This window comes from Vigna radiata, chromosome 2, assembly GCF_000741045.1.
Source record: "Vigna radiata var. radiata cultivar VC1973A chromosome 2, Vradiata_ver6, whole genome shotgun sequence".
In the NCBI taxonomy this organism is placed as follows: domain Eukaryota; kingdom Viridiplantae; phylum Streptophyta; class Magnoliopsida; order Fabales; family Fabaceae; genus Vigna; species Vigna radiata.
In genome coordinates this window covers 7,983,237-8,106,717 of record NC_028352.1, presented here as the reverse complement: position 1 = coordinate 8,106,717, position 123,481 = coordinate 7,983,237, and the positions used below count along the sequence as shown (strand labels likewise).

Genomic DNA, 123,481 nt, shown 5'->3' with positions numbered 1-123,481 from the left:
ACAACAATAAAAACTCTGGAGCTCAAAATCTCACACAAATGCTTTCTCACACAAAATTCATTCATACACCATGCTTAGTATCATAACCACAATCATAATTCATCACACATCTATTTCACTGGATATTAACATGCAGCACAATCTAATTATCATCCACATCCAATACTTATCAAATAGCTCCATCATGCACATCAGTCAGTCAAACATTTTCAGAAAAAAGTATTCAAGCCAAGAGTACACACTTAAATTAAAATTCAACCTATTCTAGGAATTTAAAATGAAAAAGGGTAAGAAGAAATCTAGGTTGCCTCCTAGTAGCGCCTGTTTAACGTAACGAGCCTGACACAAACCTCATGGATCCACCAACATCATGACTGAGGCAAATTGCTCCACATCTCCTCCCACATAGTGTTTGAGCCTTTGGCCATTCACGATCCAGCTCCGTTGTTGATTATCCTTAGTCGAGGATTCTAATTCCACTGCTTTTCCATTGACTAATTGGAAAGGCCATAACCCCATAGAAGTTTTCATGGAAGTTCTATATGCCCAGAGAGCATCGTCCAACTTCTGTGACCAATCTTTTCTTGAAAAAGTGACAGTCTTTTCTAAAATTCTTTTGATTTCCCGGTTAGACACTTCAGCTTGGCCATTTGTTTGCTGATGATAAGGCGCAGCTACCTTATGTTTCACCGCATAATGCTTAAGTACCTTAGTTAGATGAGCATTGCAAAAGTGAGATCCCCCATCACTGATGAGGATCCTGGGAGTTCCAAACCGCGAAAAGATTTGTCTTTTTAAGAATTTGATCACGGTGCTAGAATCATTCTTAGGACATGCTACAGCTTCAACCCACTTACTCACATAATCAACAGCTACCAAAATATATTCATTATTGAATGACGGAGGAAATGGTCCCACAAAGTCAATACCCCAGCAATCAAAAACTTCGACTTCCAAAATGCCCTGTAGGGGCATCTCATGCCTCCTTGAGATGGTTCCTGACCTCTGACATTTGTCGCAGCTTCGAGCATGATTATGAGCATCTTTAAACAAAGTCGGCCAATAAAATCCTGTTTGTAAAATTTTTGCAGCAGTGCGTTCTCCATTATAATGACCTGCAAAAGGAGAATTGTGACAATGCCACAAAATGTCTTCTGCTTCTGCTTCAGTGACACATCTTCTCAACAAATTATCTGCTCCTATCTTAAACAAATATGGATCATCCCAAATAAATTCTTTGGCATCATGTAAGAACTTCTTTTTCTATTGCCAATTGAATCCTTCCGGAATAACACCTGCAGCTTTGAAGGTGGCTAAATCAGCAAACCAAGGTCTTTGCTGAATATACAAAAGAGCTTCATCTGAAAATGATTGCCATATTTCTTTCTCCTTACTTGTCACTTCCTCATTGACTAACCGAGATAAATGATCAGCAATAACATTTTCACTCCCCTTTTTCTCATGAATTTCTAAGTCAAATTCTTGTAGCAAAACTACCCATCTAATCAATCTTGGCTTCGAATCAGGTTTCGTCAATAGATACTTTATAGTTGCATGATCTGTATAAATAATCACCTTAGATCCAACGAGATATGATCTGAATTTCTCCAATGAGTACACTATGGCCAAAAATTCCTTTTCTGTGGTGGCATAATTTGATTGAGCCTCATTCAGTACTTTGCTAGCATAATAAGTAGCATGAAAAACCTTTCCTCTTCTCTGTCCCAGCACAACACCTATAACATAGTCGCTAGCATCGCACATCAGTTCAAACTCTTTATCACAATCAGGCGCCACAATCACAGGAGCAGAAATCAATCTCTGCTTCAGACTGTCAAAAGCTTGCAAACATTCGGGACTCATCATAAATGGCGTCTCTTTAGCAAGCAGATTACTTAAAGGCTTTGCAACCTTTGAAAAATCCTTAATAAAACGTCGATAGAATCCTGCATGACCCAGAAAACTTCGGACTCCCTTAACATTTGTCGGCGGTGGAAGTTTTTCAATCACCTCAACCTCTGCTCTATCAACTTCAATCCCCTTGGCAGAAATTTTGTGACCCAGCACAATACCTTCTGTAACCATGAAATGACATTTTTCCCAGTTCAAGACAAGATTTGTTTGAACACATCGTTTGAGAACTACATCCAGATTAGACAAGCATTTTTGAAAAGCATCTCCAAAAACTGAAAAATCATCCATAAAGACTTCAATGCTTTTTTCCATAAAATCAGCAAAGATTGCTTGCATACACCTCCGAAAAGTCGCGGGAGCGTTACATAATCCAAAAGGCATTTTTCTGTAGGCAAATATACCAAAGGGACAGGTAAATGTTGTTTTCTCTTGGTCTTCAGGATCCACCACTATTTGGTTATATCCAGAATATCCATCCANATATATATATATATATATATATATATATATATATATATATAATGTGTATTTTTAATTTTTTATAATTAAATTTTACAATTTTATTATAAATATTTTTTTAGATGATTTCTTATTCTAATTTTTAAAAATGTTAAACAAAACAATTAAATTTAAAAGAGAAAGTCATTTGAAAGATAAAACTAGTAAAATTAATTTAAAAATAAAACGCTGGTAAAAGGGTAAAAGATGAAACAAAACGTCAAAGAGAGAATCTTTATATAATAATATAGAAGTATAGATATAAATATCGATGATATATTGTGCTTTTATACGTAACAAGCTTCTAAATATCTAAAATATATTTATTACTAGATTTCATTTATTTAAACTACAGAATTGATACAGAAAAAATGAATAGGATTAAAAATTAAAAATAAACGAAATATTGGGGGCTGAAACGAAAAACACTTTAAAATGTACAAAATTCATATAAATCACATTTTAAACAAATTATTATATATATATATATATATAATATCATATTGGTTGTGTCATTATATATATATTTTCCAAATATAAAATTGTAGCATATATATTTAAAGAGATAAAATGTTTGTATGAACATCTTTCTCAAGAGTAGACTGAAAAGCGTATTTAGAAAATGATTTTATTTGTTGGATAGAGAAAATTTAACATGATCCTCACAAATTACTGAACTACACAGTACTAATCTTAAATTAAGTTTCTCGTTCATAGATCCATATTCATTTTTTGGTTTGGTTAGTTTTGTTTTGATCTTACAATTAATACTCGTCTCTGTTCACAACTTGTGTGTCATGTGTCTGAATAATGTAAGCATTTGACTCTGCATCTGGCTTCTGCTTCTTCACCACCTGCATCTATGGCTGAAAAGCACCACCTCATTCTCCTTCTTCTCTGCGCCACTCTTCAATTCTCTTCATCTTCACCCTCCGATCACTTTTACAATGTTGGAGAACTTGTCCCATTTTTTATCAACAAAGTGGGACCCTTCAACAACCCCAGGTTTCATTCTTTCCCTCATTACTTTTTTTTTTTTTTTGTGTTAACTGAATTTCTGTTTACACGATTCTTCTGTGGCAGTGAGACCTATGAATACTATTGGCATTATAGCTTATAACTACTATTGGCATCTTTGTTGCAAATCTCATCAACTACATTGCTGCGAAGAAGGAGAATGGAGAAGGGTGGCGTTATAGCTTATATTTTGAAATTTTCCCTCTTGCTATTTATATTTTAGGTATAATTTATCTTCCAGAATCACCAAATTCTTTGATTGAACGTGGTCTTCATGAGAAGGCTAAGAGGGAATTTATTGAGATTCGAAACACTACAGATGTTGAGGAGGAGTTTAACGATCTTGTGATAGCAAATGAATGCTCCAGAGCAATGAAAGACTATAGCAATTCAAACCCACAAGAAGATTACAATAATACCATCAAGCCCAACGAGCAATCTAACTCAAATATATCAACAAGAACATGTTTGAGAGAGGGAATATTTTGTGAGCTGTCAGTTTGTTAGTGGATCTGTTGAGAGTTTGTTATTTTCATATCTCTTTTATATATATATATGCTTGAGTAATGAAATTGAAGGGAGAAGAGTTTTCCCCTTTTCTATATTTCCTCTCTCTATTTTGATACAGGAGGCTCCTTGACCTCGAACCAAGGCATTTTCATATATCAATTTGGTGCTTTCGTTGAGAGACGCGAACATGACAGACCATAATACCCGTTCCAAATCTATCACCAATTTGGAAGAAGTCATCCTAAAACTCACCGTCAACCAAAACGAAATCACCAACCGTTTGGATGCCATTGCATCCCAACTTACCTTACGTGACCCGCCCTCTCCAAAACCCGAAGATCGTCGTTTACCCTTTCTGAAATTAGACGTTCCCCGGTTTCATGGAACGGATCCCATGGGCTGGATCTTTAAGATCTCCCAGTTCTTCGAGTATCATCAGACACAAGAGGCTGACCGACTTCAAATAGCTTCTTTCTACATGGATGGACCAGCCCTTAGCTGGTTTCAGTGGTTGCATCGGAATAACATGCTTCCTTCCTGGCATGAGTTTCTACAAGCGTTGGAGGTTCATTTCGCACCTTCGTATTATGACGACCCACGCAGATCTCTCTTCAAATTAACGCAAAAAGGTACGGTTCAAGACTACCTGAATGAATTTGAACGACTTGCTAATCGTATTGTTGGTCTCCCTGCCACTTTTCTACTGAGCAATTTTATTTTTGGGTTAAACTCGGATATACGCCGCGAGGTTCAAGCGTTGCAACCGCAATCGTTGACACAGGCGGCAGCTTTGGCCAAATTACAGGAGGATAAGCTTAACGACCAACGCCGACATTTGCATCAACGGTCCCCTATTATGCCTTCTCTCAGTCCTCCATTGCTACCTACCCCACCGTCAAGATCGTCGGCAACACTACCCAACCCGCCTAAAACACATTATAAGAAATTGAGTCATGAGGAGATGTTGGATCGTCGTGAGAAAGGACTGTGCTACAATTGTGATGAAAAATTTAGCCCCGGGCACAAGTGCAAGGGTCGTTTCTTTTTATTGGTTGCCATAGATGAGGATGACGACATAAAGGGGAGTCATCGGCCCTTAGGGTGGACCCTAATTCCCTTCTTTCAGAAGAAAGAAGTCTGACCCACAATGAAGCCCAAATCAGCTTTAATGCTCTAGCTGGTTTACCTGCCCCAGAAGCACTAAGAATGGTGGGCCACATTGAAAAACAGCCCATCACTATTTTAATTGATGGGGGGAAGTACCCATAACTTTATTCAGGAAAGAGTTGTGAAATTTTTGAATTTGGCAACCCAACCCACCAACATATTGAGGGTCATGGTCGGCAATGGAAGTGAACTGGAATGCCATAGTATTTGTCCAAAAGTCAAGCTAATGATCCAGAACCATATGTTTGCAGTGGACCTTCACGTTCTTCCTATTAGTGGTGCGGATGTTGTTCTCGGTATCCAATGGCTAAAGGAATTAGGCCCAATCTGCACTGATTATTCTCAACTCACTATGAAATTTGTAAAAGATGGGAAATTGGTTGAATTCACCGCCAATGCCCCCCACAAGCCAAGTGACATTTTAGCCCACCAAGTCAAACGCATACTACAAACACATGGCGCAACAGGTTTCTTCCACATCAGAATACTTCCTAGTACCTTCACAATCTCAACCAAATATCCTCACTCATCCCATTACTGACATCTTTGCCCTCTTACACAAATACCATAAGCTTTTTCAAAAACCTCCCTCACTTCCACCGTCACGCCATAATGATCACAAAATCCACCTCCTCACCAATTCTGCCCCAGTCTCTGTGCGACCCTACAGATACCCTCATTTTCAGAAGGCTGAAATAGAGAAACAGGTAGTGGAAATGTTAACCAATGGTATGATTCAGCCAAGCCATAACCCTTTTTCTTCTCCGGTACTGCTTGTGAAAAAGAAAGATGGTAGTTGGCGGTTCTGCGTTGATTTTCGTGCTCTTAATGCTATTACCATTAAGGATAAATTTCCGATTCCAACTATTGATGAGCTGTTAGATGAGTTGGGTGGAGCTTCTTGGTTTTCAAAATTGGATTTACGCCAAGGCTATCATCAGATCTGAATGAATACTGCAGACATTCAAAAGACCGCATTTCGAACTCATCATGGACACTATGAGTACACAGTCATGCCATTTGGGCTTTGCAATGCTCCTTCTACCTTTCAAGCCGTAATGAACGAATTGTTAAAACCGTTTATGCGAAAATTTGTGATCGTTTTTTTTTACGATATCTTGGTTTATAGTCGTTCATTGGAAGACCACCTTCACCACTTAGAACAAACAGTCCTACTATTGTTACAAGGGGAGTTTTTTCTAAGGGGCTCTAAATGCTTGTTTGCCCAAACACAGTTAGAGTATCTAGGGCATGTAGTTTCTTCTACGGGAGTTGCACCTGAACATTCAAAAATCCAAGCAATGGTAGATTGGCCAACACCAACCACTACTAAAGCTCTTCGTGGTTTCTTGGGTTTAACAGGATTTTATAGGCGATTCATAAAGGGATATGCTGCTATCGCCTCACCCCTTACGGCTCTCCTCAAGAAAGACGCATTTAGGTGGTCCATAGAAGCTCAAACTGCCTTTGATACTTTGAAGAAGGCCATGACAGAGGCACCGATTTTAGTCCTCCCAAATTTTGACTTGCCCTTTGTTTTGGAGACGGATGCATCAGGTGTGGCCATGGGTGCAGTTCTTATGCAGGAAGGACATCCTATAGCATTTCATAGTAAACCATTTTGCCCCAAACTCATGCGGTTTTCGACATATGTGCGTGAACTTCACGCAATCACTTCTGCTGTCAAGAAGTGGCGACAATATCTTCTTGGACACTCTTTCACAATCCTCACAGATCAACGCAGCCTCAAAGAGTTAATGTCACAAATTATTCAAACTCCTGAGCGACAAGTTTACTTGTCAAAGTTGCTAGGATTTGATTATTCCATTCAGTATAAAGCAGGAAAAACAAACGTCGTAGTTGATGCCCTCTCACGACCCCAAGACCTGGGTAACAGCCAGTTTTTAATTCTATCCATGCCTCGTTTTGTGTTTCTAGAGGAGCTTCGCAAAGCTCTACACACGAGTTCAGAATTTGCTCAATTATTCAAGGCAGTACAAATGGATCCTGAGGGTCATGAGAACTATAGTATCCACCAAGAATTGTTGATGTATAAAGGAAAGATTTGGATTAATCGTGAAAATCCTTTCATTCCACTGTTGCTGGAAGAATTTCACACGACACCATTAAGTGGTCACACAGGCATTGCAAAGACTTTATCTCGACTCCAACAAAATTTTTATTGGTAAGGCATGCGTGACGATGTCCAGAAGTTTGTGGCTCAATGTGCAACCTGTCTGCAGACCAAATATGAAACCAAGAGCCCGCTGGCCTACTTCAGCCATTATCTATTCCCTTGGAGTCGTGGGTTGATTTGTCACTAGACTTCATTACAGGTTTACCGCTCTTTCAAGGAAATACAGTCATTTTAGTGGTGGTTGATCGTTTCTCCAAAGGTGCTCATTTTGGCATATTACCCACTTAGTTCACTTCATTCAAGGTTGCTCAACTCTTCTTGGACATGGTTTGTAAGCATCACGGGTTTCCCCGTAGTCTAGTTTCTTATCGGGATCCCGTTTTCATTAGTAAATTCTGGCGAGAATAATTCAGGTTGTGTGGCACCAAACTTCGGATGAGTACATCCTTCCATCCAGAAACTGACGGACAAACAGAAGTTCTCAACAGAATCCTTGAGCAATATCTCTGTTCCATGGTGCACAACAAACCCACAGAATGGGGAAAATACTCAGGGGTTGCTGAATGGTGTTACAACACTACTATTCATTCTGCTACCGGGATGTCTCCTTTTCAGGTCACATACGGGAAGGAACCTCCCTCCATTCCGCACTACTTAGCTGGCACTTCTTCTGTTGAAGCAGTGGATTCTTTATTATCAAGTCGCCAAGACATGATAGATGCTCTTCGAAGGAAGCTTCAAAAGGTGCAAGATCAAATGAAGATAATTGTTGATAACAAGAGACGTTTGGTTGAATATTAGGTGGATGATTGGGTGTATGTTCGCCTTCGACCATACCGACAAAATTCTGTAAGGGGAACCGCTTATCAAAAGCTGGGTAAGCGCTTCTATGGCCCATTTCGCATATTGGAGCGGATAGGTCCTGTTGCATACCAACTAGAGCTGTCTTCAACTTCCAAAGTCCATCCAGTTTTTCATTGCTCTGTGCTCAAGGCTCATCATGGCCCCCTTCCTCTTCAACAAGCTGATCTACCGATTGCCACACATGGAAATAGTCCATTGATCAGTCCTATGGCTATACTGGACTCCAAATGGGACAACTCTACATCACCCCCAACAGAATTGGTTTTGGTACAATGGATGGGATTATCTCCAGAGGATACCACTTGGGAAATTTGGAATGAGTTACGTGAGACATATCACCTTGAGGACAAGGTGATTCTCCCAAGGGGTAGTAATGATAGCAATTCAAGCCCACAAGAAGATTACAATAATACCATCAAAGCCCAACGAGCAATTTAACTCAAATATATCAGTAAGAACCCGTAGAATACCTAAATATTTAGTTGATTATAAATTGTGAATAGTGGGGCTGTTTGAGAGAGGGAATATTTTGTATGAGCTGTCAGTTTGTTAGTGGGTCTGTTGAGAGTTTGTTATTTTCATATCTCTTTTATATATATATATATATATATATATATATATATATATATATATATATATATATATATATATATATATATATGCTTGAGTAATGAAATTGAAGGGAGAAGAGTTTTCCCCTTTTCTATATTTCCTCTCTCTATTCTGATACAGGAGGCTCCTTGACCTTGGATCTCTTTACAGTACAGACCCCAACTTATTAAAGAGACCGTACATACCCCAACTTAAATTTGCCATAGTCATTCCCTTGTTTCAACAACTTACATATGTTATATCTACCATGACTATGCAATGTGCATGACCCACTCTATCAATCATAAAGGGAGATTCACATTGTACAAATTTATAATACTTCACGAATTTAAACTAACCTTAATCGCAATTCGGATCTCACGCTCCAAACCACTCACCTCAAACCCTGCGACCACGAACACATTCCTATCATGATCAACGTCGACGACGCCAAAGACAAGCCAATAATCATTGGTGTGCGTTTAAAACTAAAAATGAAGAAATGCTTTTAAATGACATAAACCCTAAAAAAATCTCATTCGGAGTCTGTAGAAAATTTATGAATATTTGAAGTTTTGACTAAAATACAATGGAAAGAAAGAACATTATGGGCACACAAGTTATACAATAAAAACATCATTGCAAATGGAAAGATAGAAAGCTGGAGTCCAAAGAAGTACCAAGTTACTTGTTACTTTTTTGAGGAGACCATCATTGGAGTCTCTGAGTGAGCAAAGTTATATGATTTTTTTAGGATTTATAGTTTATTTGGCAACTAAGAAATTAAGAGTGGTTTTTATTTTTGTGTATATTTTGATGTGTGTGCAATTTAGTAATATAAATAAGTTAGTGTAATATTTGGATTCAATAAATATTTTTATATACGTATTAAATATTGATTGGCCCTATTAATATAAAAAATAATCAGACATATTTTAATTTGCTATTTAATCTTCGGGCCAATGAATATTAAAATGAAAAGTAACTTTTTGTTGTGAAGTAATCAATATAAATTGAACTTTTGAAGTTTCAAAAATAATTCTATCACTTTCACATTTTTTTTTTATTTGTGTAAAATCTTTATCCGAATTCATAAACAAGTTTTTCAACCTCTTTCACACTCTTATGAATGTAAAATCTATCAAATAAGCATTTATTAAATTAAAACGTGTCATGTTAAGAAAGAAATACATCACTTTAATATTTTAAAATTCAAGATCTTGTTATAAAAAAAAAATCTATTATTTGCAAGTTTACATCTAACATATCGGTCTACGTGTTTTGCATCATACACCTACACTTATAACAATAATAATAATAAATAATGTGTCTTCTCTTGCTTTCTATTTACTTTTGAAAATAAAATAATAATAGATGAAGTTAATGATATATTTATTTGGTATTTGATTATTTCTTTTTACTAAATTGTAACTATTTAACAAAAAATTATATCTTTCGATTTTGTTAATTATGTTTTAAGTCTCAGTGGATTTTATTAATTTGGTTGGTGCTGATTACGTTCTCCATGTTGTACCTGCTCAATCGTTTTAATTTATTAATTTTTACTTTGTCAATTATTGCGTATTAATATTAAAAAGTAAGTAGGTCTTATTATGATTTAATAAAATAATATCAAATCAGTTTACTAATATAAAAATATTATAAAATATATATCAAATCAATGTTCTAGAATGAAAAATATCATAATATGTATGTCATTCTATAAAATATTATCAGAACTCTTGATGTTGTTGACACTTCTTTACTTATTTCGTCATGTGAAATTAAAAGTATATATTTATAATTAAAAATTATCTATAAATGATGAAAGGTTGAAGAAAAAAATTAATAATAACAATTATAACATCACTATCGGAATATTTTATTTTTTGGATGGTTTATGTGTTATTATATATTGTAATGTCATTCTTTAATTTTAAGTTAGAATTCCTTTTATGACTGCGATAGCATTTTAATTATGTTAATAATAAGAAGTATAAAATTTACTTTAAAAAATATAGAGGCTTGAAGCATGTTATCACACTTATGTTAAAGTGTGTGATAATGATAGATAATTTTTATCTTAATAAACTTTTTTTAATTTTTTTAATTAAATTAGATTTAACTATGTTATAATATTTTTAAAAATGGTTATATTTCTATATTTAGTTAATTTATTTTGTAACGGTTGATTTAATTATGTTATTACATTTTCAGAAACTATTATATATTATATTTGCAGTCCTCTTATTTATTTAGTTTTATTTTATTTTCTTGAGACGCCTTATTGTGAAAGTCTCTAAGCAATTTTTAGATTTTTCGAAAAGCATTATGTTCTCCGCATTTAATAGTCAAAAGAATTGTTACTTGGTAGATAACAAATAAGAAAGTTATGTATTTATATTGAGATTATTAGCTGCAAATTAAATTCTAAAAAGTTTTATTTCACTAATTCAAATATTAAATATGTCTAAAGATAAAAAAAAATATTTATCTCATTACTCATATAACACTCCATGAGAGATTCAGTCTTATATAACTTTTAACATGTGTATTAAGTAATAAATGTAAAATAATGTACTTGTATTAAAACTATTATAAAGATAAACTAGAAAGAAGTACATTTATCCTACTAACTTAAATGTTAATAAATTATTCTTCGTATATGTGCCATAATTCTTAGATAATTTTTAAATTACTAATTTTAATAAAAAAACATTGGTGTAATTTTCCTCAAATGTTTCACTATAAATAGGATTACATGTTTTTTTTTCCAAATATATTCCACAATTGTGTTTTATTTTTAAATTAAGTACACACTTATTTCATTTCTAGTTATGTAAGACGTTTTCGTAATATTATCTATCATAATAATTTTTAAAAACAATTTGAAATATATATATTTTCACAATTTTTCGTATATATATATATATATATATATATATATATTGTCAATTTAACTGTTAAATTAAAATTTTCATATTATCATGAATATTTATGTAAAACTTTATTAAAATTGAACAATATACAATAATTTACATTTTAGCATGATTAAAATATGTCATATAAATTTTATTTTATAAAAATAAAATATTAAATAATTTTCTTTTATATTAATATAAAATTTTGTATATGGTATCAACGATTCGCCCATCCGGCCTCTATCTTTCGGTCATTTGGCCTCAATTGTTCGATCTTCCATGACCTCACAAGTACTTAGCCAAAGTTTGCATCAAAGATTCAGCCATCGGGCTTCTACCTTTCGGTCATTCGGTCTCAACTACTCGGCCTTCCATGTCTTCATAGATACTTAGCCAAATTTGACATCAAAGATTCGACCATCCAACCTCTACCATTTGGCCATTCGACCTCGACTTCTTAGCCTTCCATGGCTTCACAAGTACTTAGCCAAGGCTGGGAATTGGAGTGTGATAAAGAACCCATCACCTTTGGAACGAACAAACGGTGAAGACACACGGCCCAAAGCCAATCACCGTAACCCAAGCCGAACGGGAGTCGCCAAGAGTGTGGGGTCCGTACAGAAGGAGGGTAGTGATAATAATGGGAGAAACACCAGGAATATTCCTTATTTAAAAGCCTTAAAACGGAGAGAGGAGGGAAGGTGTATTAGGTGTGGAGGATCGTTCCGTCCTGGTCACCACTGCCTGGACAAGAGTTTGAGAGTCGTGATATTGGCGGAGGACGAGGAGGAATTTCCACCACCCAAACCTCCACACCTACATTGAAGAAGAGCCATGAGATCAAGCTCTCCGGTTCCAACCTTGAGGACAAGATTGTTCTGTAGTGGGGTGTAATGATAGGATACTGGGTGATAGGATAGAAGGGAGTCGAACGGTAAAAGGCAAGGGGAAGCAAGCCGAACGGTCGAATACTGGGAGAGCTCAAGCCAAACGGTGGAAGGCATGGAAAGGTCAGGCCGAACAGTGGAAGGCGATAAAGAGCTGGAGCCAAACAGTAGGGTGCAGGGGTAGCAAAGCCAAACGAGAGTTGAAGTCGATCGGTTGAAGAGTGACTATCCTAACTGGGACAATAGTTAGGATGGGTGGGATATTTAGAAATAATTATAATAAATAAGAATATATCCTAGGAAAATATTCAGTATAAGATATTTATAGTAAATAAGGATGTATCCTAAGAAAATATTCAATATAACATATTTATAATAAATAAGGATATATCCTAGGGAAATTTCAAAATAAAATATTTACCGTAAATAAGGATATATCTAGGGAAGTATTCAGTATAGGATGAGTATAAAATAATTATTATAAATAGTTAGATTCTATTGTTAGGATATGTTTTTTATTATTGAGTTTATTGACATGTTACAGTAACGGAAAGAAGTTATGTTTCCAATTATAGTTCACTATTGTTTATTCAAAGAGTATTATCACCATCAATAAAAGAAATTCATTGGTTCATTATCATTCGTTCATTGTTCTATTTGCTTGCTTTGAGCATGTGAGAGGTTGTTCATTATCGTTTTCCACCTACTCTGATAGTAATTAGTACGTCTCCTACTCGAATATAGCTTTACTAAAGAAAATTATCAGAAAAAAATTATCAGAAAACAAATGTCCTACAAGTTTAACAATTCCCATTTGTACAATACTATTACAAAATGGAATTTCTTGCATGCCGAAGTGAATAGAGTTCAACATCAATTGGCTTCCAAATAGTTTATTACAGAATATTCTAACAGCAATTTTTTATTGAAAACTCACTAAAATTTTCCTATGTTATTGTGGATTAGCTTTTCTTCTTCTCACAGTCTTCCTCGCAGTTACAGTAACCTTGCTTTCACCCCCATTTTTCTGCACTTGCTCGTTGTCAACAGCAACTTTTGAAGAATTGACCTTGCTTTCACCTTCATTTTTCTGCACTTGCTCATTGTTAACAGCAACTTTTGAAGAATTGTCCTTGCCTTCACTTCCATCTTTCTGGACTTTCTCATTGTTAACAGCAACTTTAGAAGAGCTGATTCGGCTCTTTAAGCGCAATATCTCACCCTTGGCAGAAGCCAAATCCTCCTCCAATTTCTTCCCTTTTCTCTCTAAATTCTCTCTTTCATTGCCGAGTTTCATGATGAGGTTATGAGCATCTTCAATGTTCTCCTTGGCCTCTTTGCTTGCATTTCTTTGGTCTGCTAGGGAATTCATAAGCACCTCTTTCTCTTTTTCAAGGCTAGAAACAAGAGAGTTGGTTCTCTGTAGTTCACTAGAGAGGATCGTTGCATTTCGGTTCATTTCATCAAGTGATTTGACAGCCTCCTTCAAGTTCGTCTCAAGAGACTTTCGGGACTCCTTGTCTTCTGAGATTTGCTTCTCTAAAGCTTGTATATCTCTTTTCAAAGAATCAACTAACTGTTTTTCTTCCTTTAAATTCTCTGCTGTGGTCTCAGCCTTTTTGTATATCTCAATTAATTCTTTTTGTAGGCTATCACACTTTTCAAGAGCAATTGTTAAATCATGGGACTTACCTTGTAGCTCTGCTTCNGTTTTCTTAAAATGTTCCTTTGCAGTTGTAACCTCACTTGCTAGCATCTCTGCCTCATGTTTTGCATTATCAAGACTTCTCTGTAGTGATCCTTTAACTTCAGTGAGCTCGGATGAAAGCTTAGACACCTCAACCTCAAGCTCATTGCGCAGTTTGTTTGATTCACTTAAAAGGTTTTCCAATTCAGCAGACTCTTTTCTTGATTTTTCAAGATTTCCCTGGGTGTCTTGAAGTTCATGCTTCAAATGATTCACTTTACCAGATTGATTCTCAAGAGCCTCCTTCAACAAATCTCTTTCCCGGGATAAATCACCATTGATGACCAGGTTTTTGCTTGATTCACGCAGGGCAAGTTCAAATTGATGCTTTAGCTGAAGAAGCTCCTCTTCTTTTTCACTTAAAACCCTAGAATCCAAAGCAGCCTTTCTTTCAGTAGTGAGCTTTAGGTCATTGTATTCCTTCTCCATGACATCATATTTACTCCTAAAATCATCATTCTCATGAGTTAAGGAACTCAATCTTGAACTTAGTTCCATCACCAAGGAATCTTTAGCTTCTAGTTCCTGTTGGCTTTTAAGTAGTTCATCTTTCAACCCTTGAATCTGCAATTGTACACTGGATAAGTCATCCTTGGTTTTCTCATAGGTGGAATTCAATCTCTTCAATTCCAACTCCTTTATTGCTAGAGATGAATTGAGATTCTTAACAACATCTTCTTTGTCCTTGAGGTTCTCACTGAGAAGATTGATTCTTTCCTGTAAAACTCCAATGAAATCTATCTTTTCTTTCAAATTGATTTCAAGATCTTTCTTATCTGCATCAATCTTTGAAAGCTCAGTCTCAAGTCTGTCAATTTGAAGTTTCAGGTCCTCAACCAAAATTCTCTCATTTTTAAGCTCCTTCCCCAAGTGGTTGATTGTACTGTTCGCAGAATTTAGTTGTTCTGTCAATGCTTGCTTCTCTTCCTTTGCCTTTCCAAGTAGGTTGGCTTGTTCCTCCTGCTTATTCAGTAACTTCAGCTCATAGTCCTTCTTTAAGGAAAGAATCAGTTCTTCATTTTTCTTCAGTTTCCAGCTCATCTGTGCACATTGACCAGTAAAAATACTGCTTAAATTTTAATAATAAATAATAAAAAATGAATTTAAAAAAAAAAAAAAAAAGTGGAATGTTGTTGGAACTAAAAAGAGAACACAAGAGAAGTGGAATGCAGAAAAAAAAAAACTTATTTTCACCTATGCACACTGTTACACATTCATAGCAGTTACAACATTTTAAATAAAATGTAGTTCCTCATTTCCCTTTTTCGCCTTAGGAGTTTTTTTTAGGAAGAGAGACGTCCCTCAAAGGCTAGCACACATCTAAGAAACATAAGAGTGAAAATAAGCTTACTGTTTCTATTGTTGCATCAGCAGCAGCCTTTTCTTTCTGAGAAAGTGCATAGAGAGCACCCAACACACCAGAAGAAAATATTCCAATTCCATTCAGGAGAGACAGAAAGGAATTTGATGGTGTTTCCACTTCAGGTGCTGTCTGTCCATAGAAGCTACAAAGTTAAGATCACTAAACATCCAAAGCACAACCATGATAGCTAAGGATAAATTTACTATTCAACATTGGTATCTGATCTTAAACCACATACAAACCTCAGCTTCCTGATTATCCTCTTGTGTCTTCGCCTCATTTTCTTCATTCTCTTCAGCTGCAAGGAGAATGAATAATTACCCCAAAGTTACTTCAAAAAGAATTAATCCGCATAAAACCCATAGCAGAACAACACTTGAGGTCCTAAAGATACAATTTTCTTTGGAGGGATGGAGGGCAGACCTCATAAAATATCAGTATACAACAAATAGAGTAAGGGTATAGTGTAAGCATAAGGGGGTCCAAAAAGGAGGAAATGGAGACCTTTTTGACATATGTACGAAACTGTAATGGTAATGGTATATTGAAAGAGACATAATGTAAAATAATCAACCTTACTGAAGGAAGTTTCTAAGTATCCATTTCTTTTTATCTTAGAGGAAAAGAATTGAAAAATTAAAATTTTATAATATCCTAAAACCAAAAAGAAAGAACATGCATTTTCACAACTTGAAACTTGAAAACAAATTCTAATTTCTTTTCAGAATATTATGAGGCAGAAAAGGAGAGAACATCCACCACAACACATCCTTCCCATTTCTTTCTCTTCTATCAGTATTCCAATCAATTATATTTCCGGGAGTTAAAAATGATCACCAAAAACAAAGCCTGATTGAACACTCAAAATCCATATTTCTTAAATTTCAATCCTCCAAAATAACTGTTACAAACATTTAGCACTGCGTTGTTTTAAATTCTCTTCTAATAGGATAGATCAGAGGTAAACCCATATCAGCACATATTGGGTCATGCAATAAACCAATCCAAGAACTCATCTTTCGGATACTACATGCTAATTCAGTGACCCATATGCAATTACACTATAATAATTTATAAATGCAAATTGAAGAAACTTACTTGGAGTTGCGGCCGGTGGTTCGAGAGCTGGGGCCCTCTTCAAACGGCGAAATGGAAGAAGGGCTATGCTCGTTAAAAGAATGGTTCTTTTGCTGCAGACTGGGTCTTGCTGGCCCAAGCAGGAGGATGTAGGAGCTCGCAATTTGGTCTTTGGTCTGTATCCAGATGAAGATGAAGATGGGAATTTGCAGAGGGATGAGTGGAGCAAGCAAGAGGTGCTTCCCATCTTGCTGTTGAGAGTTACTTGGTTCGTGGCTTTTCACTAGCAGTGCGCCACATGGAAAAAGAGAAGAATGGTTTTGAACATGCGAATATCATCCCATGGTGATGGCAAGCTTGCAGTTTTGTTGAAGATAATATATGGTTGGGAAAGAATAGCTTAAATAAACTTAAATTTAAAAAGTTAAAAAAATGTAATTTTTGAGTTTGTTACACTAAAATTATACAATTTAAAAACCTTTTTTTTATTAAAAGAATAACTTTCAAATTTTACAATCTTTTTTTTCTTTTTGGTAAAAAATAATATCCAAATTATACAATCCACAAGTTAAAAGAACTTTCATAAGTCAAAGAACTTTGATATTACACAATCTAAAAATTAAGAATTTTCACATTACAAAATTCAAAATTTCTAAATGACTTCCAAATTATACAATTTTAAAAAGAAAGAATACAAAATTTACTTTTAGATTGTATCACATAAAAACTTTTTTTCATGTGAACGTTCTGGATTGTATAATCTAAAAATCAATTATTGATAATAAAGTGAAAATTTTAATTTTAAAGAAGTACTAAAGGAAAATATGAAGAAAAAAAAAATCCAATAGGAAATTTTAGGTGATCTGTGACAATAAAGTTGAACATATTTGTTAGAAATAATAAGGGATTTCTTCTTGCACCCATATTTTTTAAAATTCTAATTATAACTCTATCGAGATTATAGTCTGAGATTGTGTAATCCGTAAATTTTAGATTCTATAATTTGTAATGTAAAACTATATCATTAATTGTACCATAGTAATGTAAATTTGAAAAATAATCTAAAATAATTGTGCCTCCCCCCTTCTCCACGTTTTCAATCATATATATAAATACTCCAAAATCCTCTCATATAAATCCTTTTCTAATTTTGCATCAATTTTCCTTTTTTTTTTTTAAGAAAAGTAGTTACTCCCTCTAAGTAACTTTTCTCGATTTATATTTAATTTTAATCTTTTTAAATCCACCTCATAAAAAAGATTAGTAATTTATATTTAATTTTAATCTCTTTAAATCCACATCATAAAAAAATTAGTAACTATTTTGAAAAATTTCACAGCTCATAGAAAATTTCCAAATCTGCATGTGTTCTTCTCTGTTTTCAATTCTGCAATTCCTGACGTAAATGGTAAAAATCACAACTCACTTGTGAAACTCTCTTATTTGTCTTTTGTTTTCTTGAGCTAAATCCACAGGTTGTGGAAACTTTCATAGTCTATTTGTGGAACTCTCTGTTTTGCGTATGCATTTTGGAGCAAAATCCACAGGTTGTGGACCTGTCCACAGCTAGGTCATGGAACTCTCTGGTTTCATCTCTTCATCTTAGACATCAATTCCTCCCAAATTGTGATTTTGGCACTTAAAATCACCAATCTACAAGAAAAAACACAAAATCTCAATGTATGATCTGAAACAAGGATAATGCATTACTAAATCATTCAATTAATGCAATTATGTATGCAAATGGCCTAAACTAAGATATGAATGCAAATACATTTTATTCACACATCAAAATACCCCAAGCTTAGATGTTTGCTTGTCTTCAAGCAAAGAGGATTTAATATAAACACATAATGAGAATGCACACAGAATGATGAATGAATTTAAACGGAAATATACCCTCTCATCTCAAGTTCAGTTCAAACAATGATATTCCTCAAGCATACTCTTCACAATGTTTTTAGAATGATGACTAACTTATTGGGTCTCTAAGTGCAATTACTTAGTTGAGGTATGACACTAGACAACAAAGTAGATAATCTTTGGCAATTTAGTTTTCTTGAAAAAGATTTTCATTAGGTTCCTCACCTAGAAAAAACTTACCTGCCAACTAAGCATGGATCTTCTACTCATTTTTTTCTTTTACTTGCCACACTCAGTCTCAAAGGAGTGTCTATTCCCCAGTAACATATAGTCTCAAAGGGGTGTCAATTTATTCACTCAATATTTGTTTTTTTTTTCACTTTTCATTCATTTTTTTTGACAGACAATTTTCCAGTAACCAAGTGTAACCATAGAAACCTAACAAAAAATATTTTCTATCTTGTACATCTCAAAAATTATTTTCCTTAAGTATCATAGCGTCAAGTCTCACTGTGTAGCGTGTGAAGTTTCCCAACAAACAATAAAAAATATATAATCATAGTGTGCTTAGAAAATGTCATTGTAAAAACATAGAACTTAGAGTTAAGATGATACATTTCCATTTAAACATGAGATGCAATATGCAAATGTAAAAATGTAAGATGTCATCCACAAGAGACAACCCTAATATTCAATATAAACTTCTCACGAGTTCCACTCAAACAAGTGTGCTTATGCTAAAGCATAGTAAGTCTCCAAGGAAAAAACTCTCAATGTTAAAACAGAGGAAGATGAAGTTCCAGCTTTTGTAGATGATGATGAGGATCTATGTAAATCCTTAGAGAAAGCAAGAAGACTGGCCCTTAAAAATCATGAGGAAGAGGTGTTGTAGCTTTTAAAAACTATGGGGAAGAGGTATTGCTCTGTTTCCTACCTCAAATCATAATAATGAGACTTAGATAATCACGAAAGAACAAATAAGAGTTTATTTTCAATGTATCAATTAAAATTTAGGATAATGAATTTCAAGAAAAATGTAATGCTAAATCCATTAATTGATATCCTAATCAAGGTCACGGATTTGATTATATGTATACAATTGTTTACGAAAAGATGGTTGCGAGTTGTACAATAATACCATAAAATAGGTCAAGTAAATCAAATTACAATCAAATAATGTGATTTCTAATAGAACAATTGTCAAGAGAAAAATTGTTACAAATGACAATTCTTCCGTGAAAGTCAAATAGATGGAGTCACAATCGTAATATTTAGACTATTATACTTTTAAGTAAAAAAAGTTACTTAATATTTTGAAGATATAATCAATTTTATTTAAAAATTATTATTAATTAATTTTAATATGATTACATTTGATATGCTACTTACTATTTTAGTTTTTATCTTTTATTTTCATCCATACATCTTTGAATAAATGTTAAATACTGAAAATAAAAAAGATATAGTTTAAATGAATCCTCTAAAATATAATTAGTTAGTACATATGTATATGAAACAACTGTTGAGATATAAATAGAAAGGGGTTTCTTTTTTGGATTTTGATATAATAATAATTTTTTAACAATTTTTTGATAATAAATTGAATGTCACTGTTTAAAACGGATGAATTACGTAAATGTTGTAGAAAAGTTATTAAAAGAAAGTTGTTTAAAAATTCTTTTTTTTTTTCTCTCTGCTGACATTATGAGAAATCCCCATACAATGAAATTGAAGAAGCATAAGGTCAATTTGAATAATATGCTCAGCTTTTCTTCCATTCCTAACACATCCGAACTTGAAGTCTTCACCACCGCTGCAGCGTAAGCCTGTGAGGAGTGTAAACTCTGTAACTGTAATTGTTGTATTCTGCAATTCAATTAGATTTTTCAGTTTAGGTTTTGTTTATGCCTTTGAGATTCNACCAATTATTCCCTTTCTCATTTTCTGCAGACGCATTATTTTCTATGCTTCTGAAGCGAGCTTAGAATCTATTTTGAAACCAATGATTGTGGAAAGTTACTTATATCAGACATTGTTATCAAGAAATGTGATGCTCAGTTATGATATTACAGCATCCTTATCCTATGTTCATTGGAAATTTTACTGTCTTTAATTTTAATCTACCTTGCTTGCCTAGAAAATAGATTGTTGTTCATCATCTTCTTGTTGGTAAAAGTATAACAGAAAGTATACATCCATATGTTGTGATGATACACTCAATTACTGTAGATAGAGATGCTAACTTTTGTTGGTAGTGTTTATCAATAACAGTAGAGGTTTGTGCTTGCTTATCAATATCAGTAGACGTTTGTTCTTGATGATGACAAGAGAAGCTTGCTCTCGAGGTATGCCCTTGAATTTTACTTTCTTATTCTCATGATCTCATTACAATATGTATATATATAATGAAGTACTTGAAAGTTGAAAGTACTTAATCCATGGGTCATCAAAGCTTTGCTCTGCATTTATTTTATGATCGGATCTGTTCAATGATCTAGGACTGGCTTGTTTTCCCATTTACACACAAAGAAGGGAACTCTAAAATGGCACTCAATGCATATGCCCAACCCCATTTAGGGCCTACATGGACTAGTTTGGTTGGTAAGCTCCTTCTAGGAGAGAAAAAATAAGAGGAACTTGTAAGATAAAATGAACTTGTGCATAAGATAATTTGTAGAGGTTCTTTTATATAACTTTTCTAAATTTCTATTTTTAACTTATGTGTAAATTAATTTATTTTTTTCTTAGTTTTCTCTCTTGCAAACAAGGACTTAACGGAGGAACTCATTTAAAGATACTAATGTTACTTTTGAAGTACAATAAGCTACTATGGATAAACAATCAATAAATTTAACCGGGAGGAAACTTGTAATGGGATATAGAGCACTGTTAGAAAAGCTGGTTGGACCATGTGGTTAGCTGTTAGGAGTTGCCTTTCCAACCACAATCACCTAGTTTCAAAACCTGCAACCAGAGGGAGAACACATAAAAAAGAAAAATTCACTACCTCTTTATTTGGAAATTTCAATTTTGCGTATGGTAATATATTCAGCATAAATTATAAAATCGTAGCATGAAAGGTGTACTGTACATACATTGATATGGNTATACTTGGCTACTCATTAAACAGCCATAAAGAAATACATTCATCAAGTTATTGAGTTAATTAGTCTATTACTGAACCTATGTACAGTCTGATAAAATACTACCATTGTTATGTAACTTGATTACTATTTGCCAGTGCCAGAAAATGGTGCATCATGTGTTGTATGAATCAATGAAATGTAATTCTAGATAAGTTCTCATACGGAGAAAGGAAAAACATGCTTTTTTTTGACAATTGGTGATGGATAAAACGGGAACTCAAACAATGGGTTAATTGGCATAATTATTGCCAGGAAAAAAAATTCCATGTGGATGACTTTCTATCTATGTAAATTGTCTGTCAAAAATTGTCCTCCCTAATATGTGTATGCATTTGTTTGTCTATTAATACATGTTTTGAACTAAATGGTAACTATATACTGAACTTTAGGATCCTCGATCAGAAAGAGAGCAAGATGTAGGCTCATGGGATACCAAAACAAGTGGCTCAATACATGCAGAAACATCAGCTGACAAGGTTTCAACTGATAAGTACCAGATTTATGCTAACAACTACTAGCAACTAACATTTCCGATAAAAAAAAGTACTGGATTTATGCAGTTGTAGCTGCTAGTAACAAATTTGTGGAGCTTTTGGTTGGTACCATAAATGTTTTGCAAACAAAGATTGAACATTTCAGCTCTGCCCAACTGTTCTGGCTTGAGGCTAGTCATCGGAGAACATATGGGAAACAATCCAATCCAATATCCTTTTCTTACCAAGATATTCCCTGATATACTAAGGCTACAACTCTAAGCATACAATTATTTTTCTCTTCTACTTGTTAAACAAAGAAATTAAAAAAATTACTTAATCATCAAATTTGCATGCTCAAGATTTACAAGGTTTTATACAAATGACAAAGTAGAGACATAATAAAACTTGTCAAATTTAGAAGATAAGCAAATTTGCTTGGTTTTAGGAATGTAATAAGCAAATTACTGATTTATTTAACCAGTTTATAAAGTAGCTTGGTTAAAACAAAAAATTATATTATGTTTTTAATTCATAAGCTATGAGATACTTCAGTTACTCTCTAGGTTGTAGTTCTACTTTCTATATTTTAATCTAATAAACTAATTTATTAATTCTATCAAATATTTCTTATTAATAAATTAATATATAAGTTATTTTCAATAACCATGCGAGAGACAGAAGTTTTGTAGGAGATGTTCTCAGACCCCATATTCTAACTTAGGCAGGCATGGTATATTTGATTATAAGCAATTGTATTTCACAGGCTATGGAAACTAATGTACAATATTCGGCTTTGGATGAACTACGCAATACAGTTCACTATTTCTTGCATTTCCATGAAATTAGGGAATCTCGAAGATATAAATGAGTTGATTTTTTTTATTTTTTACATCAAAACGAATTTAATATCGAATTGGATGGTCAGACTGTCCATCAGATTTAAATGATTAAACAATTAAACGGTTGGAGGGTTTGACGGACCAAGTTGTAACAAGTTCGCAGGTACAGAACTCTGTCCCGGTCTAATTTTTTTAACCCGGTTAGCATGCTGACCCGTGTAACTTTTTGTTCGACCAAAACAGTAATATAGTCATATTACAAGCATGTGGATAATATTTTAGTATCTTCATTTACCTCATTTTGAAAGCGTTTTGCAGCCAAATCCATGTTTTCTGCTCGTACGACAAGATATAGCGTTTTAACTTCTGGCTGTGTTCTTAAAATCTTTTTCAAGAAAACTGCGTATAAGATAGACAAATTCAATGGCAGAAGCAAAACTTCGAATTATTTATTATATATATATAGATGCATTGTACATGTAGTAATAGTACCTTTTGCTAGGAAGTCCGTTATTAAAATGGTCTTTCCCTTGAAGAACTGGGGCATTCTTTCCCTTCGACTAGCCAAAGATTTGGAGAAGATGAAATCAGACAGAGAGTTATAGGGTGAAGATGATTATTTAGGAATGTTTTTTTCTTCCGTGTATATATAGAATAAGCCACCAAAACATACACCTACTAGTACCACTCCAATAAATGATGGAGCAATTTTAAAAGTTTATAAATTTAGAGTATATGAATGATTTGAGTTACCATAAAAAAGGTTTTGTACTTATCTTTTTCTCGTTATTATAAACATATTAAATTGTTTTATCTATGCATAATCAGCATAATCAGAATAAGAGTAATCTACTAGTCCAATGGTCTAGTTATATTCCATTCTATTTAAGCAAATTCTTATATTTATTTATTATCGACAAAGGTTAATTATTGATCAAATGATGCTACTTTATATCGATAATGTAATTAAAATAAAAAAAGAGACTTTTAATATGACTGTGAATTTATGTACTCTCTCATCATATCTTTTAAAAGAAAAAAAAAAGAGTTTTTTTTTAAAAAAAATTTCACAAAGGTTTCTTTATTTTTTTTTCAAATTCAAAAAGAATTTTTCAAGTTAAAAGTAAAAAAAAAAAGAGTACATAACACTAGTAAAAAAATGTTTCTTTTAACGCGTTATATACATCTCAGTTTTACGGAAACCGAAGCGTATAAAAGTGCGATGGCATTTTCGTAGTTTAAGGGAAGATATATGCCTCGGTTCTAAAGGAACCAAAGCGCAAGAGTTCTATTGTCTCGGTTAAGCCAGCAACCGAGGCATAAAGTACTGTCAACTCACCCTGCTATTTCTAATACATGCTGACAAACTTTATGAAAATCAAATACTACCTCAGTTACAATCAGAACCGAGGCTTAAACTTTGCCACGTACCCTCTAGTCCTCTGCAAATCAGCTACAATCAGAAACTCCTCTAATTGACAGGGATACTGCCTCGTTATTTGCAGAACCAAGGCAGAAAGAGCGCTGACATTCCAATTGCAGGGCGCTTTGGTGCACACTATTACATCGGTTTGTTGGGAACCGAGTCAGTATGTCTTTATCGCATCGGTTAGGCGTCAACCGAGGCATATAGTTTGAATATATTTTCAAAATTGTCATTATGTTTTTCACATTTAATTATTTTCTGATAGTTTAGGCATCGGTTAAGCTTTATAACTGAGGCAGTATATGTAGTTTTATTCAGTAATAACCCTTCAAAATTGTTCCTCTTCTTCTAACGCAAATCCAACACCCTCGGAACAGGGCCGTCTCCGTCACCACCACTCTGTCGTTCAGTCGCCACCATCCCGCCAGTGTTCTCGAGCAAGAAGAAGCCTCGCAATGCCTCGCGTTGCCTCATCACCGGTCTTCTCACGCAACAACGTCGCTGCCTTACTGTCGAGCTCCCTGCGTACCATCGCCGTCGTGCTGCCTCCACACCATTGCAGCCACGCTCCCTCCCCATTGTCGTCGCGCTCCCTTCTTTAACTGTCTTTAAGCTTGTTTCTTCTCCCATTTTTTCTTAAGCTTCCATTTCTTTGTTAATGGATAATTTGCAAACATATTATCAGTTTGTAAGAAATCAATTTGAACCCGTATATTAATTTGTAAGAAATCAATTTGAACCCGTATATCAGTTTGTAAGAAATCGATTTCAACATGTAGTCGTTCAAGAAGACGGAAGTGAACGTCAACTAATCCATGCAATGTAAGAAAATGAAGAAGAAGGAGCAGATAGTTCAACTCGAGCATTTGAAATACACAATGCAACACCTTCAGCAGGAGAAACCCCCCACGACATTGATGTTCCAACTCCAACCCGACCTTCAGCAGGAGAAACCCCTCACAACATTGATGTTCCTATTACAACCAAACCTTCGCAGGAGAAACCCCAACACAACCTTCTTTTTGCATCACACTACAGTAAGAATTCTGTGAAAACATCATTATAGTATGTCAAGAATTCATGAGAAACTTTGTTTCAGGATATACACTGATACTTTTCAATTTTATGATTGATGTTGAAGTTGCAAGTATGATTAATCCAGTATGGGCTAATACACTTATTGGGACAATACTTGTCCCAATAAATGATTTCATCCTTTATAGGCTTAGATTAGGGAAGAATTGCATTAGCAATCATAATAATCATAACATCAACAGTGGGATACTTCTGTGGCGGTGTGCTGGCTTTTTGGTTTAATTATTTAATGGGAAATCCTATAGTTAGAATCCTAGTAATGGCTGGTAGTAGTGTTCTTATTATGTTACTAGGTGCACACTTTGAAGTTAATTTTCTATATTTAACGGGTTGGTACTATGGTATGATATTTGTGGGATTGTCTTTGTTGTTTGAGGGAGTTGCTTTTTGTATTAATAAATATCTTTTAAAGATACATTAGGTATATTTCAAAGAAGTGTGTTGTTGAAAAATGTTGTAGTGAGAATATTGGTTTTTGTACGAAACTAGGTAAATGTTGTAGTGAGAATATTGGTTTTTGTACGAAACTAGGTNAAATGTTGTAGTGAGAATATTGGTTTTTGTACGAAACTAGGTAAATGTTGTAGTGAGAATATTGGTTTTTGTACGAAACTAGGTCAATTTAGTTGCGCTCCCTCCCCATTGTCGTTGTGCTCCCTTCTTTAACTATTTTTAAGCTTGTTTCTTCTCCTATTTCTTCTTAAGCTTTCATTTCTTTCTTAATGGATAATTTGCAAACATATTATCAGTTTGTAAGAAATCAATTTGAACTCGTATATCAGTTTGTGAGAAATCGATTTCAACCCGTAGCCGTTCAAGAAGACGGAAGTCAACGTCAACTGATCCATGCAGTGCAAGAAAATGAAGAAGAAGAAGGAATAGATAGTTCAACTCGAGCATTTGAAATACACAATGCAACACCTTTAGCAGGAGAAACCCCCCACGACATTGATGTTCCAACACCAACTCGACCTTGAGCACGAGAAACCCCCCTCCGCATTGATGTTCCAACTCCACCTCGACCTTCAGTAGGAGAAACCCCCCACGACATTAATATTCTTGTGACAACCCGACCTTCAGCAGGAGAAACCCAAACACAACCTTCTTTTTGCATCATACTATAGCAAGAATTCTGTGAAAACAACACCATAGTATGTCAAGAATTCATGAGAAACTTTGTTTCAGGATATACAATAATACTTTTCAATTTTATGATTGATGTTGAAGTTGCAAGTCTGATTAATCCAGCTTGGGCTAATATACTTATTGGGCAAATACTCTTCCCAATAAATGAATTCATCCTTTATAGGCTTAGATTGACGAAATTGACGGGAGTGAAAAGAATTGCATTAGCAATCAAAATAATCCTAGCATCAACAGTGTGATACTTCTGCGGTGGTGTAATGGCTTTTGGTTTAATTATGTAATGGGAAATCCTATAGTTAGAATCCTAGTAATCGCTAGTAGTAGTGTTCTTATTTTGTTACTAGGTGCATGCTTTGAAGTTAATTTTCTAGATTTAATGGGTGTGAACTATGGTATGATATTTGTGGGATTGTCTTTGTTGTTTGAGGGAGTTGCTTTTTGTATTAATAAATATCTTTTAAAGATTTATTAGGTATATTTCAAAGAACTGTAATGCTGAAAAATGTTGTAGTGAGAATATTGGTTTTTGTACGAAACTAGGTCCATGTTGTAGTGAGAATATTGGTTTTTTTACGAAACTAGGTCAATTTAGCCGCGCTCCCTCCCCATTGTCGATGCGCTCCCTTCTTTAACTATTTTTAAAAGCCTGTTTCTTCTCTCATTTCTTCTTAAGCTTCCATTTCTTTCTTAATGGATAATTTGCAAACATATTATCAGTTTGTAAGAAATCAATTTGAACTCGTATATCAGTTTGTAAGAAATCAATTTTAACCCGTATATCAGTTTTTAAGAAATCAATTTCAACCTGTATATGAGTTTGTAAGAAATTGATTTCGACCTATACTCGTTCAAGATGACGGAAGTCAATGTCAACTAATCCATGCAGTGCAAGAAAATAAAGAAGAAGAAGGAGCATATAGTTCAACTCGAGCATTTGAAATACACAGTGTAATACCTTCAACAGGAGAGACCCCCCTCCGCATTGATGATCCAATTCCATCCTGACCTTCAGCAGGAGAAACCCCCACGACATTGATGTTCGTGTTACAACCCGACCTTCAGCAGGAAAAACCCCACCACAATCTTCTTTTTGCATAATACTACAGCAAGAATTCTGTGAAAACATCACTATAGTATGTCAAGAATTCATGAGAAACTTTGTTTCAGAATATACACTAATACTTTTCAATTTTATGATTGATGTTGGAGTTACAAGTCTGATTAATCCAAGTTGGGTTAATATACTTATTCGGATAATACTTATCCCAATAAATGAATTCATCCTTTATAGGCTTAGATTGACGAAATTAACAGGAGGGGGAAGAATTGCATTAGCAATCATAATAATCCTAGCTTCAACAGTGTGATACTTCTGCGGTGGTGTAGTGGTTTTTTTGGTTTAATTATGTAATGGGAAATCCTATAGTTAGAATCCTAGTAATGGGTGGTAGTAGTGTTCTTATTATGTTACTAGGTGCACGCTTTGAAGTTAATTTTCTAGATTTAACTGGTTGGTACTATGGTATGATATTTGTGGGATTGTCTTTGTTGTTTGAGAGAGTTGCTTTTTGTATTAATAAATATCTTTTAAAGATACATTACGTATATTTCAAAGAAGTGTAGTGCTGGAAAATGTTGTAATGAGAATATTGGTTTTTGTACGAAACTATGTCAATGTTGTAGTGAGAGTATTAGTTTTTGTACGAAACTGGGTTAATTTAAAGGATAAATTACTGATGTAGATAAAAAAATTCAAATTACGAAAATGGGTAAGTCGTGGAGATCCAAACGACTTCAAATAAAGAAGTCATGTCCCTCGTACACGACTTCACCTTGTAGCATTGATCAGGGGTGAAGTCGTGCACTCAAAAACTATTTTAGGCTTTTTTTTATTATAAATTAAAAAAAAATTGAAGTCGTAGAGGGGGTTAACGACTTGTCTTGAAGTCGTGCACTCCACACATTTTTACTTTTCTTTTTTATTTTCTTTATTAATTAAAATGATTTATAATTTATAAACAATGTTTTTAAATGTATTTAAAATATTTTTAAATGTATTAAATATTTATATTTCATTAAAATTTATTATTTTGAATTTTTATTATTATATTATATCTTTTTACTAATTATAATTAATTATAAACAATTTTTTCATATTAAATTATTTAAAATAATAAAAACATTAAATAAATGAAATTGTTTGGGATTCACGACTTTTTTTTGTTGTTACCCGTCCAGTTATTATATAGAGCATTGGTTTGGATATTTTAAGATAACTATCCTTACTAAACATTGCAATGACAACTTTCAACTCCAAGATTCTTTCACAGGACAAGGAGCATTTTGCAAATTTAGATGTGGATGCTGTAATGAGGCTAAAGGTAAATTTTGCTCTTGCTGTGAATATCAGTTTTCAATTTTAATAGATATAGCACATAGAGCCTTTGCTGTTAGTAAAAAATTTTCCCTTAGACAATTTCTGAACAACAGATGAACTCCAGTCTTGATACACCAGATTCAAACCTAATCAATTTATTTTTCCAGATACTCAACTGAACTGTTAAACAATTTACAGGGAATAAAATATGATACTTTCATTCATTCTTTTTTTCCAAAACGACGTACAATTATATAAACATTGTACGTAAAAATAGGAAACAACTTTAAAAACAGAAAACAACTTTCAACTTAGTCTTAATAATAATTTAAATCTAAATTATAAACTTCTAAATTATATCTTCAACATAAACTTTCTTGAAAGTCTTAGTAGGAAGTTGGATTATATGAATATATGCTGTTTCATAATCATTTCTTACGGTATGAATGTGTCTGTTCAAATGTATTCTAATCCATAAATAACGATATACCGATTTCGTAATAGTGAATTTGGAATACTAGGTAGGAACTCACAAATTATTTGTTTAACTATTTTTTTTACTGGGTTATGACAGCTTTTCATGTCGAGTAATGATTTTTTATTTTTCCTTTTTCTACATGGCCTTAAAATAGGAAGTTTCCTTTAGTTGTTTTGTTAATTTTGTAACATGGGCTATTCAATGGTTTTACTGTGCAAACAAATGTTTATTGTGCTTCAATATTTATTTTATTAGTTTGAGCTATATTTTGATTAAGTATGTCTTTTCATTCTTTCATCTTATCTTCATCCTTTTAATGGTTATTTTCATATACAGGGAAGCACTGATTTAGAATCTATCTCAGTCCTGTACAATAGTTCTGAGAGGTGACAGGTACATTTTATTCTTTTGTTATTACGAAATTTATTTCGAGTGCTCTTTCACATAGGCAATTTAATATTCACAATATGCTACATCAAATTTTGTCAGCTGAAAGTTTTGATATTTTGGAAATAGGGTTTTGTTTGTAATATTCTACATCTATCAACCATGACCAGAATCATTAACTATTTGTAGTGAATTATATAATCTTATGCTGTTTCGGTTATGACTTACTGAAATTTCACACCTTGAATTGTACAACACAGTGATTTAACTACCAAGTGCTGTTATATTAATATGGTTGGGTTGTGTTACTTTTTATTCAATTTTTACGCAATTTTCTAATTAAATCCCATATTTACATATACAACCACCATTTTATTTTTCTTTCTCATTTTTTTTTCACTTTTTTAGCTTTATATTTTCAGCCCTTGTCTTAAAATTTTTATATTATTGTTGCAGTTGGCTCTAGAAAGAAAAAAGAATTGAATAGAGCCTAAATTCTTTGCGTGTTAATTAATTTGAAATAAATAAAATAAATTAATCAAGTACGAAAAAGGATTTTTATACTAGTTCATCCAAAACTCTTTAACTATGTTTAATTCTCTCTCAATCGCTCTATTTAAAATGTTTTACTAATAAATTCAATTAATTACCGTGAGTACAATATTTCCAAACACTACAAGTACTGATCTCTCTAACACAAGTACAATCTTTCCAAAATAAGTTTAATCTTTTTAAAGTATCATTCTTAATCTCTAAATGAAATTAAGACAGAAAGAGAAAACAATTTAAATTCACACAATAAACTTTAGAGTGAAGAATATTATAATAATTACCTTAAAACCCAATTGTATATTGCACATGACTTTTTTTTTTTCCTAAATTTGACTTTATGCACTTAATATTTTCATTTCTAACTTTTGATTGTGCTACTTTAATGCATATATTACAATTATGTTTCTTCTCTTAATCAAATTGTCATCCTTTTTATAGTCTTTGAGATGTAGTCATTGGAGAGTTTGAATTTGATTGATTTTGATCAACATGTAATGATTTTTCTTTATAAGGAACGACTTGATAAATTTTTTTTAATTTAATTATTCAAATCTTCAAAATAATATCGTATGAGTTTTAATCCTTTCCTTCATTTCTTGAATCATACAGCTTAATTTAAAATTCTTTAATTTTGTTTTCTGTTCAATGTTAAGAAATTTTTGCAAAAGGAAGTTGTGGAATATATTTTGTAGTATCATTAGTAGCATAATGAAGTTCAATCAAATTAATTGTCAGTGATATAAAATTTTTCCAATGACTGTTTAACTTTAAATGCATGTTTACTTCATAACATACTTAATTTATAGCAACTTGATTATTCAAGATTTGAGCAATGTGACTTGATAAAAAAATATTTAAATTAGTGAGTATCAATGTTTAAGTCAACCATTTCAAATAATTTGATATTTTTTTTTATAATTAACTTAAATTATTTTAGAAACAATTTAAACATTTAAAACTTGAAAGATGAATAATAATAAAAGAGAAATAACTTATGAATGATTTGATACACATGCTTATCACAACGTTAAGTTTATCTCGACCAAGTTCATAGATCAATTTGTCATACAATTGAAATCAACGTTCCCACATCCATTCATACAAACAGGCTCAATCTTTCAATTAAACACCTGACTCAAAGGTTGCTTCTAACAATTATTGTTTTATTGTTTTAGTACTAATTGTTTTAGATTTTAAAAACAAAATTTTTAAATTTTTTATTTAATAGTAATTGCTTTAATTCTCTGAAAAAAAAAACTTAAATAATTTTTAATATTAATTGTTTTAGGTATTTAAGTAAAAGAAAATCTCAAAATATTAAAAAAAATAAATTTTAAACAAAATTACGAAGCATGTTAACATAATATTAATTGTTTTATTAATAAATAAAAAATTGTTATAAGTTTTCTAAATTCTTACCTCTGTGCATAGATTGATAAATTTATATTTTTTATTATAATTAATTTTAAACCTAAAGTACGTGGAGTTCTAAAATAAATTAAAAATCTTCTTATTTTATTTTAAGTCTCACTATTATTTAGATAAAATTTTAGAAAATTTGGAGGATGACGTCACTAGTATAATTAAGTAGGTATGAAATTAAATGAATAATGTTTAACACAATGCTAAAACTGAAGAAGATTGATGCTGTGAGGGTTTTATAGAATTAGGTAAGATGTTAGGCTCTCAAAAGTGATGGATATCCAATTTTTTTGACTCCACCTTATAATGACATTGAAATAACTCATATCACCTTTTTCACACTTTAAAAATTTGATTTGTGATTTTTATTGTCATATAATTTTTAAATTAATTTTGTTGTAATGATAATAAGTATTTTTTTTTTTAAATTTAGACTTAGTGATAAACTTAAACAGAATATATATAATTCTTATTTTATTTTTAAGCAGCAGTTATTTTAATAAAATTAACATGTAAAATAACTCTTCTAGAATAGAATAAAGATACAAAAATAATAAAAAGACTAAACTAAACTCAAATTTATAAAGAAAAAAACTAAATCTAAAGAAAAAAGCCTAAATCAAATCTATTTCTGAAAAAAATAAGACAGTTAATAAAAGTAAAATGCACCATAAATGCCACATATCAATCCACGAGTACTCTCACTAAAATCTACTCAAGAAAAAACATGCATACCCTAATTTCTGATTTCGTCTTCAAAACATTCAAATAACCCAGTACAACAAAAAATCAAAATTATTGACAAGATAAATCTGTTAATAGTTGCAAAATTTTGTGGATAAAATGATTGACAATTTAAGCATAATTGTTATGACAATTTTATTAAAAGATTAAAAGAAAAAAGAAAAAGAACAAAAGAAAGGAGAGACCATATCAAACTAGATGACAAAAATTAATCCAAAATAACACTAATAGGAAACTAAAATTCAATAATCAAATTTCTTGGCTGTTAAGAGATTTATTATTAATTAACTTACTAAATATCATAAAAGACCTTTAAAATTATCTTTTTTTAGAAATTTTTATTTTAGAAGATTTAGTATTAACATTCTTTGGTAAGTTTCCTTGTAGTTTGAGCTTAGTCACCATCCTCCACAAAATTAGAATATTCTCCCATCAAGCATATTAGTCTTTTTAGAGGCTACCTTTAATTTCTTTGCAAAAACGGACTTCCTTAAATGTCAAAAAATTATGAGCGCTTTCAAAACTATAATAAGGTGAATCTAAATATTATAAAGCCTGGAAAATATCGATAATGGAAGTAATATGTTCCAAAGAAGAAATAAAAACTAAAGAATCATAATCCACTAGCAAACCACCACTAGTAGAGACATTTATATTATTAACAATAAAATATCCATGCACAACACAAACATTATCATGATTTGGTTTGAACTGTGATTGAACAACAAATGATACCACAATATGTTGAACTATAGGCTCCAATATAGGCTTCCTTGCAGGATCCACTACAGGGTCCACCACTGATTCGACAGAACAATTCTAAAGGTAAAGAATTATTGTTAATTTCTTCATATTTGTTCCAAGTTCGAAGTATCATTTGTACAAATAAGAATCCCCTCAGTCACATGATTTCTTCTTAATATAGATAAATATAGGATCTATGGAGCAATTATTTAGAAGTACATTTTGTGAAACAACCCTTTCTATCTAATAAAAAAGGATCCCATGATCTTGAACTCATCTTACCTGAGATCAGAAATCCTAGTTATTTTATGAAGAAAAAAAGTAAATATATTATATTCTATGATGATTTTTTTTTGTATGATACTAATCGATAGGGCTTGATTATTAAATGCTACAAGATCTCATATATTTGAACCCATTGTTGTGTACTCGATCTATTAATATGTGACATTTTTTTTTCAAGTTAAATCCCCTAGTATATGAAAGAGTGCAAAAGTGTTTTCGTTGTTATGGAATAAGAAGCCTTCATAACATGTATTGAATTTATTAGAAGTTATTAGAGCTAAACATACTTTTTGGGGAATGAGTCGAAGCAATAACAAGAATATTTCTAGTGGAACATCTTTCACAATCTTTGGATAGATAGTTCACTAAAAGACTGAGGGATAAGTACTTTGACTCATTCACATCTAGATCATGAATGTTAGGGATCCATGGGAGACATTGGTTTTGCTAACTTAAAGTGAAAGGTGATATAAAATCGGCCTATTTTTAGCATCATATCCATAGTTAACATATCTATCATAGTTGGAAGCTCAAGCTATATATCAAGGCCATGACCGATATCGTCACTATCATCAGTATCGCCACTATCATCAATATCGTCACTATTATCAATACAAAAAGCCTTAAATTTGTTATCTAGGAACTTGTTCAAAAATAGTGTAACAAAAAGAACACAAGGGTTTGTTGCTAAGTATTTGAGCAATAGGATTGTCCAGTTCCTATAGAACCTATCACTAAAATATCCTACTAAGGGGAGATAGGGCTAAGGGGAGTGAAAAGGCTTTTCCATGAGACGGGAAATGAAAACTATTAACCCCCACAAGGTTTATGATAAGTAATTGTTCGATAATAAGCAAGGAATATATATCTTTCTACTAAACATGATATTTTGAATTCATAAATCATCATACACATTTTTGGAATGTCAACTAAGTATTGTAAGTAAATTGCTCCTGATTATTCACTTAATTGATAACAAAGTTATTCTTTGATAAAAGATCACTATGAGTAAGACTCCATAGAATTTAATCAATCATTTTTTCTGTTAAGGTAGAAAACTGAACCAAGAATTGTTTTTCCTTATCATCAATCAAATTAGTATTTAAGACTCAAATTCTATTTGATCATCAATCCAATCACCATTCATGTTTTTTTTTATTTTTCTTATCAAGGAATAAATTTGTTTACTTAGATGTCTCGTATTTAAAAAAAAAAAAAAGCGATTCGATTGATGGTATTTGGTATAATACTTATGAGATCAATGAGATTCCAATATGGATTCTTAGAACATATGAATTTGACCCCAATAAGTGGGACCATCACCCATAACATGTTGCTACCAAAGCAAAACTTTGTATTTTTTTCTAGAAAAGTCCCTTAATTTTTCCAGAGCAAGAAAGATTCTTTAACCAAAAAAATTCAATCCAAATGTAGGATGCCTATCCAAAAGTTTTTGCAACTTAATCATGTATGATAAAATAATCAAAGATTTTACAGTTTTGAACTCTTTCTATAACTCCATATAGACTTGAGAAACAAAGAGAATATATATAAAAAAAGATATCCAACAAGGAGAAAGAAAATGATTAATATAATAACTCTTAAATATTTAGCATCTCAGATGTATTGATATCAATATTAACTTATTATTTCGATGAGTAATTTCTGATTATGAAAACAATGATCCAAAATCTTACTTATCATATATCATTGTGAAAATAGAATCTAACAAATTCGTCATACTATATTTGATCCATATATAATATTATGAAAAATGAATACAAATTTTTGGCTAATACTTAGTATTAAAAATAGGTATGAAAAAATATCTAAAAACATGAAATTTAAATATTTGTACCATCTAAAAAAATCAATAACCCTTATTCAAATTGTTTCATTGCTGATCAACATGCCGCAGCTGTCAACACATTTAGTGCATACTACGTTGATGATCAAGACAAGACTATAATCCATTTCGATGACATTAACCATCCTTTCTATTTTTGTCAATAAGTCGGTCACTTTCTATCAATACAGCTTTCATTTCACACCGATGGATGTTAATGGTTTCATAATATAAAAAAATTCAAGAAAAATATATAAGCAAGCACAATAATATTCATTTATATATGATTTTACTAAAATATCTTCATGTTTCGTTTTGGTATCAATGCATTGCCAGTAACCTGTTCTAGTATTTTCTATAATACCGAATATCATTACAATATTAAAGAAATTAATTAATTTAACTAGTAATCTTAAAATTCTATTTTGTTATAAAAATTATTCCATAAACATTGGTATTTGGAAGATTTTATAAAAGTTGCTACACCGATCGCGACATTTTCAGTTTCTGAAACTTTTTTTTTACAAATAAACAACAATTATAATAATAATAATTTACCCCTTTTAAATCTACATTCACTTGACAATTGGTTTTATAATAAAATATTATATTAACATAATAAAATAAATATAATTATAATGAAATAAATATAAATTGAAAGTTGAGTTTAAGAGAAAAATGTTGAAGTCAAAGTAAGATCACCCTACAACACATTTGTGATGAATAAAAGTGCTAACTAATATTCTCTGACGTCGATTAAATAATTAAAAACAATATTTTTTGGTGAAATCGAAGGACCTTAAACCTTATAAAGAAGTTCACAAATATTTTAGCAGTTTCTGTATACTACTTATTTTTAGACTAGAGAGTGATAAAAAAAGGTATAAAACTAAAAATAATATATATATATATATATAATAAATACTCAATTAATATATATTATTTCTTTTATGTTTTTTTACATTGTAAAATCATTTTTTGATGTGAAAAAAATATAAAAAAAATCAATAGATATTAATTAGATGTTTATTATATATATATATATATATATATATATATATATATATATATATATATATTACGTTATTCTTAAAACATTTCCTATACACGTGGCAATGTCTAGAAAACCCTAACCCAGCACTTTCGCTATTTGTATTCTTTTCTGTCTATATATAGATAGTTATGGCAATTGGCAAAGCCATGACAAAGCTATACAACTCTTCAATGGAGTTTGGAAGTGTTGACAACTTTCTAGAGGGCAAAACCATTTTAGTTACGGGTGCAACGGGATTCCTAGCAAAACGTATTTCTTCTACCAACTTGTAACATACTTCGTACAACAGGATTTATTATTAGTAGAGTATGATTAATCTCTGTTAGTGTTAATGCAGTTTTGGTGGAGAAGATATTAAGGGTTCAGCCAAACATAAAAAAGCTATACCTTCTTCTGAGAGCAGGAAATTCAGAAGAAGCTACACAACGGCTGCACGATGAGGTACTCATTATATATTGACTTAATTTATAATCATAACTTTAACTGAGCACATACGTATCAGGTTCTGTCGAAGGATTTGTTCAGGGTGCTACGAGGAATGTGGGGTGCAGATTTTGTCTCCTTCATATCTGAGAAGGTGTTGGCTGTTGGTTGCGATGTTTCTGTTGAGAACTTGGGAGTCAAAGACACAAAGCTGAGGGAAAAGTTGTTGGAAGAGACAGACATCATAATAAATTCTGCTGCTACTACCAAGTTTTATGAGAGGTTAATTATTATTAATAACATAATTTAAGGAAGGAGTAAAACAAACGAACAATAAACACTAACAGAATTTGATTTTTATAATTTATATGATTATAAAGAAAGAAAATGGTTTTCATTATATGTATATTATTTGATTTTTTGTCCCTACAGATTGGATGTTGCGATTGGTGTTAATACGATGGGTGCTCTTCATGTTCTGAACTTCGCCAAGAACTGCAGTAAATTACAAATGCTTCTTCATGTATCGACTGGTACGTATAATAATAAACTTGGAAAAGCTTTGGTGATATTAAAAAAATATGTTTATTGATGGGTCTATTTTTCGATAGGATATATGTAATTTCAGTCTAATCAAAATAAAAAGTTAAAAAATTATATCACTTTTAATTTAAAATTTAAAATCTTTATATTATTCGTGAACTAAACATTCATTCTTCTTTTCAGCTTACATATGCGGTGAGCGAAAAGGACTTATGGCAGAGGAACCTTTTAATATGGCTGAGACCGTAAATGGGTCTTCAAGATTAGACATAAACTTAGAAAAAGTGTTAACTGAAGAGAAATTGAAGGAACTTGAGGCAGAAAATGCCAGTGATAAAACAATCACATCGGTTATGAAAAACCTTGGAACTGTAAGGTGATGTGTGGAATTCAAAAAGAGAGTTATTTCATTTTTTCTGTATTCTGGAAACCCTAAAATTTGTATGTTAAATGTTTGGTAATGATACATTTGAATTTAGGTCAAACTTACACGGATGGCCAAATGTGTANNCATTTACAAAAGCAATGGGGGAACAGATTTTGATGAACATGAAAGGTGATATACCATTGATCATTGCACGCCCCACCGTAATAATCAGCACTTACTCTGAACCATTTCCCGGTTGGATTGAAGGTGTCAGGTATTTATTTCAAATAATTATGAGAACGTTTTTAAAAACAAAAACATTAAGAAGTAAATTTTAAGTTCATTTCAATTTTATACAATCATCTTATCATATATGATTTGCAATTAAAAATTATATATTATTATCAAACTGTCTTATTTTTATCTTTTAGGGAAAGAAATTCTTACACAATTTAATTACGTGAATGCAGAACTATTGACCCCTTTGTTGTGATGTACGGTAAAGGAAAGTTAAGAAGAAGCCTTGGTCGTCGGAGTACAATTATAGATACGGCAAGTTTTCAGTTTATTCATTTTCTTTTTCTTTTTCTCTCGTAATTTTTTTTTATTTTAAAACTGAAGAATAAATTGAAACGATTATGTATGCAGATACCAGCAGACATGGTGATAAACTCCATGATAGTAGCACTGGAGGCTTGTTCAAAGAGTTCTTCAAAGACATTGATTTATCATATTGGTTCTTCACTGAGAAATCCATTCAGAATTTCTGATCTTGAGGATTTGATCCATCAATACTTTACAAAACATCCTATGACAGACATCTATGGAAAACCAGTGGCTGTTCCCAAGAAAATTAAGTGGATGTCTAGTGTGAGTTCATTTCACAGACACATCAACATTCGATACGTGCTACCTCTAAAGGTTTGCTTTGCTCCTCAATACCTTCATGGAAATCAAAGCACACATATTTTTACCTTATATTCTAGTGTTTTTTTCAGATTGAGTTAAACTGAACAATAAATTACTATGCTATTTTTGCACTTTCTAATTCAATTTTCTGTCTCTTATTTTGAAGGGAGTAAAGGTGATGAACAAAGTGTGCTGCGTCGGTCACGAGGCTTTTTACAATGAAAGTAAACAGAAAGTGGGAAAGATCATGGCAATAACGAGAATTTATAAACCTTATCTCCTCTTTGAGGGAATGTAAGTAGAAAATACTCCCAAATTGATTTTCCAACTTTGGTTTTATGTATATATATGATATTGTTTTTGTGGATCTTGAATGACACAGCTTCGATGACAAGAACGCAGAAAATTTAAGGATGAAGAAAATGAAGGGAAAAGATGACGATGATGTTGGAAGATTTAACTTTGATCCCACAACCATTGATTGGACTCACTATGTGTTAAACGTTCACATTCCTGGACTTCTGAAATATGCTGTCAAGTAATTAGGTTGGATTTGTTCTTCAGTGCATCCTTCGTTTCTGTGATAAGTAATAATTCAATGGAGGAGGAAAGCACTTGCTGCAGACATGTGTAATAATAAATGTACTTGAATCCTCTATCAATCATGTCTTCCTCTTCATTATGTTCTTAATTCTCTTTCCTAATATAATATATGAATAATTTGTCCTCTAATCTTCTTATTTTCGATAAAAATGAGAAAGTTGGACAGTATATAAAGGTATAAGATCTGATAATCCATTGATTTAAAATTTTGAATAAAGAGTAGTGTCAATCTCTTATATAATTGGACTCTGTCATCGATATTTGTATCTCTCGTTAAACTTCATTATCGATAAACTCAACGATAATAATAATCTTGTATAGCTATTGTATAGTTGTTTTAGTCTCTTATTATTTTTAATTTTCTTAGCCTAAATTAAACCAAGTCCAATTTGCTTTTCATAATACCGTTTATAATAATTTATAATTTAATTTGTCATTTTCTAACATCAAATCCACTTTCTTCTCATGTTTGTGAATTATTTGACGTTTGAACCCTAGCATGAATGAAATGTCATCAATTATCATTTATCACAGCAAAAAACCGTATAAATTATGACAAGAACGATTCTTTAAAATTGTCGTTTTTTATATTATAATACGACAGTTATTAAACTGTCATTTTTTCAACATAAAATATTACTGTTTAAACCATATTTCTAAATAATGATAAGCAATAAAAAAACAAATATTAATGACAATCATAATTTATTGAAAACATAATTTATAATTTTTTACTGATATTATGATTTACAGACAAATTATTTGCTTGTCTATATTGAGAGATTTATGAAATATTTCAAGAAATATCGACAACACACGAGATGTCAGTAAATTATTATTATTGACAAATACTTTTATTAGGACGCATTAATTTGTAACATTACAGACAAAAATATTTATTAAGCTAAGCACTTTAACATGCATATTTGAAGATAAAAAAATTAGTTGATAACCGAAAAATATACAATGAATACAGTAGGTTATATTGTCAGCAACTAAATAAATATACCAATATTTATACTCAAACAAAAGACCATCCCAATACAAACCTGTCAATGTTTCTATTTAAATAGAGACATGCAATACTTGTCAATTACCAAACATACATATATTTCACAAATATAAGTAAATAAGGTAAATTATTCATGTTGTAATACATAACATTGTAAGTACACAATTATGAAAAGAATAATCAGATATTATAGAATCAAGCTCTCTAAGTTCAAATTTTTAGAAAACATACCATATGCATCAAAGTATGAGTTTTTTAATCAGCTAAGTATGATTCTATTAAATTTTCAAACTTTGAAAACACCTCACATGCAAACTTAGAAAAGCTAACCAAGAAAGTTTCTTGAACACTTTCAAACCCACTTGTGAAAATCTACTGTAAGTTAAAACACCACAACCCGTCTTAATACTATAAATTTTTTTTAAGTTAAAATAAATTTATAATTAATTTTAGTGAACATATTACAAAATCAGAGTTAAGCGAACACTCACGTTGTAGAATCAAAATATCATCACAATTGGAAAGAAATAAAGTTTGAGCCTAAAACAGTGCCAAAAGAGTAAAATAGATTGAAAAATTTGTTTCTAAAATTGATACCGTGGTACATTTGGTGTAGATTTTACGCAAATGAAAAAAAAATTAAAAGATTAGAATTATTTCTGAAATTTTAAAAGGTAAATTTACGTGGGATTCCTTCAAACAAATGCTTATTTGATAGATTTTACATTTATATACTTTATCTTAACAAATGAAAGAAAAAAATTTCTATTAAACTTGGTCTTTTTCATTTTCCAATTTATTATTTGGAAACACGGACAGATTGATTTATTCACGAGTTTTTTTATAAACTAAGTACGGATCGATAAAGTAATTTATTTTATCTACTAGATTAACCAACTATTAAAATGCAAATTTATAAGTGGAGTTTAATTATATTAGAATGATTTATTTACTTACCTAATGACACGGTGATCTTTTATATTGTACCGTTAGTTAGTGAAAATCTTAAATATTTCATTATTACAAAATATTGACAATTTTACTATATTAGAACAGATAACAAAAATATATTTATATATTTTTATATTTTTATATTTTTATTTTATAAATAAAATTGTTTTAAAGTGAATACAATTTATTTATTTTAACTTATTTTTAAAATATTTATTATTTTGATTGTGACTATACGAAAACTTAAATTAACTTCTCAAAATTAATTTATAAACTAAATTTTACGTTCATTTATATATTATTAAATTCATCTTATATTAATCAAATGTAAAATATTTAATAAATAATTAAAATAATTTTACCAAAATTTAAAATAAATAATGTAGTAATTTTAATTTCAATTAAATAATCTTATTTTATATATTAAAATATTTGTATATGTACTAGAAATAAATTTTCAACTATAGATTTTTAATGCCACATAATTTAATTGAAATATGTTTATAAATTTGATGTTACATTATTTAATTGTCTCTCTTTATTAGTAAAAAGAAAATCCTCAAATAATTTTAATAAAATCTTCAAATAGATAAGTTAAATAAGAATATAATATATTAAAAATAATTAGATAATTGTCTAAAACTATTTTTAGATGTTAATTTTGTAGAAAAAAAAAGAAATAAACTAATACATTTGTAACATTCCATTTTCAATAATTTTAACACTGTTTTCAATAACATAATATAGTTAGTTAAAAAGAGAAACATATAAATCAAGTCATTACACTTATCCAAAATAACCATAACACTAAACTTTATACACATAAGAAGATTTAAGAGTTAAATTAATAAGATATGAGGTATTGCAAAAGAAATCACTAACTATAGTTATCGAACTAAGCATCAGTATCATCTCCACCTATGACCTGCTTCGTAGAAACATCATCATGTGTTTTCACTGTTCAGGTGACTAGTCAAAAAAACAAAAGAAGACACACTACATACAAAAGGGTAAGCTAAAATTCAAAGAATATAATTATCCAAACAACTTTAGCTGATGTGACATTTTTTACCTATTTAGTGCTAAAACGTGAAGGGAGTAGGATATTTTGGCAGCTAAACATGAAAATACTCTCTTGGAGTGCTTAGAGGCTAGCTTGGGTGTGTGGGAGCATTCCTTTCTTCTTCCTTGGGTCTCTACTTTCTTCCATTTGTAAGCTTGAGCTCTCCATGACAATAGAGAGCTAACTTCATTTTTGTTGGGAATAGATGTAGTCACTGAACTCTTTTGTAATATGTGTGTGTATTGTCTCTTTCATTGAATGCTAGTAGTTTTATTCCTTCATTTAATGCTTGTTATGGTTTGGCCACCCAGAACTTAATTTTTGGTTTGTTTGACATTGAAAAATATCTTATGAACCTAGACTTGGAATAAGCTACCTAAAGAAAATTGTATTTGAGAATATAACTTAGACCTTTAGTTGTCTTAAATCATCTCTTAATGCATAGTTACTTATTAGGATTTTCAAGGGATTGAAATCTAATAAGGAAGTTCAGGCTCTTTCTACCAAATTTTATGAACCAAATTAAGTCAATTTCACGTGTGATTCAATTACAAAATGTGAATTGGTTATAAATGTATGATGGAAAATCATTGAATTTTTCTTTCTTCTTCATCCTATATTTTTACATACCACAAACTATCCTTCATCTCCTTTTCTTTTAATTTCTTCCTTATTTTCCATCCTTTTTAGAATATAACTACACCATAGTGAAATTAAGGAACTAAAGAGTGTTTTTTACATATTGATTTTCAAAACAATGTAAGTTTCTATTTACTATTCTCTAGTTTTCATATTGGTTTAGTAATTGGATTGATGAACAATTATGATGTATCATATTGGTCAACTTAGTCCATCTAACATATTTTACACTTTTTATGAACCAAGAAACTGTATGAGTAATTAGATGGACCAAATTAACAGTATGATATGTTTATGGGGTTTTTTATTTTGTTCAGAGTCATTGGACGAGCCAAAACATTGTAGAGTGAGAGTTAAAAATGAAATTCCAAAGAACTCGTTGGGTAAGTTTGATAAAGCAAACTCTCAGGACTTGAGTCATTAAACGAGCGAATAAATGTTGGGCGAGTTAGTTTTAAAATTCCAAAAGCTCAAGTGGTTTGGGATTACAAACGAGGACAAGCTTCACTAGACTAATTTCAATATTTTAGTTTCAGTGGTAGAGTGATAGGGGAAGTTACCTCTTTGTTGTGCAAGTTTACCTACATATGTCTTATTAAACGAAAGAGGAATCAACTAAGCGAATCTCAAATGGTTGAATAAAAGTACAAGGTTTAAATGGTTTTTATGATGTTTATTGAATGAAATATGATTTTAAAAGTTGGAATATAGTAAAATATGAAAGGATGAAAATTCGGGGTAATGGTGAATGTTAAATTGCATAGAGATTGAGAGTTTTATATCACATAACCACCAGGTTAATTGTGTTATTTTATGTGTGGACATCTGATATGGATGAAACGAGAAAAATGTGGTTCCAATATTGATTTACTCATTCTAATTTGAGATTTGTGATTAAAAACTATAATTAATTTGTATATTGTATGAATGTCTCTAAGAAGAATTGTCAATGTTATTCAACATTAAAAATGTATTGAGTAGGAGTTTAAGAGTTGAATGGTGAATAATTGTAACTTAAGTACATAAATTTTATATTATATATATCTCTTTATTTAACAAAACTTTATATATATCAAAATTTTAAAATATAATTCTAATAGGTTATAAATGCAAAATTTATACTTATAAACTTGTTTAATACTTAATTTGTAATATTTTAATTAATAAGATCATCTACTTAGTTTACATATCAATTTTGAATATTAAGACTACAATATAATAACATAAAAATGTAAAGAGAAGAAAAAAGGAATCTGTTTTGTATTTAAAAGATTAATTATAAAGTAAAACTAAAACACTTAAAAATATGAATGCATTATTCAACTTCTTTCGCAATGAGATGTTTAACAAATTGAATGATCTTATTTAAATATTATTTTTAACTTATTTAATCTTGTATATATATTCTAGGGAATTATTATTCACTGCTTTTTTCATATTTATTCTGCATTTCTTAAATTTAAATAGTTTAGAGTTAAAATTCAAAGCACACCTGAGAAAAATAGAAGAGCAAACCAAAATCTTGAGACAAGTGCGGGAACGAGTCTAACTCGGTCTCCACACACTGATCTCAGAACACAACAGAACACAAACAGGGTCGCGGCGAGGAAGAAGGAAGAAACATGGCGGTGCGGGCCACAGTGTCGCGTTTCCCGATGGACACGGACGCGCGCGAGGCCTCCGGCCTCCTCTGGGGAGTCACCGTCACGCCTTTCGCCGCCGCCGACGAGAACAACCGCGCTCCGTCGTACGGTTCCGGAGGAGACATTTTGCCGCGCTGCGAGAATTGCTGGGCCTACTTCAACACCTACTGCGAGCTCGAGCAGTGGGCCTGGTCCTGCTCCCTTTGCGGCAACCTCAACGGCCTCTCGTCCGAGGCCATCGACCGCTACTCTCGTCCTCAGTCCTGCGCCGAGATGATGTCCTCCTTCGTAGATCTTGAATTGCCTACACGTAATTATCGAATTTACCTATCGATTTTGTTTCCTCGCTGTTAAATTGGATTGCTCTTGTGTATTGTTTTCCGATTTGAATGTTTTGAATTGGAACTGTTGCAGAGGAATCGGCAGAGGAAGCGGCAATGCTGGCGTGTCCGGTATATGTTGCTGCTGTTGACTTGTCCTGTAAGGCTTTTCACATCTCATGGCTTATTGATGTGCTAATTGTGATAATTGGAACTTGATTTTGACAATTGGATTGTTCGGTAAGGTAATTGATTAGGAGTTCGTGGTATGCTGCTGATTGATAGTTTTTGCGTTGGGTTCTCTGATTAGGACCTGGTTCCTGCCTAATAATTTTTTGTGCGAGAGCAGTGTGGCATTTTATTTATAATTCTGTGGGCTATGTTGCTTATGGCGATCATAATTTTTATATGTCTAGTTTCCATATGGTTCTAATATCCCTTATTTAAGAGTTGAGACCGTCCGTAAATATATTTTTTCTATATTAATTTTATCTAACAGACTGGGGAATGAGACGCAGATTAGAAAAACGTAGACTTTTTTGTCTGGATATGGGTGAATGATTATTACATTATGTGGCCATATTTTTTCAGTTGTACTGGCCATGATTGCTGCAAGATATACTGATATAGGATTTGGAACTGTTATCGAGGCTGTGTTATCTGGATTAACTTCTGTTTGAGTGAGAAGACTGTGATTGCATAAATGACCTTTGGTTTTGGTATTTTTCTCCTATTAAGTCATTCTACCCATTTCTGCCAATTTCTGGTCTTTTTGAATCTGTATAGAAGGATGCAATGATTAAGGTGAAGATAGATATGCCTGGTTTGCATGTTTGTTATTCTACTCTGTCATTTGTTTCCTTCATTTCTCTTCTTCAAAACGTGATTGATTTCCTAAATATACAGATGTATCTTCCTTATCATTGTCATTTTATGATCGAGAAAAATATTTTTCGTTGTACTGCAGCTTCTGAGGAGTTTCTAGAACTTATCAAAAGTGCACTGCTGGCTGCTCTGGAAGGTATTATATTGACCACACTATGTATTTCCTGCACAAGGGCGATATTTTGAATGTTGCTCTTATTTTTATCTTTTTGAGTTCTATTGCAGCTCTTGCTCCTGGTTCACTTTTTGGGCTTGCTACCTTCAGCCACAAACTAGGATTGTATGATGTTCAAGGTCCAATACCTGTTGTGAAAAATGTTTTCATCCCTCCTGATGCAGATGGAACCTTGCCTATTGAGCTGGAAGATGTCATGCCTTTGTTACAATTTCTGGCTCCTGTATGTTCATCATAAGCAGTGTTTTTAATATTTCAGAAATGTGTTTTCATGTTGAAGAACAGAGATCACATTATATGGAAAAATGTGTTATATCTAAATTTTGTATTTTTAATGGAAGGTGGACACTTGTAAGGACCGCATTGCATCTGCACTTGAAACACTTAGACCAACAACTTCGTGGGAGAGAACCACGGCCGCAGGTCAAGGACTGGATGGAGTTCTGATAGGTGGACGTGGTTTTGGGATGGCAATGGAAGCTCTCTGCAATTACCTTGGATCTGAATATGGGAATACTTTTGCTTTAGGTTTGAATGGACAAATACAAAACTTGCCCTTTATGGCTTTTGTTAATGTGATTCTTTAATGTTCAATCTTCTATATTTAAAAAACTTTAAGAATATATTATTTCTGATGAGAACTGCAGCTAGAGTCTTTGCCTTCTTGTCTGGTCCCCCTGATTATGGAGCTGGACAATTGGACACAAGACGATATGGTGAGCAATATGCAAGCAAAGGAGAGGATGCTGATCGTGCTTTACTCCCAGAGCAGACACCCTTCTATAAAGATCTGGTATTTAACTTATGTTATTGTTACTCCTGTCTCCCATTTTTTAGAAATAGAAGAATTGACATATGTATTACAGGCTGCTGTTGCTGTTCAAGCAGGTGTATGTGTTGACATATTTGCTGTAACAAATGAGTACACTGATTTGGCATCCCTGAAGTTTCTGAGTATTGAAAGTGGGGGTTCCTTATTTTTGTACACAAGTACTGAGGATTCAACATTGCCACAGGACATGTAAGTCTTGTGTGTTTACATAATATGCCGAGACTTGCTTTACCAGTAAATATAGATCAGTAAGAGATAGTTGTTCGGTATTTGCTGATTGGTTGTGTGACTGTGTCTCCAAAATACAATCTCAACTTGAGTTGGTATTGTGTACCAGTTTTCTCCTTAATCTCATCAGATTTAAATTAGCCAAATGTGTTTTATGTTAACCATATCAAAATAATGCTTATTATTTTGTTTAGCTTCTTATTACTTAAACTAATCCCTTGCAATTGAGTTTACCACATATTGTTTTATTAATCACTTAATTTAAGTGATAAGCATGAAACATAATCTGGTAACTGAATCCAAATGTAGTTGAAATCACAAGTGTTAAAAATAGCACCTTACCTATCAATATTTGTGTACACACTTTCAAATATATCAGAATGGGTGACTATGGTAATCTGTCCTTTTTGCAGGTATCGAATGCTGAGTAGACCATATGCTTTTGGTTGTGTCCTGCGACTAAGAACCTCAACTGAATTTAAACCTGGCAATTCTGTATGTGCTGTTTGGAATGGATTTTTAATTCACAATTTTGCTTGTACTTATTATAGTATATAGAATAATTTGTTATTTTATTGCAGTATGGTCACTTCTTTCCAGATCCACAGTATGAAAATGTTCAACACGTCATATGCTGTGATTCTTATGCTACATACGCTTACGACTTTGTATTTGAGAACAACATTGGATTTTCAAGGTATAAACTGCTGCTGTTTACAACCAGGTCTTTCAAGCTTTAATAGTTAACATTTTCTAATTTGTTTATTTAAGTGAAGTGAATTAAGATGTAACTGTCATGTTAAGCTTTATACTTGTATTATATAGATTTGATACTTTTTATCATGACTAATCCCTTCTACTTCATTACTTCATCAATTGCCATGTCTGTCATTTGTCGTCTTGTTTATTGTAAACACGGAAACTCTTCATTCTTTGTGCATAAAGCTTTAACTCCAGTTTTTGTTGTCTTTTTTTGGTGATTGGAGTTCTGGAGAAGTAGTTTATAACATATCAAACACAATCTGATCTAGGCAGTTGAAATCATCTTTATATTAATTCATGCAGCCTTTGCCAGACAATTGTGATTTTCATTCCTTGTGATCTAAATTCCTAGAGTATCTTGTTGGCAAATGCTTAACTAATCGTCTGCTGCTTTAACTCTTCATGTGTTGAAGTGCTGAACTTGAATTACATAGTTCTTACCGGTGGAAAATAAATTGCTCTTGGTACTTTATCAAACAGAAATATTAATAATATCTCTATTAGAATATACAAAAAGTATTCAAAATTATCTAACTTATCTTCTATAATTAGTTTCCTTTTTTAATTACTATATTTCCTTATTTACTTCATTAATTAGTTCCGTTTGCACAGGGAGAAATAAGGATTAGTAGTTCAGGGTTTATGAATATATCAAACATATCAACACAATATAATACATTTAAATTAATATCATTTTATTATTTCATTCTGTTTTATCTCTCTATCTGCCTCTTCTGCTAAATGGTAAAATCCCATAAGTCCACTGTGACACAACTTGCCTTGCCACTACTTCATTGCCAAGCTTCCTAAAATTTGAGCTTGTGCTTTAATTTCCTAATTCACGCTTCAAATTAATCATCTTGTGTTGAGTCAACCTTTTGTCACCTTTTTATGTTTCACCCCTTCTGCTATACGTATGTCTTCTGAAGAATTGGGCCTTCTTCTGGCTGAGGTTCTTTTTTCCAGTCTCCTCTTTCTCCATATTAGCTTTTTGTCATGCAGCTTTTACCGACATGTTCATAACAATTTTTGATTTATAAGGTAAGGTTTGAACTTATATACTATAATTTGATTATATCTATAGTCAATGTGTGATCTTCAAAGCACTCTCTCATGCCGGATTGGACATATCGAGCATGAAACTAGATATTTGTGAGTTGTTTGATAGTGAGTGACATAAGAAGATCAATAAATCATCTAGAATATACTTTGATACCATCTTAGAAATTGGATTTCAGTCTCACTCAACCTTGTAAAAATTGATTTATAATGTGAGATTTGTACTAATATATTAGAATTTAACATTATTTCTAATTGACGTGATAAAACAACAACCTGCGGCTTCCTTGACTCAATTTTGCAATTTGGCTCAAATCACGCAATGCAACATAGTGACTTTAGTTTGACCCAACTTTCCTAAACATGAGCCTCGCCTGTGGCTTTCCCATGGAAATCAATTTGGTCTCTCAGCTTTACTGAAACTGGATTTGGTCTCGTGACTTTGCTAGAGACATCAACCTGCCTTTGCTTTCCATGAGATGCTCTTGGCTGCTTATATCCTAGAGAATCTTTTTAATCCCTTTATTCCACTGACTCAACTCTTAAATTATATGTTTTATTTTTCATGTTACCATAACTTGATTGTCATATAGAATTAATGTCTCTAGTACATTAGGTTTATACGCGTCTATACATTGTAATACATCTCACTTGATACCAGTTCAGCATTTCATTATATTTTATCTTTCTTCCTCTCTCTATACCTATAATCCCATAATTCCAACAATCAGAATGACAAAATTGTTAATAAGGTTATATGATGCACGAATATGGTATGTGTATTGAAGACAATGATATGCTCTTTTTGAAAATAACAGGATACAATTTGTGATTAATGTACATTTAAATTGTATAAAAATTATTAAAACATAATAAATATATAATTGCAATTGTGCGGATTCAAATTAAAATCACATTTGTTAGGCATTGTCAAAATAAAAAATTATAAATTATTGTCATTGTAAAAGTATTAGTGTTTCACAGATTGGATGCTTCATCCTACACATGACACAAATTGAAGTATCAGTGCGTAAAGAGATTTACTTTAGTTTTCTCTTAAACAAGTAAATCCTAGAGTATGATAGGCATGCAAAAGCCAGAAGGAGGAAAAGACTAAACCTCCAGATATTTTGCCTAGGACTACGGTGAATTGCCTCAAAAATATCTAAATAAGCTTTCCTCTACATACAAAACAAATGCTTCATCTTTGATTACGGGGTTTAGTTTAGACAGTATAAATATATATCGTTGTTAGGTTGAGTATGAATGCAAAACACAATTTTTGAAGCTAAGAGTAGCTGAATTAATTTTTATATTAAATAACATAGCTTCTATAACTTGGTATTATTTCTGTCACAAGGTAGCTGTGCCTTTTGTCCGATGCATTTCCTGTTCTGATAATCTGATTAAGGTTTACTGTTGCTTCTTCGTTTTGGCAGAACTAAATCAGATGTTCCTACGATTCAGATTGCATTTCAGTACTCAGTTGTAGTTCCTCCTCAGGAACTTTCTAATTCAGGAGGGGTTTCTACAAATAGGTATGGTAATAAGCAGAACATTAGATTGACTGTACGCTTGTTCTTCTGTTGTTGATGTATGTATGGATGTTTTCAATATTTTCTATGGCAGGTGAAGTCCAATTCATTAATCTGAACAGGTTGATTATTATTTTTATTTAGTTTTACCTATTTTTTATGAATGGGCAGAAAGTATGTCTCTTCCAAATTTGATAGCTTGTTCTTTGACCCTGGCTTTTCTTGTGCCACTGGAGTTTCTGTTTATTCTCTGATTTCAAATTCTAAGACTATATCCATGCTGGTTTCTAAAATATTCCAAGACAATTAGTGCATGGGAGATGTGTCTAGCATCTCCAACAGCCCAACAGAAATTATTGATGGAGTTTTGTACCACTTTTTTCTGTCATCTAGTATAACTGGCATTATCTGTTGGTTTTACGAGTCATGGAACATTGTTCATTATTTCTTGGTTTTATTGAGAATATATCCTCATTTTAGTCTCCAAAATTGTAACTTGTAACTTGTAAGCATCAATTGCTTTGGTAATTATTTTACAAAATTCTCAATTTAGTCACTGATTTTACAAATGATATTCTCTTTGAAGTTTTTGGTGCAAAACTAGTGGAAAAGTATTACAATGAATGATTTTTTGACAAAGCCAGGGACTAAAGTAAATATTTTGTGAAGTTAGGGACTTATTTGATTGATGCTTTCAATGTCAGACTAGGATGGGAGTTTACTTGTTTTGTTTAATATGAACAAAATTACAATTTATCAATAAAAAGGTGAACATGAGCATGTGTATGATGGTTTTCAAATCCGCTTATTCTCTTTGAGCATTTGAAGCTAGTTTGAATCAATATGCCAGCTCATTTCGAACACACATCTTCAATGGAGTGTCCCTGTGTCATACACATATCACACATATTGACACATGTACGACACTTGAATAATATGTATCGTTGCAGTATCTTTAAATGAATATTTCTTACCTTCTACCTGCTACTCTTTGCTTAGGACTCCCTCCATACTGATCTTTATCAATTATGTGATATCTCTAGAGGCTGCATTGGTGCATAAGGAAATTTATAACTGGAGTAAAGAGTATCAGTGTTTCAGTCTTAAAATTACTGTTTTTAATCTGAGAACGATATGTGATCATGAAGTTTACTCCTAATGCTCAATTTTGCAATAGTTACACTTGTTCTGCATTCGAAATTATGGTTTGGGTTTGTTTTGTTCTGTAACAACTGCTTTTTGGAATAGTTTGTATTTCACTGTTGGATTTTTAAATGGATATAATCCTTAGTCCCTTGTTTTTTCGATGATTATACTTAAATTTATTATTTTCTTCTAATATCCAAAAATTACTTAATTATGGAATGAAGGATTTTTGGGCTTAGTTTGTGCTGACTATTGATACAGAACCAAGCATTCCCTTCAGCGTCGGCTAAGGATCCGAACATTGGAATTTGGTGTTGCTCAGAACATTCATGAACTTTATGATAGCTGTGATCCTGAAGTTGTTCTATCTCTGCTGGTTCACAAGGTGAATTATGAAATGAACCTATAACTTTGCTATTTGGATTGATGTTTGTTTTGGATCCCATTCTTCAAACTTAATTCTATATGCGGTATGCTTGCTTCACTTTTTTTTTTTGTTTTAGTTTTCTAAATCTTCCTACTATTGTTACTTATGTAAAGGACCACAATAGTATTAATGTCTTACCTTTAACCCTTTTTTTTTTTAATGTCTGAGTTCTCTGTTGTGTTTCTTCAACCTGTTTTTTATTAGTTTACTCTACTCTGCAGGTTATATTAGCTTCTTTGGAGGAAGGAGTTAGGGAGGGTAGAATTTTGCTTCAAGAATGGCTAGTGATCCTCACAGCTCAGTACAATGATGCATATAAGCTTATTCAGTATAGCAATGGAAGTTCCTTAAGATCTCAGATTGACGTTGCATTGTCTCAATGTCCTCAATTGCAGCCCCTACCACGCTTAATTTTTGCTCTCCTTCGGAATCCTCTTCTCCGCTTCCATGAAGAAGGGGTTCATCCTGACTATCGCATATATCTTCAATGCCTTTTCAGGTAATTACCGCTCTCAGGTTTATTTGTGCTATTTGGAGTTTGCATAACCATCCCATCGGTGTCCAGTCGAAGGAATTAAACAGAATAAAGTAAAGCTTTATGATTTATTTTTGACAGGGTAAAGCTTAATGAACTTGAAGCCAAGATTTTTTCCATAAATAATGGGTAATATATTTTAGAATTGCTAACATTGCCCGCGCCTTAGCATTAAAAGTAATGTAGTAGCATTTAATAAAGAAAAAAATAATATGGCAAATATTTTATTCCGGTTACATTTTGTTACAAGAAAGCACATATGACTTTGAATCATATTTAACATGGATTTTAGAAGCAAGGGAATGTGTATTTGACATAAATAAAAGTTATATCTGGTTGTTTTCCCTGTTCGTAAAGTATCATGCCCAATAAATCAACAGGTAGAATCTATTTCCTAGGTTAAGCTATGAACTTAGGATGGGCGAAATTAGAATACTTTTCACAAAAAACTGACCGTGCAACACTTAGTACCTTCAATGAAGGATAAGGCAATGGGATTTGGGAGGGTAGTTGGGTAAGTGATTAATAAACATGTAAAGCTTCAGCAACATGGTCTGTATTGTATTTCTAGCTTTGAATTTATATTTTCAAGAATTGATTGTGTTCATTTTCATTTGTTTTGCAGCATGTTGGAACCCAGTTCTCTTCATCGTGCTGTGTATCCTGTGTTGACATCATATGCTACTCCAGATAAACAAGCATATCCTCGCCATTCATTGAGTCGCGCCGCACTGATTACCAGCGGCAGTCCGATATTTTTCCTTGATGCATTCACAATTCTTATTGTGTTTTACTCTTCCACTGCAGACCCGACAATTCCTTTTCCTCCACCCCATGATTGTAAGCCTTCTTTTTGTATCTTCTGTCCTCACTGCATTAAATATAACGTTTTTCTGCCTAAATTGTATGCAAAAAATACCCTGTCAGGTTTGTTAAGGACTACAATCAACAAATTGAAGCAAGATAGATGCATCACTCCCAAACTCCTTTTTATTCGAGGAGGGCAGGACGATGCGTCAATTTTTGAGAACTTTCTGATCGAAGAGCAGGATGTTGATGGAAGTGGTCTAACCAGTGTGATGGGTTTTGTTTCTTTCCTAGAAGATGTTACACAAAAAGTTTTGGAGTTCGTGAAATAGGGATCCCTTTGGGGTTCAATGTCTACTTATAGATACAGGAATTATATACATTGTAGGTGCTTCCATTTTGTTAGGACGGGTTCTAGTTCGTTAAGAACTAACCATGGAATCAAGTAGGTGGTTGGTTGTCTTTGTTGTACCTGTTTTATATTATCATTTATACCCTTTTTTGAATTGCTAGTTAATGTACATTATAATACTATATTTTCTTTTGTAACACCCTTTCTTCTGTATGTACGGAGTTAACGCTGATTCAGCAAAAAAATAGAGTTAGCGCTTATGTTAGTCTTTATTGGCACTAACTGATTTTCTGGATTTAAGTAAATAGAGAATTGAATTGATTATTTTTTCGGTAGGGATTTCGAGTGGCCGACCACCAGGCCGAGTGATCGCCCACCAGGCCGACTATTAGGCTAACTACCAACTATTAATTTGCACACTTTAGTGTCACTTTATTAGTAGCTGTTGATATGAATGACTCATTTGTCTGTCTTTATCCTTAGTTTTGATATGGTTTTTGTTTCGGTAGGGATTGGTAGGATCAAGAGACTAACATTTCTGACGTGTCTTTCTTGTCCTTGGCCGCCTGGATCGCTTGAATCACATGCCTTCTTTCAGCCTGGACCACTTACTCTTTTGTGGTCGTTCGGTCTTCTGCATGCGTTGCTCGACTTTCGGTGTGAACCGCTCGATCTCCTTCTTGATAGAGGGGATAACTGCAAAAGGCACTCTAACGCTTAAGTTAGGAGCGGTTTGATGAGTTTATGCGCACAATTGAATATTTAGTGAATTGTTATCACTAGTGAGTATTTGGATCTTGTAGAGCATGAGTAGAATGTGAATGGAACGTGAGTTGATGGACTGAACGGTGTTGAATGTTAACCATTCGGTCTCCACTAGGTACGATACAAACAATTAAAGAGGATAAAAGAAAGAAAGATGTTGATAAAATGTTTTGTAATTAGTTGGGATCCAGAAATGAAATAAGATCATAATATAAAATTGAGTCCAACGGTCATAGGAAACAGTTTTCCACTTACATGTATAAATTTGGATCATATAATCACAAATAAATGAACATTAATGTGCCTTTGTTTGTCACTCTTTATTTAGAAATGTATAGTTGTTCCATTTATTCTGTATATAAACAGAACACTTGTACGCTTTAAAAAATAAGTATCAATTCGTACAGAAAAAACAGTTATTCTTTTCTTTATACTTTTACCCCTGCCATTCGGTGCAACTAGTTCCTCTTTTCTTTAATTGTTCCATCAGGACGGTGCGTGGCAGAACCATCTTGCTCTACGTGGTTGCAAAACGACCATGCGAGTGTGTTTTATCGTCTGGTGGCAAAACCTGGAAATGTTCTTTGTTGCATCTAGGTGGTTGCAAAACATGCAACAGCAACAACACAGTACAATTCTGAGTGACAAAACCTACAACAGCAATGTTCTTTGTCACATTTGTGTGGTTGCAAAACATGCAGTAGCAACAACACGGTACAATTCTGGGTGGCAGAACCTGCAGAGGAACCGCTGTAGGAGAACCTCATCTATCTATTTAAATATATATCACCGCTCGTTGCTTCTCTATTCTCCAATTTCTTCTCTGTCTTTACTTCCATTTGTTTCTTAACTATGGGTAATATTCAAACACTTCATCAGGCTGTAAGTAATATGTGGCACCATCAGAACTGTGCGTTGCAGAACCATCTTGCTCTCGGTGGTTGCAAAACGAGCATGCGAGTGTGCTTTATTTTCTGGTGGCAGAACCTCAAAAATGTTCTTTGATACATCGGGGTGGTTGCAAAACATGCAGCAGCAACAACACGGTATAATTCTTGGTGACAGAACCTGTAGCAGCACCGTATATGTGGAACTACAGCAGGAGAACCTCATTTATCTATTTAAATATATATATATATATATATATATATATATATATATATATATATATATATATATATCACCGCTCGTTGCTTCTCTATTCTCCAATTTCTTCCCTGTCTTTACTTCAATTTGTTTCTTAACTATGTGTAATATTCAAACACTTCATCAGGCTGTAAGTAGTATGTGACACCATCAGAACTGTGCGTTGCAGAACAATCTTGCTCTCGGTGGTTGCAAAACGAGCATGCGAGTGTGCTTTATTTTCTGGTGCCAGAACCTGGAAATGTTCTTTGTTGCATTGGGGTGGTTGCAAAACATGCAGCAGCAAAAGCGCGGTATAATTTTGGGTGGCAGAACCTATAGCAGCAATGTTCTTTGTCACATCTTGGTGGTTGCCAAACATGCAACAAAAACAGCACGAAACAATTCATGGTGGCAGAACCTGTAGCAGCACCGTATATGTGGAACTGCAGCAGGAGAACCTCATCTATCTATTTAAATATATATCATCGCTTGGTGCTTCTCTGTTCCCCAATTTCTTCTCTGTCTTTACTTCAATTTGTTTCTTAACTATGCGTAATATTCAAACACTTCATCAGGCTGTAAGTAGTATGTGGCACCATCAGGATTGTGCGTTGCAGGACCATCTTGCTCTCGGTGGTTGCAAAACGAGCAAGCGAGTGTGCTTTATTTTCTGGTGGCAGAACCTGGAAATGTTCTTTGTTGCATCGGGGTGGTTGCAAAACATGCAGCAGCAAAAGCACGGTAAAATTTTGGGTGGCAGAACTTGAAGAAGCAATGTTCTTTATCACATCTGGTTAACTGCAGAAGCACGGTACAATTCTTGGTGGCAGAACCTCTAGCAGCACCGTATATGTGGAACTGTAGCAGGAGAACCTCATCTATCTATTTAAATATATATCACCGCTCGTTGCTTCTCTGCTCTCCAATTTCTTCTTTGTCTTTACTTCAATTTGTTTCTTAACTATGGGTAATATTCAAACACTTCATCAGGCTGGAAGTAGTATGTGGCACCATCAGGACTGTGCGTTGCAGAACCATCTTGCCCTCGGTGGTTGCAAAACGAACATGCGAGTGTGCTTTATTTTCTGGTGCCAGAACCTGAAAATGTTATTTGTTGCATCGGGGTGGTTGCAAAACATGCAGCAACAAAACCGCGGTACAATTTTGGGTGGCAGAACCTGTAACAGCAATGTTCTTTGTCACATCTAGGTTGTTGCAAAACATGCAATAGCAAGAGGACGATACAATTTTTGGTGGCAGCACCGTATATGTGGAACTGCAGCAAGAGAACCTCATCTATCTATTTAAATATATATCACCGCTCGTTGCTTTTCTGTTCTCTAATTTCTTCTCTGTCTTTACTTCCATTTGTTTCTTAACTATGGGTAATATATAAACACTTCATCAGGCTGTCAGTAATATGTGGCACCATCAGAACTGTGCGTTGCAGGACCATCTTTCTCTCGGTGGTTGCAAAACGAGCATGCGAGTGTGCTTTATTTACTAGTGGCAGAACATGGAAATGTTCTTTGTTGCATCGGGGAGGTTGCAAAACATGGAGCAGCAAAAGTGCGGTACAATTTTGGGTGGCAGAACTTGTAGCAGCAATGTTCTTTGTCACGTCTGGGTAAATGCATGTGGAACTGCAACAACAATAACACAGTACAATTCTTGGTGGCAGAACCTGTAGCAGCACCGTATATGTGAAACTGCAGCAGGAGAACCTCATCTATCTATTTAAATATATATCACCGCTCGTTGCTTCTCTGCTCTCCAATTTCTTCTCTGTCTTTACTTCAATTTGTTTCTTAACTATGGGTAATATTCAAACACTTCATCAGGCTGGAAGTAGTATGTGGTACCATCAGGATTTTGCATTGCAGAACCACCTTGCTCTCGGTGGTTGCAAAATGAGCAAGCGAGTGTGTTTTATTTTCTGGTGGCAGAACCTGGAAATGATCTTTGTTGCATCGGGATGGTTGCAAAACATGTAGCAACAAAAGCACGGTAAAATTTTGGGTGGCAGAACTTGTAGCAGCAATGTTCTTTGTCACATCTGGTTAAATGCAGCAGCACGGTACAATTCTTTGTGTCAGAACCTGTAGCAGAACCGTAAATGTGGAACTGCAGCAGGAGAACCTCATCTATCTATCTAAATATATATCACCGCGCGTGTCTTCTCTGTTCCCGAATTTCTTCTTTGTCTCTACTTCAAATTGTTTCTTAACTATGGGTAATATTGAAACACTTCATCACGCTGGAAGTAGTATGTGGCACCATCAGGACTGTGCGTTGCAAAACCATCTTGCTCTCGGTGGTTGCAAAACGAGCATGCGAGTGTGCTTTATTTTCTGGTGACAGAACCTGAAAATGTTATTTTTTGCATCGGGGTGGTTGCAAAACATGTAGCAACAAAACCGCGGTACAATTTTGGGTGGCAGAACCTGTAACAGCAATGTTCTTTGTCACATTTGGGTTGTTGCAAAACATGCAAAAACAACAGGACGATACAATTCTTGGTGGCAGCACCATATATGTGGAACTGCAGCAGGAGAACCTCATCTATCTATTTAAATATATATCACCGCTCGTTGCTTTTCTGTTCTCCAGATTCTTCTTTGTCTTTACTTCCATTTGTTTCTTAACTATGGGTAAGATATAAACACTTCATCAGGCTGTCAGTAATATGTGGCACCATCAGGACTGTGCGTTGCAGGACCATCTTGCTCTCGGTGGATGCGAAACGAGCATGCAAGTGTGCTTTATTTTCTGGTGACAAAACCTGGAAATGTTCTTTGTTGCATCAGGGTGGTTGCAAAACATACAGCAGCAAAAGTGAGGTACAATTTTGGGTGGTAGAACTTGTAGCAGCAATGTTCTTTGTCACATTTGGGTAAATGCATGTGGAACTGCAGCAATAACAACACGGTACAATTCTTGGTGGCAGAACCTTTAGCAGCACCGTATATGTGGAACTGCAGCAGGAGAACCTCATCTATCTATTTAAATATATATTACTGCTCGTTGCTTCTCTGTTCTCCAATTTCTTCTCTGTCTTTACTTCAATTTGTTTCTTAACTATGGGTAATATTCAAACACTTCATCAGGCTGGAAGTAGTATGTGGCACCATCAGGATTGTGCGTTGCAGAACCACCTTGCTCTCGGTGCTTGCAACACGAGCATGCGAGTGTGCTTTATTTTCTGGTGGCAGAACCTGGAAATGTTCTTTGTTGCATCGGGGTGGTTGCAAAACATGCAACAACAAAACCGCGGTACAATTTTGGGTGGCAGAACCTGTAACAGAAATGTTCTTTGTCACATCTGGGTTGTTGCAAAACCTGCAACAGCAACAGCACGATACAATTCTTGGTGGCGGCACCGTATATGTGGAATTGCAGCAGGAGAACCTCATCTATCTATTTATATATATATCACCGCTCGTTGCTTTTCTGTTCTCCAATTTCTTCTCATTCTTTACTTTAATTTGTTTCTTAACTATGGGTAATATTCAAACACTTCATCAGGCTGTAAGTAATATGTAGCACCATCAAGACTATGCATTGCAGAACCATCTTGCTTTGGGTGGTTGCAAAAGGAGCATGAGAGTGTGCTTTATCATCTCGTGGCAAAACCTGAAAATGTTCTTTGTTGCATCTGGGTGGTTGCAAAAAATGGAGCAGCAACACCACGGTACAATTCTGGTTGTTTAAACGTGCAGCAACAATGTTCTTTGTCACATCTAGGTGGTTGCAAAACATGCAGTAGCATCAGCACGGTACAATTCTTGGTGGCAGAACATGTAGCAGCACCGTATATGTGGAACCACGGTAGGAGAACCTCATCTATCTATTTAAATATATATCACAGCTTGTTGTTTCTTAACTAAGGGTAATATTAAACACTTTATCAGGTTGTAAGTAATATGTGGATCCATCATGACTGTGCGTTGTAGAACCATCTTGGTCTAGGTGGTTGCAAAACGAGAATGCGAGTGTGCTTTACCCTCTTGTGGTAGAACCTGGAAATTTTCTTTGTTGCATTTGGGTGGTTGCAAAAAATGCAGAGGCAACACCACGGTACCATTCTGGATGGCTGAACCTGCAGCAACAATGTTCTTTGTCACATTTGGGTTGTTGCAAAACATGTAGCAGCAACAGCACAGTACAATTCTTGGTGGCAGAACCTGTAGCAGCACCGTATATGTGGAACTGCAGCAAGAGAACCTCATCTCTCTATTTAATTATATATCACCACTCGTTGCTTCTTTGTTCTCCCATTTCTTCTCTGTCTTTACTTGTATTTTTTTCTTAATTATGGGTAATATATTCAAACACTTTATCAGGCTGTAAGTAATATGTGGAACCGTCAGGACTGTGCGTTATAGAACAATCATGCTCTGGGTGGTTGCAAAACGAGCATGCAAATGTGCTTTATCCTCTAGTGGCAGAACCTAAAAATGTTCTTTGTTGCATTTCGGTGGTTGCATAAAATGCAGCAGCAACACAACGGTACAATTCTGGGTGTTTGAACTTGCAGCAACAATGTTTTTTGTCACATCTAGGTGGTTGCAAAACATGCAGCAACAATAGCACGGTACAATTTTGGGTGGCAGAACCTGCAACAGTACCGTATATGTGGAACTGCAACAAGAGAACCTCATCTATCTATTTAAATATATATCACCGTTTGTTGCTTCTATGTTCTCCCATTTCTTCTCTATCTTTACTTCCAGTTGATTTTTAACTATGGGTAATATATTCAAACACTTTATCAGACTGTAAGTAATATGTGGAACCATTAGAACTGTGTGCTACAGAACCAACTTGCTCTGGGTATTTTCAAAACGAGAATGCGAGTGTGCTTTATCCTTTAGTGGGAGAACCTGAAAATGTTCTTTTTTGCATCTGGGTGGTTGCAAAAAATGTCGTAGCAACACGACAGAACAATTCTGGGTGTTTGAACCTGCAGCAACAATGTTCTTTGTCACATTTGGGTGGTTGCAAAACATGCAGCACCAATAACACAGTACAATTTTAGGCGGCAGAACTTGCAACAACATCGTATATGTGGAACCGCAGCAGGAGAACCTCATCTATCTATTTAAATATATATTACCACTTGTTGCTTCTCTGTTCTCTCATTTCTTCTCTGTCTTTACTTCCATTTGTTTGTTAACTATGGGTAATATTCAAAAACTTTATCAGGCTGTAAGTAATATATGGAACCATCAAGACTGTGCGTTGTAGAACCATCTTGCTCTGGGTGGTTGCAAAATGAGCATGCGAGTGTGCTTTATCCGCTTGTGGCAAAACCTGAAAATGTTCTTTGTTGCATCTGGGTGGTTGCAAAAAATGCAGCAGCAACACCACGGTACAATTCTGGGTGTTTGAACCTGCAACAACAACGTTCTTTGTCACATCTGGGTGGTTGCAAAACATGCAGCGGCAACAACACGGTACAATTTTGGGTGGCAGAACCTGCAGCAGGACCGTATATGTGGAACCGCAACAGGAGAACCTCATCTATCTATTTAAATATATATATCACCGCTTGTTCCTTCTCTGTTCTCCCATTTCTTCTCTATCTTAATTCCATTTGTTTCTTAACTATGGGTATTATTCAAACACTTTATCAAGTTGTAAGTAATATGTGGAACCTTTAGGATTGTGCGTTGCCGAACCATTTTTCTCTGGGTGGTTGCAAAACGAGCATGCGAGTGTGCTTTATCCTCTTGTGGCAAAACCAAGAAATTTTCTTTGCTACATCTGGGTGGTTGCAAAAAATGCATCAGCAAAACCACGGTACAATTCTGGGTGGCATAACCTGCAACAACAATGTTCTTTGTCACATCTTGGTGGTTGCAAAACATGCAACAGCAACAGCACGGTACAATTCTTGGTTGCAACACCGTATATGTGGTGGAACTACAGTAGGAGAACCTCATCTATCTATTTAAATATATATCACCGCCCGTTGCTTCTCTGTTCTCCAATTTCTTCTCTGTCTTTACTTCCATTTGTTTCTTAACTATGGGTAATATATAAACACTTTATCAGGTTGTAAGTAATATGTGGAACCATCAGGACTGTGCGTTGCAGAACCATCTTGCTCTAGGTGGTTGCAAAACGAGCATGCAAGTGTGCTTTATCCTCTTGTGGCAGAACCTGGAAATGTTCTTTGTTGCATTTGGGTGGTTGCAAAAAATGCAGCAGCAACACCACAGTACAACTCTGGGTGGCAGAACCTGCAGCAACAATGTTCTTTGTCACATATGGGTGGTTGCAAAACATGCAGTAGCAACATCACGGTACAATTCTTGGTGGCAGAACCTGTATCAGCACCGTATATGTGGAACCGCAGCAGGAGAACCTCATCTATCTATTTAAATATATATCACCACTCATTGCTTCTCTATTCTCCCATTTGTTCTCTGTCTTTACTTCCATTTGTTTCTTAGCTATGGGTAATATTCAAACACTTTATCAAGCTGTAAGTAATATGTGGAACCATCAGGACTGTGCGTTGCATAACCATCTTGCTCTGGGTGGTTGCAAAAAGAGCATGCGAGTATGCTTTATCCTCTGGTGGCAGAACCTGAAAATGTTCTTTTTTGCATGTGGGTGGTTGCATAAAATGCAACAGCAACACCTCGGTACAATTCTGGGTGGGAGAACCTGCATCAACAATTTTCTTTGTCACATTTTGGTGGTTGCAAAACATGCAACAACAACAGCACAATACAATTCTGGGTGGCAAAACCTGCAACAGCACCATATATGTAGAACCGCAAGAGCATACATACATACATATATATATATATATATATATATATATATATATATATATATATATATATATATATATATATATATATATATATCACCACTCGTTGCTTCTCTGTTCTCCCATTTCTTCTCTGTCTTTACTTGCATTTGTTTCTTAACTATGGGTAATATATTCAAACACTTTATCAGGCTATAAGTAATATGTGCAACCATTAGGACTGTGCGTAACAAAACCATCTTGCTCTGGGTGGTTGCAAAACGAGATGCAAGTGCGCTTTATCTTCTGGTGGCAAAACCTGGAAATGTGGACCGCTCGATTTCTAGTGAGAACAGCTCAGTCTTGTTCTTGACAGAGAGAGGAGGTACCTACAAAAGATACTCTGACGCTCAAGTGAGGCATGTGACTGAAGAGCTTTTCCCTTAATTGAATACCCAGTGAATGGTTATCATTGTTTGAGCATTTGAGAGTAGTGGAGTGTGAGTAAAGTGTACCTGACTTTTGGCCCTACCCTCTATTTTTAAGTTATCTCATGTACCTTAAACTAACACAAGCCCAACAAAATATAAACAGACTTACCTAAAAATCTGGTTGATTGCTCATAATCTGTTTATCAATATCAGATATTCAGATATCTTAGATTTGGTTTATCAAATATCTGTAATCAAATATCTTTGATTATTTTATCATCTGTTGGTCCAGTAATAACTTAAGCGTTAGCCCAATTACCATTTGAAGTAACTGACTAACGCTATAGGCCCAATTAGGGCCCAATACCAATAAAAATGATTTGAGCTGGTTGACCATCATTACAATAATTAATAAAACGAACAGTTTTAATCATTGATTGTTCGGTCTTTACATCATAAGATACATTAGTGAATAGATCGAACGATTTTTATCATTGACCTTTCTGTCTCTACATCATAGATACAATTTCTAAATTTAAAAAATAAATAAATATAATCATTTATTAAAAAAATTAAATGATAATATGAAATATTATTGACACATTAAAAATGATTTAATACGATTAAAATAATTATATTTATTTATTTTAAAATTTAATTATCAAATATATCAATGTATTAAACAAAAATAAATTTTAATTTTGTATAAAAATTTAAAAATTAAAAACATAGATATAATTGTAATTGAAAAATATTATTATGGAATGAATTATAATATTAAATAATACAAGTCTTTTATTTTGTTGACCTTTAAAAATCTAAAGGTCCCATTTACCACAATACCCTTAAACAAATGTACTCATACTTGTCCTCCGTTTCCCGAAGCCTTCAGACGGAAAATCGGAAACGGCTTGTAGCATACCGTTATTTCGCAAACAAGAAAAATCCAAAACTCTAATTAACGGCGCCATCACAGTTCCCGTTTTGCAAACTTCAGTGACAAAGCACTCTCTAGGGTTCGTAATTCGTATCTATCCAATTTAAAAGCTCTTCTCCGAAGTTTGCAATAAATTCGTTTTCGCACCCTAAATTTTCGATCCATTTGGACAACGTTGTACTCCAATTTCGGCAACTTACCTTAAGGTACTCTCCTTCCTCTCTCGCTCTGAAACTCTGTGCAGAGGCAAGTTGGACAGAGATTTTGTAAAATATTTGTTATTATATTCGATTAGGGATTTATGTGAAATTTGATGTGTTGTGGTTTAGGTTATATTAGTGATTAGCTGGTAGAACTGTATAATTGAAACCCTATCTTAGTATGTATCTGTAAATTTGTGGCAGGAAGGGGCACAGATTGGTACGTTTTGTTTGGAAACTGCTATTATTTTTCTGAGATTGGACACTTCATAATTCTCCTTTTTGTTCTGTTCTGCCTTCTCGTTCCTTTGATGCCTAATTGTTTGTTCATCACCTTGCATTTGAGTGGAAAATTTTCATATTTACATTTCATGTTGTTCCTGTAAATCTGGATTTTCATTGACCCTCGTTTGGCTTTGTGTAACATAAGAGCTTGTGCTCGCCAACATGCCTATTGTTCTCGTTTCCTTTCTCCGCCTTCGTTAGTCTCTTTTATTGTGATAATTATGTAGTCATTGACCCTTTAATAAAAGTCTATCGCGTTGCGGCCGTATAAGTCTTGTAACTCTTGTCTCATTGCACGGCTTCCACTGAGATTCATTCGCTGCGACCCCTTGTTTGGCCTTTCTTTTTGTTTCCTCCTTTCGATATGTGTATACTTCTTCCCAGGATTTCTTCTGGCCTCTGTGCCTTCTTCACAGTTGCCTCACGAGCTTGTTTCATTAGTTTCATAAGATGCCTCGGGGAAAAGCAAATTCTTCATCAGCTGCTAAGCCATCTGACTCTGAGAAGCCAGTTGAATCTGATGAGAAGGTTGATTTTGAGGAGGAAAATGATCCAGAGGAAACAATGGAAGAAGAAATTGAGTATGAAGAAGTAGAAGAAGAAGTGGAAGTGGAAGAGATAGAAGAGGAGGTAGAAGAAGAGGAGGAGGACCCAGAGGAGGTAGAGGTAGAAGAAGAGGAAGAAGAGGAAGAGGAGGAAGAAGAAGAGGAAGAAGAGATTGAAGAAGTGGATGAAGAGGATGCCATGCAAAACCATAGCAGTGATGAAGCAAAGGTGGAAGATGAGGACGAGAAGAAAAAACATGCCGAACTCCTTGCTCTTCCTCCTCATGGGTCTGAAGTATACATTGGTGGCATTCCTCATGATGTCTCAAATGAGGATTTGAAATCTTTTTGCGAGCGTATTGGGGAAGTTGCAGAGGTAAGTCTGTGCCATTGTTGCTGTATTGTGCTTATGCTTACATATAATGTCATCCCCTAACTTGAATTTTGAGGAAAATAGGTTCGAGTAATGAAGGGAAAGCATTCCAGCGAGAACAAGGGATTCGCTTTTGTGACATTTAGAAGTTTGGAGTTGGCTTCTAAAGCTATTGAAGAGCTGAATAATACTGAATTTAAGGTAATATGTTAATCTCAGTCATTAAGCATTCATAACTGATATTCCTTGTAAGTTTGTTGCTTTGTTATTGCTACACTAGTATTACAAACACTGCAGATGCTTTATGCAGATACTTTGTAGTTCCTAACTGTTTTAATGATTAATTCTTTAAGGGTAAAAAAATAAAATGTTCTACATCTCAAGCCAAACACCGTCTTTTTATTGGCAATGTTCCTAGAAGCTGGGGTATGGAAGATCTGAGAAAGATTGTATCTGAGATTGGACCTGGAGTTACCGGTGTGGAACTAGTCAAGGTATGACTTTTCTGTTGTGCTGTGCTTTCCATTTCCAAATTAAATTAGTGTCTAGGGATTTTTGTTCTAGTCATTCCTAAATCATCATGAAAGTCATGCTTTGCAAGCTTTGTTATACTGCTTTTGCATTATGCCCAGCTACATGTACACAAGAGTTAGCATTGTGTTTTTTTTTTTTTTTTATTTAATTGCTCTTATATTTCAGTTTGTTCAATCCTTTGTTTCAGGATATGAAGAACACCAATAACAATCGTGGCTTTGCTTTTATTGACTATTATAATAATGCTTGTGCTGAGTATTCTAAGCTAAAGATGATGAGCCCAACATTTAAGCTAGGGGAGAATGCTCCAACAGTGAGCTGGGCTGATCCTAAAAATGCTGATTCGTCTGCTGCATCTCAGGTTTATACTCACATGTCTTCCTTCTCTTAAGCTTGGTTGATAATTGATAGTTATGGTTAAAGTCATGAGAAATTTTTTAGCTGACTTATCAGTACATTAGGATAAACCCTTGAAGGATATTTGTTATATTATGAATTTCAGATTTCCATTAGTGAAAACTAGTTTGTATTGCTGGAGAGATGGAAGTTAAGGTTTGCTTATTGGGAAAGAAATGGAGGATAAAATGGTGTTATTAAAGGTGATAGCGATTGAGGACAACAACCACCTTTTAACGGGAACTGATAATAGTATGAGCAGTCATGTACTGACTGTTAGGTGTTAGTGTAATAATATCCGTCATGTTGGCAGTTATGGGTAGAAATTAAGGATTAATGGTGTATTATTATAATATGTGCTAGAAAATAACTCACCTTGCGTCAGCAGTTCTTTATTAGAATTAGATACTACTGTGATGACAGTTATTCGTAGAGAATAATTGATGGCAGTTATTTAGTAGTAGTAGAGTGTGTAATTAGGCAAAGGGGGTATTTGCAGTTTGTTTGCTGAGAATAATACTCTGTAGGATGTCTTTCGGACAGCAAGTTGTTGCTGCATTGTTTGTGATTTCATGTTCAGCATGTTGGTTCACCAATTGGTGTTCTATCACCTTTAGATTCCAAAGTTTTGAAGATCAAGAAGAGGAAGGTTGTTGGAATTCAACAAACAACCATTACAGCCAGATAACAAAAATAAAGAATAAGGTTAAATGATCAAGATCCACAATCATTATTGTGAGGAGAGGCAAAAATGAAGCAAAACTAGTGAGAAACAGATACTGAAATAGTCAAGATTCAAGATCTTGGTCAGCCAATGGAAAGAGTGGAAATTTGGGTTAAAGAGACCATCTTCAACAGAAAATTTCCCTAGGACAGTGCAGTGGTTGTCCTTGTGGATAGCACGCAATGCTGGATCAGAAGGGATGGAACAGGTGGCAGCCATGGAGGTTTGGGTTTCATGCTGTCTGGTCAACCCTCCACTGTCAACCCCTCAGACTGACTTGGACCATCAAAGTTGGGTGATCTTTGGATCTCATGTATGCTGCTGACTTGTCCACTGCCAGATCTACCAAAATTGGTGCACTGCCAACAGGAAGAGAGTAATTGGACTGGGGCATCATGGGAGATGAGTTTCAGGTTTTATGAACTTGGTAGCAGAATGGTGATAGATTATGGTCATGGAGGATCTTACTGCTTTGGTACTTTGATGAAAAAGAGTAATTTTTGTTTGGGGTAAAATAGTTGTTTTCTTTGGTTCAGTCCATCTTTCTTTATATGTCGTGGGTGCATTGAATAATACGTACAAGAACTAGTCATGGACAAATTAATTTATCACTACTCACTACTTTTAAAACTATAGTTGACTAATATCCTAACATGAGCTATTTATGCCAATGGATGTTGAAACAGTGTTTTTAGCTTTACAGGAACTGCACATAGTCTATTATAACTTAGTACATTGAGTGCAAGAGCTAATTAAGTATTAAATGCTTTACTACATTCATTGTTATAACTTATGAGTGACTAATATTCTATCATACGATATAGGTGAAGGCAGTATATGTGAAGAACCTGCCGAAGAATGTGACTCAAGAACAGTTGAAGAAGCTTTTTGAACGTCATGGGAAGATAACAAAGGTGGTTCTTCCACCAGCAAAGTCTGGACAGGAAAAGAACCGAATTGGCTTTGTACATTTTGCAGAGAGGTCAAATGCTATGAAAGCACTGAAAAACACTGAAAGATATGAATTAGAAGGTAGCGTATTGTCCAACCTTTTGTGCTTGTTTTGTAAATGTTTGTCAATATTCATTAGCTTTGTTTTGTTTCAGGTCAAGTTTTAGAGTGCTCTTTGGCAAAGCCACAGTCTGATCAAAAGTCTGGAGGGTCAAACACACAGAAACCGGGACCAGGATTGCTTCCAAGCTATCCACAACATGTCGGTTATGGTTTGGTTGGGGGTGCCTATGGTGCACTTGGTGGGGGATATCCTGCTCCAGGTCTTGCACAGGTGACATTTTTTTCATTTGTTTTTTCTATTAGTTATCTTTAGCTTCTTTCCAGATCTAACGTCACTATATTATGATCTGCATTTTTTTGTTAACAGACATCACTAAATCCTTATCGCATTGCATTTAAAGATGTTTAATATATTTTAAATCACGTTTGAAATCATGCATGTTAATATCTAAGCAGCATATGCTACCCGAAGTGTATTTACATACAAGGTTTTCTCTGTACTATATATGTGCCATTGATCCATTATCACATCTACTATCTATTAATGAGATTCTGATGGCTGGAGTTGTATCTGCTGCAGCCCTTGCTATATGGAGGAGGTCAAGCTCCCGCCGGAATGGCCATGATGCCCATGCTTTTGGCTGATGGACGAATTGGATATGTCTTGTAAGTAGAATTGTTGCTCTAAGTGTATTTAGCTAGTTATATCGTTATGATGTTTTGTATGAAATTCCAATGGAAGAATGCAACACCTAATTGTCCGAATCCAGGGCCTGAGAATTTATTTAATTACGCAGGCAACAACCAGGAATGCAACCACAAGCCCCATCCTCACATCATAGAGGTGGTCGGAGCGGTGGCAGTGGGGGTGGCAATAGGAATGCTGGCAGTTCTGGTAAGGGAAGGCACAATAATGATGGTGGTCAAGGGCGCAGATACCGCCCATATTAGCGGTCTTGATATAGATAGATAATAGCACTTCCTTTTCTCAAATGTACTTGGGGCTTTATAAAGCTCATTTATTGCATCAAAATGTGCTATATTTTTTAATTAAATATTTATTTAGTGTAGATTAAATCTTGATGTCAAGGCGTTTAATGTGTAAGTTGAATGAATTTGGATTCTTCCTGTGTTGATAATTAAAGACTTTTTTGAACGAAAAAAAAAAATTGATGCAGTTCTTTCTGTGTATTTTTATCAGAGTAAAAGCCAATGGTATTCCTTCAACTGCCATAATCTCTTGTAACAGCCCACTGATTTAATTTTTCATGCATTTATTCTTTGATATTCGCTTGCATGGACCCATTATATTTGAAATACAAAATTGTTACAATTAAAATTATGTACACCTTCTAGAATATATATTAGAACTCCGGTCATGGCATTCCAATAACTCAGTTAAAATTGTAGTAGGGATAATTTTCTTAATCCTTATATTCATAATAACCAAATGCAGTCAACTTGCACAAGCCCAGTAAATACATAATCTAGACGAAAACAGCTAGTATCAGGTATTGGTGATAATGTTTTAAAAAAAAAATATATTCAGTTGTTAAAACTAATCATTTATTTAACAAAATCAGTTTTCTAACATTTCCTACCTTAACATATCCAAAGAGGTTTCATTCTTGCTTAGTCTGCAACCATAATACCGATAATGATACTAACAACATTTTTTTAACATTTTAACATCATCTATATATCATTTTGTGATTAATCCATGTTGACTTTTATGATTATTATTATTGATTGTTAAGGTCTTGTTCTCTTGAGTGGATTTGAGGGAGAGTAATTGAGTGAATTTGAGAGGATTTGAAAGTAATTTTTTTTGCTCTTTATTTGAGTGAATTTGGAGGTAAACGAATATGAATTTGGAAGTAAATTTTTTTAATCTACCATATAAATTAAATCTTACACTAATTCTCACAAACTTTACTTCCAAATCCAGTCTCTTTAACCTCCAAATTCACTCAAATAAACAACAAAAAAAATTACCTTCAAATCCTCTCAAATCCACTCAATTACTCTCCCTCAAATCCACTCAAATGAACAAGGCCTAAGTAATTTTGAACCAATTACAAAATGACACTTAGATAATATTAAAATATTGTCAAAAAAATATTGTTAAAGTATCATTATCCTACCTATAAATAAAAGATAGTACAAATATATACACTTAAACTATCTGATTTAAACTTACACTAACTTTGATCCAAAACAAGTATTATTGATTAAAATTTATTAAAGATCACAAAATTATACATCTTCTCTTTTTCAAAGATTCACATTTATGATTTAAGTTTTCAAAACATTGTAAATAATGATAAAATATAAGCTTTCTTGAGATCATCCTGCAATTTTGTGCAGTTTCCAATTGTGAAAGAATGTAACTCATAAATATTTAGTATCCTTTCTTGCGTAAAATGTTCCTGTCATCAAGAATGTGAGGTGAGTGATTTACTGAATCAAAAAGCTATATTAATAATACCAATTAAGTAGCATCCAACTGATAAGGGGTCATACACATTATCAACATACAAACTTTAAAGCTCTTGTTAAGTCAGAACATAATGCCGTTGCCTTCATCCCACTAAATAATTGGTCTTATTCATCATCCTCCTCGCCCTCACTTTTATCAGAATCCTCCGCTTTATCAGGTGACTCATCGTTAATGGAAGCCTCACCTTTGTCAGATGACTCAACTTCCAATTTTCTTTTCTTTCTCTGCTCATCTCCCTTTCCCTTTGACACTGCCGCTTTCTTTTCAACATTCTTCTTTCTAAACTCTGCTAAGCAACGAAGAAAAAGTATTAGGCTACAAATACACAAGCACATAAAATTACCTCTTCCAAAACTAACATTCTGTCAAGTGCAATCATTAGTAAAATCAATACAAATATAAAACTACATACATAAGGTATTTCCAATATGAAAAATAAATGACATAATCTTATTAGAAATTACTAATGCAAAACATTGTCTTGTATGTTTCAAATGTACAATCCCTCTTCTAGTCTCCCGCTGTATATATGTACTTATTTATGAATAAAATAACAGACCTCCTAATATTTTTGAACCAAATCTTTTCCACTATACTTCATATCTATAATAGCTTTTGGTTTCAAATGTGAAAAAAAAAATTAAAACTATTTAGAGGAGCTTCAATTTGAAAGTGAATATGTATCCACAGTTAACTAGACAATACACGACCAAACATGCACTAAAAGTAACTAATCCTCAGGCTCCACTTCATATCTTGGAACCTATTACTTTCCAGTAGACTAGTTAACAAACTAGTTAACAAGTCAGGATTATATGTTGAAGCTGATAAAATGAAAAATACTTAATTTCAATAAAGGAGTCAAACAAATTAGAATAAGAAGAATGTCCAAGTTGGACATATAATTGAGATTAACTCATATATCTCTCATATGGCTCCTCTCTCCCCATAGAGAGAGAACATATCAAGTGAGAGGATTTTCATTATGAGTGATTGAAAGAAGTGAATATTAGCCATGATTTTAAGTGATCATACGATCTTCAAACTGCTAGTCCAATTTGCTCCTCTGAGTATCTCGTTATGTCAAAAGTTCTGACTTTTAAAACAAGGTAATTTCACAAGAATTTGACAAGTTCCAAAAAGAGAATCACAGCTAGTAGAACCTGATCTTTGGTGTTAACAAACCAAAACATTTTAAGAGACTAAAAGTAATTTACCTTCAAGGGAAGCTTTTAGAGGGCGAACAAACTCAGAGAACTCAGTTTCTTCAAGAGCTTTGAAAACATCTTCAGCACTGACAATCTGTCTCTTTGACTCCTTACATATGTCATTAGCCCTAAACCACACCCATCACATCAGCTAAGGTCACACACATTCATACCATATCGTTCCATAAAAACTTCCATCATTGTTCTGCTTTTTCTATCTTTTTTTTTTCATTTTTACTTTCTTCCACTGTTCAAATAATATATTTATCAATCATCTAATTCGAATCCTAAGTTTTCTAAGTAGGGGAGAAGGGATTCGAACATCAAAATTGATAATTTTTAGTGAAATTAATTAGGGGGAAGGGTTTCGAGGCCTTACGTGGCGGAAAGGTAGTGGATGAAGATCCTACCGCTTTCTGAGAATGCGAGAAGACCATCTTTGCTGACAGAAATTTCTCCTTCTTCAGAGCATCGGGACAGTTTATCCTTCACAACACGGCGCACGATAGACCGGGGCAGCTCCTCCGCCTCAGCCATTCTGTTCTTCGAATAGGAATTGGGAATTGGGAGGAATTTAGGGTTAGGGTTATCTAGTTACACCTCTTTTCCCGCCACTTTCAATTTTTTTCCCATGCAATAAGTGGCATGGTGATAAATTGTAATTATTAAATTAAATTTATATTTAATGCACACAAATAAGATAAAATATCAGAAAATTTATATATTTGTATATGAATATAAAATAAAACAATAATTAAAAGTTTTGAGGAAAGATATCTGTGTATGAAATTAAGTTAAGTAAAAAATATATCTACTTATACACAAACAAAATTTCTTGTCTTTAAATTTATACTTAAATATTTTATTTTTTTTTATTTTGTTTGATCTTGGTTCCAAATTTTATAATTTATGTTTATTTTAGTTTTTTTATAATGTCATTTAAGTTAATAACAAATTAGACTAATGAACAATGTTTGAACATGTAACATTCCAAAATATATTATGTGTATATACTAGAATGTCTCAACTCATGATAAAAGAAAGCAATTAAGAGTATAAAAATGGTAATATTAATGGGTACAATTATCCGAAATATAGAGGAAATTTAAAACTTAAATGAAATCCTAAGAGTCTTCCAAAATGCACAGAACCTGAAGATCTAAGGATGTGTAGAAAATATTCCCAAAATACAAATCAGGTTGAAATAAAAGCTGAAAGTTTTTCAAAATAAATAAGTTATCTAAACTGGACTAGTAGAAGTCCTAAGAACTAGGGATCGGGTCTTCTTCGTTCTCTAATGCGTGCTCCGGTGGAACATCATCAGCTACTGCTCACATCCAAAGGATTGGATGATCATCGCAAGGAGGAAGGCAAGCACATACAACACACACAATTGCAAGGGTAAACTAGGTTGAAAAGCATGCAAGATAAGTCCAAATTTTAACTAACATATACTTAACACTTAACAGTATGCATACAAGCAAGAAAATATACATTTTATTATATTATACATTAAATGGAATTAACTATCATGTTATACAATCACACACACAACATGCAAAAACCATAACACAATACAGACTAAGACCGAACACATTTTGTTGATACTAATGACCAACCACGTGATTTGACCATCCGGACTAGTATGAAATGTCGAGTTCCAGGGGTTTGTGCACTTGTTGTGGCCCTATTGCTTTGCAAAGCCATTGCCAAGGGGTTTCACCCGACCACACACAAGTGTAAGCCCTTTACCGAATAATAGGCCTCCACGTAGCACCTATTACTAGGACCTCCTGCTATTCTCACCACATGACTCATCACTCTCTAATTGAGCATGGATGGTCATTAGAATGTCAGGATAAACCCCATCTCGAACTCTGGCCATTCATACAGTCAATCACAACAACTACAGGGTACCACCATGTAATCTCCCTTGAGGATCATGGAATTACGTCCATTAATCATACTTTTAAATTTGAAACACAACTCATGATTTTCAACGTTCATACACTTATACATGATCATACATTGTCATTTGAATCTATACAGATCATATATAATTCATACATACTCAGACATTACATACTTTCGCAGAAACATCATTTATTAATACAAATTTCTTTATAGCATTTTATTACCAGCACTTGCTTAATTTAAAAAGCTTGGAGACCCTCACCAATGAATCCGGAAGGGTCAAAAACCCCCAGAATGACTTAAAGAACATCCAAAACGGATGTCCGGAACCCCCAAAACGTCAAAAACATTAAAAACACTCAATCTGTCGTAGAAAATTCGCTAAGCACACACCCTGTGGTGCGCTGTGCGAATTTTTCCTGCCAGTAACCCTTCACAGAGCGCACAGAGTGCGCTAGGCGACTCTGCATAATCTGCAGCGCGAAATTCTGCAGATTTGAGGAACTCACACACCCAAAACTTACTCTAGGCCATTTGGTGAATTTCTAACACTCAAATTTCGAAGTATAGGTTGAATTAGACTTGTCTAAAGGTTCACACACACTCCTAACATCAATCTCTAGTAATTATGCATCAATTTAGGATCTAAAGTTTCAATTTCAGTTACTAAAAGATTCAATTTCAGATTTACCATTTGGAAAGTGTTTCAGGCCATTTTGATGCTACTAATAAGTCATATTTGATTTAACTAAGTGACTCTATCATTATAATAACTGAACTGATTCCCCAATAATCTACATAACTTGAAATCACAACTTCCAAACATTCAACTCACACACCATCCTATTTTCATACCAATCCAAATTCATATCATTCAAAATCACATAGTTCACAGTAACTTAAAGCACACATTCAAGTATATATATTCATCATTTCAATTCCAACGGTTACCACAAAAAAAAAAATACACATGCATCAACTTAAAGCCTTTAAACAGTATAAACACAATCAAATTAATTTCTACCAACCAAAATTAAACCTAGCTTCCCTTACCTTAAATTTCCAGCAGCTAAACTCAAGAGGAAATCCAAAGGCACTCTAGAAAAACTGACAGCACCTATAAATCCCCAAATTGGAGATAGAATTAGTCTTTAGGACATGATAGGAGCTAGAATTTGAGAGAAAAATGCAGAGATCGTTACATGCAACAAGATGAATTGTATGTACACAGCTTAATAGGTATATGGAAAAAGGGAAATAAGCTCACCAGTAACAGAAAAAGGAACATTAAGAATATCGCCTTTGAAGCCTAGATGGTCTAGGAAGCTTCTGATCAAGAATTTGTTGGTTAGATTTTTTTTTTTTTTGGAATGAAAGGAGAGTATGCTGATCCAAAAAGAGAGAAACGTGAGAATGATGCAGTGGTTTTTCAGATAGAAATGAGTTCAAAAATTCAATTTTGTTATTTTATTGAGACAAACATTCAGCCTCTGATGCCACATGTGTTCCTCAAATGTTAATGTAGTTTAATAGATTATGCTTGTATGGCGTTGTGAACAATATGATCTGTGGTAATTGTCATGGTGAATGAGTGATTTTGACCTCAATAGATAACGAAAAAGCTAAGAAAAATAAAAAAAAAATGCAAACAAATTTAATTCAAAAATTAAATTATAGTTGCCACAAACAGCTCAGAAAAAAAAATAGTTATCAAAACTTAATAGTCATCCTATCATTTTCCATGTTTTAAACCTTATATATTAAAAGTATTATATTAAAATAACATATTTCAAATATAAGAGCACATGTTTTAGTATTAGTATGCACACATCTTTCTTTCTGAATGACTATAAATTGAATTCTGAAAGATTAAATCAAAGACTTTACGATTACTGAAATTAATGGCATTAAATAATGTAATATTTAAAATAAAATACATTAATTAAAATAATAATAAATTTATTATTAAAAATGCTTATTTTCAAATAAATTAATTTAGGATATTAGAAGTTTTAATAAAAATAAAATAAAGACAATAATGTTTAAAAATGGTTGCAATGATAAATTATTTATTCCAAGGTAGAAAAAAATATCAGTGTAAAACTAGCATAACAATAAAAATAAGTTTCACTCATTTATTTTTTCTTAATAAAAAAATACAATTAGAAAATTGTTAGTATAATAAAATTAGTTAAAATTATTATTAAAATTGTCAAAACATAAAAAAAAATGTTTATAACTTTTTATTAAATTTTATCATATTATAGTTATATGATAGAAATACTCAACTTTTGATCAAAAAATAAAGTAAAATTAAATACATTGATTTTTATTTATCCGAGAAAAAAAATTCACACTAATATTTTCAACGTGGTGATTAACACTATTTGAATATTGGTGTTATATGTGGAAACGAAAATAAGATTTAAAATATTAATCATTATTTCATTGGTTCTGAACTTGACAAATGGAAAAGTAATTTCAAAGATAAATCATCATTTTTCTTGGATTTTAATTGAAAACTGTACATCCAATAATCTCACAGTTGAGATTATCGTCTTCTATCTTTTCGGAGTTACATTGCCAAGGAGTCATAATTATTTAGTAAAAAAAAATTATAAACAAATTAAAAAAAATTATACTAAGTCTCAATAATTTTAACAGTAATTTTAGAAAATTAATACAAATAATTAAAATTGAATGTTACTAATTAAATTAAAATAACTTTTACTAAGTTAATTGGTTAAAAGATTATTTTTTTTCTAACAGGCTGTGCCCAGATTAGTTGAAACAAAAGAATGAGTAGTTTTTGGTGATCATTGATAACAAAAAAATTAGTTTAACTACTTGGTTTAAATGGCTACCTCAAAATCCAATATTTTATTCAATGGATCCATGTACATTATAGTCTCTTATTTTCTGAAAATTAACAAATAAACTAATAGTTGTTACAAAAATCACTATACTCTTTTTTTACACCTCCAATTTCTGAGATTTATTTTGGTTTTTGATAAAAGTGTATGAATGATTTTAACAATGATGTATCTTCCATTTCCTTGGACAAATGAAAAGAAAGTTGAGATGATTTAGTTTCCTTCTCCCTGCAATAAAAACCAATAACATGTAAGCAAATAATTTGACTTAGAGATTAATATTCAACGCAGTAAAATATCTGAAGAGAAAAAAGAAAAAGCATAATGCTTTAACAATATATATATATAAACACAGTTTTGAAAATCTCAGACTTATAATGCTTAAAAGGTACACATTTTTTTTATTTTCACCTTTTGTTTGAAACATGGTGCAACAATATTTTTTGTTATCAATAATACTATATCAGAAAAAATAGGTCTTTTTAATGCACCAGAAATTCTGGTATACATGGAAATTTTCCAGTGGATGCTTTTGTTTTACCTGTCAATTATCTTATCAGGTTTGGAGCAATAAGGCTATAACCAATGCATGCAACAATTTACTTTCGGGACAGAAACATGTCATGTTCATGTCCAAAAGCTATTAGCAGCTAGTGTTGTGAAATATTCCTCATGGTTTTGGTCCAGAAAAAGCAACAAGAATAATTCTTGATCAGGTTCCTTGATCGAAAATTTTAGCACTAAAATGCTTTTAGTTGTTTAGTCATATCTGATACTCAAGCACATAATTATCCAACACTGTCTTTTGACATTGAAACAATTGACACAACACATATGAGCATGAACATGACTTCACCAGTAGATATAGGCAAAATTAACCTTTTTAATGTTTATTCCCACTTCAAGTCAGTTAGGTATTTTTCATTAGTCTAATCTCTTTTTCAAGAATATATATTCTGATCTTTGGTCAGTTAACATATCACCACATCCTGCATCTGAAATATTGAAAAAATAGACTTTTTCCACATTCACTGTTTGTTTCATAATAAGTGAACTAAATGGTTTAAATCTGATACATCAATCATTGAAAAGAGGTGCATGGCATGGGAAAAAATGGCAGGTATGATTATGAAAAAATTATGGAAATTATTTGAACAAAAGGGAGATATATGAGAGATAAGATTAACAAATCAGAGCCATGGGTAAAACTTGTGGGGTTTGAAATTCTAACAAGAGGTTCTGAGGGCTTTTCTTTTTAATCTGATGCAACTGATTTGGACTTTTGTTCAGCTGAAGACAAGAAGAATTTCATTCACAGAAAAATTCATATGCATGATTGCAAGTGGGAGATAAGGAAGATGGAGACTCATTATCTTATTTTAATATTCAAAGAGTGATGAAGGTTTTCTTGGGGTGGTTAAGGTCGGCACAAGAGTCCACTTGTGACATGTATGAATTTGATTGCATTTGACAAGTTCTACTTTAATTGATATTTTGACAGAACCTCTATAATAATGTTCCAAAACTTTTCCATTAAATTATTTTGTTCTAATTTGTACGTAACTAGAAAGTTAAGACATCAACATAAATTTTCCTTTGAAGAAGCCTTGGACTAAATTTTCTCACACAACCATATTTTTTTTCTTCTTCTGTCATTTTTAATTTGTTGACATGTTAGAATAAATGAATGAATCCATTAAATGTTCAGTAGTAATCTTCATATCTAGAATATGACGTATAAGGTTTGAGAAAAAAAATATCAAAAGCCCTATACTTGCATTGTATGTTTATATCATTTTAACTCACTTTTGGTTTCAGTATTCATGTATCCCACAAATACTGAAACAGTACCAATTACCTTGAAAATAAAATACAAGGAAAATTATTCAAATGGAAAAGAAAAATACATGAAAAATTAAATTTTTCTCACCTTAATAGCTTTGTATGACAAGATATGACGTATGGAAATTCCTCTGTTTTCTTATGAGACTTCTCTTCTTCTGATCACCATCTTGAAAGCTCCAAAGCAAAGATGAAGCTTACAACTATGCATACAAAAAAATTGACTGGCAAAATCTGCAGATTAAGAAGATGGAGATACATTAGAACTACTCAATCAAAATATATAATCTACCAGCCAGTTATTAAAAAAATAGGTGAAAATTTTCAGTAGTAAGTTAAAGTTCCATCCTGTGTATACTTACATTGGATTTAGCTGCCATAGGCATTTGTGGAAGATAACCCTTCAATCCAATGTTGTAAACTGGAGTACCATTAGGATAGTAAAGGCCATAGTTTCTCTCTGAAGCTGGACCGGGTTTCAAATCCTCATTAAAAAGTGCAAAAACATAAATATCAATAGGAACAGATGGTTTTGCAGGAGTGCCTTGTTTCTGCTCTATCCTCTTGAGCAAGTTACTATTGTACAGTTCTGCATTCTGTGGAGTAGCTCCAACCTCTTCAGGGTCACCATTAGAAGGCCAACCAGTCTCAGAAATCCTCACTTGAATGTCATCATGCCCCATTTGTTTGATGGCAGCATAGACAGCATCAATTTGAGCATATAACATGTTGTCATAGTGCAAATTGGTATTTGGATCAACCGTGCCTTGATTTGGCTGAAAAAGAACATAGTTTAAGGGAACCACATCTGGGTTGTCTTTGTATGTAAAGAAAGGGTATGCATTGATTAGGAAAGGTGTGTTGATTTGAGCATGAAAATCAAGAAGGGGTTGGATATATTGTGCAAGATCTTCCCTAAAAGCCCCAGATGAAGGAGGGTAGGAATTGGATAATATGTTGAAGGAATGAGCAGTTGTGACAGTAACTTCCTGATCTAGTCCAAGATTAACAAGGGCATCATGCACAGTTTGCATTGCTGGAAGGAGGTTCAACATTAGCTGAGTATCATTGCTATTGAACACCTCATTTCCCACAGTGATGCAAGTGATTTTGGTCTGTGAGAAGTAAGGTTGGACATGCTGCTGAATCCAAGTTTGAGCTTTAGAAGGGTTTGTCATGTTCTCTAGGTACTCATTCCCAAGTCCTATAACGAATTCCACATTGGTTTCTGAGAAGGCCACCAAAACATTTGGATCAGCATCATACAGTTTGATCCTACTCACATTCAAAGATTTTATAAGAACAGCTACTTGAGATGGAAGAGGTAAATTGTTGGCTATCTGTCCGTAGTTGATTCCAAAACCAAGGCCATGGATTTTCACTAACAAATCTGTAAACACATTTGGAAGAGAGAAAAAAAATCAGCTTAAAAGTCTTAATGCAGTTTCACTTGCACAAATGATCAAACATTGAATCGACAAAGCTCTCTAAGTCAGATAAAACATTGAACAAAGTGGAGAATAGACACTACTCCAAGTTGAGAGAATGAATTGGCTAAAGCAATGGTTGATTCCTCATATAAAGCTATTCTGATCACAACAACCCAAGAAGAGTACATAGAATGTTCCATTTCCAATATATGAATAGAATAAGACTATCTATATCAAAACTTTATTTTCTTTCCTTCTCTTTTCTTTTTCATCCACTTTTCTGGAATCAAATGGGATCAAGCACAAGTAGACAAAGCAGATAACAAACCCGAAATGGAGAGAAGAAACAAAATCGTTGATACAAAGAAGGAACAACTTGTTATTACTGATCTGATCATCATCATGGCCAAGGACCCCAGCTCAGAGCACCACAATTTTAGGCACAGAAACTGAGATAATGCAACACTTGGCCACCGATACAGCTTTTCATTACATGTGAGAATCAGAGCTTTTCATATAGTATACACTCACACACACACACGTATATATATATATATACATATATAAATATATGTATACACATACTAATCATTGTTAAATGAGAATCAGGGTTCTGTTTCCAAAAGCAATGCTATTATAGCTGGCAATTTTCTTACATCATTCTCAGAATACTGTTACTGAGATAGATAATAGAACAAAAAACAACATGCATTTGAATACACTACTTGTTCTTTTTCTGTAAACAAGTATGAATAGTGTAAAAAGGTAACAAAAAAATTGATGTTAACAGATATGACGTGAAGAAAGATAAGAAATGCAAAACAACAAAAAGTAAATAAAATAAAACAAAAATAGAAACTCTGTAGATGAAGCATGCTTCTCATTGTAAGTGTGGGTCCCGCTCTTTGAAAGTGTGGACCAGTCATATATTAATTAGTTAGAAAAAGATATTTTGATATATATTTTTTTTGTATAATATTGTCAAAAAAATTATGATAACTTATCATTGTGCAAATAATTTAATCAATCATTATTATTTTTTATTCAAATAAAGCTTAATTCAATTTTACCCTTCTTTGATATAAAGTAACTAGTATCCTAAAGAATGACATGTTTTACCAATTACAAAAAGCTTGTATATTAAATTAACTTAGAAGGCTAGTGTTTATTTTTCTTCTTTATTTATAATATATCTTTTATTTCATATATATATATATATATATATATATATATATATATATATATATATATATATATATATATATATATATATATATATATATAGCGACTTGCATCATACAAAATAAATGCTTTCTCACATGGCTACAGCTATGATCAGAAAGTAACATGCATCACTCTTTATAACTATTCTCTCACAAACTGATGAGATAGCAACACAACCTTAATAATCATTTATTTTTATCTTTTATGTATGAGATATGATGTTGTAACACTTATTCAATATTCAATTAGATTTTAAGATGAGTATTATCTCACTTATATAACAAATTATTTTATAGTTAATCAATATGAATGTTTAACACACTTTTCAGTCGAGAAAAATGCACATTTCGTACATGGAATAAATATTTGTGAATAATATAATATTATTACACAATAGATTCAAATAAATCTAATAGTATTATTTTAGTCATTGAATTTATATCTAACTCAAATTAAAAAGAAAAAACGTGAGATTTTTTTCACATATATGATGTAAATTAATTTTATTTTTAGGAAATCTATATAAATTATTGAGGTTAATGATTTTCTTTAACTTTGAAGATATCAAAGTGTCACAGTGAAAACAAAAACTGGGAAGAAAAGCAAAGCCACAAGACTTTGAACGTTAAATCTGCCACTAAAATGGCCAGATGTTAATTGATTAATTAATTAATTAATATATGAAATAATGTTAATTAATGGTTTTATATTAAAATGAAAATGTTTACATGGATCTTAGTGAAACGCACGTGTTGAGCAAAAGGTGCTGCATGAAAGCCGCTGATATTATACCTTCGAAGTGGGACGTGTTTGGTGTTATCTGAAAACCGATCTTTCGATCTACGTAATCGGATCTAATTCATTCATTATACAAAACCTACAATTGTAAACAATAAGTTATTTTTTTTTAGAAATTACTAACAATATAATTAATAATTCTTGGTTCTATTATATTTACGGTAAAATATAATATAATTAATTTTAATTAATTAAAGTTATATAAGTTTATATAAAAGGTATTTTTAATTGTTTCAAAGCAAACATACATATATAAATATATTTTTTTTATTTCAAATATTAAAATATTGTTTGTTTATTTAATATAAGAGATTTTGGTAAGTTAACAATAATGTTACAAAAGGTTATTGAAAAGTTAGAGAAAATAAACTTAATTAATAAAGTCTAAAATTATATCTTAATTGCTTTTTATTTTTAAAAATTTTAGATGTTTAATGCTTTATTATTTGATAGTTGATATACTAATGTAGGAATAAGCAAAATAAAGTGTATTAACGGTTAAAAACTGTTATGATAAAAAAAATATATAGTAGGTTGTCGAAATTGTTAAACTGAAAATAGATGAAGAAAACTGAATTATTTTATTCTACAAAGCTACGCTACACTAAATTATATTTTGTTCTATAAATTATGCTATTATTTTTTAAATCTTGAAAAAAAAAGAAAAATTAACATTCAATAGGCAAATTTGTTTTACTCAAACGAGTTTTCACTAGGTTCGACTTAGTTTAATTCGGTCGAATTTTAACCAAGTTGATTTGATTTAATTTGGAAAAATTTTAGTCGGATTTTCTTGGTCAAATTCGATCGAATTTTGATTGTGGTTAGCTCAATCAAATTCGGAAAAAATTTTATTGGATCGACCTGGTCTAATCTTCTAGACAGACTGTCGAATTCAACAAAATTTTGGTCGTGACAGACTCAATCAAATTCAACCAAATTTCAATCGAGTTTGACTTGGTCAAATTCGACCAAATTTTGGTCATGGCTGAATCAATTAAATTCAGCCAAAACTTGGCAGAAGCCGACTTAGTCGAACTTCAACCGAAGTTGAATAGGTTAAATTTAGACAAAATTTTGACGAGGCCGACTTGGTCAAATTCGGCTTGATCGAGAATGACTTGGTGAGTTTGACCAAATTTCGATCACGACCAAATTTAGTCAAATTTCGATCATGGTCCGGTTTGGTCTATCTCAACCTTTGGCCCAATCCAATCTATCTTGACTTTCGACCCGAACCGACCTATCACCACCTTTGGCTCAGGCTAACCCTCTTGATTTTCTATCTAGGTTAGTTTATCTCGATCTTCCGTTCAAGCCGGCTCATCTCGATTTTCTGTTTTCGGTCTTGGTCGCCTGTCTCGACCTTCTGCTATGTATTTATGTGTTACTATATATTTCATCAACAAATTAGTTTTAAGTAAAACATATTTAGAAGTTTAGGTTTTTCAAATTAAACTATAAAATGGTTTGGTTCAACTTTTATATTAAATAATTCAATATTAATATAATATAATATAGTTATTTAACCCTTCATTTTAATTTGGTTAATTATGTTCACTTTTATATTTATGTATTTTTTTACCTAAATAAAATAAATATTAATGCTTATTAAAGTTTGAATTAATATGAACTTTTGTAAAATTCTATGTTTATTAAAAAAATCCATTTTTAATTCTAAAGTACTACTTGTGCTAACGGTCGTGTAATAGAATTCGAATTTATTAGCCATTACAATGGATTATAGTTGTCAAAGACTATATCAATGCCACTATATTATTTAAATGTCATGATAATAACTGTGGACGAATCTTAAATTTAAAACTTAGGTATTATGTAACTTATATTGAGTTTAAGAAAAACAAATATTTAATTACAATAACTAAAATAGTTTTTAAAATTATACAAATTTAGAATGAGAAAAAATTATTAAAGTGTGGGTCTAATAAGGTCTTACCATTATAAGAAAACTTGTGTAAATCTGAAAAATAATAGGGCATGAGGTGACTCAGTTAAAATAAGATAAGATGTAATAAGTTATAAAATCTTTGAATCAAACATGTTTTAAAGTTAGAGTGGGTGTGAAAAATTACTTTTACTTTAATTAACTTGCTAAATATGACTAAAGTTTTTTTATACCTAAAATTATTTTGATAATTTTTAATTTAATCATTTAAGCTAGCTAATAAATTTTTATTATTACCCTCATATTTATTTACTTGAAATCCATCTTTGTAATCTCTTTTCTTTTTATTTTAACATTGTTTTGCTTACTAATAAGAAATAAGAAATAAATTCGTTAGTAAGGAAAGAGAATGGTACATGTATAATGCTTTGTTTGGTTGGGTTGTAAGAAATAAAGGATTGATTTGGAGTGACCTAAAGAGAAAGTGAATGAAAAGTGAAGTAGTATGATCTAATCAAAAGATAATGTACTTAAGTAGAAAGTTTATTTGTATATGCAATTGATTTGATTGAATTAATGAAGGTTGATATATATTTTTTAGAGTAATGTTAAAATTTTTCTTAGGTGAATTTCATAAAATAAACCTTTTCAAATAGGTCATTAATTAATTAAAGACTAATTTAAATACTATTTCTTTTAATAATCAGAACCTTAATAGTTCATGATAAAATTTAGTTTATGAAATAATTATAATTTTTTATTTATAATAAAAACTATTTTAAATACCAATAATTTTTAATTTATAAATTAATGTAAAAAATATAGTGGGTAATTATTTTTATCTTCATTATTAGTTGTTATTTAAAACTTGTCCGAATAGAAAAATGTCCATTCCAACATCGTGGTAAAAATAAATCAATTATTAATATACATGATAAAAATGAAAATGAATTGAATCTGTATTAAAGAAAATAGGTTTTTTTTTTTCATCACATTTTTAATTATTAAACCGACTTTACAGATTAAAATTGCATATATAACATGCATACATCTTGAAAACATGTCTGTTTATGTGATTAGGGGGAAGAAAAAGAGAAAAAGGTGATTTTGATTTTGATTAGGAAGGGTTGGTGGAGGTAGAAACAACCACCATCAATCACCGGAAAAACATCTACCAAACAGTTCCTACTTCTGATATTCATTGTACCAAACAACTTTTGAAATTTTCAACTTGTCCTCACCTAATAGGACCATAGTAATAATAATACAAGGTAGAAACCACCTGAAACCATGATTTCAATGTATGTCATCCAATTTATAGATACTACTTACAATTTCTTTTATTTTTCTATATTATTTATGCTTCTACCCTTACAAACTATACATGTTTTAGCTTACTGCATCTATTGAAAAACATTAACCATTATATTTTACACTTATTTAATGTATTTGTTCTATAAAATTTAATGCTTTAATCAATAAGGATGTAACTAGAAAAACATTACAAATGTTTGAACGAAACTAAATTACTGAAAAACTATCTTCTTTATAATCCATTTTTGGGGGAGAAGGTCAAATCGTTGTACTCGGGCCTTTCCATGTTTATAAAGATATCGTTGTTTACTTCCTGCACCTCCACAATTTCTTCACGCACCCCCTCAATTTTTCAAAAGGACCATTTTACCCTTAGCAAAGGTGATTTCTGGATACTCTGGAACAATATTTCTAGAACGAGATTAAAAGTGTACGAGTCTTTTGCGTTATAGTGAGGTGCAGTTAGTAATCACAGGGTGTATGATGGAATTTTATCTTTGTGAACACGTCATCATGCATGGAAACTTCTCCTTCGGGAAGACAGATATCCATTACTTATTATGTGCAATGTACCAAAGGCAGCTATGATATTGCGTCACTGCAGTGGCTAACCAACATTTCACATAAACTGACATGGAATATTTTTAGCTTGAAGTTTAATTCTTTTATATACTTAGATTTAGATTTTTATAAACGAATATATCCTGCCATATACATTAACTATTTCAAGAAAGGGAATAAAAAGCTTTTAAGTTCTTGATTCGAAAAATCAAAGCCTTTTTTTTTTCAAATTATTTTTGCTAAACACAGCCTATCGATCTAACAAAAACTGGAGAGCTTAATTTCTAGAACCATAATATATTAGACTTCCTGACCAAATTTCTTTGTTTTATTTGTTCTAAACTTTAGATCGCCCATACAGTCTTTAAATTTTAAAAACATTATCCGGCACCTCCTTAAGGATTACACATGCAAACCCTTATACATAAAACAATCTCATTAAAATACCAAACAAAGTTATTTATAACGTTGCTTGCTTGCACAAACAAAAATTCATTATCCCAAATCACTAATAATCCCAGAAGAAATGTTGATTCTAAATCAGAACAAGAAAACTAGTTGCAAAGTCTACCTTGAATTCCCAGTTCCCAAATTTGTTCAGTAGAGCTCTCCTTCCTTGTGAGTTTCAATTACACAGTCTGCAGTTGGATAGGAGACACAGGTAAGTAGAAAGCCTTCCTTCATTTGGTTGTCATCAAGGAATGAGCCATCAGACTGATCCACTGAACCAGAAACAATCTTCCCAGCACAGGTAGAGCAAGCTCCCGCACGGCACGAGTAAGGAAGTTCAACTCCAGCATCCTCTGCTGCATCTAGGATGTAAGTATCATCTGAGGCTTCAAATTCGTTCTCTTTTCCATCTGGGCCGATCAGCTTAATCTTGTAAGAAGCCATGGCAGTCACTCTAAATGAAGAGGATGACTTCAAGCCAAAAGTTCTCGAAACACTCTTTACAGACCCAAGAGAAGGACACTTCACTGTGGTGCCAAAAGTGAATTGATTTTTGCTTGGAATTTGAAACATGCAGTGGGAGGAAACCTTCACACTTGACAAGGTTGCCATGATTAGCCTGAAAAAAAGTGATTATCTATATTACAAAGAACAATGGCAGTAAAGAATTACAGATAGGTAGAACAAATTGATGAATACAAATTTAACACTTGAGATCCGATCCAATTGGATTAAGTTAAGGATCTACTTGCTTGGGAAATACATTCATCATATATCAATCAATACCCTTCAGAAAAAACTACAAGAAGAAAATTACTTTGATTATAACTGTATGTAGGCCAAAATTTTTACACGGGAATGATGTTTCACCTAACATGTAAATGGCATACACAATATCAGTTATTGCTGCTCTATGTTGCACAGGTAGGGGGAATGGTATACGACATGGGTATGTCCAAAGTTTAACACTGTTCTTTGGGCATTCAGTGTAGTGCAGGTATGATTTGGGTATGTTATCAGCAATGTTGATTGAAATGAAGTAAAACGTACTAACTATATTTTATATCCCAAAGTAACCTTTCGATTTTATTCACTTCACTTATCAGCTTAAGTTTTTAGGAGACACACCCCTCATGTCTCTTTCAGATTCCACTACATACTCACCAACAAACATTGGAAACAACTATTCCTATAAACATCAGACAATTTATTCATATTATTTTATGATAGAAATTGCAATGCAGTAACCAGGACATTTAACATTCAGTAAATGATTGCAATGAAGAGTAACATCTTTGTGCCTTGATGATAAGACCACCCGTTCGTAGTGAACACTCCACATCCTCAGCTAGGCCAGGATGTTAAATTGTTTCACATTGCAAAACCAGAGAAGGTAAATACAAAACTATTACAACAACGTCAGAGGCAGACAGGTAATTGAGAAAAAGTGTGTTAATCCTACAGAAGATTGTAGAAGTAATTCAACATTTTGAAGTTTGATCGAATTTATGCCATAATAGTTAACAAAGAATAGAATCCATGCCATTCATGTTCTATACAAAAGGCTCTTGATTTATGGAGCAGTATGAGAAGAAGCAGGATGGTAACTCTGCTCTTCACTCGATGCTCCAATTTACAACAAATGCAAGCCACTAAATGGCCTCATTCTCTCTCAAACCCAATATTCTTAAAAACCCATCGCACAAAAAGCATAAAAACGCATAAAATGCGAAAAGACAAATCCAGAAACTCCAGAAACAAAACTCGAATGCATTACTGAACGTCAAAGAAACAAAGTTAACCCACAATAAAAAAGTTTGTGTCTTTGCATTAAAAACCTCCTTATTAGATTACCATCCCAATCCCCAACTAATCAACAATGCAAAACACAAAGAAAAAAAGGGCAAAGCAACACATGCACAATTATTCAACCGAACACTTAGTTACACTGAACCCATACTCTACCGAAGGTCTTTCAAGAAAAAAAGGATGATTTTTTTCTTGCTCTCTTCAAAAAACCAAGCAAGAGCGATGTTCCTAAGAATCCGACAAATAATGGAATATGCTGTAAATACAAAATCTATACAACTGGTAAGAGAGGAAAAAAAAAAAAAAAAAACCCTTACAAAAGATTGATAAAAGAGAATAACTGATTCAAACAAATTGCAGCTTTTAAAAGAAAAACAACCAGTATTGTGGAAAACTAATGAATAAGAACCAAAAAATACAGAAACGAAGATTGAGATGAACAAGAAAAGGGCTTACAGAGTGGAGAAGATGGTGTATGATGAACGCGGAGAAATCAAAGTGGTTGGCGAGAGAAAAAGTGAAGGGGTCTTTGGGGTTTATGAAGAATGTTCCAAGTGAGTCAATTACTCTTTTGCCCCTTCTAGGTGCTACTCGCCCACGGTTTTACACACAGTAATTCCTCTTTTTAATTTATTTTTTTATATCACGATAGGACTAATTAAAATTATTAATACAAAAGCTGAGAAATTTAAAATATGTTTTTAATATATATGATATGCATTAAATATTTGAGCATATTCAAAGTGTTCTTCACTTAAATATTTTGTACATTAATTGGATAGATAGGTGCAATCTCCTATCTCAAGTGATGAATTAGTCTAGGTCTAGAGTTTAAATTAATATTTTATACAAAAAATTAATATTAAAAAAAAGTACAAATTAAAATAAAAAAGTCTATAAAATAAATTAAACTAGACTAAAAAATTATGATGTAAATTAAATTAGTTATTTTTAGTCAATCCATTCAATTTATAGTTTAAATAGGTGTACACAAGGATTAAAAATAGATTTATAGGTTTAAGTTAAGTGAAAGTGTATGTGTTTAACCTAGCCTATTTCTACTATTATGGTAAGGTGGAGTTTAAGGTCTCATATAGTTTCAATTTCTTTTTATGGAATTCTTCGAATAATTATGGATGGTGATAAAAAAAATAGTAAATAGTTAGTTTATAATAATAATAATTAATATTTTATTTTATTTCTAGTATAATAGGAAAATTACTATCTTAAGTATAATAATTAATTAATATAATTAAATTTATGTTTAGTTTTCTATTATAAGTGTTATTATAAGAGTCTGAATTTTAAAAGTCATTGGGTCTTATGTGAGGCAGTGAGACTAATAAGATTAGGAACAACCTGACCTTAAAGAGGATTTTTCAAAAGTCATAACTCATTTGTTAATTTTTCAATCTCTTTCTCTCTAAAAACTCTTTTGTCCGAAGTTATCTTTACCTTCTCTCTAAATTTCTTATTCGCTGCCTTCAATTTTGGATTTGAAAGTACTCAAGCGTCTAACATGCTTCCTTCTGATCTGATTATATTTTCGTTTGGACTAGTAAGAAAATTTTCCCTCTTTTTCGCTGTTTCTAGAGCCTAGGGCATGCAACATTACTGGTTACATGTTACTAGTGAATTTCTATCTTCATATTTTCTATCAAATCTAGCTCTAAGAGTTATTTTCTACCGTCTCTGTCTGATGGTTTGTAGGTTTTGTGCGTCCTATTGAGTGAGACACTATCATGGCATGAACTGTATTTTTATTCTATTAGTGGTTGTACAATTTTTTCTTCTAAATTAATATACCCCTCTTTAATTGTCATTACGCTATAAAAGCTTTTTTTCTTATGAACTTATTAAAGCATGAGATGCAACACGTGTTATTTCTATGCCATTGCATGTAAGTAGAGCTGTCAGTTTTTCTGAAAACCCCAAGGTCAACCCTGACCCCATTTATACTGAACCCCATTTTTGTTGACCCACATTTTAGAGGTTTTAGAAAAGCCCCCTGGCCCCCAAAGCCCCGTGTGTTGGAAATGAAGTAGGGCCGGGTTAGCCCCCTAGCCCCATTTTCTTCTTCTTCTTCTGAACAACCACTTCTCACTGAGCACTTCTTGACGACCTCCCCTCACTCTCGCTACTGAGCACTTCTTGACGACCTCCCCTCACTCTCGCCACCCCTTCCTTCACCTTCTCCCGCCGTCTCCCCCCGTCATGCTGGATCCCGGAGGAAACCTCCGCCTTCATCGACTCTGCTAACGCTACTGCACTGAAACCCAACGCCTCCCCTCCCTCCCTCTCCCTCGCCTCATCAACAACTCCACCACCGCTTCACCCTCCTCCTAAGTTCACTTCAAATCCATGGATTCCATGGAGAAAGGCCGCAACAAACCCCACACCGACACTACCACTGCCACCAACCCCAATAACATCAATTTCCCCGACGACGACGACGATCTGTCCGAGGAATTCAAGAACACCCCCGGATCCAACACGCACAACCTCAATAAACTTTGCAAGAACGGTTTCGGATCCGAATCCCGGCTAAAGAAGCTGACTTCTTTGGAGATATTGTTCCTCCAAAATTGAAAATTCCTTTCGTAATGAGGTATGCTAATTTGTCCATTCAAAAGTTCACTAATTTTCTTGAATTATACTTGCTAATTTTCCATTTGGTCTTAGCTTAGAAATTTCTTGTATTTCTACATTCAAAAACTTTGTCTTCATATTTATTGGTTAAATTATTAATTTGGTCAAGCTAAAATGATGTTTTGTTCAGCTTTCTTCTCATGTTCCATCTTAGTATCACATATCATATATTTAATTTAAAAGCCTGATGAATCCACCTTTTCCCATTTCTATCATTATTTGTTTCCACTTTTAAACTTATAATCAACACATGAATGCTGCAATGTTGAATTGGGTTTCAATAGTCTGTTATGGGGCATGTTTAGCTAGTTGGTAGGGAAAGTGGAAACTGGAGAAAAGGTAAAAAAATGTAGGGGAAATTTTGAGTAAAATGGCAGGATTAGTTTCTCACCTCTATAACTTATTATAGCCGAAGTCCAAAGAATGCTACATATCTATCATATATTCTTTATGACTACAATCTTTGAAGAAATATGGGTTGGTCACTTAGTGAGCCAACTCAACCCGGCTCATTTATTAGTGAGTCAGAAAAACTTGAACCCGGCCCAACCCACCACGGGTTGGTGGGTAAACGGGTTGACTCACTAGCCCATTTAATTACATTTTTTTAAAATAAAAAAAATACAAACTTTCTGTAATTTAAATTTAAACAAATTTCACTCCCAAAAAATTATGTTAAAGACAATTCAAAATAATAATAAAAAGTACAATATAATCCAAATGTCTTCCAAAAACAAACATAAAAAACATACATATAAGTTTCTTATATTCATCATTTTTTTGTTCCTTATTCAACAATATCAACAAAAAAATTAATAGTTAATTTGTAACACAATTTCTCAAATTCAAAGATATCAAAAAGAGCTTGTTCAAATAATATATACTCAAATTGTTTAAATAAAATAAACAAAATCTGATACAAGCATGTCAGAACATGAAAAAAATCATTCCATGTCTTCAAATCCTCCAGAACAAAAAACAAATTCGCAAACCCCTATTTTTGTCATTATAGGGTTTTTTAAAGTGAGAAAACAAAAATGTGGAGTAAAGAGAAGAAAAAAGGAAGGGTGTTTTACTTGCTCCTTGAAGAATTTCAGTGAAGTGAGAGTGAGAGCACAACAAGTAGAGTGATTTGTGAGAACAAAGGTTACTTTTTTGGTATACATAGTGAGTGAAGACAGTATTAGAAGTTCACTAAATGGCCTGTAATGAGTTTTGGGTGGGTGAGTTCCTAAAATCTGCAGAAATTCGCTCTGCAGATTATGCAGAGTCGCACAGCGCACTCTGTGCGCTCTGCGAAGGGCTACAGGCAGAAGAAATTCGCACAACGCACCACAGGGTGTGCGCTCAGCGAATTTCCTGCGACATAGTGAGTTATTTTGATGTTTTTGACGTTTTGGGAGTTTCGGACGTCCGTTTTGGACGTTCTTTAGGTCGTTCTGGGGGTGTTTGACCCTTCCGGAGTCATTGGTGAGGGTCTCCAAGCTATTTGAATTACTTAAGTATTGATAATTAAAAGTCCTAAAGAAATTTGTGTTAATAAGTAATGGTTTTGTGAAAGTATGTAATGTATGAGTTGTTTTATGACATGGTTTATGTTGTATGATGGTGTACGGGTTTGGTATGAGACAATATAGTAAGAATGCACTTGAATGACTATGAAATTTTATGTTTGATGAATCAAAGTGGTTTATGAGGTACATTATTGATGCAAGAGGAATATCATGTGATTTAGAGTGGTCGGATTGAATATGAAATTAAGATCTCTCGGTGAGATCAGTTAGTGTATTGAATGTATGTAAGAGGCTTCCACTATGGGGGGTTATCCCTAACACTCTAACGGTCTTTCATTCTCACTTAGAGAGGATTGACGCGTGTGGTGAGAGTAGTGGGAGGTCCTAGGGTAGGCGCTATCACTGGAGGTCTATTCCGCGGTAACAGACCGGCCTTGTGTGTGGTCGGGTGAAACCCCTCGGCAATGACTTTGCAAAGCAGTAGAGGCCACCATAAGTGCACAACCCGCCCCAGCTCTATATACATTCTTAGTCCGGACGAGTCTATGTTTAACACCACTTAATAAAACTCTAATGTATAACTTAGTAAAATTGTTCTGTATAATATTGTTTGCTTGACCTTGTATGCTAGTTTAATTTTGTTTACTTGTAATATTTTAGACATCTAGCTTACCCTTGCAATTGTGTGTTTTGTATGTGTTTGATTTCTCTTGCAATGATCATCCAAATTGGATGTGAGCAGAGGTAGGAGAGGCCCCTCTGGAGCAGATATTGGATAGAGTTGATTCTGTTGAGGCTCCAGACACTGCAGAGTAGTTTAGACTAGATAGGATCCCTTATGTATATAACTTAGTTTCTCTCCTTTTCTTCCTTTTGAAAGACTTTATAACTATATGTAAAGCTTTTAAATTTCCCCTCTCTTTTGGATGACTGTATTATAATATATACTTCATCTGATAATTTCTCCTAACTGCTTTACTTTATTATACATGTTGCATTCCATATGATATATAAATATACATATATTTTTGGGATGTTAGATATAGTTGTTGAACTAAATTTGTATAATAAAAAAGAGATGAAACAAATAAAATTCTTAAAAGCGAGTGTGTAAAAAGGTGAATGGTAAAGCATAACATGTTGATTTTTTTAGTGAATTGTTCTTGCAATAATTTTTGTTTTGCAATTATTTCCACAATTTAAAAAGAATTAATTAGTTCAAATAAAAATAAAATATAAGAGGCAATTAATAACATAATACTGAAGTTATTAGAAATGGATATAAAGTATTTAAATTTATTATTTAGTTTTTTTTATTTAGGACTAGTAGTAAAATACGTTATCTAAATTTGTATTTTATATATTTTCTTTATTTTTATTCTTTTATCGAGACTAATAAATTATGTTTTTTGGTGTTCTACATGTGTGCAAGAGTATTTTTTTGGATGAAAAAAAATATGAACATACATCTATAAAACTTTTTAAAAGAATTTTATTATTTTATTTAATTTTAATTTAATGTACAATGTTAAACCCGTAAACTTTAAATAAGTATTTTTTTTATTAGTTTAGATATTCTAAACAGAGAAAATTGAAGGCTAAGTAAAAAGTAATAAACTTTTTCTTTTCTTTTATATTTTTGAGAGTATTTAATCTTGCGTGATTTTTTTAATTATAGGATTGATGCGTAGTCTTTAATGATCATTGTTTTTTTTTTTAATTATTCTCGTCATTTCTCTTTTATTAATTTTATTCATATGCAAAACGTTTAATCATTTAACGTTTCTTATAAACACTTAGGCAAAGATTGAGTTAATAACATGTTTTAAATCATGAGAATATATTCAATCTCTAAAAAGAAATAAAAAATTAATGAACTAACAAAAATGTAATAAGTTTAATTCAATGTCATAACAGTAGAAATTAGTTTAATTTGGAAGTGTCTTTTAGGTAGTTCACCTTTTAAGAAAATCAAAAAGAGCATAAAGATGACAATTATTCTAAGTTAATAGAAAATGTTGGTACGGAACTTCATCTTGAAAAAATTTCATTCACAATCTTATCTAAAAAAATTATTATCCTAATTTCACTTCTTAAATTCCAGTTTACAAATAATACTTATTTAACATTTTCCCTATTATATCAAACATGAGTAAAATTGGTAATAATTATTATTTGGCTATAATTTTATACTTGCTATCTTCACGCACCATGAATATAATTATTTTTTTTTCTTTTACTCTCTTTATCTTTTTTTCTTTGTATTATTTATCATAGAAAAAAGAAAAAAGATAGTTTGACACTGTTTAAAAAATAGACACTCATTTGACACTATTTTTAATAATATAATAATATATATTATGATTTTAAATTAAAAAAATAATATAATTATAATTAAAATACTATTATTTACTTACCGTGTCAAGATAATTTGTCGTTTTTGCGTGTGAAAGTACCGCTGCTCTTTATCATATTCACCATTTTTTTTCAATATCCAAAATCACATGGAACAATAAACTAACATTTTCCAAAATATTAATGTCCTAGGAAAGAAATATTATATATATATATATATATATATATATATATATATATATATATATAATGAGAGATTTGATGAAAAAAAAAGGAAGAAAAAGGAGAAAAAGTACTACTGTTCAATATCACATGTATCAAATAAACATAGGGCTTGACGTCTAAAACTTTGAATAAGCTTATATAGAATAAAACCATACTTTATATGTCCATAATGATTACTGATTACAAATTTATGGTAGATTTTTGTCAGATGCAAGTTTGCATTCTGCTAAAATTAATTCATATCAGGCCAATGACCCTTTGAACTGAAAGAAACATCAGCTGATAGATTAAATTGTTTACAGGATCGGTTACATTGTTCCTGCCAGAAATTGGAGTTTCCTTGCTTTCATTTTCCATTCTCTTAGTTCCAACTGAATCCATTCAAGTCCAGTTCTTTACAACTCGTTCTATTGTTCTTGACTTCAGTGGTTAGGTCCAGTTTTGGTGCAGCAAAGTATGAAGGCAGTCCATAATCTTGAGAAACTTTCTCAGCCATTGATTTAACTGATTCTTTCCTAATGGTGCTTCCATTCTCAGTTTCTCCTTCAAGTCCAATGCTCATAGACAAGTTGCTTGGACTTCTTCTGCTCAATGGGGTAAGGAAGGTGTTCTTCACTGGATCACACCATTTGAGGTCAGTGCTTGGTAGGTTGTTGAGATTAGGACCCTCTATGAGCTCCTTTCGTTCCATGAATGTGTGGACATTGAAGGGTCTTAGGCTCATCCCTCCGTTTTGTATCTCTTGCTCTTTCTGTGACACCTCACAGGATGTGAGGCAACTGTCCATAGAACAGTCATTTGGCTGGTTGGTTTGTGTTTGATGAGTGCTAAATCCTTGTAACTCCTTTAGCTCTAAAAATGCCGAGTTCAGACACTGAGAGGACACTTTTGACACTAGATCTGAAAGTTGAAGTTTTGCAGCTTCAAGTCCTACTACTCCCAGATTTTGTCTACCAAGTGTTTCCTGAGCCTTCTCCAGCACAGCTTGAAGGTATTTTCCTTGAGCCTCTATCCGTAGCTGCAGAAGTCTTTGCACCTAGATGAGTTCAGATGGGTTTTTGTAAGAATTTATGAAGATATAGTTAATCACACTTATGTGAAAATTAATTGAAACCTTTTGATAATTTGTCAACTCTACAGGTCGAAAATATGGTAAGTTGGTTTAACACACCTCAAGTTGCTCGTTTAGTCTTCTTTGAACCTCTATTTGCATCTGCAGTGCCTCACCGATGTGTAAATCTCTGCCACAAGGTCACTGAGTGTTAGTTTAAAAGCTTTAGTGATAGAAATTAGAATGTTCATACTACAAGAAATCATGTGCGGAAACTGAAAGGGGAAGTTTCTTACTTGTTATTCGACTGAGGGGCAAGGTTTAAATTGTTCACATGAGTTCCATTGTTTTCTCTGAGTCTTTCATCTGTTGCTGCACCCGGGTTTATGGCTGAGAAACCAGTTCTATTGTTCAGAAACAAAGTTTTGCGATTCATTATAAATTTAGAGATAATAGAGAAGATGTTGTCTTACAGATTTTGTGTGTCACGTTGCTTTGTCCATGCAGACTCTTGCTCAATCTGTACTTCTGGTGGGGAAAAGAAACGGATCAGTAATTGCACCATAGAAATCATAGTCAGAAAGTTATGCTTAGTATTGTATACATCAACATATCTTTGCTTAAAAATTTGGCAGATCTATACGAAGAATATATAAGAAACCAGAATTTATCAGTTATATGGAATATAATTTTGCAGAAGTATGTTATGTACGAAGCATGCAGACTAATATGTGCTGGGTCCAACTCCTTTTCATTTTAGTAAACATATTTTGAGCAACTAATACAAGATTTTTCTATAGTTGAGAGCAACACTGAAAAACATTATGCAGAAAACTAATGATTTTTACCTGAAGATGGCTCTTCAGATGATACAAAGTAAGTCCTGAAATTCCCATCAGTTTCATTACCGTTTTGGGTGTTGCCTCTGAAAAAAAAAAATTAGCTCTTTGAATCATTCAACTAATAAAAAAGAAGTAAAAAGGTTCTTTATCCTCTTCAAGATTTGATGATCAACAAATATATGTTTTAAATACTCACTGTCTGCTCCCCCTAACTGCTGCACAGCTTCTATAAACCTGGCATGAAGATCAGGTGTCCATTTCAATCTAGGCTTAGCATCAGTTGAGAGAACAAGACTAGAATCACCAGATCCATTTCCAGTGTGAAGGAACATGTGTCTCTCAGAAGGGATTGGCATTCTGGAAGAAGAATGAATGTTCTTTCCTTGATGTTGCAGATGAGGAGAGTACTATTCAACCTGCAAAAGCCACTTTATAAGCACCATGAGTTCACAACATATAGAAACAAACAATGTATATAATCACCTGATTGTGCCTTTACCTATCAAACTTCTGTTTCTGAATCACTTTGCTACCTCTGAAAGGTGAAAGTCGATAATGCTCTACTTGCAAGTAGTATAAGACTTGATACTAATATATATGTATATATAATATATAAGTGAACCTCTCTCTCTATCTCTCAGTCAACTTTTGGAGCTTTTGTAGCTTGTTTCTTCACTGCACATATCTCTTCAGTGCAAAGCCTCCTTAGACAGGTAGTTATATATGAGAGCTGAGGTGAACAAGTAACACATGGAATCTTTGGTAGAACCAATGGAAAACAGAACTCAATCCTTTATGCATGGTTACCTGACAAATAGACTCCTTCCTTTTCCTACTTTTTCTCTTCACTTGTGTTATATATGCTTGTGGACCCCTTTAGTTTCACTTTCTATTCTAAGGCAGTGCAAAACATTCTATTTGAGTTCCTTGTTTTATTTTTGTTGTTGCACTCATTTGAGTCCCTCTTAATTAGTGCACACACACTTTACACATATATAATCTAGTAAGTGAAATTTTACCTGTATAACTAGAATGGATAAGTGAAATTAAAACTAATGAAAATACTATTAAAGGTCTGATTTTATGGCTTTTCTACCTAAGTTTTATAGATATGTTTCCAGCATACACACACAAACACTTAAAAATTTGTCCAATATCTGTATAAAAACTAAACTGCTGAAAAATTAATATGCAAATATCTAGTTCCTAACTGCATTAGATTCTGGAATTGATCCTTCAAATTTTAACCAAATGTGCATTCATATTCGCTGGTCTGGCAAAAGTGGGAATCATATTCCCAAATTTGAAAATAGGATTTTATTTTTGTTTTATTTTTCATGACTTGGTTCTGGGGAATCTTATATTCCTCTCTACTTGGAACTGCCAAAGCTCATCCATTATATACATTTTGCTGTAGTGGAAGATTCTTGCAAGTTAAAGGCCTAAATAATGCTTTTCTTGTGATGATTATAGCAGTCCTGAACGTGCAACAATATTTTGAACATGATGGATATGATTTTGTTGAATGCTATGCATGTTAAAGTAGATACATATATATATAAAAGACAAGGGGCTTCTGAATGCATGAAGAAGTTATGAATAAGAAGGATTAACTCCATTGACTAGAGCACCTTGAAACAGAAGAAAAGGTGTATAAAAAAACAGTTCAGATGCTTGCATGGGACTGTTTGGAGGTAAGGAATGGAATAAGAATACGTTCTGTTTTGTCTGCATCCATAAGTTTGGAACTTATTCAGCCCCCACAAGTCAGAAAAATTGAAATAGGAGGAAGGTGGACCCAAAATTTTTCATTCTTTCTTTGGCACAAAAATTCAATCGACTTCCATCCTCTAGAATCATAAAAGCGTGACCTAATTAAAAGTGAAAGCAAGAAGTGTACTTGCTTCTATACTTACATTTGGTTAAATGCAGCAGCATATTATACACACACATATATAGAGAGAGAGAGAGGATCACTTAACTTACCCTTGACTTGTACCTTGGTTAATGAAGCAGATTCTTGTGCCAGCTTTCTGATTTTCTGAATGGTTATAATTCTTATCCGTGTAGAACTTTCACTTATTCATTATGATCTGCTTGTGAAGAATATGTATCTAGACCTAAATGATGTTCTATCAAAATGCTGTGGTAGAAAATGATTGATTGTTAGCTGCTAGTGAAGGGATTACAGGAAATAATCACATGCAGTTCACGTTGTTAAATGTATATATGTTTTCAGTGTAGATATTTAGAATAGATATATCTAAACTTTCAACTTGAGATTATAGGTTAACTTTCATGTTTTTTGTTAATGATATTTTAACACAATTTTTTTACATTATTTTGACATTGTACACGTGTTAAAATGTGGTTGGATGATTTTAAATTAAAAAAAAAAAAATTGGTTTTTTTCTTCCAAATATATCCTTTCTCAACTTTTTTTAATTTAAAATCATCTAACCACCTTTGGATATGTATACAGTGTCAAAATGATGTAAAAAAATTTATAAAATATCATTTTCCTTTTGTTTTTTATATAATCAACGTTTTTGTTAAAAGCAGTCCATCTTCGTTACATTGGTATTGGCACAGATATATAAGAGGGTGATGATTTGACGTATTCACGTGGATACGTAAGAGACGATTTGAAATAATTGTATAATGCATATAATAAATAATAGAATTAACAACACTTTTTTTAATATAATATTGTCATTATGTGACATTTGTTATGGATTATTTTAAATATTTTTTTAAATATAAATTTAAATAAATTAATAAAATAATAACATGTGTTGTGTTATTAAAAAAAATTATTAAAATATATTATGGAAATATTATAAAAGTCCATGTTATATCTACCAGTGAGCGGATAATTAAACTTTCATTTAATACTTGTTTCGAAGTTTGCTCGCAATTATGGATGGATTTTTTTTTATTATTAGCAATTGTGACAAATTTAAGAAAAAAAAACCACTCCTTTTAGCGTGAAGTACATTACGAATAAAAAAAAAATTAAAAACTAGTTTTAACTTGGAATTAAAAAGCCTATTAAATTAAACTTAAATTTAATTTTCATAGAAAGTGAAAACTTGGCTCAATGCTTTCCAAACTTGAATATTCTAGATGATTTTGAATTTTAATAATAGATTTTTGTTAAAACTAAGTTTATAGTGAGATAATTAAATTTATACTTTTGCTTCATAGGTTTAAAGTGCAATAATTAAATTTATATTTTGTTTCATTTTTAATTATGAGATTTTTTCAATTAAAAATTGATTATTTAATGATATTTTTTAATATAAATATTATATTATTTAAAAAATAATAATTTTTAAATAAATTTTATAGTAATATAAAATTCTCTTCAGAACACAACATACTTTGTTTTTCTTTCTGTTGTATTCTTATATATATATATTAGGAGCAAAAACAATTTACTCAGAAACACCAGACATCACATCTTTTCTGGTTGAGTTGCCTCAAACTCCCCATTAAGACCTTTTCATGCCTGTCAAACATAACCTAAATAATGTATTCTGGAATTTCTTAGACTTGTAAATTACTTCATCCATGCATATATGCATGACATATATATACATATATATAATGATTTGTGTCATTTTCCACTGAAGGTATTCTATTATATCTGTGTCATTGTTATAGAATGCATGGTAGATTTGGCCATATAGGAACTCAAACTGCATGGCATTGGCATATACCACTAGGAAAAACATTAAAGAATGTGATAGAATCTGATGCAGTTTTATTTAAAACCGGCCATTTTCAAAGGCAATGCATGTGTCAACTGCATGGAAATCTGCATTAATATTAATTTGAAAACGGGAAATATATATATATATATATGTAATTGAAGAAAGAAGAATAAATAGTGATGAAATTAGAAAAATAAAGATATCATAGATTAAAGCTAATATGGAATATGTTTTACGAATAGTCCCTAAAACCAGATGTGATGAGACAGAAATAGCAGAGATTATTTATAAAACGTATCATTGATGATGCAAAATTAGACAAACATATTTGTGAGACAAGTTACCATAAAAAAGAAAATAGAGGAAAGATTCCTTGAACAGTATCTTCACATCACTTCCTCTTGTTCTTGTTCTTGATTCTGATTTATGGGAATATTTAATAAGGAGAGGAGAATCTATGAGCGACTTTGTGGAAAGTTAAAGCTGAGTTCCTAAGTGGTTTGAAGCATGTGGATTGGAATAATTTTGGCATCAAGACTCATACCGAATCTGCTCCCTTAGATGGACTTAATATTACCACTTGGCAAATTCTTCAATATCTCACAAACTTATCATTTAAACATTTCATTTTCTTACACTTCCTCCTTTTCTAACAAATATATATCACCAATGCGCAAATCAAAAGATTATATGGATTTTTCTTAATCTTCCAAGTTTCAAATTAACTATAAACTGATATACAATGTAAATTATTAATGTTTAATTTCATTTAAATATATAAATATAATTATAATATATAAATGGATTCAAATCGTTTATATATATATATATATATATAAATATAAATGTTCATAATAATATAAAAGTTTTTGAAATTTTCCTACTAAAAGAAATTTGTAGTAAGTTTTGGTAATGGCAAAATTTTGAATTGGATGATGTCATGCTGACGGCTGAACATAGCCAAGTCAGAATCTTTGAATGGTAGTAAAAGGTTGAAGGGTAAAATGTTTTTTAATTATTATTGATTTTTTTTTATCTTTAAATGAATGAGATTTTTTTTCATTATGACAGCTTTTATATATATATATATACATATATATATATATATATATATATATATATATATATATATATATATATATATATATATATATTACGTTTTTATACTAATTGTGGACAGTGTTATCAAATGGGTTGTCAACTCGGTTCATTTTGAGTTTGAAAAAAATGTAATTTATTTTATGTGAGTTAGTTTTCAATCCGGTTCACTTAGAATCCGGCTCATTTGAACATGTGGTGAGCTAAGTTGGCTCACAAACTCACCTAATTTAATTTAATTATTTATTATTTTATATTTCAGTATTATTAGTTAGCATTTTTTTATTATATTGTAGATAATGATAAAGAAGATGTTTCAAAGGAGAAAAATAATATATAGTTACCTATTCAAGACTCTAATATTGTAAATAGATAGGTGATACAAAAATTATTAATATTAAAAATTTATTTGTTCGCTTTTTGTGCATATTTTTATATTAAACTTGAACTGTACGATACTTTTCTTTATTTATTTTGAATTGTGTTTAGAGTTTAATATCATTTTAAAGTAACGCTTATTTAGATTTGAATTAAAAAATATTGTAATTTTTTATTTTAAAAAATTTATAATTAAATAAGTCAGTGATTCAATCCGATTAATCCACCAACCCATGGTAGGTTGAGTTGGGTTCGAATTTTTTCAGCTCGTTAATAAGCGAGTCAAGTTGGATTGGCTCACTAAGTGACTAACCCGTGGTGGACCAGGCCAGATGGAGCCTTGAAATAAAAGAAAATAATGGAGTGATACAGAAGCACTTGGAGTGGTAGAGGGAGTAACACCCTATCCGTTTTGACTGCTCTAATTGTGGAAGGACTTTAAATACTCGTAAAAGATTAATTGTAAAATAATTCTTGTATACAAAAAAGAGATAAAATAGTAAAAAGTTAAAATTGTTGTGTAAGTTGATATGTTTGAATATGATTTATAGTTACAATAATTTTGTTGAAGGACATGGAAAACTTTAAAGCACGGCCATTGATTGATTTGTGAAAAATGAGAAGTGATAAAAAGGAATAAGGAATAAATGAAATGAAAATATTTGAGTGAGATATGCGTATCAAAATTGTGTGTAAAAATATCAGCATTCATTAGTCATTATTACCCACTATATTTGTTCATCTTAAGGCTAATATACTTAACATATCCATGGTTTTAAATTAAGATTCATAACACTTTTGATATGGTTGTCACAATCCAACGAAAATCAGACGCATCTTTTGAAGTATTTAAATTCTACATTATTTTTTTATTTTATTATACTTTTATTTAAGGAATTTTTAAATATGTTAAAAACGATTAACTAGAGATTGGGACATCGTAATATTATACTTTCCTAAATATAAAATCCACGATAGAAAAACTTCTCATTATCTTTTGAGGTTGTCACCATAAAACATTTATTTTAACCAGAAGTGTCAAAATAAATCAATTCAATTTGAGTTAGTTTATCTTAAAATAAGTTAATTTAACTTAAATTTATTTTTGGAAGAGTCATAAATTTTGTAATCTAATTTGACTTAGATTGATAAGTTAGTAAATTAATCATAGAAAAATGTTTTACTTTTTTAATTTATTTTATATACTAATTGCAAATACTTTCTCGTGATTAATCTTGGGACGATTTTCTGAATATTATATTGGATAAAAACTTGATATTTGAAAGTGCCTTGGAATTTTAAATCCCATCATTCTTTAGAAGTATGATTTAACACCCATTTTATAATTGATTAAAAATATAGATTTTGACAATGGTTTAAAAAGTTAAAACAATAAGAACCTATGTTTTTGGTTTCTAATTGCTGTATTCATTCTTTCTTTTGCATGTATTATTTAAGCCTCAAAGCTTTCGTGCTTTAACTTTCTAAAAGGGTTAGGACTTAGAGTACCTCGATCTTGTACTCTATTTCAATATATATATATATATATATATATATATATATATATATATATATATATATATATATATATATATATATATTTGCTTGCAATGGGTAATTAAACTTCGATTTCGAAAAATAATAGTTATTTCTTATTATTTTAATTATATGGTTCCATCAAAACTGAGTTACTTCAAAGATGTAGAATTACATTTTTTCTTATATATTGAAGTAATCCTAAGCTGATTTACGAATCTAATAGTTTTCATTTATTTAATAGTTTTTAAAATTATATATGTATAGATAATAAAATGAGACAAATGTTAAGGATTGAGGATTTTGTACGTAGAACAAGTTGCATGGAGGCCAAATTCATATTCGAATTGCGACGTGGGACATAAATATATATTCCTCATTGTACTTACATTTCCTTTTACTAAATTTCCTTTTACAAATGTTATGTTAAGATACATAGAATTATGGATCCACTTTATAGTGTGTAGTAAGAAGCTTTTAAACGAGAAGCAACACATGTTCGAATAAACCACAATAGACTAGTGGTCAATCTCGTTATAAGCAAATAATTTTTTCTTAAAAAAAACGTTTGTTTAATTAAGATGGTAATTGGTTAGTTATTATGATTTGGTGGAGGAAGAAAGATGATGGAGTTGAGTGAAATGCAAAGTGAGAAATGACCACGGAATGATATTCCTCACGGGGAAAAGAAAAAGGGAAAAGAAAAGTTTGATGAAAAGATTCTTTGCAATGGGAACATGGGAATATTATCTCGTACTAATGCCCATAAATCATATTCTCAAGCAAAGAATTTGGTCGGAAAGCCACCAAAAATGGATTCTCATTCCCCCACCAACACACCCTTTTAGATAATCTAATAAGATGCCTTTTAGCATTCATCATTACTATTATCTCCTGCTTAATGCCATTACTATCATTTTCATGGAATTCCCAACTTTGCTTCTTCTTCATGTTCATCATGGTTTCTAGTAGATATTAGCCCCTTTATCTTTTTCTCCTATAATTCTTTCTTCATTGATTTTAACAACTATGATGATCAAAACCACTAAAATATCAACCATGGTAGTGGTTGATTATGGAATCTAATTAAATTTTCTATTTAAATCTCAAAAAATTAAAAATCTAGTTTCTTTGGGTTATAGAAGACATTTTCCAAGCATTAGTGTAGAAAGGACTTTAAATGTATGTTATTTTCAACTTTTAACATCACATCCCGACCCTAACATCTTTATGGGTGACGTTAATGGGACGTCAGACTCTACAGGTTCGACGTATTTATAGACGTCGGTAAGTGCCATGTCTAACGTCTATAGAGACGTTGACCATGGAATTCACCGACGTCTAAAGGCAATATAGACGTCAGATATGACATTAACCGACTTCTGTTGAGTTTTCGTTGTGTTTTAATGCAGTTTTGCTAGTGTTTTTGGATAGCGTAGTAGCACCTCCTTCCTTTGCTAGTTTTTTCGTAAGAAAAAATTACGTCTTTTTGATCTCTTATGGCATTTCAACCCAAAATTGAACCTGGGTCGTTGCTTAGTTCCATTCCAACCACCAAAGAAAAAGAATACGATGACATGAAAACTAGGCAAGGACCCAGGTTCGGCTTTGGGTTGAAATGTCATAAGAGATCCAAAAGACGCAAACTTTTCTTACGAAGAAACTAGTAAAGGGAGTAGGTGCACTACGCTACCCAAAGACAAGAGAAAAACTGCACAAAAACACAACGAAAACTCATTTTAATCGGTTCAAACGAAAGATAATATATCAAAGACTACTTTAATCGGAGTAAAAGTAAGTTCAAACGGTTCAAAAGAGATAAAACGCACCTAAAAATGCAATGTGGCAGAGAGAAAAGGCGAAAGAAGATGATGAAATGCGCGTAACTGCTAGTTCGCAATGTCTAATTTAACAGGAAATGAGCCCGACATCTATTCTCGAATATACGACGTCAGGGACCTCACTAATGTGACGTCCATTCGATTTAAAAATTAATATTCGTGGTATATATAGACGTCGGATGTAGGGGAGCCGATGTTTATAATCGCATATAGATGTCGAGGTGACGAAAAAAATGACTTTTCACCTACTTGTTAGACATATAGAAGTTGGTTAGGAGGGGCACCGACATCTATAATATTATAGACATCGGTGTCCCTCCTAAATGTCGTTTATATGGCAGAAAAAAATGATTTTTAACCTACCTGTCAGACATATAAACGTCAGTTAGTAGGGGTCTCGACGTCTATAATGTTATAGACGTCGGTGCCCCTCCTAATCGACGTCTATATGCCCAATTTATTTACGAAAAGTCCAGCGATCAATAATTTATATTAAGTTTCTGACATTTACTACTGAGTGACGTTAAAGTCCAGTTATACACTAATAAAGTAAACATATTTTTTTTCTTTTATTTTATTACTTCATTTAATATAAGAATATAATTAAACTTTAAAGGAAAGTTCAATAAAAAAACTATATAGCAAAGTCATGATTCTCCGATATAAAAAAATTGTTTTTGTTACACTAGAAAGAAAATTATAAATGATTTAATATAACAAACAAATCTAAGTTTATAAATAATGAGAATATCACAATAAGATGTGTTTATTGTAATAAATCAAAATGTGGGACTGAAATAAATTAAATTCTATATACTAACAAAAACTAAAATGACGTGTTTGCCATGAAAGAAATAAAAATGACGTTGTTGCAATTTGAAGGACGGGTGATAATATAAACAAAAAAACTCGCTCCCAAAAAAGATGTGGTTGATAGCCGAGCATCATTACGATACGAAATTAAAACTCTAAACATAAATAATTTTATGATTAAACATGGAAAATATAATGTTCTTCAAAAAGTTTTAGAAATTGTTCACTACTTTTACAAATAGGATTAAAAGACAAGGACGTTATAAATAAATGTTAATAAATAAATGATTTTAAATGATTTTAGAAATTGTATAAATGATTTTTTTATTATGAATAGTTATTTAAATTTGAAAAAATGTTAATAAATAAATAAATATTTTTTTTATAATAAGTAATTATTTGAATTCAGAAAAAATAGTTATTAAAATGATAAAATTGAAAAATAATATTTATTATGAATTATTATTTAAATTTAAAAAGTAATAATTAAAAAGATAAAATTTAAAAAATAAAATAAGACACTAAATAAGTTATCTCTTTATACATAGTTATAGACAATTATTATTACTCAATAAATTTTGAATTGATATTTATTGAAAATTGGAAATACATGTATTACACTTTATTACTTCCATTTACAAGGTCAGTTTCCATATTAATTTATTTTTATAATTAGAGTGAAGACAAATTGTTTTAATCATATTGGTTATAGACTTTGAAAGTCAACTGACATTCTCTTCCTCCACTATTAATATATTATCATTATTATTGTTGTTATAATTTTATTTAATAATTATATTTTCTTTAATTATTAATGATATTTTTATTATTAATAATAATATTATTATTAGGGTTAAATATGTTTTTAGTCCCTATACTTTGGAGTGATTTTGGTTTTAATCCCTCTTTCAAACTATAGTACAATTTAGTCCTTCAACTTTAGAAAACTCTGGTTTTAGTCATTTTTACCAAATTTTTTAAACTTTATTTGTTGTTTCAAGCACCTTACATTATAGTATTTGGATTGTTTACACTGTTTCACACATTTTTGCTTCAATGTTAACTGAGAAACACATTTGAAACAACAAATAAAGTTAAAAAAATTTGGTAAAAAGGATTAAAACCAGAGTTTTCTAAAGTTGAAGAACTAAATTGTACTATAGTTTGAAAAAGGGACTAAAATCAAAATCGCCCTAAAGTATAGGGAAAAACATATTTAACCCTTATTATTATTAGCATATTCGCGCCGCTATGTATACGTACTTTTATTTTTAAATATAGGGTTAAATATGTTTTTAGTTTCTATACTTTAGGGCGATTTTGATTTTAGTCCCTTTTTCAAACTATAGTACAATTTAGTCCTTCAACTTTAGAAAACTCTGGTTTTAATCCTTTTTACCAAATTCTTTTAACTTTATTTGTTGTTTCAAACGTGTTTCTCATTTAACATTGAAGCAAAATTGTGTAAAACAGTGTAAACAATCCAAATGCTATAATATAAGGTGCTTGAAACAGCAAATAAAGTTTAAAAAATTTGGTAAAAAGGATTAAAACTAGAGTTTTCTAAAGTTGAAGGACTAAATTGTACTATAATTTGAAGGAGGGAGTAAAACCAAAATCACCTCGAAGTACAGGGACTAAAAACATATTTAACCCTTAAATATATATATATATATATATATATATATATACAAATTATTTAAATTTTAAAAGTAGTAATTAAAATAATAAAATTAGGAAAAATTGCGTATACAATTATAAATATAATTATATATAAAATAAATTTTAAACGAACATCAGTTTCTTTTCTTAAATATTTGATTTTTTTTCTTTTATATATAAAGAATAAAAAGAAGATACACTCTTTTGGTGTCATTTTTTGTTTTTTAAATTTTATCTTCTTAATAATTATATTTTAAATTTAAATAATTACTCATAATAAAAATTTATTTTTCAGTTTTATTATTTTAGTAATTACTACTCTATTTAATTCATTTCAAATATATAAATATGATATACTGTTTTGTTGTACTCTTCTATTTTTCAAATTTTACTCTCTGAATAATTAATTTTTAAATTTAAATAATTATTCATAATAAAAAATTATTTTCCATTGTTATCATTTTAGTAACTATTTTTAAAAATTTAAATAGTTACTCATTATAAAAAAAATATTTACTATTTTATCATTTTTGTAATTTTCGAATTTAAATATTTATTATTAATAATAAAATATTTACACAATATTACTTATAATATTTTATCTATAATTATGTACCTATAATTATATATATCTTTTATTTTTTCAATTTTACATTTTTTAAGTAGGAGCGAATGTATATATATATATATATATATATATATATATATATATATATATATATATATATATATATATATATATATATATAAACCAATTTGATAAAGCCACTTTTTCAACCGTTTCTAATTTCTACAGCACCAAGCATCAACCGAACGGAACCATTGAGGTGACAAGAGCAGAGGAACATGACAGGCAAAAACCTCAGTCACGGTTCTAATGAAAATATTCGATGCCCTCACTGCGCAGGACCTCTTTCTAAGAACATGGTTTTTTCCAATTCATAATTTCAATACTTTCCCTTAAATCATTTTTTTTTTTTGAATTTATTGTTATTTTTTCTAATTTTGTGCAGGAAACCAGCAATTGGACAGTTTCCCCCCTTGTGCGGGACAGTTTTTCTATGGTCAGTTCTTCCCACCCCACTTCCTGCTTTTTCTCAAAATTCAAACTTTTTCGCGCACTTTGATATTTTTTTTGTTGAGTTTTGGATCTAGTATTGTGATGGGCAGTGAACTTTGTTTGATTTCTTAAAAGGGTTTCTGAGCTCTTGATTGTTAATCGACGGATTTTGATTCTATGCAGATTGGTTCTGCCGTTGGTGGCACCACCAGTGCATTTTATGGATTCAACCATGGTATGTACTTTCTTACTTTTGTTCATGTATTTATATTTGAATAAGATTATATGGTTTTTAGCTCAATGCTGTAGTTGTTATTATGTTCTAATGGGTAATTCATGTCGGAAAAGATGTTCCTCTCGTACTATAAAAATGTGGATCAAAGGATGTTAAACAGACTAACACTAGAGGTTGCAGACGAACAATAACTTAATACGATTTGCATCTATGCGTCTCAATTAATATTCATTATCTTAATGGAAAATGGGCATGCATCGTGCACATAATTTTTTTGTGACCAGTTTTTTAATGTTCCACTCTCTCGAGTCAACTAATCTTAGTAGGATTTGACGTAGCTCATTATTTGTGTTTGCCAAAAAAAACTTAAAACACTGTCATTGAAACATAAATGGTTTAATTCATTCAAACTTGAGGTGGGAGATTTAGAGTATGTAGTAATGAGATGAATAAGATTGTACAGCTTTTTCTTTTTGTAAATTGTAAATTGCAAACACAATTGGCCTTCCAAACCAAAAGATTGAAGCTTTAATTTTTGATATTAACAATCTCTGTTATTCAAAAAGTTTTCTTTTTTCCATTTGTAATGCAGTTATGCCTGTTGTTAGGAGATGCGTAAAAGGGCCCATGTGGATACATTTCCTCATTGGTGTAAGTTTCTGGTGCCTTTTGAACCATTTCTTTTTCTTTTCCTTCAGTTTTATTTTATGCGTGCAGTTTCCAGTTTGATTATTTTGTTTACTATTGACTTCTTGCTCATTTATACTTTTCTTCATGTTTGCTTTTATGGAGGATGCATTTTTTACTAGTTTTAAATTGTTATATCAATCTTCCTAAACGGCTTTGTAGTATTCTGTTGTAACATTTAACTGTTTGTCATCCAAGATATTTACTTCTTTGAATAAAATCTTGGAGCTATTTTTACTTAAAGAGTCAGAACTTTCTTGTTTTTCATTAAATCAATGGAAAAAATTGTTTCCATCTTTTTGTTTGTAAATGAAATGTAAGTCTGAGTGTGTCCTGTGGTGAATTTGCTTGTCTATGGCGTCCTTTTTACTGTTTAAGGGACACTAAAACAATTCCTATGAACTCAAGAGAACAACCACCATGGCCTGACACCTTTGCTTCCATTTATGTATAAAGTTATCTAGTTTCTTTAACCCATTAACCTGACTGATGTATCCTTCTGTAATCTGTTAAGAGAATGATGAATGCTATAATAGAACATTAAGTAGAAAATCTTCTTGTGCTTATCAATTTATTTGCACCTTGATTGCTACGTAGTTGAATCATCTATGATGGTAATCATGTATAGTCCTAGATATTTTGAATGTCACTTGACAAAAGGGAATTTGTCCCATTCCTGAAGCTGTTAATCTATTAGCTGCATTTTGTCAATGTCTTAGAAAAGTTTTCCTTGAGAAAATTTTAGTGCATTTTTTCAAAGACTAAAGATGCTGTCTCCACAACCTTCAACCACAATATTTTTTTCCTCTTGGATTAGTCCTGTTTTGATGCATATATCATTGATTGACCTCCCTGTAAACTACTCATACTTGTACACAACCTGTGAAATTGTGAATTTAGGCTCTCTCTATATGTATTCTTCTGGCTCCACTCAACTTGGTTTAATTGTATACGTACATGAAGTTGCTTATATATTTTGTACAACAGATTGGACTTTAATATGCAGTTTCTTCCATACATTTTCTAGATTATTTTATATGAACATGTTCATGTTGGAGTATCTAAAATTGGTTTCACAGTATTGAAGCATAATAGAGCTTTCTCTCATATTGTGCCAGCAGAAACACTCAGCTAAACTTCCTTCTTTCTTATGTAAGCGAAAACTTGTTATTTTTATTAACAACATACTTACTGAAACTGTTCTCTGATTTTCAGACACCGCCTGTGATAGTATTCTCTTCAGCCTGTGCAGGACTGGCAGGTGAATTTCTGATTGTGTTATTACTTTGCCTGGCTTATATACTATCATATATGTGATTGTATGGTCTTTAATTTAAACTTGAGCAATGCTTAATTGGCTTACTCGGTGCATGTGCCCACAAACGTACAAGTGTACAAGATTTAGTTTTTCTAATATTTCTCTTTTACAAAAATTTTGATATGTTCAAAAGTTAAAATTTTCATGGTCAAGAAGCGTTCTTATCCTAATGATGTTTTCTGTGTTTGACAAGTGTCAACCTTTTCATTGGTTTTATCCTTGTGTTGTGATATATATTTGCTGTGTATCTAAGTTGATAACAATATGATTGTAATAACTGTAGGTGGGGCTGTTCCTGCTCTTGCACAACTTGTTTCCTCGTCTTACCATGCAGCACTATCATCACCTCCTCCTTCAGAATAAGATTCAGAAGTCAAGAACTTCCTGTACCCTTTAAAATTTACACTCATACGTAATATAATGGTTTTGTTCCACTATAGTCAGCATTCGTGCTACATGTGTGCTGAGAGTTTTGTTTTTCTCTTTTCCTCTGAATGATGCTTTTCAGATTTAGTGTTCACTATGTAAATTCAGCTCTAATGCACTTGTTCTACAGAGTTACATTAACCGTGATTTTTGTTTCATCATTTGTTTTATTATGTTTTTGATTTTGTTAATGGATGGCATTCAATTTACTAGTTAGGTTCCTTGTGCAATCTCCTCATGGTTTTTTTTTTTTTTTTTTTTATCGTTAGTTTTGTTCCTTTTTTATCCTTTGATTGAATAGAACTTACTACTGAAAAATGGAAAGTACTTAGATGTAGCAGTATACGGATATGGTATTCAATTTTTCCACACATGTATTAATATTTTATTAAAACTTACCACTTAATAAATTTTATTCGTGAAGATTAGGCATGACAAGCAATTTTTAATATTTAATATGCAACATTATATCACAATTTTATGTTTAATTGGTTTTAATTTAAGTTATAGTCTTATAGGAGGAAATAATAAGTTTTGATCATAGTGAGAATCCATTCTGCAATAGTATCTTATATTATGGAAAAGTTTATCCTGCTTTTTGTTGATAGGGACAAATACTTAACTTTTATGAGCATAAAGACTATGATTTATAAGTTTCTCGTATATGAATTAAGACTCAAAAAGAAAACAAAAGTAAAAAAGTGAACTGTTTTATTTCCATAACTAAATCACTATAATTAGTTTTAATTTTCGCAAAAATCCTTGATTTTGGTAGTTTTAACCATTTCTAGTGTCATAGGTCTATTAATCCATAAGCTTATTACGTTGTCTGAAATTTATTGAACTTTTGAATGAGACTCATTAGGGGTCAGTGTGCTCTCTCTCCTCTTATTTTTATCTTCTCTTTACGGCTGCAGAAGCATGAAAGGATCCAATTTGACTCATTAATTTAATAGCTATTTGCACACACACACACATCTATATATAGTTTAAATCTTTAATATGAAACAATCCTTTAACAGTAATAATAAAATGAAAAAAGAGTAAGGACTCTCATCCATCAATGAAAAATATAAACTGTTAATATTAATCATAATTCCTCATTGACAGTATACATCAGTACCACCCAAAAAAAAGAGTTCATCAAACAACAGGGGACCTGTGACATGTTTTTCTTACATTAGAAATGTTTTCTTCACAGTATACACACATTTTTAAGTAGAATTAGTAGCTGGAAATAGTTTTGCACATCTTAATTATATTTAACGATTCAAACTCAATTCTAATAAACTTAAAGACAAAAATAGACACTTGATCCTCCTTAGAAATGTCATTTCACTCATCTTTTCCCAGGGTAAAATGTGCCACCAGGAAGTCTTTTCAAAATGTGCAGTCATGGAGCTGAGAAAAGTTAAATAAAGGATACATTGTCTGCACAAATGTTCTTGTAAAAGAATTCAAGGGATACACTTACATCATACTGTGTAGAGTTAACCTTCTGAAGGGTAATTCATCAATTCAAGTTAGGGATACCCTTAAATCATACCTTAAAATCAACTTGGTTTTGTGCTTCTGATATTGGTGACTTACTCTCTTTTAACATTGTGGTATATAAAGCGAACAAAGAGAAATGAAACTCTGAAACTGATTGCACCAAATATTAGGAAGAAAGCATAGCATAGGCATGCATTATAGCCAACAAAGAATGATAGCTGCAAGAATCCACTCATATTTGATCTCACATAGAAGTAGATAGAATACCCAAACATGAAAATGGCTGTTGAGCCACCACACAGCACTGACCTGCACCCACAGAAAAACAACATTAGTGATAAAGCCTCATACTAAATGGTGGGCTCAATGCTCACATTTTTTTTCCCTCCCAAATTTCATGTGAAAAAATCATCTAGAATGTGAACATTATAACTTTTTCAACCTCCATTAATTAAATTTTAATATGAATCAAACCATTTCAATTTTTTTTTTTCAATTTCTTGTGAAAACATCATCACTACATTGATTTCTCTTAGGATGTCATGGTTACCAAGGATCCAATTTTTCAAGAGAGGAAGGAGTATAAAGGAGAAAAAAAATTAAATTGAAGCAAGCTGCAAGCATTGATATCAGCAACACAACATACCTCCACCACCATTCATGGTCTTCCACAGATAGTTGAATGTATGTCAAGCCAATACTGACAAGTGCAATGATCACAATGACAGGAATGAAGGTGACAAACAAAATGCTAGGAAGAGTGTATATTTTGTAGCCCCACATACTAGCATACACTTGGTGTAATTGCAGAACAATTGCACTAAAAGGCACAAGACCCCCGATAAACATTAGAAATGGTGTTCTCCTGTACCAAGCAAGCTGTTGAATGTCTTTTGGGTGTCTCTTTGCAGCAGAGGTGCTTTGAAATTTAGATCTAAATCGGTATCCGATCACTCCACCAAATGCAAGCAATGGGACGGCGAGAAATGTTAATAAAACAATAATAACAATAATGGAGCCAAATGGGAGTCCAACTGTAGCCCTGTAAGAGATTGCAACTATGTTGAGGATAGAGGCTGCAACAAACACTGGTCCAGTGTAAAGGACCCCTGCAAGACCAACCGTCCTTTCCTGGAATTACAGCCAAATCACAATTTAGTTCGTTAAAAATAACATCAAAAGAGAAACATTTAACATTTTTTCTTTTGCTTTCTTGTGAAATTGCATATAAAATTACCCATCCATTCTCAGCATACTGGCCATGGAAGGATGCTGCAGTGTAGCCAGCAAATACAGAAAAAAGAGCATACAGCAAGACAAGCCAATTCAACAGTCCTCCACGATTGTAGGGATAAAGGGTGCCAATAAGTGCTAGAAACAGCAATACACAAGTCCTGATGTAAAAGGTAATTATATAAAAAGGAGGAACAGAGTTAAAAGAGAACTGGTAGTAATTACTCTTTTCCATCATTACATAATAGATGATTAACAAGAGATGAAATCAAGAAAAGAAGAAATCAAGTAGAAGGAGAATGCTTTTGGTCTTTGCTATCACTTGATATTCTATATTCAGATTGCTAAAGGATTTGAATAATTCCTTGGTTGGTTGATGCATAAATGAAACTATACATCACACACCTTCATATATTATAGCCATGATGACATAGCTGAATGCATGGTTTTGGGGAGAGGATCAGGGAATATGTATTTTTGACAACAAGAGTAGCTTACAAGATTAGCAATTGGGTACCAGTTCCAACAACAGCAAACAGTAAGGATGAGTTAGCAGGAGGTCTGAATACATCGCCATGAAGGCACTTCCAACCAACCTCTCTATCTTCTTCATTTGCATCAGAGTACCTAAATTGTAAATGAAAAAAAAATGTTAGGTTAGGCTAAGAAATAAAGACAGCCTGCAGCTCATATTATGCTGTTGTAGAATTATGAACAAAGAAGAAAGTTACTTTTTCAAATCATTCCTCAGATGTCGCATATAAAGCAGGGCAAGCAAACCAGTCAAAAGCAAAATGATGACAATTGAGTTGATGAAAGAGAACCAATGAACTTGCTGATGCACAGACATCAACGAAGCCCTTGAGTATCTATCCATCCTGTTCTCAAAACGTATTTTAGTGGCATTCCAGGTAACAGAATAAGTGAACTTAACATCAACACCAACATCTTTAGTGATATCTACCGCACGATTTGGATCGCCAAATGCATTTACTTGTATGACTTGATTCTCATGGTAAAGAACATCAAACTGAACATGTGTAAAAAGGTAATAGTTTTGTCCTCCTCCACCAGGAGTCCACCTATCTTCTTCTAGTTTCCCAATGAACCCCCAGAATGGAAGATCATCCAGGTAAAATTGGAAGTAAAATTCACGGTCTATAGCGCGCTTAAAGAAGCCAATTTCATCAACTGTAAGCTTCTTTGGGCACAAGGTCTCATCAATTTTGTCCTCTCTGAACTTGAACTCATACAAAGCATTGCTCAAACGGTCACCATTGAGAACTTCCCCCAGGGACTCTCTCTTTTTGACAATTGGGACTGTGAAAAACACAACCTTTTTACAATCCAAGATGTTCAAATTTCCAATCCAATGATCATTTGATCCCATTTTTCAACACCACGAGATTAAAAATTTAACCTTTAACCTAAGACCAAGAGTGACTAACCTGGGGCGCAGAATGGCAAATCATAGTATTCATAGGTCTCACTGCCACAGAAGAATCGTGTAAACAGAAATTCAGTTAACACAAAAAAAAAAAAAAAAAAGTAATGAGGGAAAGAATGAAACCTGGGGTTGTTGAAGGGTCCCACTTTGTTGATAAAAAATGGGACAAGTTCTCCAACATTGTAAAAGTGATCGGAGGGTGAAGATGAAGAGAATTGAAGAGTGGCGCAGAGAAGAAGGAGAATGAGGTGGTGCTTTTCAGCCATAGATGCAGGTGGTGAAGAAGCAGAAGCCAGATGCAGAGTCAAATGCTTACATTATTCAGACACATGACACACAAGTTGTGAACAGAGACGAGTATTAATTGTAAGATCAAAACAAAACTAACCAAACCAAAAAATGAATATGGATCTATGAACGAGAAACTTAATTTAAGATTAGTACTGTGTAGTTCAGTAATTTGTGAGGATCATGTTAAATTTTCTCTATCCAACAAATAAAATCATTTTCTAAATACGCTTTTCAGTCTACTCTTGAGAAAGATGTTCATACAAACATTTTATCTCTTTAAATATATATGCTACAATTTTATATTTGGAAAATATATATATAATGACACAACCAATATGATATTATATATATATATATATATAATAATTTGTTTAAAATGTGATTTATATGAATTTTGTACATTTTAAAGTGTTTTTCGTTTCAGCCCCCAATATTTCGTTTATTTTTAATTTTTAATCCTATTCATTTTTTCTGTATCAATTCTGTAGTTTAAATAAATGAAATCTAGTAATAAATATATTTTAGATATTTAGAAGCTTGTTACGTATAAAAGCACAATATATCATCGATATTTATATCTATACTTCTATATTATTATATAAAGATTCTCTCTTTGACGTTTTGTTTCATCTTTTACCCTTTTACCAGCGTTTTATTTTTAAATTAATTTTACTAGTTTTATCTTTCAAATGACTTTCTCTTTTAAATTTAATTGTTTTGTTTAACATTTTTAAAAATTAGAATAAGAAATCATCTAAAAAAATATTTATAATAAAATTGTAAAATTTAATTATAAAAAATTAAAAATACACATTATATATATATATATATATATATATATATATATATATATATATATATTAATTTAAGGGATGGAAGATGTAACATCCTAAAAACTCAATAATTCATTAATTTAAATTAGGCATAATACGATTAAGTCTAATATTATATTTCAAATTTAATATTGTATGATTAAAGTATGCAATGAAAAGTAATTTAAAAGTATAATTTTAACATCCAAATTATATTAAAATTCTCAAAATTTATACTATTTAAACAAAACTAAAAGTTAATTTGTATTTANAAAAAATGACCATGAAATTGAGAAGGAAAGAAGGGAATATGGCCATCAAGAATAGGTGTGGAGGAGAAAATCTAAGGTGCAGGGTGTTTCTCTCTTTCTTTTCCATTCCTCTTTTTCTTTGATTATAAGACTTTACAATTCTTTTCAACAATAAATTTTTTCATCCTTGAAAATTTATTTATTAAGAAAAGTGAGTACAAGACTTTTTCATGTCGTCTTATAATTTTCATGTGTAATCACTTTTCTTATCATCCTATAGAATTCTATTAAAACAAGGCATGTTATTAGGAAAAAGTGTAATCTCAACAAAGTTTTTAGGAAAAAGTTTCTTTAACAACTTTTTTTGACAACTTTTTGACAACGCATACGTGACAGTTTGTGATTTGTCCGTTTTAAATATTTTTTTAAAATAAATTTAAACAAACCAATAAAATAGTGACACGTGTCCTGTTATAAAAAATTTGTTAAAAAAAAGTTGTTAAAATATCATTGTCCAAATTTTTATTGATGAATCATCTCTTCTTACTATCCATTCTAACCAACATAGCATCGCAATTCTTCTCCAACCATAACATCTTGGTAATGAAACACACCATTATACCACTCCATTCCTCCTCAAACACATTTAACTACTGTAACGTATTACTTGATCTTTGGTGTTCCATCATACTTCTAGTCTGCCACTTTGACACCACCATGGTAACAAGTCAAACATACTGCTACTCATTTTTTAAATTAAAGGACTTTCAATTTTTCTTTCCAACTTAAAATCCCAACATTTTCTATCTTGTTTACAAGAATGACCTTGAATGATGCGATTCCATTTCAGAACTTGGTACAAAGAAGTTGGTATCTGCAACTGTGTAGAACTTGTGTTGATGAGGATTTATCACAATAATAAAGCCATGCATTCTCCATCACTCTCCAACTTGTTGAAAATGTTGAATGACGATCCAATGTGTGATAAATCTATGGCAACTAAAGTAAAAAGTCTACAACAATTCTTACTTGTCTTGCTCTATCAAATCCTTATTCAGCACAAGCAAGTATTCACCAATTTCCTTTCTTCCATCATCCCAAGAAAATCTTTGAAGATAACTAGTTGACTAGTCCTAATGGCATCAANATTCAACTACATGTTGCTCAAAGCATTTACCCCAACATTCAACTACCTTAAATGGCACGAAAACTAAGTCGAGGTGACGGGATCCGACGTTTATATGGCGAAAAAGAATGACTATTCACCTACCTGTCAAGCCTATANACATCAGTTGGGAGGGGTCACGAGGTCTATAATATTATAGACGTCGGGGNCCCTCCCAACTAACGTCTATAGGCCTGACTTATTTACAAACTTGTCACCGGTCATTAAGTTACGTCAGTTCCCCCTCGAACCGACGTCTAAGGGGTGACGTTAAAAGCCAATTCTGNAGTAGTGTCTGTTAGGCAATGGTCAAATATAGGTTATTATTCTGCGATATCGGCCCTTTGCTAAACAATGGTCGAATCCAGGTTTTCGTTTTATGATGTGGGCCCTCTGCTAGGCAATGGTCGAATTCTTTTATTGCAATCTCATCTTTTTCATTGATTTGGTTAATCTTGTTTTGTATTCATCTTCCTTCATTTCGCCTCTTCTGAAATCAAGACGAAATTAGTATTTCTATCTTTACTTATCTTTTATTCTAATAATATAAAAATCAATTTNATATATTCTAGTAAAATCAAAGTAAAAAGGTAGCTAAAGATGACAAAAATATTCGCGCCCACGAATATTCGTGGATAAAATCCGCAACGGATAGTTGGTATCCATAGATATTTACTATCCGCGAGTTGCGGGTATTTTAATACTCACTTATAAAGAGGTCGGGTGTGGATATTACACTATCCAACCCACGGATACCCGCTACCCGTTGTCATCTCTACTGTCAATACCAAATTTCGTCTAGTTTTTTGTTTTATTATATTTTATTATGTTTTATGTTTTTTCTATTTACTTATTTTCATTTTTATTTTTTTCTATTTTTATTTTTGAGCTTCCTTTTGTAATTTTTATTTTACTTTTTTATTTTCATTTATACTTTTTATTTTTTATTTTTTTAATATAGAAAAAGATAAAGAAAAAAGAAAAAAAGAAGAAGAAAAGTTTGAAACGTGTAATAATTTTATTTTTAATATGATTAAAAAAAAGAAAAAGAAAAGACAGGACGGATAAGGACAGAGAGAAGGAAGTTTGTTGGGGGAGGGGGAGCAAAAACGTCTCAATACCAAATTTCGATCGTTTTTTTTACTATCGCATTTTCGTTGTCATCTTTCTTTACTTCTTTTTGTTTTTTTTTCATTATTATTATTTTTATTACTTTTTTTTTGGCCTTTTTATTTTTTTATTTTCTTTTATTTGCATCCTTTTAATAAATCTTACTCTACTTTTTCTTCTTTTTAATTTTAATTTGTAATTCTCGTTTTTTTTATTTGTATTCTTTTATCTTTTGTTTTGTTATGATATAGCTAATAAAAAATATTATTAATTAAAAGGTTTTAAAATTAAAATTAAAAAAATGTGTGTAATATTATTTTTACTTTTGTTAATATAGAAAAAGATAAAGAGAAAAAAAAGAAAAAAAAAAGAAAAAAATTAAAAAAAAGAAAAAGAAACGACAGGAGGGATAAGGACAGAGAAGGAAGTTTGTTGGGGGGAGGGGGAGCAAAAACGTGTCAAGCAGAGGTCAAGGAGGAGCTAGCAAGAAGAAGGGAGGAGGTCACGGAGGAGCTAGGCTAACGGTAAGTGGTTCTGTTCACTTATATCGCTGCATTGTGCTTCATACATGATATTGCTCTATTGCTCTGTTTGAAATTGTAATATTGTATAAGTACTCTCCTTCTTCATCGTTCAATGTATAATCACCTTCCCTCTTCAACCTGAGCCTTCACCACTCTCTAATCCCAACAGCCAAATAGCGGCCATAGACCATAACAGACAATAGTCATCAACAATGAACTTGAATCATCAAACCGATACTCATCAGAAAAACACAACAAAAAGGAAAACTAAGAAAACAGAACCCCATTCGCGTCATCTCCTCCACCGGAATCCTCATGCCATCGTAGCTCCATTACCCCTCTCTTTCACCACCAGACTAACCTTCACATCATATCATCAGCGGTTTCGATACCTCCTCCACCCCATCTATCACCGCCATAGCCAATCATCAACGTCCAGGCGGTGGAGGTGAACTCTACTCTGACATTCTCGTTCAGAGAGGAGGCCCTAGGTTGGGGTGCAGTGTTGAAATGAGAGGGAGAGCTTGAAGACCCCTATTTTTCTGCGTCTTGGGCCTGAGCCCTTACACCATTTTAAAAAAAACAAACAAAAAAATCCTTTGTTTTCGCACCCCCCTTTGCTTTCATCCGCAACCCCCTTCATCTTCTGCTTGGGTCACTGGGCCGAGTAAAAAAAACGAACAAAAACAATAACTCATTTCTGAACCCCCTGTTTTTCCTAAGTCGCGCCCTTTTCTAATTGGGCTTCGACCCAATCTGATATTAGAAACAAATTAGGTTTACACACCCTTGTTTTTCATTTTCACACCCCTGGCCACTTGGGTTTAGGCCCAATCAGTTTTTTAAAGTGGTTTAGGCACCCCTTCTCTTATCTAAGCACCACCACACCATTGCCGATTCTGGTAACCCTAATATATAACGGTTTAGGCTTTGGGCCTTTAATCCAAACAACCCATTCATATTGGGCTTGTTTTTTTTCTTTTCTGATTTTATCCCATACACCTTTACTCATTGAAATTTTTTTATTTTGCTTTACTTGGTGCACTCCTATTTTTGTTATATGTTTGTATGCTTGTCTAGCTTTCTTTTGTGCACCCCCATAGCTATTAGTTTTTATATGTTACTTTTTTCTATGTTTCTTCTTAAGCATTCAGCCTTTCTTCCTTCCTTTTATAATTTGGATATTGTTGAAGATATGGAAGCAACACCAGGAGCCAACGGAAACGAACAACCTCCTTTTCATATTTTGATGAAAGAGGAAATAGTGAGAAATTTCCTTACATCCTATTCCCTCTTTGTTCTAACGTTTATGATTAATGATGATGATATTGACTCTCGAATGACATCGGCCTGGAACGATTTGTTTATCGGACTTCTGCTTATTCCGATAATTGAAACTCCAATTTTCAAGTATCGGGACAGGAGAGGTGGAATAATAAAATTTATAGTAATATCAATACTATCAGCAGGGTGTTATTTTGCTGCCGGTGCACTCGTCATTACGTTTTGTGGTATGATTGCTTCACATGTCATCCGAATCATACTCATGATTGCTGTTAGCTTTTTGCTTATGATAATCGTCTTATATTTTGAACCTAGTTTTAAAGCAAGAGGTTGGGATAATGTCCTATTTGTGTTATGGTGTATTGTAGCATTAATAGCCAGCTATTATATTAACATAGCATATTCTTAAATAGACTGGCTTTAGGACTATGTAATACTTCAGTATTCATATGAACTTTTATGGATTGCCATGGGATTTTCGAGATTCATTTACATAGTGTTAAATTTTATGTTTTCCTTATCTTTGTATAAATTTAGTTAATTTATGTTTAGTCTTTGCTTGAGATTATGCTTTGAATATTGGAGTAAATATATTTCATCTCGAATTCAAAAATAGAACACTAATAAAAAAAGTCACGCGAAGTCGAACTACTAAATATTTCGTTTTTAACTTTTATAAATAAAATTGTTTTAGCTTCTTCTTCAATTATCTTATTTTTTAAGTTCATCAATAAAAAGTTTTTAAGTCATTCGGTCTGTTCAAGATTTACTGCACTCTAATATTTAAGTTAATGATATATTTAAATAAGTTGAATAATTCTCCTTTCCTCGAAGTCAAAACTTTTAATTTATAGACCTTGAGTTTCAATTCGATTTAAGACTATGAAACGGTCATACAATATAAATATAATATATTTAAATTAAATTTTGCAAACAAAGCATCTTAAGGATTTATTTTCATTATTAAAATTTAATTTTACGTATCATACTAAACTATTTATATCATTAGTATATTGTTGTCTACGATAAAAATAGTTAATAGTGAAAATGTTAATATTGGCAATCAACAGAGATGATTATACAATTATAAAAAATTATAATACCAAATAAATTATATTAAAATCAACTTTTAGCAGAAATTTCATATGACAAAAGTATGTTTAAACCTTTTCAACTCCACATGATGATAAATGTGTTGGTTGCACTGAGATTTGCTATGTTTATTTAAAAATGATTTTTTTTTTATAATTATATATAAGGAAGATTTGTTTTTTCAATTTCATCTTTTTAATTATTTTTTTTAAATTTAAATTGTAATTTATAATAAAAAAACTATTTTTTAGTTTTTTGATTTTAATAACTATTTTTTCGAATTCAAATAACTATTTATTATAAATAAAGAATTATTTACTCTTTATCATTTTAGTATCCATTTTTAAATTTAAATTATTACTCATAATTAAAAAATTAATTACACAATATTACTTATAATCTTTTCTTTTTCAATAACTAAAATTTATTCTATCTATGGTTATATCTATAATTATATATACTTATTGTTTTTCAAAATTTATCCTTTTAATTATCACTTTTAGAATTTAAATAATTTATAGATATGTGAAAATAAATATGTAACATCCCATTTAATAATATAAATTTACTAAACAAAATACTGTATATATAATAATCATTAAACAAATAATACAAACATATAACTTCTACATTACACTCTTACATACAAGTTATGTACTTAACATAGAAATATAATAAATATAATAGAACTAGAGTCTTTTAAAAAATAAAATAAAAATAAATTTATGACAGGTCACTGATAGGGATGGCAAAAAAATCCGCGCCCACGGGTATCCGCGGGTTTTATCCGTTACGGGTATTTAGTATCCGCGGGTAGCGGGTAATTTAATACCCGCTTGTTAACGGGTCGGGTTCGGGTATTACACTATCTGTGTCCACGGGTATCCGCTACCCGTTTAAACAATTAAATTACAATTTTGCCATTAGGTTATAACTCTTCAATCTTTACCCATTAGGTGATTTAAGTCTCTCTAACCAGGAAACTGAAGAGAACACGGACCTCTCCAACTCCAAAAATCGCGTCACCACTACTGCAAAAATCTTTTCCTCTTTTATCGTCGTTGTCACCGCCATGTCTGTCACCACCATGATCGCCACAGTGTCCACCGAAGGAGCTACCGACAGAGGCTCCTATTGTGCAGCGAAGAGGAAAAACGCGATCTGCGCGGCGAAGAGGAAAAACACAATCTGCGCGACAAAGAGGAAAAACGCGATCTGCGCGACAAAGAAGAAAAATGCGACCTGTGCGGCACGGGATGTGGAGGGTGGAAGAAAGCAAAAAGAAAGGAACGACTTTGGAAGAAAAGGTAGATCTGAGATGCTTTGGTATAGATCTGAGATGCTTTGATGTAGATTTGATCTTGGACAAATGAGATCTGTTAGCATTGGTGATTGTTGTGCGGTGGCTGTATTATAGCGGAGGGTAGGGGTTGATGGTTTTTTTAAGAAGCTGAATGATGGTGGTTGTTCCAGAGAACAAACTTCGAATAAATTGGCATGAAATTTGTGATTCAAAATTTCTGTTTGTTTTACTTGATGCAGAGAAAAGCACGTGAAGGTTCCAGAAAATAAAGAGTTTCTTTGGGGGAATGGTTTGATGAGTATTGTGGAGGAGCATTGATAAAAAGGCATACACTGTTAGAAAACGGGTATCCATCG

General features: G+C 32.3%; 9 protein-coding genes, 1 long non-coding RNA gene and 1 other non-coding gene across 15 annotated transcripts; 5 read left to right on the top strand and 6 right to left on the bottom strand.

Annotated features, from left to right (window-relative positions):
* Nucleotides 1-13,265: 13,265 nt before the first annotated feature.
* On the bottom strand, nt 13,266-17,055 carry LOC106756466 (MAR-binding filament-like protein 1-1). Its single transcript, XM_014638906.2, has 4 exons — nt 16,715-17,055; nt 15,859-15,914; nt 15,605-15,745; nt 13,266-15,294 (listed from the first exon to the last, which is right to left on the bottom strand). The coding sequence occupies exons 1-4, from the start codon at nt 16,938-16,940 to the stop codon at nt 13,459-13,461; spliced, it is 2,259 nt and encodes a 752-aa protein (XP_014494392.1). The 5' UTR covers nt 16,941-17,055; the 3' UTR covers nt 13,266-13,458.
* A 3,198-nt stretch (nt 17,056-20,253) lies between these two features.
* LOC111240543 lies at nt 20,254-22,567 on the top strand. 2 transcript variants are annotated; one of them, XR_002665952.1, is made up of 3 exons: nt 20,254-20,376; nt 20,507-20,901; nt 22,092-22,567. It is a non-coding gene; the product is annotated as an uncharacterized LOC111240543 (long non-coding RNA). The 2 variants fall into 2 exon arrangements; XR_002665951.1 differs by having other exon boundaries at nt 20,254-20,384.
* A 14,176-nt stretch (nt 22,568-36,743) lies between these two features.
* LOC106779834 (alcohol-forming fatty acyl-CoA reductase-like) lies at nt 36,744-39,357 on the top strand. The gene is made up of 10 exons (XM_014668049.2): nt 36,744-36,822; nt 36,911-37,014; nt 37,076-37,278; nt 37,429-37,529; nt 37,723-37,915; nt 38,019-38,180; nt 38,377-38,458; nt 38,555-38,827; nt 38,982-39,109; nt 39,198-39,357. The coding sequence occupies exons 1-10, from the start codon at nt 36,744-36,746 to the stop codon at nt 39,355-39,357; spliced, it is 1,485 nt and encodes a 494-aa protein (XP_014523535.2).
* Nucleotides 39,358-44,555: 5,198 nt separating this feature from the next.
* Nucleotides 44,556-54,054, top strand: LOC106756386 (protein transport protein Sec24-like At3g07100). Its single transcript, XM_014638796.2, has 14 exons — nt 44,556-45,036; nt 45,141-45,206; nt 46,014-46,067; nt 46,157-46,329; nt 46,448-46,634; nt 46,754-46,899; nt 46,973-47,127; nt 47,580-47,661; nt 47,748-47,863; nt 50,427-50,525; nt 51,930-52,053; nt 52,317-52,594; nt 53,256-53,470; nt 53,558-54,054. The coding sequence occupies exons 1-14, from the start codon at nt 44,706-44,708 to the stop codon at nt 53,767-53,769; spliced, it is 2,238 nt and encodes a 745-aa protein (XP_014494282.1). The 5' UTR covers nt 44,556-44,705; the 3' UTR covers nt 53,770-54,054.
* A 9,710-nt stretch (nt 54,055-63,764) lies between these two features.
* Nucleotides 63,765-69,053, top strand: LOC106756310 (heterogeneous nuclear ribonucleoprotein Q). Of its 4 annotated transcripts, none has more exons than XM_014638689.2 (10): nt 63,765-64,019; nt 64,218-64,233; nt 64,740-65,219; nt 65,301-65,417; nt 65,570-65,710; nt 65,938-66,111; nt 67,695-67,902; nt 67,977-68,155; nt 68,465-68,550; nt 68,682-69,053. In XM_014638689.2, exons 3-10 carry the CDS (start codon nt 64,749-64,751, stop codon nt 68,833-68,835), a joined length of 1,530 nt encoding a protein of 509 aa, XP_014494175.1. In that variant the 5' UTR covers nt 63,765-64,019; nt 64,218-64,233; nt 64,740-64,748; the 3' UTR covers nt 68,836-69,053. The 4 variants fall into 4 exon arrangements, with proteins under 4 accessions (XP_014494175.1, XP_014494173.1, XP_014494172.1 ...); XM_014638687.2 differs by having other exon boundaries at nt 64,683-65,219; XM_014638686.2 differs by lacking the exon at nt 64,218-64,233.
* A 1,287-nt stretch (nt 69,054-70,340) lies between these two features.
* On the bottom strand, nt 70,341-72,200 carry LOC106755835 (DNA polymerase epsilon subunit 3). Its single transcript, XM_014638052.2, has 3 exons — nt 71,972-72,200; nt 71,602-71,720; nt 70,341-70,670 (listed from the first exon to the last, which is right to left on the bottom strand). The coding sequence occupies exons 1-3, from the start codon at nt 72,127-72,129 to the stop codon at nt 70,489-70,491; spliced, it is 459 nt and encodes a 152-aa protein (XP_014493538.1). The 5' UTR covers nt 72,130-72,200; the 3' UTR covers nt 70,341-70,488.
* A 4,316-nt stretch (nt 72,201-76,516) lies between these two features.
* LOC106755569 (glucan endo-1,3-beta-glucosidase 14) lies at nt 76,517-80,195 on the bottom strand. The gene is made up of 4 exons (XM_014637743.2): nt 79,980-80,195; nt 78,584-79,611; nt 78,310-78,455; nt 76,517-76,607 (listed from the first exon to the last, which is right to left on the bottom strand). Exons 1-3 carry the CDS (start codon nt 80,053-80,055, stop codon nt 78,384-78,386), a joined length of 1,176 nt encoding a protein of 391 aa, XP_014493229.1. The 5' UTR covers nt 80,056-80,195; the 3' UTR covers nt 76,517-76,607; nt 78,310-78,383.
* A 5,566-nt stretch (nt 80,196-85,761) lies between these two features.
* Nucleotides 85,762-88,273, bottom strand: LOC106754422 (ferredoxin). The gene is made up of 2 exons (XM_014636439.2): nt 88,170-88,273; nt 85,762-86,523 (listed from the first exon to the last, which is right to left on the bottom strand). Exon 2 carries the CDS (start codon nt 86,514-86,516, stop codon nt 86,052-86,054), a length of 465 nt encoding a protein of 154 aa, XP_014491925.1. The 5' UTR covers nt 86,517-86,523; nt 88,170-88,273; the 3' UTR covers nt 85,762-86,051.
* A 6,292-nt stretch (nt 88,274-94,565) lies between these two features.
* LOC106754229 (myb-related protein 2) lies at nt 94,566-97,052 on the bottom strand. Its single transcript, XM_014636233.2, has 7 exons — nt 96,849-97,052; nt 96,546-96,765; nt 96,356-96,432; nt 95,981-96,035; nt 95,804-95,897; nt 95,628-95,697; nt 94,566-95,492 (listed from the first exon to the last, which is right to left on the bottom strand). Exons 2-7 carry the CDS (start codon nt 96,703-96,705, stop codon nt 94,818-94,820), a joined length of 1,131 nt encoding a protein of 376 aa, XP_014491719.1. The 5' UTR covers nt 96,706-96,765; nt 96,849-97,052; the 3' UTR covers nt 94,566-94,817.
* Nucleotides 97,053-108,153: 11,101 nt separating this feature from the next.
* LOC106755729 lies at nt 108,154-111,289 on the top strand. Its single transcript, XR_002667163.1, has 6 exons — nt 108,154-108,320; nt 108,407-108,457; nt 108,637-108,688; nt 109,281-109,339; nt 110,591-110,636; nt 110,977-111,289. It is a non-coding gene; the product is annotated as an uncharacterized LOC106755729 (transcript).
* Nucleotides 111,290-112,179: 890 nt separating this feature from the next.
* On the bottom strand, nt 112,180-115,795 carry LOC106776750 (transmembrane 9 superfamily member 5). Its single transcript, XM_014664222.2, has 7 exons — nt 115,417-115,795; nt 115,295-115,335; nt 114,578-115,166; nt 114,345-114,473; nt 113,851-114,007; nt 113,260-113,744; nt 112,180-112,922 (listed from the first exon to the last, which is right to left on the bottom strand). Exons 1-7 carry the CDS (start codon nt 115,557-115,559, stop codon nt 112,706-112,708), a joined length of 1,761 nt encoding a protein of 586 aa, XP_014519708.1. The 5' UTR covers nt 115,560-115,795; the 3' UTR covers nt 112,180-112,705.
* Nucleotides 115,796-123,481: the final 7,686 nt, after the last annotated feature.

What these genes read in the sequence shown, in the direction of transcription:
- LOC106756386 (XM_014638796.2), top strand. Translation starts at nt 44,706, where the DNA reads ATGGCGGTGCGGGCCACAGTGTCGCGTTTCCCGATGGACACGGACGCG. An exon ending in TCAACATTGCCACAGGACAT is followed by an intron (nt 47,128 to 47,579) that starts GTAAGTCTTGTG and finishes TCCTTTTTGCAG; the next exon opens with GTATCGAATGCTGAGTAGAC. An exon ending in GGAGGGGTTTCTACAAATAG is followed by an intron (nt 50,526 to 51,929) that starts GTATGGTAATAA and finishes CTATTGATACAG; the next exon opens with AACCAAGCATTCCCTTCAGC.
- LOC106756310 (XM_014638686.2), top strand. Translation starts at nt 64,749, where the DNA reads ATGCCTCGGGGAAAAGCAAATTCTTCATCAGCTGCTAAGCCATCTGAC. An exon ending in GTATTGGGGAAGTTGCAGAG is followed by an intron (nt 65,220 to 65,300) that starts GTAAGTCTGTGC and finishes TGAGGAAAATAG; the next exon opens with GTTCGAGTAATGAAGGGAAA. An exon ending in CCGGTGTGGAACTAGTCAAG is followed by an intron (nt 65,711 to 65,937) that starts GTATGACTTTTC and finishes CCTTTGTTTCAG; the next exon opens with GATATGAAGAACACCAATAA.
- LOC106755835 (XM_014638052.2), bottom strand. Translation starts at nt 72,129, where the DNA reads ATGGCTGAGGCGGAGGAGCTGCCCCGGTCTATCGTGCGCCGTGTTGTG. An exon ending in ATCCACTACCTTTCCGCCAC is followed by an intron (nt 71,721 to 71,971) that starts GTAAGGCCTCGA and finishes GGTGTGGTTTAG; the next exon opens with GGCTAATGACATATGTAAGG. An exon ending in TCTAAAAGCTTCCCTTGAAG is followed by an intron (nt 70,671 to 71,601) that starts GTAAATTACTTT and finishes GTTGCTTAGCAG; the next exon opens with AGTTTAGAAAGAAGAATGTT.
- LOC106755569 (XM_014637743.2), bottom strand. Translation starts at nt 80,055, where the DNA reads ATGATGATGATCAGATCAGTAATAACAAGTTGTTCCTTCTTTGTATCA. An exon ending in GTTTCTTCTCTCCATTTCGG is followed by an intron (nt 79,612 to 79,979) that starts GTTTGTTATCTG and finishes ATGTGTTTACAG; the next exon opens with ATTTGTTAGTGAAAATCCAT. An exon ending in CTATGGCAGCTAAATCCAAT is followed by an intron (nt 78,456 to 78,583) that starts GTAAGTATACAC and finishes CTTAATCTGCAG; the next exon opens with ATTTTGCCAGTCAATTTTTT.
- LOC106754422 (XM_014636439.2), bottom strand. Translation starts at nt 86,516, where the DNA reads ATGGCAACCTTGTCAAGTGTGAAGGTTTCCTCCCACTGCATGTTTCAA.
- LOC106754229 (XM_014636233.2), bottom strand. Translation starts at nt 96,705, where the DNA reads ATGCCAATCCCTTCTGAGAGACACATGTTCCTTCACACTGGAAATGGA. An exon ending in GCAGTTAGGGGGAGCAGACA is followed by an intron (nt 96,433 to 96,545) that starts GTGAGTATTTAA and finishes TTTTTTTTTCAG; the next exon opens with AGGCAACACCCAAAACGGTA. An exon ending in ATCTGAAGAGCCATCTTCAG is followed by an intron (nt 96,036 to 96,355) that starts GTAAAAATCATT and finishes TTTCCCCACCAG; the next exon opens with AAGTACAGATTGAGCAAGAG.
- LOC106776750 (XM_014664222.2), bottom strand. Translation starts at nt 115,559, where the DNA reads ATGGCTGAAAAGCACCACCTCATTCTCCTTCTTCTCTGCGCCACTCTT. An exon ending in GGTACCCAATTGCTAATCTT is followed by an intron (nt 114,008 to 114,344) that starts GTAAGCTACTCT and finishes CTTTTACATCAG; the next exon opens with GACTTGTGTATTGCTGTTTC. An exon ending in AGTATGCTGAGAATGGATGG is followed by an intron (nt 113,745 to 113,850) that starts GTAATTTTATAT and finishes CTGTAATTCCAG; the next exon opens with GAAAGGACGGTTGGTCTTGC.